Source organism: Lissotriton helveticus, chromosome 9, assembly GCF_964261635.1.
Source record: "Lissotriton helveticus chromosome 9, aLisHel1.1, whole genome shotgun sequence".
In the NCBI taxonomy this organism is placed as follows: Eukaryota; Metazoa; Chordata; class Amphibia; order Caudata; family Salamandridae; genus Lissotriton; species Lissotriton helveticus.
In genome coordinates, this window is record NC_136070.1 from 994,249,636 (window position 1) to 994,393,814 (window position 144,179).

The window sequence follows — 144,179 nt, forward strand, 5'->3', positions numbered from 1 at the left end:
GCGTTTACCTGGATCACTGCGGTCCCGTACAAAGGGATGGTAACTATAAATATATCATGGTCGCAGTTGATTTGTGCTCAAGATTTATTTGGATGTGGCCTCAGCGCTCGGCTGACACTCGAACTGTTATAAAAGATTTGCGAGTCTTTTTCGGCACATACGCAGTCCGCACGCTACATTCTGACCAGGGTCCTGCGTTTAGCTCTCAAGCTTACAAGGAGGCCATGGCCAATATGGGTGTTGCATTGCGGTACTCCAGTCCATTCAATGCTGGGGGAAATTCGGTAGTGGAGAGAAAAAAACGGGACATAAAGCAATCTATAACAGCCACTTCAGTGGTAGAACAAAAACCCTTTGATATCAAAGAACGTGTGGCTGTTTGGCAGGACTTAAATGAAACAAGATCCAGACAAAGTAATGTACTCCTGAAGCCAACAACCACTGAAGAAAAACCATCCGCCCCAGCAAGACCTGTCTGGATTCCAAATATTGGGGATCTAGTCAGAGAAAAGACCGCGGACAAGAAGGAATTTGGGCCTTCTTACAGACAACCAGTACCTGTCCTAGCCATCTGCGGATCAAGAGCAGTATTACTGCCACCCCTGGCTGGTAAAAAAGAGAACAGGTTTGTGTCTATCGACCTGGACAAACCACATCATGTGGCCGATCATAAGTAGTAGGCCAAGTGGACTCCAAAGATGTAGCAGATGCCCGAATCTGGCTACTATCCAAGAGGTTCAAACTGAGAGACTCATCACCTTTGATGAATCTGCAGTGCGAAAAGAAGGACTATGCAACAAAGCCATGGAACTTGTACCTCTTGAGACCCAAATAACAGTTCGTCAAGAAACGCCTGTCCACAATGAAATAGCATCTGACTATACAAATGTCAGAAAGTGATCAAATGGTTCCAGCGATTTCAACGAATCCTGAAGCAATCCCTACAATTGACAGAACTACCTCTGGCTATTTCATTAACTTTGATACGTTTTCCGAGGATCCCAGTGAACCTGAAACAACGCCAGTAAAAAGAACTTTGAAAGAACAAGCAACAGAACTTTTTCATCACCTAGAAAAGACTTATCTGGTTTCAACATGGATTGAACTATGGATTTTGTTGGGTGTACTTTTCCTTCTACTTTGGTTGACTCTTGTATTTTCTTTGGGAATGCTGATAAATGGAGGATATGTTAAAAAGGACACAGCAAGTAAGAACATCAACTTACTACTCAAGCCACACAAATCCTCTAATCAGTGAACATCACAGCCGTTCCTATACCTGGTTGTATAGCTTGGGACAGAACTGAATATGACATTTTTGGTCCGGCCGAGCTGTTGAAGATACCATACCAATTCAAGATTTCCTTGAGTGACTTTGTTTCATCTAGTACCTGTTCTGATGATTGGGACTACGAGACTGTTAATAATATGATGTCAAACTTAGAAATGTCTGCAAAATTTACAAATCATGAATACTTAATAGGTTCATCAGATTATGAACAAATGTACTGTTATAATCAGGTTTCAGGTTTTAAAGTCTTTATTTCGATTCATAAAAAAATCATAAAAGACAGGCATTTGACAACATTACTTAATTTAAAAAGATACATAATCTTTAAATTCATAAAACTAGTATTAAATGACAAAGAAGACAAACCTGTAGAATAAAAACAGAAAGTTTACAATTGGGTTCCAAGCAGTTTTCGATGGCATAGACAAAAAATGGACAACCTATTTTAAAAAAGCTCAGTACATCATGGGGGAGCATATTCATGGTCAGTACAGTAGTTATACTATGGTTTCGACCTTAGTATCCAGGCCCACCCCAGGTATTTGGCCAGGCACACTGAAATGAACTCAGAGGTGTTGGTAGTTAGTACACGAATAGCCTCTTCGGATTTTCTTAAGGGCATACGTTGGAACAATGGTTTTAACCATTTGGCTCTAGGTGCTCGGTATCTAGGGCAAACAAACAAAAAATGTCCTATTGTTTCCTTATGACCCGGGCACCATCCACAATGATCCATATTACTCCTTTTCCAACTTTTAGTAAATGTATTCAAAGGTAATGCACCCACCCGGAACTGGTGGTAGAGTTTCTTGTCCAGGGTTTTAGAAATTAAATCCCAATAGAGTTCACGGGACAAGTCCAACTTAAATGACAGGAACCTACCCGTAAGATTAATAGAGCTTGAGGCATTAACTCTATTCTGATGGACAGTGGCCCAGTACATTTCCTTGAAAACTAGTTTAGATGGAAAGGTGCTGGTAGAAGGGGATATCCAGAGTTGCTCTAGCCCCATATCCGTCAGGATAGATTTTACCATTTTGAACCATTTAATTTTTCCTGAACCCCCAAGTGACCTAACTTCAGCTACCTCGTTGGCAAATAGGGTGAGTTCAGGGGTTGTCCACAAACGCCTCCAAAAAGCGGCCAATCTAAATTTAGCCATTTCATTAATCGGGGGGCATCCCATGTCCAAGCAGAGAGGGGTGGATGGGGTCGACTGTGGCAAGCCCACAAGGTTACGCAAAAATTTGCATTGTATTTTGTACAAACCCATAAGATCCATATAACCCCACAAATCTGCACCATATAAAATTGCTGGGTTAATTTTAGCATCATAGATCTTAAGAACCGGACAAACCCGCTTAGTGATAGATCTCTTTTGTTCACTTAGTAGGCAGCCGGTAAGGCGGGCAAGCTTTAGTTGTTGTGCTTCGACTTGTGCTTTCCATCCCAGACGACTGTCTAGGGTGACCCCTAGATATACCATATTCTCCACTTGGTCCAGTTTAACACCACCCATATTAACTGTGCACCGGACAGGGCGATTCTTTGTTAGTACCATAAGCTTAGTTTTCCCGACGTTCACCTTAAGGTCGCTGATGACACAAAACTCCCCAAACCGGTCCAACGCCCGCTGTAGACCAGAGCGTGTCCGGGAAAGGAGAAGGGTGTCATCAGCGAAGATGAGCATCGGGAAACGTTGTCCTGCAAGCATCGGGGCGTCCGTTGGTGTATCCTTAAAAAATTTGACCACTTGGTCTATAAACAATAAGAAAAGAGTTGGTGCCAGAACACACCCCTGGCGGACACCTCGGGTTACTGGAAAATGTTCCGTCACTTGCCCCTGGGCACCCCATCTCACCCTCGCAAAATTGTCTTCGTGCAATTTAATTATTAAAACTAATAACTCCTCGGGCATTCCCAAGCTCCTCAAAACTCCCCACAGTTTATCCCTCGGGACTAGATCGAACGCGGACTTCAGATCAAGAAACGCTGCGTAGATTGTACCACCGCCAAGCTGAACCACCTTCCAGTAGATCAGACAAAATCTGAACACCTGGTCGATGGTGCTCGTTCCCGATCTGAAGCCCGCCTGCATTGGAGATAGTATGTCCTCTAGTTCGATCCATCCTTGGACCCTACCTAAGATCATACGTGCAATAAGTTTCTGGGTTGTATCAATGAGGCTAATTGGGCGATAATTACCCGGAGTTGACCTACTGCCCTTTTTGTAGATGGGTAATATCTCAGCCCCCTTCCAGGATTCTGGTATACTTGCACCAGCGGCTATTGAATTAGCCACTTTAGTAAGGTAAGGTATCCATAAGCCGGGGTCTGTTTTGAACAGGTCGGCTGGTATGAGATCCATGCCCGGTGCTTTCCCTTGCATTGTAAGACCTATGGCCAGTTCGACCTCTTTTTCCGTAAAGGTAATAATCTTAGTTTGCAAGGGGGGCTGGGATACCATCGCCGTAATACTGGGGGGATTGGAGTTCTCGGCACAAAACTGGGTCGAATAAAACGTGACCCATTCCACAGGGGATACATGATTTACAGGGATGCAAGCATCCGGATCCTTCCCCCACTTGACTATTTCCCAAAACTTAATGGGGTTATTTGAAGTGGTAGCCTCCAATAAATCCGACCAGTGCTTATCCTCCCACACCCGCTTAGCTTCCCACTGTGTTTTCTTATAATTAGATCTCGCTTCTTTCACTGAGATCATAACTCCAGACTTAACTGCCCTTATAAGTTTAGTATGGGCTTCCCTACATTTAGTATTATACCATTTCTTAGGACAGTTCCGTATTTTGGGATTTGCCTTAGGTCGGGGTTTTGAAAGCAGAGATTTAAGGTCCGCAAAACAACCATTATGGAGATTCATAATATTGTTGGCCATTTCGGGGTTTCCCCCCAGATGATCATATGCCAGCATCTCACTATACGTTTTGCTGACTTTTATGTTTACCTTGTCCCTTAAAGCAACATCCTCCACAATTTTAGACCATTTGAGTCTCTTCCTATCATTGGTTAGGAAGGCATCCCCAGTTTGTGCAGTACCAGGGTTCTCAGATCTCACTAAACCTGGTAACTTTAATTTTAGGGACAGGGGGTTATGGTCACTTTCTGGGCGGGGGAGGATTGCCATGTCTATCATAAGGGGCCAATCTCCTACTTTTAATAGGATATAATCGATACGGCTTTTTCTAAGCCCGTTATCGAATGTAAAATTTGCTTCCTGGTCTGATTTGGCGCGGCCATTGACAGCCCGAAAGCCCCTATTAAGGCAAAGAGCCGTCCAATTCACTGCTGCCTCAGTTGCAGTTACCGATTTACAGGGCATCAGTTCTGGAATACCCCATACTGCATCCTCCGCATAGCCCCAACTGTCCCCTGAGTCAAGCAATGGCTCAAAGGTACAGTTTAGGTCTCCAGCCAGGAGGGTTACAAGATCACTATCAAGATCGTCTAAGATTGGATCCAGTGTTTCCAGCAGGTGAGGTGAGCGGCCTCCTGGCAAACCTCGGGCATATACGTTAAACAAAATCATGTCCCGACAGCCAGTCTTACTCAACTTAATGATAAGGAGGTCAGGGTTGTATACTGTTATTTCTGTGGAGTGGAATCCCAGGGATTGTTTCACCCAGATCAATAAACCCCCTGAGGCTCTCCCTTTGGGGCTTCTAATTGCAGGTTTAAAAAAATTGATATATCCCTGCCTAAATGTTGGTTCAGTTGCCCAAGTTTCCTGGAGTAAGATAATATCATGTTTATCTATAAACTCCAGCCAGTCATCTGAATGGGTACGACTTTTAACCCCCGCAACATTCCAGGAGACAATAGAAAGTAGTTCTGGACCATGGGTCACAGAGGGTACCACTGAGTCCAGAGCCACTAATGCATTTGAGTTATTCTCAGCATCACACCCATTTGTGGTGCACCCAAGGGTGCCCCAATTTTCCCCTTGCTTCCGGGTCGTTTCTACTTCCCTTAACGGTAGTGTGGTAGTACTTGCTGTTATTGGAGCCCCCAGTCGCTGCTCCTCTACAAATACCAACTGCGAAGGCTCATTAGACGGCCTAGCTGGCGGGGAACTAGGATTTACTGTATGGGCAGTTATGCAAGTCCGGGAGTGAAGTCAATCATTGGCCTCAAGATCAGATAATGGGCCAAAGTGGTTGAAAAGAAATGGGAAAGTGGTGGGCTGGGGAGTCCTTGTAGTAGGATAACTCCTGATGTTGGGTTGGCCATGTCTGAAACCCGCCAGGGTACTACTCTGCCTCTGCGGGTAAAAATATGATAGGCTCAATGTTTGAACATCCCCCTGCCTGGCAAACCTCGCTTTTCTGCTAATCATTTCCACCACCCAAGGATCCTTAAACGAGATCAATACACAATCGCCCTCCAGATCTTTTGTACCATGGCCCACCCAGTCCACCCTTCTCACAAACAAAATTTCAGTTGGCAGAGAGGGGGGTAATGGTCGGTTTTTATTTAACCAAAAGGTCACCTTATTGCGCAGATCATCGAAAGTCTCCCTCTTACCCTGTTGCAGGGGGGCTACACCAGTCAAAACTATTGTGTATAGTGCAGCCTCAGTAGGGAGATCGGCCCGTGGCTTAGTGTGTGTACGATGTTTTTCAACCAGGGGTTTTGTGTTGTTACGTTTTTGATTAGCCATAGGCCCTTGTAAAAGAGGCCGGGAAGTATTAAGACTGGGTTGGGCCAGGGATGGTAGTCCGGTTGGGTGTAGTCTAGCGGGGTTTAAGCTATCAGGTTTAGCTACTGGCCGCTTCTTCTGCAATGATTGAGATGCGGCCACTAGTTGGTTGTTGGATGTAACCTTATGATCTCCTCCCCTCATTGGTCTATCAGTTACTACCCCAAGGGATTTATCACTAAGGGATGTAGAAGTATTTACTTGAGCAATATTTGCTGGATGTGTTGGGTTAGCCCCCCCTTGGCTCAAACTAGTTAGGGATACTAGTAGGGCTGAGTTAGTGTTTACTACTGCCTCCAGGGATTCAATTTTTTGGGTCATTAACCTGGTCCGCTCTAGAACAGGCAATAAGAGGTTTTTCATCAAAGCCTCAATTTTAACCAACAATGATTCATCACTATTTTGACAAGTGGGGCAAGGGTCAGAGGATCCAAGCGAGGTAAGGGAGGGGCAAGGAATATTAGGAAAGGTACTAAGACATTGTTTGTTATCGCCAGGTTTGCCCATAGCTAATGATATAGGATTGTCGTGGCAATTATCGGCGGTTTCTTTTACTTTTAATTTTAGCATTTTTCGTTCTCTCCCCCCTAGATAACTCGTATCATGCTTCCTCTTCCTTGTTGCCGTATCGGCACCAACTGAGTTCATATGTATCACCCTTTTGGAAACTGTCTTAGGGGGCTCGGGAGATAATTTGGGCGTTTCTGGGGTATAGTCTGATTCAAAACTAACCTGAGATACAGTTTCACTATTTGCCTCGGAATCATTTAAATTATGTTCTACATGGGTTGGTATATGTGTAGACAAATCAACCCCATCGCTATCTATATGTACTAGCGCCTCGACAGTTGCTGAATGGATACAATTAAAAGCTGCATGGGGTTGTGTCACAGGGCTAGGGATCGTAGCCAGCCTACCCAATGAAGAGCGTTTTTCACTAAGTAGGTCAAGTGAAAGGCGTTTTTCAACCATAGCGATTTCTTTTTCAAGTATACCTGTGGCACGAGAAATAAAAACATCCAATGGGCCCGAAACCACTCCTTTAGGAGTCTGAACTTGAACAATGCGTGTTTTGCCTGAGCGTAATGGCATATTTTCTAGAGTAAAACAGATATGGGAGATAGCAACTAAAACACGCTTATTTACACAATAATCTATACTAACATCAAAGTATTGACAGGCATTAAAATGTTTCTTATGTCCAAAACGCTTAAGAATTATGGGTTTGTAGTAAAAGTCAATAGCGGATGAAAGTCCCGCCTACCTTGGTTGTTTGGGAATAACAGGACAGGGAATATGGGCCAGGGCCGTCCACTGCCGTCCTCGAACGGCCTCAAACGGCCCGCTCTTAGCCCGGTCTTGTCCCGGGCTGCGTCCCGCGCTGCGGGAGAAGTGCTCTCAGTTATAGAAAAAATCAGAGGGCGGTGGGCGGGCCGGCAGGGAGAGCGGGCCGGATGTTATCACTGGTCTGTCAGGGACTCCTGGGAATTGGAGTCCCTGTCACGCTCGCAGCCCTGCAGCCCTCCGCCCACGGTGTTTCAAGCAGCTCCTCCTCGGTGGCACAACGAAGCGGCACCCGCGGAGCGGGTGCGGCGAGGCGTGAGTGGAGTCTGTAGAGTTCAGGCAGGATCCGGGTAAGCGCGAGCCAACAATGCGCTGTAGTGTGGTCAAGAGTAAAATTGGTGTCCCAATGTGTACTGAGCAGCCAGGGGTTTTTAAATTACACTCCGGTGGGCGGGGGCGGGCCGGCAGGGAGAGCGGACCGGATGTTATCACTGGTCTGTCAGGGACTCCTGAGAATTGGAGTCCCTGTCACGCTCGCAGCCCTGCAGCCCTCCGCCGACGGTGTTTCAAGCAGCTCCTCCTCGGTGGCACAACGAAGCGGCACCCGCGGAGCGGGTGCGGCGAGGCGTGAGTGGAGTCTGTAGAGTTCAGGCAGGATCCGGGTAAGCGCGAGCCAACAATGCGCTGTAGTGTGGTCAAGAGTAAAATTGGTGGGACTACGAGACTGTTAATAATATGATGTCAAACTTAGAAATGTCTGCAAAATTTACAAATCATGAATACTTAATAGGTTCATCAGATTATGAACAAATGTACTGTTATAATCACTATGGTTATCATTTCTTGCATAAAACTATCTACAATTCCTAGAAATCTATTAACTTATAACCAATGGGAACATTGTCCTAAGCCACCAAAGGAAAGCTCAAAAACATGTTTTGTCAAATTTCCATACTTTTCAGGGTATAATGTTTCAAATCAAGAATCATTTTACTTTAAAAATGTTAATAGGACAGCAATGAAAAGTATGTTGACAAATACAAAGCAAATGTATTCTGCGGCCTTTTATGATCAGCTGTCCACATTAGATTTTGACATTTGGAGAGACACCATTGAGACAAAAACTGTCTGGGGCACAAAAGACTGGCAGGTGTAGGGATTAGAAGCTTTATTTAGAGCATGCATCATCCCAGAGCAAATAATGTTTTTGAATGACACTGTCCAACAGATATCTTGTCTTGGGTTAGCCAAGATAAAAGATTTAAACAAACTGTCCATACCTATACCTACACCTGAAAGCAGAAACACTTCAGAGGGGGTGGTCGACGTACATACTATTTTGCTTCTCAACAGAACAGATCCTGATTGGAAAAAATGGTTAATCTGGCCCACAGACACAAACAGCTGTCAAGATAGATTCTTAAATAAGACACAAAGATTCACATTCACTAGGCCAGATCCAAGATATGTTAAGAGACAGCATCCAGGGATAGTAACATCATACGGTGTAGGGAAATTTTGCATTGAGTGGCTACACAAGTCTACACTGAAGGAAGTAAAACAACACTTATCTTTACTTAAAGATGGGTCTGACCTAAGGTACTTCTTACAAGGACCTACTAAACCGCGTCATAAGCGTTTTATATACGCCGGTATATATGCTGCTTATAATGAAGCATGGAAAATTAGAAGACTGCAGAACGAATACGAGAAATTGATCATATTAATTTAGAGAAATCTCTCTCTGTAGTTGACAATGGGTTAACGACTCTGTCGTCCAGGATATATTCTTTGGACAGCATAGTATCCTCTGCCATAGACATAATGGAACAGGACTTGGTCATTTTGCAACATGGTCAATCGCAATTACGTACTATAATGCTATTAGGCTGGACGTTACAAAACCTTCGTTCAGGCTAAGCGCCTTGGCGTTTCGTCAACACAACGTCACTGTTTTCTGAATTTAATCTCATAGATAAACAAATCAAATTGGCACAGAGGGGAGCAGACTATAAGGTGCTGAGCATTGAAAAACTGGAAATATTGCCATTTACAGTGGCTAAAAAACAGCTATTGAATGGATAATACACGGTACAATCACTCTGCCTGTTACAATTTTTGATTTTCAGTATTGCTTAAAACGTATACCAGCAGGCCTATATGAAAGGTTGGGTAAAGAATGCATCAAGACATCCTGGGATTTACCTTACACACACAGATGTTGGAGTGGGGGGAAAGCAGTGTTTCTTAGTGATAATAATTGTGAAAACGCACTAAGCGGTTTTCTCCTATGTCAGGGTATAAACTTACACGGGGCCTGCGATGGTTCCTCTAACAATTTATCCTGCCACCTGCAAGGTTCACCAGCTGCAGTGATTGATCCAATTTTTAGGCAGCTTTCTAATGGAAGTTACAACATATTGAATGATCACAGCTGCTGTGGCATGTTGCCAGGGTTAGCCTATCTCGTAACTGTGTCAGCCAGGGTCACTTGCTGTATGCAAGTATTGTTTTAAAAAACCAAGACAGACCGGGAGTCGACGTTATGGCCTTCAATGAATATCTCTTCTATACAAATTGATACTTTAAGCAGAATGAAAGCCATTCTTTTACAAAAATCTGTACCATTGACCTCGGCCAAAGAAACCTATGATATGCAAGTTGCAAGGACTTCTACAGAGATACACAAACTATTAACTACAAACTGCCCTGTACATTTCTCAGAAATGTTAGGTCGTATCTTAAACATGTCTGATACGAGTAGTATTGTACATGTATTTAAGACGATTTTTTCTGGACTGTTAGCACCTTTCAAAGCAGTCCTATAAATTTTTCCAAACTTTGTGCACTCTGTGTTTGGCGGACTGCCTCTCGTTTTGGGACTCGCAGCAGGGATACTATTTTTGCAGCTTCTGCTCCAATATGGCAAGCCAAATCGCCAGCGATACCCAGTTCACCGCGGAGAACACTCTTCTGACGATGAAGTGTCGTGAGCGCATAGTCCAAATTTTGGGATTAACTCGTTTGAGGGAATTAAACACCACAGGGTTTATGTCATTCAGACCAATCTGTCAAGATTGCATCTTACCTGTTCTACGATGCCTGCTATGCGGAGAAGAATGCGTGCTAGACATCTGTCTCACACTCCCATCAGTCATGCCAACTGATGTTGATACTTTGCTGGACCCGGTAAAGGCCCATGCGCAGTGTTGTCCCTAGCGGCTACCAATTCTGATGACGGCATTCATTGAGATCTCACAGACACAAAAAGCTGATGGTGTGGTTGATCCAGCGCTCTCACCAAAATATTTCACAAATGACACTATCTACTACCAACAAACTTACACTACAACACTAGGCCCATATCAACAATAGAGCGCTTGAATCATGAGGTGATAAGATCTAAATATAGTTGTTTAAACCATCTGCAATAAACAAGACCAGCTTGTCATTTTAGAAAGTTTATTTTAACACATCTAAAAAAACTTAGGTTTTGGTATTTTATTAAACAAGCATTAGAAATTGTCATAAAGAAAGATTTATTCAGTATTAATAAAAAGAGCATAAATCAAGAATTATTATTCATTAGCAGAAATAAGTAAAATTAAGCATTTTCCAAAATCCTAACTATATCTCTGTCTCTACCCTCAACACCTAGTAATAAAGTAATTAATAAAAACTCCTGTCCTCACGTGTAAAGTCCATCAGCATAACATCGTCCTCCAGATTTTCTCGAGCGTAAGCCAACTATGTGTTCTCTGAACCTATTCTTATACCCTAAATTGAGCTGAGCTAACTATTTTTCACATTCCAGCAGACGAATTCTAGTTCTCCATTGGCTGAGCCACCTCGTACCACAGTAAACTGTGACACCTCCTTCTTACATGCCCGGGCAAAATTCACTAGTCCATTGTTCATGTAGAAGTCTTGGCAGTTCTTCCTTAGTCTGCTACATTTTGTAGCGACAGCTTCTTTTTAACCTTGAGCTAGTCAGCTCTGAACTCCCGTGGCACGTTAGCAAACGTTAGCAAATTTCTCCAAAGAGTCATCTTTTTAGCAGTTCAATCCAAAACCTTTCAAAATAAAAGCTCAGAGGCCTTTTCCAACCTTCTTGGAATTATTTTCACTTGAGCCATTTTCATCATTAGGCCTCTTTTCAAAGAGCGTCAATTTTCTGCGCCACTTTTAAAAGTGTACTATTTTCCTGCAGCCATCTCTAAGCTTCATTTGTAAAACTATTATATAAACAAACACAAAGAATAATTAATGCAAGAAATACAGTTTGTTCTGTTGCCTCCCATCATTGCTAATAATTAACCCATTAGTCTAAATTACCTAGCAGTAAAGCACAAATAAAGCAGCATTTTATATCTACCAGTCTTCATGAATCCATAAAGCCTTATGTGCACCTAGAATAGTAGAAATGACATCACATAGACAAGGGAAGCAAAATAAGCACATGCCATTATTTTAAAAACAGCTGCTATTAGTTATGACATGACAATAGACAAGATTAATTTATTATTTTCCACATACATGAGAATGCAACATAATGCACATTTATGAGCACACATGTTAGTTTCCCGCGTGTTCTGTGAAAATGCAACTTTAAACTAAATTGAATTAGCACACACAGCACAAATTGTTAGCATTATTAATTTATTTATGGAAGTGTGACTTCACGGGTTTAAACAGATTTCTGTTTTCTATCCCGCTCCATCAACTCCCTCATCTGGTGATTAACAAATCACCACACCACCACCCAATATTTTAGCAAAGATTTTATCTAAGATGAACATGATTCAATTTCACCTGTATTAGTATTTCTAAAGACATATCTCATCAGTTTATCTATAATTCTCATACTGAGTTTTAAGAAACCCCTCTAGTTCTATTTCTTTCTCTTGTGTAACATACAACTAAGTTTAAAAAAAAAGTGTTGCAAAAACTATAATTAATAAAATGTCAGTATCTTGCTTGTCATATTAACCTTAAACTTTTCTTTGTTAATTTCTAAAGGAAAAGTTACCTAAATTAATCAAAGCATAATTATATTTGCATTAAGCTTGCAAAGAAAAATAAAACAAAAATTTTAAAAATTTTACCTAAATTTTCGAAAAATTTCTAACACCCCCCTTTTTCAATTTTTTTTTTTTTTTTTTTTTTTATACTCTTTAAACCTTCTAACAGATTTTCTTCGACCTAATGTCACAAATTAATTTTTCAGCTAACAGAATTTCTTCGACCTTGTGTCACCTAACAAGATTTCTTCAGCCTTATGCCAAAAACGGAAACCTAAAATTTAACAGGTATGCACTTCAATCATTGTCACTTTTGTTTTCAATCTCTTTCTGACTCTCATTATTTACCTCCATTACAGGTATAACTTCTATTTTCTTTCCTGCCTCACTTTTCTTTTCAGAATCTTTTTGACTTGATATTTCATCAATCTGTTTCTTTGATCTGTATCTCAATTTGAATTTTAGGCCTTCATTTTCTCCTGGCCATTCATCACTTTTTCTTGGTAATTTCTTCTTTTGCTTGGTCACATTACATTCTCTTCTCCAAGCTCCTTTTCTGAATTTTCTTATTTGAGAATCTTCATCACTTTCATCAGTTTCAGTGTCAGAAATTTTCATTCTGGACTCAGGTACTTCTTTACTCAGCAGCTTCACTCCGTTAGGAACGTCATCTTTGTAGCTGGTACTTGGCAATTCATCTTCTTCTTCAATTACCTTCAACTTCCCAGTTTCAAAATTCTTGTTCCTGCTTTCAGAGCTACTTTTCTGCTTTTCAATACTCTCCTGGTCTTGAATCACAATCTGATCACATTCTTCTTCTGCTTCTTTTTCTGGCAAATTTCCATCATTTTCTAAGTCTTCAGTCACAACTTTCAAGTCTTCTTCAATCAAGGCTTGTTTTCTCTTCATATTCTCCAGATGTCGACCAACTTGTCGATCTTCAAGATCTGGATTCTCTTCAGGCTCTTCTTCAGAATCTGAATCAACAATTGTGACACTATCCTCATCAGGATTTTCAGGTGTAGATACACGAAAAGTATGACCAGTGTCAATCCACCTCTTCAGTCTTTTGCACTTCTCTGCATTTGTTGTGACAAGACTGACTAGCCTCCTTTTCTGCCACCTTTGCACTAGACAATTTCCTTTTAGACGAACCTTTTTCCTGATCCTTTTACCTGGTAATAGATCAAATACTTGCTCTTTTTCTCTTGTTTGCACTTCAGTTTCATCTTCATCAAACACAGAGATCATTTCATCTGATAAATTCCTGCAGTTCTCCAAATTGATGCCATCATTGATAGGCATCATTCTTTTCTCTGGTATAAATGTCTGTCTCATGACCTTGTCCATCATAATCTCACGTGGACTTAAATCTGTCTTTTTATCAGTAGTGTTTCTCAGAAACATCAAAACAAGTGGAAGAACATCTGTCCACTTTGTACCTGCAGCTAGGCACATTTCTGCATCTCTGTCTTTTATAATAACATTCTCATGCTCCTCAACATCTGAAATTTCTATTCTATCTGTACAATGGAGCAATCTGTTTTCAATATGTTTTCTGTTATCTGATAACTTTGCAACAGTAATTTCATCATGTCGCATCTGAAATGTTTCAACCCATTTTGTAATCAAACAGAAAATCACAAAAATGTAGCACAGTTTATCATGTAGTGACATCTCACAAAAATCCATTTGTAATCTGTTCAATGAACCACTCTCCTGTAATTCTATTCCCAATCCCACAACTATTCTCTTAATTGTGTTCACTTGCTGATAAGTCAGACACCTCTGGTAAAGAAATTCTACGATTTTATGGCACATTCTGTCCATGTCAGTAATCATGCTATTTAGCAAAACTACTCTGTCATCTTTGTGTATCCAAATCTCATCCTCATCTCGCTGTTTAAATTCTGCTCTTAACCATGTGTTTCTCAACCATGTGTTTTTCTCTTCATGAGTTGCATCATCTTGTAAGTCTTTGACTACCTGCCATGTTTCAACTGCTGTTAGTATTAGTGAACTCAAAGCATGTTCATCATTCATTTTGTATGCTGCACATATCACGCCAGCAAACCTTTCTGCCAATTGAATATCATCAATCAATCTTTTAATTAAATTAGCATTTCTGAAAAGTGAACCTACAGAAGTCAATGTTTCAATCTGTTTATCAATTGTGTCCTTTACTTTGATGTCTTCACTCAAAAGAACATCATTTTCATTCCAATATTCTGGAAGTGCATTTAATCTTCTTGGACTGTTTTCTTGTTCTTTATTTAATCCTGTATCTGTATTCTCTATCCGTTCATTAACAAAAATTTGTAATGGCAGTGAAGCCATGTCATTCTGCTGAACCATCACCTGTCGCTGTATTTTTAGCTGTTCATTCAGCTCATTTATTTCAATCTCCTTTCCATTTGACCTTAATTTTGACTCATCAGGCTGTGTCAAATCAATCAGATCAATGTCAGACTTCTCACTTACCAGAACTGAAGTCATCTCTGTTTCTTGCTGAGTTACAATCCCTATTAATTCAATTTCAAATACAATAGAATAAATCTTTTCAGTTAATGGGACCTTTAAAATTGCGGGATTAATTTCATCTTTTCTAAGTACAGGGACTATCTCTTTTTCCAAAATTTTCATGGACTCCTTCAAATCATTTGATGAATTTACATAATCAGGAATATTAATTCCAGAAGTACCAATCATTCCATCATGTTTTTCAATTGCATTAATTTTAGTAAAATTCTGAACTGGCACTTTATCAATCTGATCTGACACTTTTGGCGTTACATTAACCTGTTCTGGGGGTCTTCTTGAATTTCTGTTCTGATCCATATTTACAACATTATTTTTACACTGATCTCTATTTTCTACTCTGACAACATTATTATTTATTTTCACTAATTTGGGAATCTTTAATTTGCTCTCACATTTAGCAACAACCTTTTTCATTTTCTTGTATAAGGAAGACATTTTCTTTAATTAATTTGGTAAATGTACTCTCTAAATTTGCCTTGTAGCGTTTGCTGATCAATTAATTAATTAATTTAACACTATCAGGTATAGAAAACCCTATAATTTGGTCAATCTAATATATCTCCTAATTTACCTGTATCACTAATTATATTTAACCTGTAAAGAAAAATATCAATTTGCAAAAACAGTAGCAACGCAAAATATTTATTTATAACAATACCAACATATAATCACATGTCTTTTAAATGTACTTATTTTTCACTTACACACCTTCTGCATCATATACCTGTGGAAAAAGAAAACCTAATCTGTTTTGCCTTAATTTACATAAAATGTTTTGGTGCCAAAAAACCTTTAGACTCCTTTTGTAAATTTCTTTAAACCAATAATTTAATATTTATATAGAAATTACAAATCACCAATTTTTATTTATTAAAATGCTTGTTTGTTATTATAACACACATCAACATAATACTGTAGTCCCTATTCTAATAGTAATATTTGTTATTGCCACTATTTTTACTGTTGTGGCTGTATTTGCAGTTGCAACACGTGAAATTTTTAATAATGTACTACCAACAGTTCTGTGATGACTGCTATTTAACAATTAATCTCACTTCCCCAATATGTAGATTAAATTTCAAATAAAGTTTCAGGTACTAGCGCTAATAAATGCCCAGTCAATCACAGCCACTTCTGCTGCAGTCTCCCCTCGAGCTCTCACACTCCAATCAGCCCCTCCTCTGCAAACAAGCCCACAACACAGCGCACAACTAGCTGTCTCTAAACGCATCAACTATGATAAGCAAAGCAATAGCGGGGAATAAAATCTAAACAGGGACAAATGTAAACAATTTAGCAGGCAGCAACGCGCATTCAGCCAATCCCTGCACAGTTTCCGTGACACGCATTAGCCAATTACAGCACAGAGCTAAAACATTCGGCCAATCACAACGTTCCGCATCAGCCAATCACAGCGCTTCTTCTGCTGTGACGTGTCCTGCTGTTGCTGCAGTCTCTTTCCCCCTCGCGCCTCGCTTTTGGTAAATATTTTTTTATACAGCGTGCAGTCTCTGGCCCACATTAGCTGTGACACGCTTTTCCCTCACAGCTTAATCAGAGCGAGCGAGGCAGCCCTAAGACACTGTTAATCATGTAATAGCAAATAGGAGAGCCTCGCCCAATCGGAGCAGGGCTCACGGAGCCTCACCCAATAGGAGCGCAGCTCTACTATGACACGTCGGCCTCTTGTTCAATAGGAGCGCGGCAGCTTTAACACACCCAGCTGCTGCAGCTCTAAACCTTCTCCCTTCGCGCTTCAAACAATACAAAATAGCGCGATAAGGAGAAAACATGAAACGGGGATTTATCTATTTATTCAAGTGTTTTCTTGAAAACTTGGGGACACTTATTAAATCTTTATTTATTTTTGTGTGCACTCGCTCAGTATATCAGTTATTACACGCTTCTCCCTTTAATATATTAAAGCGTCGAAAGAAAGGGACTAAAACGGTGTTTTATTCATTTATTCAAATACAAAACACTTCTTCGGCAGGCACAAAGCCCATACACGAGCCTCAACCAATCCGGTCGCGGCCCCTACAAACTCACGAAGCCTTGTCCAATCAGAGGGCGGCTCCTGCTATGACGCGACGGCGTTTCAGCCAATGGGAGCGCGGCGGCTGACGCAAGCAGCCGCTGCAGCTGGCAGCTCTCCCTCGTACTCGCGCTCAGTCCTTTTCTATAAACACAGCGCGCATTTACTTTTCATTTATTTTAATTTTGTGTGTGTATAATTTTTTATAGCATGCATTTATTTGTTAGCATTAGTCATAACACGCCTTTCCTCTAAAACGATCCCACGACTACAACAGGGATAATTAAAGTGGACACCTACCTCTTTACTCAGGTGTGTGATCCTTATAGGAATTGGCCCATACAAATATGTTCTCGGCAGGCAATAATTACAAAGCCCACACTCGAGCCTCAACCAATCCGGTCGCGGCTCCCTTATGACGCTGCGCGTCACCAGCCAATGGGTGCACAGCTATTCTATGATGAGTCGGGGCCTGAGCCAATAGAAAGGCGGCTCCTTCGTTTTCAATCTCTCCTATACAAGAACTCACAACGCCTGTCATATATCATCAATGACAGACAAATTAAATCAACTCGATAGGAAAGTAATTTAAAAGCGGTAAATGTTGTTTATTATGATTCACTCGGTAAGCATAGTAAATGCACACGAGTCATCATTACTTCATCAGCTGGCTGATTCTAAATATATCAGCAGTTTAGTTATTACAATAATAAAGAATACATTTTTAACGGCAATAAATTTATATAACTAGACAGCTTTAGCCAATCAGAGAGCTACTCTAAGATGACACTCCAGACAGTTCTACCAACCAGAGCGCGGCAGGGCGATGACGTATGCAGCAGCTGCAGCTGCAGTCTCTCCCCACACGCTCTCACTCGCAAAACCAGCCCCTCCCTTACAATTTTCGATCTGGGCACATTTTAATGGTTTTAAACTACGGAGAACAATTTATTACTATATTTAAAACGTGGAATGTTTATAAAATGAATACTAATCGCTTTTTACTTGCTTAAAAATGTTTAACAACGTGGAATACCTTAATTATAGCCTAATTAACACAGAACATTCTAAAATGCTCCTGTATGTTTTAAAATAGCACAGTTCACCTTTTTATACTTTTCAACTATGCTGAACACTTTTGAATTGTATTTTATTAGCGTGCAGAGCTTTTAAATGTATTTAAACACTGCACAACATCATAAAAAGTCTTAGAATGGTACAGACTTTATCCTAAACTTTCCTAAGTACCTTAAAATTACTTTTGGTACATTTTAGTGAATACATAAAACGAAACTCATCTGTCTGCTTCTCTAATTAGGATAGTTTACATACATTCAAGTATCCACACTTCGGAATAGTCGGCGCTATTCACACTAAGGATAATTTACATTTGCCAGTAGAGCAACTCTTACCCCACCCTTCTAACACGTAAAAATATGAACTCATTTTCCTCTGAACGCACCGCGAAGTGACAGTTCTAAGAGTTCCACTTGAACATACCTTACAAAACAATCACGCACTTTCACACTGAAAATTCCCTAACTTCAGACACACATGAAATCCGTACAGGACTCTCACCTGTTTATAGAAATCATGCACCGTTAGCAAAATAACACCGTTATCCGTACAGGGCTCTCACCTGTTTATAGATATAAAACATGTACCCGTACAGGACTCTAACCTGTTTATAGATAATCATGCACCGACATTACTCTACCCTTCACTCAAGCTCGAATATAACTAATACTCTTATCACAGTGAGTTTTATGGAAGGCGCTTTGTCCCTATTCTCATGCTGCTCTAATTTCTTAGAAAACCCTCACTATTACAAGATTCACACCTAGCCCTAAAACTGTGTTGCACGGCGACAACACTGTATTGCACGGCGACAATACTTCTGGTACACGGCGATACCAACAGTGATACTCGGCGATATCACAGAAACAGATCAGATATTCTGCATGACTACTTTCTCATCACACAGTTTTTGTACCGGTACACACATAGCACAAAATAAACAAACTCAACATGTGTTAAAACTTAATCCTATGAATTTACCAACATATATGTATCATGCATGTAACATGTATGTCAAAAACAACATATATAAACCGTCCGATGGCTACCAGAAATTGATCCAGCGCTCTCACCAAAATATTTCACAAATGACACTATCTACTACCAACAAACTTACACTACAACACTAGGCCCATATCAACAATAGAGCGCTTGAATCATGAGGTGATAAGATCTAAATATAGTTGTTTAAACCATCTGCAATAAACAAGACCAGCTTGTCATTTTAGAAAGTTTATTTTAACACATCTAAAAAAACTTAGGTTTTGGTATTTTATTAAACAAGCATTAGAAATTGTCATAAAGAAAGATTTATTCAGTATTAATAAAAAGAGCATAAATCAAGAATTATTATTCATTAGCAGAAATAAGTCAAATTAAGCATTTTCCAAAATCCTAACTATATCTCTGTCTCTACCCTCATCACCTAGTAATAAAGTAATTAATAAAAACTCCTGTCCTCACGTGTAAAGTCCATCAGCATAACATCGTCCTCCAGATTTTCTCGAGCGTAAGCCAACTATGTGTTCTCTGAACCTATTCCTATACCCTAAATTGAGCTGAGCTAACTATTTTTCACATTCCAGCAGACGAATTCTAGTTCTCCATTGGCTGAGCCACCTCGTACCACAGTAAACTGTGACACCTCCTTCTTACATGCCCGGGCAAAATTCACTAGTCCATTGTTCATGTAGAAGTCTTGGCAGTTCTTCCTTAGTCTGCTACATTTTGTAGCGACAGCTTCCTTTTAACCTTGAGCTAGTCAGCTCTGAACTCCCGTGGCACGTTAGCAAACGTTAGCAAATTTCTCCAAAGAGTCATCTTTTTAGCAGTTCAATCCAAAACCTTTCAAAATAAAAGCTCAGAGGCCTTTTCCAACCTTCTTGGAATTATTTTCACTTGAGCCATTTTCATCATTAGGCCTCTTTTCAAAGAGCGTCAATTTTCTGCGCCACCTTCCCTGCGCCACTTTTAAAAGTGTACTATTTTCCTGCAGCCATCTCTAAGCTTCATTTGTAAAACTATTATATAAACAAACACAAAGAATAATTAATGCAAGAAATACAGTTTGTTCTGTTGCCTCCCATCATTGCTAATAATTAACCCATTAGTCTAAATTACCTAGCAGTAAAGCACAAATAAAGCAGCATTTTATATCTACCAGTCTTCATGAATCCATAAAGCCTTATGTGCACCTAGAATAGTAGAAATGACATCACATAGACAAGGGAAGCAAAATAAGCACATGCCATTATTTTAAAAACAGCTGCTATTAGTTATGACATGACAATAGACAAGATTAATTTATTATTTTCCACATACATGAGAATGCAACATAATGCACATTTATGAGCACACATGTTAGTTTCCCGCGTGTTCTGTGAAAATGCAACTTTAAACTAAATTGAATTAGCACACACAGCACAAATTGTTAGCATTATTAATTTATTTATGGAAGTGTGACTTCACGGGTTTAAACAGATTTCTGTTTTCTATCCCGCTCCATCATGGTACGAGAGGAAAGCGGCACACAGGTACCATCCAAATTGAACATTGCTAATGCGACCAACTCTGACAGTGATGCTTCACATCTATGTGCAGCTAATCTTCTTAACGAGGTAATCCAACTTTATCCTACAATGGTAGACAAATTCTTTTCAGACTTAGAAGATTTGATGTTTTCTCCAAACAATAACACTGACTTTTGATTAGGCACGCAGTGTTCTGAAAGATTCTGAATTCGACCTTTGTTTTTTCAAAACAAGTTTCTAACTTTGGAACTCTATTTTTTCTTTCTCTATGATCAAACTTTTGTTTTTCCAAATTTGTGTTTTTTCATTTTTATTTTTTCAGTTTTTGGCACAAAGTAATCTGCTTAAAGTAGAACTATTCATAGAGAACTAGAATTCTTTGAAAACCTCCAAAGAGATAATATTTGACCATGTCCACACTCAAACAGTTTATATAATCTGCCATGGAATGGTCTCGACTTTTTCTTCTGTAATTAAGAGCCATTTCATAAATGTATTTTCGTGATTCATTCGGATAGCATTTTCAAATGTCATCTATATGCTTTGAATGAAACATTGCTTTAAATGCCTACAGCACATATGCTATTCGCGTACAACCAGTACCAATGCATTTTTATGTATTTTGAGTGGGTTTTAACACATCATGTTTAGATATGTTTTTATGTGTTTAGAACTTAGTAATGTCGGACAAAAGAAAGTGGAGTGGGTGATGTGTGGCATTTTAAGCGTCGAGTGAATTTTGTAGATTCATGCCCTTATATAGGTACAACTCATTTTGCCCTTATGTAGGCATAGAAATCAATCCCTTATTTAGGCATAGCCCATGCAACCCAAATACAGACATGGCTACTTCCACCTGTACCAAACGTCACAACGATTTCTTGGAAAATCGGCTTAAGCAGTTAGGGAACTTCCCCTTGGTTGAATATTGATTTGTCCAAGAACTCGTGTACTTTGCAAAGAACAACTATTCCCTAGGGGTTCTTTCCTGACGTTCATATGCCCGACTTTAAGTCAAACTATGGCATCCCTAAACACCTTCAAGGTATAAATATGCCTTCACTTCCTATGGCAATCTACGGTGGTTCCGAGCAGTTCGGAGACCTACTTGCCCGACGCAGCTCGCTACAGCAAGTGCAGAAGGAAGCCAACTCTCCAGCTGATGCACTGATCACGAGGCTGCCCTTCTCCTGCCGAGAATCCAGCGCCAGTGTTTCCGGCTCCCCTTGCGGAGTGTTGGGAAATCGAGTCCTGAGACTGAGATACCAGACCTCCTTTATTCTAACTAAGGTATGGAACTGATTAGAACCTAGAGAAACCTTTGGTAGATTCTTTGCAAAGAAAAACTAAACCTATGCTACACAATACTTACTTCTTCCCGCATACTAGACTTTGGTTAGGTTCATTGGGGTAGGCGTATTTTAGAAGCACCAATTGAGTACTTTAGCCTGAATATTTATGTATGTATTTTTATATGGCTTAGAAACCATACAGTGCTTTTACAGTATTATTTTACAATACTATTCTCGCTGTACGCATTATGCTTTGCAGTCTGCATAATAATTGTAGCAGTTCACCTCTCTTGCATGAGAAAGAAGACTATTCAATAAACCCTTTTATTGAAAATGCCCTTCTCACTATTTCTCTGCAACTCTGTAGAAACAAAGCATGCACAATTGACTTTGTGTAATACTTATCTATTGTTTCCGCGACTCTGAGAGACATATTTCTTATTCTTGGGAAAAAAAAGTTGTCATGTTTATGCGGTTGTCAGAAACTAATCCCTTCTTGTTTATTCAAGAAAGTTTCTAGTGACCTCTGAGTTAGCCGGCACACACACAATTAAGTTTAGTATATTGGAAAGAGACCAAGGGCCAGATGTAGCTCGCCAATTACCGGTCGGTAACGGCCAATTTCGGCCGTTAACGAACGGTATTTGGGAATTGACATGTAGGTGGCATTTTATTTACAGAATCGGTAATTTTACCGATTCGGTAAATATACAGAGCCGGTAAAATACCTTAGCGGTAAATTTACCGATTCTGTAAATCAATATGTAGGTGGCACTGTAATCAGTGCCACAGGCCCTTACCGAATCGTTATTTACCATGGAATACTATTCCATGGTAAATAACGAATTCCTGTGTACATGCACATCTGTGCATGTACACCTGTGCCATGTGGCACACAGACATGCCCTTAGGGCATGTCTGTGTGTCACATGGCACACAAGCCAGAAACAGGGGTGCACCAGGGTGTCAAAGTGACACCCTGTCCCCCTTGTAAATTCGGTATTTTTACCGATTCTGCAATTACCGAATCGGTATCTGCCATTGAATCCTAATCATTCCGATTCGGTATTTTTACCGAATTTTTTACCTACATAGCAATTACCGATTAGTGAATACCGAATCGGTAAAATTCGGTATTTACCATTCGTGAATTTGCTATTACCTACATCTAGGCCCTAGTCGACATAAGTCCTATGTCAAATCTATAGGATATATTATTCCAATGCGCAGAGCCTATTGGGAATATAGGAACTACACTACAAAGGTGTCCCCTAGTCAACTGCAGTGCGGTGAAAAAGAGGTCCTGTATGTCACATGACATCACATTAAGAAAGGCGCAAGAAAGGTGTCGTGAGAGAGAATGTCTGCCATTTTGAAAATTAATCTTTCTAACAAGCACATGCTTCTGGGACTGGTGGGCTCTCATTGTCAGTGGAAACCAAATGTTCCCTAATGGCTAAACCCGTATGGAGGTTGGCACACAATTGTGTGTCTGTTCCGATTCCATGGGACAACTTCAGCATGAATGCCATCCTAGAGTTCCTGAAAAATCTCTGTCTTGCCCCAGCTGTGGGAATACCAGATTACAGTAAAGAGTTTTTGTTATTTGGCAGTGCAGTGAGAGTGAAGGCTGTGCTTTCTCAGTACTTACTGAAATGCATGGTAATTTCCAAGGACCAGTTGCTTACTTCTCGGCTAAACTTCAACGCATAGCCACAGAACTGCCCGGCTACCTAAAGCAGTTGTGGCAGTTAGTGTCAGCATCGAGCAGAGAGAGAACACAGTCATGGGCTATCCTCCTACAGCGATGGTTCCCCACTCTGTAGAAAATTGCTTTCCCAAACCAAGACCTGCGATATGACCATTAGCCATCTCACACACTATGAGCATGTCATACTTGCTGCTGAAAAATTACTTTGAAGAGATAATGTAGCATTCATCCTCCCACATTCTTACCCCCTGCCTGAATCTGAAGCTGAGTGGGTTTGCGGGGTTTTACACGACTGTCTTGATGTCATACAATTGTAAACAAAGCCAAGACCTGATGTCAAGGATAAAGCCTCATTAGAGCCTGATTATGTATTGTTTGCAGATGACTATTGAATGAGGGATTTGGGGAAAATGTTACATGGAGTGTGCACTGATCAATGTGTAGCAGCAGCCTCCCGGCTCTACTGTGTAACTTCTGTCCAAGTGGCTGAATTAGTCGTGCTTACTAGAGCTTGCTGTGTTTTTGTTGTCGTCCATTACTTTGAACAGTTGTGGTCCCAAAGGGAATTCATAACATCATCTGGATCTCCAATTAGAAATGGGGAATATGTGATGAGATTGTTGGCGACATTGCACATGCCTCTGGAAAATGCTATAGTTAAATGTGCTTTTTTTTTTTTTATAAAAAGAGAAATGCTGGCCCTGCGATTTTTGATAGCTATATTTTGAGCAACAAACCAAATCCTTGTTATGATTTGTATGGTCGAATTTATTTAAACCATTTACTTTTTCATATAAATATCATTAAGTTAAAGCATTGATTGCATGAGAAAAACACTACGTACATACAATTTATACAAAAACATTTGACAAAGAATTTTAACAAAAATACATAAATACATATAACAAAATGACATCCAATCATTTAGTGTACATAAATATACAAATACGGTCATACGAGAAGCATCAGTCGTTATGTAGTATTAAGCAATGAAGCTATTTGCAGTAAGGAAAAGAAAACAAAATGAATTGTAACAAATACAAATTTTCAATTGTCTGATAAATAAACTTGAATTCTTTCTGCTATTGCCAATTCCTTTCTGCTATTGCCGACGCGTTTCGAACTCGCTCTGGCATTTGGCAAGTTCTCATCAGGGCTTTCTCGTATTATTCTTCTTTATTTTCAAGTTGGCAGCGGGTTTTCAATTTTCAAGAGATCTTATTCAATCAATGTAGATTCGGTTCTTCAAACCAGTAGTCTGCACTTCTGTTTGGTAAATATTTGAAACAGCCGTGCGTGGGACAAAAATCAGCTCCCACCCGCCAGCCGGCGGTGGACACGTCTTATTGCACCTTATTGTTGGCGCTTGGGCTGTTTGAATGCAGTTCCCCTGTTTTTCTAACTTCTAGCCGGTTTCAGTTCGTTTTTATATTCGTTTTTATGTTCTAAATGTTGGTGATCTTGAAGAAACACACGCTCCCAAGTGCACTCCAAACCAATCCAGGGACTCCATGGATTGGTTTGGAGTGCACTTGGGAGCGTGTGTTTCTTCAAGATCACCAACATTTAGAACATAAAAACGAATATAAAAACGAACTGAAACCGGCTAGAAGTTAGAAAAACAGGGGAACTGCATTCAAACAGCCCAAGCGCCAACAATAAGGTGCAATAAGACGTGTCCACCGCCGGCTGGCGGGTGGGAGCTGATTTTTGTCCCACGCACGGCTGTTTCAAATATTTACCAAACAGAAGTGCAGACTACTGGTTTGAAGAACCGAATCTACATTGATTGAATAAGATCTCTTGAAAATTGAAAACCCGCTGCCAACTTGAAAATAAAGAAGAATAATACGAGAAAGCCCTGATGAGAACTTGCCAAATGCCAGAGCGAGTTCGAAACGCGTCGGCAATAGCAGAAAGGAATTGGCAATAGCAGAAAGAATTCAAGTTTATTTATCAGACAATTGAAAATTTGTATTTGTTACAATTCATTTTGTTTTCTTTTCCTTACTGCAAATAGCTTCATTGCTTAATACTACATAACGACTGATGCTTCTCGTATGACCGTATTTGTATATTTATGTACACTAAATGATTGGATGTCATTTTGTTATATGTATTTATGTATTTTTGTTAAAATTCTTTGTCAAATGTTTTTGTATAAATTGTATGTACGTAGTGTTTTTCTCATGCAATCAATGCTTTAACTTAATGAGATTTATATGAAAAAGTAAATGGTTTAAATAAATTCGACCATACAAATCATAACAAGGATTTGGTTTGTTGCTCAAAATATAGCTATCAAAAATCGCAGGGCCAGCATTTCTCTTTTTATAAATTATTCTATGGTCCAGCTGACCCTGTGTCCCGGGACCTAACTCCTTATTTTCTGCAAATAGTTAAATGTGCAGCATAAAAGAGCAGAAATTGTTATGTGAAAGCTGGCAACTGGTATGCTGATGAAGTACTATGCTCTTGGGTCTCGTGCATTTGACAGGGAATACTCAAATAAATCTGAAAATGAGACAAACCTCAATATGCTGATGTCTGTCACTGAAACATAGGAGAAAGTCAAGAGACTACAGGAGAAAGTGACAGAAATTGAACAGCAGGCTTGGGTCAGAACAGTCTGTGTGAATAATAAGGATGTGATTTGGGTTTCAGCAGAAGTATTGCCTGAGAGTTTGTTTTGATGACTGATGGTCAGAAACTACAGTAGTCCCACACACATAGGAAGAGATACGATGATTAGAGTGTTTAGACAGAATTGGTTAAACCCTTGATTTATGATCATGGCTGAGAATTTGTGTCACAGGTGTGCTGTCTGCCACCAGATAAATGTTGGGAGGAGGGCCCTAGTAGCCATGAGTCACACACAGAGGTCAGGGTGTCCCTTCAACCAAATGCAGATGTTGTATCAAACTGCCTGTGTGTAATGGACTTAACTGTGTCCTGATTATAGTGTGTATTTTCTCCCATTGGATTAAAGCATAGCTAAACTGCTGTTACGCTAACTAATATTGAGATTTGGATTCACAGTTTCTCCTGAGTCAGACCGAGGGTCTCATTTCAATAATGAAGTCCTGAGAATGCGGTGTGTGGCTTTGCAGGTAGAACAGTGACTACACTGTAGTTACTGAGAAGAAGTTTCTGGCATTGTATAACAAATCAATGGGACACTGACGTACCAACAGTCAACTGTCAAAGTTATGTGATTCTACCTCTCTTAAGTGGCTGGATTCTTTGTAGTTTGTGCTGGTGAGTCTCCAAAGCAGTCTTAACTGGTGAACAGGATTGTGACCCCATGAGGTTCCCATGGGAAGTTAGGAGACTTTCTTCCGTGCCTGGAAATGCTCTTGTGAGTATCACAGGACTGGCTCATATGGTGAGTTCTGTCTCTCACCAGGTTGGTGCTATCCCTGTACTCCCACACTAGGAGCAATGCCATGGCCTCAGTCGGGGGTACTGGGTCCTGGTGAAAAAGCATCTTTCAAGTTATCCTGGCAACCAACACTGCAGTAAATGAGGTGGCCTGCCAAATTAGGTGCATGCCGCCCATACTCAAAGAGCAAGAGGTCTAAAATGAAGAGGCAGTGATAACTTCTACTGACCCATAACCACTGTTCTATATTCACCCGAAGGAACAGAGGAGGGTGAGCCATCAAAGTCAACCTGTGATTCAAGTTCCAGAATTAATACAACGTTGAACTGAGATGAGTTCCAAGCCTGTAGTGAATGAGTGCAGAGTAACCACAGTGAACAAGCCTCATGCACATGTAGTTTATGACGCTGCTACTGCTGAAGGGCAAAGTAATTGGACTGGCAATGTTTGTGGGAGAGAGGAGTGGCCAAGGAGGAGGGAGAGATTGAGACTGAGCCTTTTCCTTGAACACATTCCTCAAAATGTCACCAAAGAGACGGAGTTGAGTGGGCTGAGTGACAGTGAAGATGAACAGCCAGTACTCAGGAAACCAAAATGAGTGAGGCTTCCTTGTTGAATGTTATGTTATGTTAATACATTTCAAAAAATGCTTTAATACCCAGAGGCTCTTGGCACTAGCTTTGCAGCTATCAGTAGAAAACCCCAGTAATGGGTAGAAAGGAAATATGAACTCATTTGGAATTAAACAACCAAGTTTAAGGCCTTTGTAGCTGCAATCACAAAGCTTCTCCCTCCCTAGGAGGATTGTTTAAACCTGTTGACTAATGCGCCTTTGGCCGTTGTTGACCATAGTGTCCTACCTGGAATGTACCAGCTAAAACAGTTTTTAATGAATTCTGGGCCTAGTAAATGTAGTGCTTTGTTGGTGATACAGAGGGCTTTGAATGCAATCCTTTGTCTAACTTGCAACCAGTGTTGCTTCCTGATGGATTTAGATAGTGACTGGTATTTGGGAATCTTCAGTGGCAGGCGTGCTGCAGCAGAATGGACCCAGCCCCTAAGTGGCCATAGTAATCTACACAGACAGTAGACTTGATCAAATCACCTAATACTTGTGAGATCAGAGAGCAAAGTTGCCATGAATTTGCTCCCACAAGGAGAGTTTGAATTCCTGTACTGATTGTAACAACCTGTGTCTATTAACTGAACTGTATTTAACATTGCTTTGTTTGAACTTTGAAAATTCCATATGGCCAAGTCTCAAGTAGAAGAGTAGGGTTGTCATTCTAGATGAAAGTTGAGTAGGATAGGGATGACTCATGAAGTCTGCTGTACATAAAGCTAATCTTGTTGTGTAACCACCAAACACATTTTTGCCATTTGCACACGTAGAAACATTGCAGAATGTATAAGTCTGGTTGCTGCTGTTCTTCTCCAGAGGTCTGACTGTAGAGAAATTATTGATATACTTGCCAAAGATCAGCACAGACTAGAAATAGCTGTAAGATTGATTGTTGCAATCATATTCACGGCTTCCTTACTAACAGGGTTAAGTTCCCCTTCTGACACTGATCCTATTAGGTCCACACCTAGGCCGTCAACACATGCACATCTTGTAGAAGACAAACATAGATTTAATGTTAGGATGTTACTCCATGATTCTTCAGAGGGAGATTTTTCACATTACACATTTTTTAGATTGTTATATTAGAACACACATACATTGGAAGCAAAAGACTTCTACATTAGCGCCCACTCGCCTGCTTCAGTGGCTGAAGGAGTTGCTTATCACCACATTCCCCTTTCTTTTGGCATCATTTGCAGTATTCTGCTTAGTCTTTTATATGGAAAAGGTAACCTTTGAATATTATTTTCTAAGTATGGCTTAATACTTTCTGATGTTCCCATTTTTAAGTGCTTGAATCCCCAGCCTCAATCAGATGAGGAGGATACCGCTTGATATTTCTTTCGATCCCCTTACAAAATTGACACTGATTGCACCCATAGAGAGTATTTGACAGATTCTATGAGTCTAAGAGTGCAGCAGTTTGTCCATGATCTAGAGGTGAGGAAGGCAAACATGTGCCACTGGTCAATAGAAGCAGAGGATGTTTTGTGGGACATGTGGAACAGGGAGGAAAACAAGCTTAAGGAGAATTGAGTATATTCTAAGTCACAAAAGGATTGGCAGCATAAAGGGAAAGTTTGCATTTATGAGAGGGAAATTGCAAACAAGAATACACTTATGGGACTCGGTGCATGTGAACATAAACTTGAAATTTTAGATGGCCCTGCTCATATTCTTACAGGAAAAGATCAAGTGATTCAGGGAGTTTATTTTGTGCATGGACAGAATGGATATTTGAAATTGCTGGCAAATTAGAGAGGTACTTGTTATCTTGAATTCCCAAAAATATATCATGTAGATATTTAGCTACATGTGAAAGGGGATCATCTAGTAGACCTAAACATATGCTAGCAATGCTTCGCAAATGGTGGGAGAAATTGTTGGAACTATGATTCCTTCAGTAGGAGTTGTCTTAAATAATTTAAAGATTAGAAAGCTTTCCACAGTAGTGGACAATGGTGGAAAATAAGTTTTAGCTAGACTTTTACTTACTCAAATCTACCTCTAGTTTTATCACACATGTGGAAATAGGGGTGGGTTTTTGGGAAGAATTTTTATTAATATAGCTCCCTTGTTATTGTGGGTAAAACTCTGGAGCACCCCTAAGGCTGGTTCCTCCAGAAGGATTTGAAATATTGCTTACATTTAGATAACATGAATGCTATTCCATGGCTGGCTTATGTTATAAAAGTAGTTCATTCCCTAGATTTGATTGAACTCTTCAACTCTCCTGAAAATATAGGTCCTCATATCAAGAAGAGGGTTAAAAAGACCTTTGCATCACATCAGGATGAGGCCAGGATTGAAAAGTCTCTGGGCTCTTGTACAATTATTATTTGTATGCGAATGTTCAATGTTCCTCACATTGAATCATATTTAAACAGGTTTCCCAAGCCATAGGGTACATTTTATTTGACAAGGCTGAGATTAAATATAATTCTTCATTTAGTCACTTTTCCTTTGGGTGGCTTCTTGGGTTGTTTTCTTTTCGAACTGTCCATGTGGTAACGTTTCAACCCAATCAACTTTGCACTTTATGCTATTTTGCACCTTGTATTGTTTGCTAAGGGTTCGATTTCTATGAACTATCCTTTTGAACAACCATTTTACCTCACACAAAGAGGGTCTAGGATATATTCAATCTTGAGCCTCCGCAAAAATTTGAACTGCTACACTCAATTATATCACTGCTGCAGTGAAACGTAGGAAATGTTATGAGATGTAAAGGATTCTTTATTCTAATTTTAGCTTTTTGTTTAAAAACATATGTTTTACTGAGGGTTTATGTTGTTTTGTTCGTCTTATTTTGCTTGCTGTGATTTTTTTTTATTTATTCTGTGTGCTTTTATGACCAGTATATTGTTCGAATAAAGATCTTCGACTTACTGATCAAAAGCTGTTGGTGGTGCTTTTGTTCCGAGGTTACTGCCTAAGATAGAGGAATAGCTGTGCACCATCTGCATCAGATAGAAGACTTAGGGCCTGATGTAGGTAATTCTATTTTACCACTTCTTAAATACCGAATCATACCGATTCGGTATTTAAGAAGTGGTAAAATAGAGGGGGGGGGATGTAGGTAATACAGACTCGGTAAATACCGAATCATTAAGATTCGGTATTTACCGATTCTGTAAATACCGATTCGGTAATGCCCATTGATTCCTATGGGCATTGAAGCCCATAGGAATCAATGGGTATTACCGAATCTGTATTTACAGAATCGGTAAATACCGATTTCAGCAAGGGTGCAGGGGGTGTCACTTTGACACCCTCTAGCACCCCAAATACAGGCATGTGTGCCATGTGGCACACAGACATGCCCTAAGGGCATGTCTGTCTGTCACATGGCATAGGTGTGCATGCACACATGTGCATGCACACCTGGATTCGGTATTTTACCACCCAATTGGATTGGGTGGTAAAATACCGATTCTGAAAGGCCTTTGGGACTCAGAAGAGTCCCACCTACATCTGGAAATTACCGAATCGGTAAAAATACCGATTCGGTATTTTACATATTCGGTAAATTTACCGATTCGGTAAATTTACTGAATCTGTAAAATGATGCCCCTACATCTCAATCACCAAATACCGGTCGGTAACGGCCGAATTCGGCCGTTATCGACCGGTATTTGGGCTCCTACATCTGGCCCTGGGATTCTTGCTTAGCAGGTTTCAGTTGTGGATCATTATGCTATTATTATTATTATTATTATTAAATTTCTAAGGCGCACAGCTACCTGGAGGTTTCCCGGCGCCAACAGGACCCACGCAAGAAGAAGGAGCTACCCTATTGGTTGAATAACCATGTTTTTAGTTCTTTGCGGAACTTTATAATTTGTAGTTTCATGCCGAAGTTGTAAGGGGAGAGAAATCCACAGTGTATGAGCTAAGCAGGCAAAAGACCGACTGCCCATATGTGCTTGTTTAATCCTGGGTACTTGAAACCTTTGCCTGAGTAGAGGATCGAAGAAGGCGCGTGGAGAGATAGGGATGTACCAAAGTACTAAGATACAGTGGTGCTGCGCCTGATTTAATCCCATGCATATAGCATAGGGCTTTAAATTTTGTGTGGTTTTCCATCCTAAGCCAATGAAGGTCGCGGAGAGCACCTGAAACAGAGGTTTTACTAGGTAACTGGCAAAGTAGTCTGGCCGCAGAATTCTGGACCACTTGCAGCTTACAAACCACCTCCTTGTTGGCTCCTAAATACAGGACGTTGCCATTGTCCATTCCGAACACAATTAAGGCCTGGATAACTGTTCTTTGCGTCGACTTAGGCAGCATCCAAAGTATTTTTTTGAGCCATCTGAGGATGGTGAAGCAGGTTGAGGCGACCTTAACCACTTGCTGCTTCATAGAAAGTTGGTCATCTATGACGATGCCGAGATTTTGGACAGTTTGTGACAGTTGGGGGAGTTCGCCAATTTGAGACTGCCAATGTTGGGGACCCCAAAGATCTTTATTTCTTCCAAGGATTAGAACTTCGGTTTTCCCCCGTTTAATTTCAACCTGTTGGTATGCATCCAGCTAGCTATCTTATGCAGCCCAACCTAGAGAGATGACACATTCTATGTCTCCTTGGTAGACAGGGAGAAGATAAGCTGGGTATCATCCGCATATGAAAATATGGTCAACCCAGTTTCTTCAGCAATTGTAGCCAGGTTCCTGACATAGATGTTGAAGAATAAAGGACTTAAGATAGATCCCTGTGGCGGTTGTATGTCAATACAACGCAGGCTTTTACCCTGCATGCCATTACAACGCGGGGATTACAACGAAAGTCGTTACAACGACTTTCGCTGGAGGGCGCTGGATAGTGGAATAGTTTAATTTTCTATTCCAACTCCAGCCCACGTTGACAGTAGGGAAGGTATTGGATAGAAAATTAAACTATTCCCTATCCAACAGCACCCTCCAGTGAAAGTCGTTGTAACGACTTTCGTTGTAATCCCTGCGTTTTAATGGCAGTGCGGGGTAATCCCTGCGTTGTTATGGCTGTTCTCCCCTTGTGGCACACCATACGGGGAAGCATGGGACTTGGAACTAGCGGATGGGGAGAAAACCTGAAAGGTCCTATCGGCCAGAAAACTCAACAACCACTTGAGTGCTGGTCCGACAATCCCCCTAGAGTGTAAAGTGTGTAAAAGGGCAGTATGGGACACAGTGTTGAACGCAGCACTCAAGTCAAGCACTATAAGTTGTATTTATGTCCACTTGTCCACTAATTGGAAAGAAGGCGTGCCCTTGGTTCCTATCCCTTTTGATATGTCCATGCTAGTATGCCTTGAAGCATACTTGCATGGACTTGTCCCCTCTGAGTGTGACAATGCAACCATTCAGGAGACCTCTCTCAACTGAGGGCTTCCTTTATCCTGACCAGTGTATCTCACCCCCTGCTGTACAGCTTGCCAGCATTGATCCTTGACTGGGTTGTGAAACTGAAAAAATGCTTTATCTTTGTAGTTCATGATACATGTGACTTCTATTACCCTGTGTGTTCTTATTCTGAACTGAACTGTCCTCTTGTTTCCGTGTACTTCTTTTGGGATACTCTATTCCCACAGTCTCACCTGTGATGTGTCTGGAACTTTTTCATCTACACCTTATTTCTAAAGGACTGAACTGGATCCTGTTAACCTGCTTATTTTGTAAGTGTGTAAGACATAGTCCAGCTAAAATCCCCCCCCTTGTAAGAGAGTGCCCAGAGAGATTTCAAAGGTTCCTCGTTTCTTTGCCATTTTGTTTCCTTGCTATGGAGACGGACAGTCTGTCTACAAAACCCAGCGGCTAGCCAAAGTACTGGAGGAGGTGCCAAATTCAACTGCAATTGACCTTGGGTTCATCTCCGGCTAAATGGAAGAACATCAGAATATAATTTTACAGAGTAAGATGATTCTTGGTTTTGTCTTGGCTGGCAAAGGTGGTGTCGGTGTAGATATAGCTTGTGGATTTTTTAATGTTGGCCCTTTCTACCTAATGGCATACATGAAAAGGTGTTGTAAGAACATCAATACAATTGATGACTTGGTTGGCTACCAAAGGTAGAATATTTAGTACTGGCTAAAGGGTATTTTCGGAGGTTCTCAGGAACCCTGGTGGAATGATGACTAAACTAACAAGCAAGGAGAGTCTGACTTAAGCAATGATAAGGAAATTCTAAAGGAGTAATTTAGTATGCACATGACAATACCTGAAAGCTGGGAAGGAAAAGGACAAGGCCAAATCTGTGGTGTGCAATAACATGGAACAGGATGGGCTCTGGAATTTGGAATTGCAATGAAAAAACTATGTAAGCATATTATATGCTGAGCAATAAACAATAAGAAAGGAAGGTGATGGTACAAACAGAAACACTTTAGGCAAACTATCATAAATTATAGTTTGTATGCAACTTGGGAAGTGATCACTCTCTGAGAGGAAAATATCTTACAAACATCAAGGAGCAGTTACTCTCACAGATCTAGGAACACACTCAGCATGGGTAATAAGGGAAGGGGGCTGGGTGATACTCTGTGCAAGAGGCATCAAATCTCGGAATCTAACTGCAACCTTGGTCATGATAATCAAGTTACTAACACGAGACAGGACAAACAGGATAGAGCAAGAAACACTGAAACAGAAACTGGGCTCAAAGAAAATCTAGAACAGATTCTAAGTACATGGACAACACTGAATTCAAAGTCTATGGAAATAAGGACACAGAAATCAAAGAAAGGGAAGCTACAAATATTCAAGGACAGGAGTGGCACAAAGTAAACAAAGTTAGGGAACAAGGTTCTGAGACTAGGGGCCATATGTATCATTGAAATTCGCATTCGCAAAGGCCGAAATCCGCAGAATTTCGGCTTTTGCGAATGCGAATTCTCAATATGGTATGTATCATGCAAATGTGGTTCACAATAAGGAATCGCACAATTTGCGATTGCGATTGCATTTAAGGAATCGCAAAAATTGCGATTCCTTAAATGCAATGTATGAAGCAAAAAAAAAAATATTGCAAATTGACCCTAAGGATTCACAAATTACCACCAACTTCAAGTTGGTGGTAAGTTGCGAATTCCTTTGAAAAAGCATTTTGTTTAAAAACAAAAGGTGCCATGTGACGCTCATACATGCCCTTAGGGCATGTATGTGCGCCATATGCGCACACATGTCATTTTCAGGGGTGCAGCTGGGTGTCATTTGGACACCCCTGCACCCTTGAAAATATTTCCCATTTGCGATTAGCTAATTGCTAATCGCACATTTCTCCTTCATTCCTATGGGCCTCCTGGCCCATAGAAATGAATGGGAAATGATTCCTTAATTGCGATTAGCAATTTGCTAATCACAATTAAGGAATTGTAAGAAATCGCTAAAAAGAAGCTGATTTCTACATACATACCATTTTGCGATTTCTAAATAGCGATTCCTTAAAAATCGCTATTTAGAAATCGCAAATGGTGATGATGATACATATGGCCCTAAGAAACTCCACTCCAACAAGGCAGAACAGGGAGTGTGCATACATAACTAGAATTGCAAGTAAAAGGAGGGACAGTGAGGCAGCAACAAAAAGGAACAAAAACAGGTAAGACTCTCAGCCAGATTCATCAAGGGAAATTGCGCTCGCAAAGGGCCAGATTCTGAGAATCTGACCCTTTGCGAGCGCAATTTTTGCATTTGGGATTCATCATCCCAAATGCAAAAATCGCTAATATAGAATTCACAATTTTGTGAGGAATTGCATTTAAGGAATCTCTATTTGAGATTCCTTAAATGCAATTCATGAAACATTTAAAAATTGCGAATTCGCAATTTTGGGCCGCTATTTACCGCAAAGTCAAACCTTGTGGTAAATAGCGGAAACTTAGAAAAATGCACTTAAGTGCATTTTTCTAAGTTGTATGTTACACACACACATGTCCTTGGGACATGTGTGTGCGTAACACCAGCGTCCAATATCATTTCAGGGGTGCAACAGGGTGTCCTTTGGACACCCCTGCACCCTTGAAATCGCAAACTCAAAATTCGAATCGCTAATAGCGATTCGCACATTGATATGTGTTCCCATTCATTCCTATGGGCCTTTAGGCCCATAGGAATGAATGGGGAGTTATTCCTTATTTGCGATTAGCAATTAGCTAATCGCAAATAATGAAGCTGTAGGAATCGCAATAAATATTGCGATTTCTACTTGAATCCCGTTTTGCGAGTCTGTAATAGCGATTCCTTAATAATCTCTATTACAGACTCGCAAAACATGCCAATGATGAATCTAGGTGTAAGTTACAAAGCAGGGAGTAGGGAGCAAACACGAAGGGAAACCAAGGTGCCGAGAGTCAAGGAACAATCCTGTAATCAAGAGAGAACCAGAATTAGTGCGGCCTCAGCAGTCTAGACTGTTGCAAGTCGCTGCACACTGAGCTTATATGGATGAAATATTTTAAAACTTAGAGTAGAAGCACAGATGCAAGTAGTGAAACAGGTGTGACTCATCAACCAGTTGCAGGAAAACCTGAAATCACCACTGAAGGCTACACAGGAAGGTGGAGAAGGTAAGACTAAGGAAGCCAACAGGCACAAGGCAGGGTACAGGAAAACCAGACACAGAGTACGGAATGGAGATGAGAGCGTGAAAAGGCAAGGAAGCAAGTTTGAAGGCATCAGTATAACTATATGAACCCCTTTCAACTTGTGGACAAGATCTGGGGAAGGTTTGGCAAAGAAGGAACTGTGTGCCCTTCAATGCACCAGGATGTTAAAGTTAAGGACTTGGACGTAATGTGAAGCAAAATATGCAGTGCGCTATTACTGGCATGGCCAGGTCTAAAGAAAGAACCTCACAGTCCCTACAAGAGGACCACCTAGTGGCCAGATAGCAGAATCCTGACATAGATGAGGGAATTAATATTCTTGAAATTATATTGAAAATCTTTTTTGTTGTTATAGTGAATCACATTATTGTCTGAGTTTGTATTGATTCCATCAAACCAAATTACTCATGTCAAGAGTACATTTCTGCTTTACCCTTTGTAAATAGTCAATGTTAATGACTATATTTACTGGAAATCATTCTATGGTTAATTGGAATGCTTTGAGCCTGATATGAACTAGGAAGTTACTCATTTAATGGTAATTATATGCCCTGTAATGAATTAATAAACTGTGTACGATGGGAGGTGGTGCAGGTGTGAAAAGGTAAACCATTGCCTTAGTGTAACGTAAAATCATTGCCTCTTTTGGTATAATCATCCCCTATTTTTTTGTTCATCTGATGCTGTTTTTGTTTTGACTCTGCACACTGGAACTCTGCTCACAACCCTCCAGTGCATGTGCTCCGACCACTAAAACATGTTGAAATTGGCTATACTCTTAATTGGTATATTTAATTTATCTAGAAGCTCCTAGTATGTTGTCCAAAATTTACGAAGGGACTGTAAGTACAGTGTCAATAGTGGCCTGTAGCACATGTTGTGCCACCTAAAGTGACAGCACAATCCGCAACAGCAGTCCTGGCATCAGTAAACTGGCTGTGCTGGTTTAAACTGCAAATTTGACTGCCAAAATCACTCCTTTTCACAGCCTAAACTCCTCTTTTAAATATTAAAGGCCATCCCTAATTAGACGTTAAATATCCATAAGGCAAGGTGGATGATATTTAAATGTAGCACATATAAAAATATAATCCTAATCATATCCTTTCAGTGATAATGCCCTAAAGGCTATCACTGTAGCAAGGTTAGCTGTTCCATAGGAAAGCAATGGGATACATTATTAAAGCTAATAATGTTACCTCTACCTAGGAAATTAATTATCTTCAAATGATGCTAACCCGAGAACAGGCAGATGTAGCTTACATCTTGGCATGCCTCCCTTTGTTTTCCTAGACAGCCAGGCTCCTAACCAGCCAGTTTTGAGTGACCATGGAGGAGAGGTTGCTCATTTCCCTGGCCACAACTCTACAGTGGGCATTGGGGTTCTGCACAAGAAAGGGTCTGCCATGTTGGATTAAGGTAGAGAGGGCAATCTGGGATTGTTTACAGTCGGGCACACAGGAACTGCATCAATGGTTGTTAGTGCTAGCTTGGAAACATTTTCCCTATGGTTAGGGAGTGGCCAGGAGTCACCCATACTGACTGGCTAGTTTTAAGCATACATGTGGCACCACTGGGTACCTTCTTCAGAACACTCCTGGACCTTTGGAAGACAGAAGAAGAAAAACTGCACCTGCTGTTGAATCCTGTGAGGAGAACCCTAAGGGCTGGTCCTGCTCTCTTTTATACCCAGGACAAAGAAGTGGAATCTATGGGTCCATTGGCTGACCTCCTTGTTAAGCTACAGGGACACAAAAGCTGTAAGAAACCCACTTTCTTAGAAGGGCCCAACTAACCTGTTTCAACTGGACCTGCCCTAGACCCTGCTGGTGACATCTCTTGGAGTGAGTACTGACTCCCAAGTGCTGTTTCTGAGGTCCTAGAACCCTGGCTGATATCTGAATGTACTCCTGCCAAACTCTGAAAGCTGGGATAGAGAAACGTTTTGTGGAATTTCTGTCCAGAGACCTATTGTGGGACTAGATCTAACCTGCCAGTGTCACACAGCGTGTACCTCATCTGTAAAACTGTACATTTGGCTGAAATGTTCACTTGTCTCCAATATGGGAAATTGTTGATAAGGATTATTAATCTGCAAAGCATTCTGATTCAAATTCAGGACCTGGTTTGAAGAAAATCTGGCAACAGCTTGATCTGGCATCAGAGGTTGGTGAACCTACATCACTGGGACTTGTGGCACATAAAAAATCTGTTATCTAGGTCTGGGTATGTTCTGCTTCTGCATGGAATTACTGTTCTAAATTGGTACAAACCATGATTTTTTACCCTGATTTGCGGGATTAGGATGACATTGTCACTTCCAATGCCCCAACCTTTTGCAGTAGTGGCATTGATTAGACTTCTTCAATGTAGCCACATCAATTCCAGAGATGAACATTTCCGCCATTGTGCTAAGACAGTGAATATATGTAGGGATACATGTACTGTGTATAGTGTACTCCTACCTAGCACCCCCTAATCAAGTCTTGCCTTGGGTGGGTGATCTGCCAAATCCCTACCTGGGTGGTCTGCCTCCGCATTAACAGCAGGTGAGTGTCATCAGGCTGTCCATCTTGGTATAGAGCTGGACATCCTCGTGTTGGTATACATGAATCAGATGAGCTGTAATTCCTCTACCTAAACAAGGAAGTGGCTCTGTGTACATATAATAAGAGCACCCATGTGGCCTTGTCGCAACCCCTATATATTCTAGTTGGATAGCGTTGTTGCCATTACCGGACAATAACATAAATAACATTTGCGCAGTGAACCATATCCCTTGTACTGAATGTTCAAGGTGCTGGGATAGTGTGCTTACGAAGTGGAAATGTAAGCAATGGAGATTCCGAGACTATTTTCCTGCATGGCCACGCACGCAAATAATGTAAAAAGTCACTGTGTTTAAAAGAGAAGGCAACTTAAGAAATGTGAGCATTTAAATGGTGGTGTTTCAAACCAGGCCCATCCGAACCACGTGACACCAGCCGACATACCGAAGGAGCATTGCCAGTGGGCCTGACTTCAACACAGCTCCTGCTATATTCTTCTCCACAGGAGCAAATCCGATTCAGCGGTCCCCACATCACCCAGAATCTGATGATGTCGAACCCTCTTCTACTGCAGCCCCTGCCCCACTGAGGAAATCAGACTATCAGAAAAGCGTCTAAGTACGAATGTAGAAATCTTCACTGAGTCGGATGCTGAGCTGCATCCAATCAAAGGTGATGGATTCCTGGGTATGAACTCTCTACTTTTTTCACCGAGACTTCATCCTTCATCAACCCATCATCCATGAACCTGCACCCTTGCCCCACTGAAGACTCTACCTTCTTGAACATTTTCGAAGTCCAAAGGTAACTCTTTGACCTAGACTAACCTGGTCCTCATATCCACCCAGGTTCCATCACGATCAGCCTAAAGTCTTAACGTTGTCCTAGTGTGGTGCGACTGTGGTGGGCACTTTTAAAACTTTAGAAATTCATATATCTGGTTCCCTATATTTGATTTTTGTTGTTTTTGAGTAATTTCTTTTATTAATATATTCTCTATTTTCATATATTGGAGTCAGATTTTTGTTGTTGTTGTTGTATTTTCAATTTTTGTTATTGTTTTGGTACTTTTAATTGCTTTACACATTTTCTTAAGTTAAGCCTGTCTGCTCTGTGCCGTAGCTACCAGGTGTTTGCTCAGGTTAAAATTACTGGAACCTTTACTAGAACTAACAAGAATAGTGACATTATTACTTGCGGTGGACTACCATTTATCCCAACCAATAATCCACTTTTTCAGAGTAACTATAATTGCTGCAGCCATGTTTTGTTTCTTTATGCTCAGTATGCCTAAATAGATGTGCAGGACTGTGAAGATTTAGAGCCTATCATTCACACCTTGCATGTCAAGATCAAACATTGTTGATTAGGTTTCTCCGCCTAAAAGTTTACATTCATGAAACAACTGACAGTCATCTTGTTCCTTTACATGATCTCAGTCGCCAATACCTGCGCACTCCCCTTGTTTCCCCTGAAACCATGTGATTCTCATTGAAATTCTGCACAACAGCAGGGGAACCACATGTCTTTCGATTGGGACCAAGAACCAACGTTTTTAGAACTAATAACAGGTCTGGAAAAAACTAATCACTCCTGACAGGGGATAAGGTGGGATCTCTATTGTCATATGTACACTGATAGCATGATACACATTTCTCCTACATCTCTTGCATTGCAAGTGACTATTGTGGGTTTACAGTTACCTACAATGAAAAGAAGATCCAGCCTTCAGCTGCCACACAGAAATCAAATGCATTCTGAGTGTTGTAGACTTGCTTGACATAACTCTTACCAAGTGTACTAACTCAACCTATTGTACGGGAAGGTTAAAGGAAGGCTTGCGACTCTAAATACAGTGTCCTTGATGGAGAGGAATTATTTTACAATTTAATTATACCATAGTGATATTGTGTAATCTGCAGTATGGTGACCTGGATAGATGGTGGCATCATGTATTGGGTGCAATCTTTGCTGTTTTTGTGTAGTCCCCAGTGTTGCGTTCCAGTGAAATGGAGTCTTCTGGTAATCGAAGAGTGATATGTTCATATTGTGTAATCCTAGACTGGGGTCCTGGCCATGTGGCACCATCAAGTAATCGATGTGTGCTATTGTGTGTTGGAAAGGGGATCTTTGGTAGTGGTAAATTTGCACCTACCACTGGCAAATAAGAAATATGTTAGGCCAGGTTGCCCCTATGAAAAATTACAACATGTCAGCAGTCAGCTTTGTGGTATAATGAAAGGTTAAAAAATATTAAAAAGGGTTGCAGGCAGAACAGAAATGGAGTAAAGATTATGCAAGGGAGGACAAAGTCTCCCTAAACAAAGTAAGAAGTAATTATAAAAAAGAAATCACTATGACTAAAGCTGAATACTATGCAGATATCATTTTGAAGGCGTCAAGTAGTACTAAAAGCGTATTTAAAATTGTGAAAGATCTCTCTAAGCCAGACTGCACAAGAAATAAGATTATTGCCACACAGGATCTACGTGACAAGTTAGCAATCTTCTTTGTGGAGAAAATCAACAAAATCATTGATGTCCTTAGATCGGGCGAGGCAGATAAAGTGGAGGACCCTTGTAGTACTCATAAGGGCTCACCACCACCACTTCAGAAGGAGGTATGGTTAGATAGGGAACAATGAGTAATTTTGGATCTCTTTGATATCCCTTCAGATGAGAATTTTAATGGGTTAGCTTTAAGTGTTTCCTCAGGCTCTCCAATGGATCCTCTACACCATAGAAACTGAAAAAAACTAAAAGTGGAGCTTTTCCCGCCGCTTCGACAGATTTGTGGACAGTCATTAAGCAGTGGGTCAGTACAGGCCTTTGGAAACAAGTGATTGTGACTCCGCTTTTGAAGAAAGCCACTCTCGATCCCTTGAGCCCTAATAACTACAGACCAATTTCACTTTTACCCTACCCTGTGAAGATCACGGAGCATCTGGTCAGCAAAATAAATTTGCAGTTCTTAGAAATTAATAATAAACTAGAGGAGGTACAATTTGGCTTCCCGCCGAGACATGGAACTGAGACTGCCTTAGTGACTGTCATGGATGAACTTCGAATGCGAGCAGACAAAGGACAATCAGTTATACTGATCCTATTAGATCTGTCTGCCGCATTCAACATGGTTAACCATAAAATCTCCTGACAAGGCTGAATGATGTAGGGGTGGAGGGCACGGCACTACAATGTTTTCAATCATACCTGGCAAACAGGCAACAGGCGGTAGCATTGCCACCATATCAATCAGACTTTGTCAACATCCAGCATGGTGTTTCGCAGGGCTCAGCAATCAGTCCAATATTGTTTAATATCTACATGAGTCCCCTGATCGCTAATATTAAATCTCACAATGTCAGTCTGGTGAACTATGCAGATGACACTCAACTCATCCTGTCGCTGGAGGAGAACCAAACATCCTTGGAGAATTTCCATGCATGTATACAGGAAACTGCACGCTGGCTTAAAGCAAACTCTCTGCAGTTTAACGGGGAGAAAACTGAGATTGTCTGTTGCACACCCAAGAAAATCCCATGTCCACTCCCGACAAATTTCTGGCCGATGCCAATGGACAAGCCACTATTACTCTCTAAAGTGGTACGCAATTTGGGAGTAGTAATTGATGACAGACTGAGCTTAGAAGCCCACGTTAACAAAACGGCTGGAATTAGCCTCTCCCTAATAAGGGTGTTCAGGAAGATCCTTCCAATGCTACCAGATGCCACTAGGGCACAAATAGTTAGAAGATTGATCCTGAGTCAGCTAGATTAGCACCATGCCTTGTTGCTGGAGGCCCCCAAGTATCTAATTGAGAGACTTCAGAGAAGTCATATTATGGCGGCCAAGTTAGCCCTCAGGAAAACACGTAGATCATCAGCCTCCCTGGCTCTCAGGGAGCTTCATTGTCTCTCTGTGGTGCAGAGGATTCAATTTAGGTCATTGTATGTAGTCTTTAAGGCCCTTCATGGGATGGGGCCTAAACCACTGCAGCACAAGTTTAACTGGTATGTTCCTACCATAGGTCTGTGCTCTTCCGCAACTAAACTAATAAAAGTACCCAAGTTTGAAATAACTAAACTAGGAGGAAGAGCTTTTAGTGTGTCATCTGTCCGGCTGTGGAATGCACTACCTAATAGTCCCAGACTTGATAGAAGATCTCCTGCAGTTTAAGAAAAAATTAAAGACCTGGGGGCAGATGTATCAAATTATTTTTTTGTCGCAAACGCTGCGAATCACTAAAAAGCAGCGTTTGCGACAAAAAAATAGGAAAATGGAATGTATCAAGAAAAAAGCCTCGCAATATTAAGGAATCGCAAATTTTGCGATTCCTTAATATTGCGTTAGCATTTAAGGAATCGCAAATTGCAATTCCTTAAATGCTATGTATGAAGCATTTAAGTTGTGCGAATTTAGGCTAAGAAATCGCAAATTACCACCAACTTATAGTTGGTGGTAATTTGCGAATTCTTTTACAAATGCACTTTTTGCAATTTGTAAAGGTGCCATATGACGCTCATACATGCCCTTAGGGCATGTATGTGTGCCATATGTGCACACATGTCAATTTCAGGGGGTGCAGCAGGGTGTCCTTAAGACACCCTTGAACCCTTGAAATGGTTCTCAATTTGCGATTAGCAAATTGCGAATCCCAAATTGGGAATAATTTCACATTCATTCCTATGGGCCTCCTGGCCCATAGAAATGAATGGGAAATTATTCCTTAATTGCGATTAGCAATTTGCTAATCGCAATTAAGGAATTTTAAGAAATCACTAAAAAACAGCGAATTTCTACATACATACCATTTTGCAATTCTCAAATAGCGATTCTCAAAAAATCGCTATTTGAGAATCGCAAAAGGGTATCTTGATACATCTGGCCCCAGGTTCTTTCCTAATGGTGCTGTATAGACCTGTTTTTATAAGCAACTGCGTTTTTTATTTCAACCTTTGTTCATGGCTAAACTAGTGTACCTCAGCGCCAGGATGCCCGTTGGGTGATAGTGCCCTCTATAAGTCTGACTAACATTTAACATTGAATAATATTACCATTAACCCAATATAGGGCTCAGAATAGGTCTTAGAAAATATGCCCATGCTCAACCCTTGGTAGCTTGGCTGCAAGCAGGCAGGCTTAACTTCAAAGACAGGTATGTTAAGCAGTTGAAAACACCAATTCAGTAAATAATTAAGACACAACACACAATAAAAATCTAACACCAATATATACAAATAGGAAATATTTTTATCTTTGAAATGACACCAAAACGAAAAGTATCCAATGTAGGGAACCGGAGATGGGAATTTTTAAAGATTTAAAACTACAATGCACATAGAAACCTATAATACCTATTGGGACATATGGTCACCCTAGACCGGGACAAAATCCAAGTTTCAGTCCTGCGATGGAGCCCTGTGCAGCTACCCCTTGCGGTAGGTCTCGGTCAAAGTTTTTACCTTCAGGCTTAGAATCTTTTCTGGATATTTTCTTCCCGCGGTCCCTCGGAAATCTCAGTCAGTCTTGATTCAATGAGGGTTGAGAGCCAGGCCAGCTCGTGGTTGAACATATGTTTGTTTTGTTTGTTTGTTTGTTTTGGATTTATATAGCGCTTATAACCCAGGGGTCTCTAAGCACTTTGCCTTGGGAACCCGTCCTGGCTTTTCCCTGTGAGATAGCCCCTACAGGGCATCCCCAAGGTGAAAACCAGGCATCCCGCCGCGGGGGGCCGTTGTGGAGATTAAGCAAGCTTAATGCCCAGAGTTGCAGAGTGTGAACCCATGATTAGGTCAGGCACCGAAGCGAGAATTATCGAGTCCGTGGACATTTGAGCTCGAGACCCTGCCGCGTCGGGAATTGAACCCTGGTCCCGGGTCTGACCTCTGCTTCAGGGTCTGCCTGCTCTAACCAGTGAGCCACACTTCTACATAGGTAGTTTGACTCTCGGGGTTGGCCCCAGTCACCTTTTCTACATTCCGACTTAGAAACTTTTACAAAGCTTTTTCTCCCAGGGTCCTTTGATGCTCTTCATCAGGCTGGATTCCGTGAGGGTTCACCAGCTTGGTTTCAACCAACTCCTGGTGAAACTCTGGCAGTTGGACCTCCAGAGCTTTTCAGTGAGACACACCTGGAGGGCAGGCCGGCTCACGCTTGAGGGTCGCCGGCTTGGCTGGCCAGGTTGAGTTGGTCCACATATGGAGTTTTTTTGCAAAGTTGCTCCAAACTTCTTCAAACTTCTGGAACTTTTTCCTGAAGTTCCTTTGAGGGTACCAAAGTATCGAAAACGTACTCCAAGGGTCTGCAAGCCCCAAGATGGTCCTTGAAAGTTTGGGACTTCAATTCCTGTAATCCACTTTGACAAAACCTTTACAAATCCACTAGTAGTGCTCCAGACTCGGGATTCTTGGAGGTGATGGTCCAGGTGAGCTCTGTTAACCTGTAGCTTGCAGGCAGTCCACTCTTTGGTCCTTTTCAATCAAGTTTGATCCACAGACCTGTAGTTACAGATTATGAAGCAGGTGCTTTCAGTCGGAGTGCAGGGCCTCGTTGGTGCAACTCAAACTTCCAGCATGCACTCTTCTTCTTCTGTAGTTTCAAGCGGCAGATCTGAGGGGCACTGCCCCTCTCAGATACTTATTCTATGTTCTCTGGGGTCACACCGGAGAGCACTCCTGTCCAATGAGGTGCAGGGCAACACCCCAGAGCATTCCCATTTCCTCCAAAGTGTGCACCATGTTCTCCCAGAAAGCACTATTTCTCAAAAATTCAATATGGCTGAAGTCTCAGCAAAGAGGCAAGAGCTGTCTAAATCAACCTCCATGATGGCTCATCTCCATATTCTCCCTTCCGCTGGCATCTGCACAGTCCTTCCCTAAGCCTGCCATCTGGGTGGGTTGAAAGAGTAGGAGTGTAAATGAAACTGGTTTCTCTTGCCTGTCTCCTCCTTCTATTGAAGATTATTTTTTATGTCCCCTCACCTTTGCTCTGGCATTACTACATAGCAGAACCCTCTCCTCCCAGAATGGCTCCTTCACCCCAGTGCAACTTACCACCTCAATAAAGAAGCCAGGCTAATCCACTTAACTCGGACCAATCAAGATAGAGCACTGAAAAGCTGAATTTTGGCTTATAGACAAGAATGTCTTATAACTTCTTGTCTGTACATTTTAGGATTAATTCAACAATAGCATATTGTTGGGTTTATCACTACCTTTCTAGTAAGTCCTTGAATTATATTTTTATGATTCGCCTAGAGGGAATTATTAGTTAATAACTTCTTGCAATGTTAACCTACGTGGCTGGGGACCTGCAATGAAGAAAATGAACTGGGCAATTTCCCCAACACCAGGGTTTATAAAACATCTTTTATAAGGGCCCTGCCTGTATCTACAGGACCCCTTCCTCCTGGAACACCTAGGGAAGATTTTAGGGGTTCTGAGTATGTCAAAATATTGCAGATCCTCACCCTACAGGGCTCCTAGCAAAAAAAGTCGAATTTGGGAAGCACTTTACTACAATGTGGGATGTAAAATGTGCAAATTCACTAAACCCGAGGCATAAAAAATGTATTTTATAAGAGTCCACCTTATAAATACCCGACCCCCCAACCACTGGCACACCTAGGGGAGACCCTGGGGGTACCTAATATTCCCAAACATTGTAGTGTATTTATTTTTAAGGGCCCCAATCATCAAAGTCGAGTTTAGGCACAATTCACATTATAAAAGCAGGCCTGCCACACAGGGCTGCTTTTAAACTGACCTCAGGCCTCAGCAGTGCACACATGCAAATGCAGAAAGGGCTGCTGGCCTCTGAACTGCCTTGCCCTATTATATACTTGGGACTTAAAGGTAGCTTTGCTCCCCTGCCCTATTACGTACAGGGGCCTTATAGGAGAGGTCATGGCAATCATAGGGGTACCCTAACCTATAGGGTACCCTAGTGTATGCAGGTATTTTCAATGTATTCTTAGTGTGTTTTCAACATAGCACTTGTCTTGGGCCTGATTAGGCAGAGATGAGTGACAGTCAGAGCCAGTTACAATCAGAACCAGTCAGCAGAAAAATGGGGGTGCCCAGGGCACAAGCTGACTTTGCAACATGGTGTTACTGTGTGATGCCTTGTATGAAGACATGGTGACATGGATTAATAAAGTAATTGATGTGTGCTGTTGTGTTACAGTGTACTGCCAAGTATGGTGTTCCAAGATCTGGAGTCAACTTGTAATCGGTGGGTGCTCTTGTGTAAGTTGTAGTCCATGCACTATGGTGTTCTGGGTATACTGTGTCATCCAGTAATGAATTTGTGTTGTGATGTAACTTGTTACCCCCATTTTGGTGTTCGATGACAAGAAGTCATCTGGTAAGCGATGTGTACTATAATAAATAATACCAATAAAGCATACAGCTACCTCCAGAGAGGTGCCTTGGTGCTGGGGGCCATCAGGAAAATTAAGCAAGCTATTGCTGAGTCACATGGTGCTGGGCTAACCTGCCATCGGGGATCGAACCATGAACCTTGTGGTCCGGAGTCAGGCACCCTGGCCACTGTGCCAGCTATGAACTTACTGAGTTACCTTACTATGGAGTTCAGGGGTCAGTTTGTTATCAAGTAATCGATGTTTGGTATGGTTTTAGTGTGTATACAACAGTAGGGTATTCCAGTGACGACGCCGCCGCCCTCAATGCACTCAATGCCGGCCGGAACCCCGCCTGCTGCCGGGCCACCCCGGGACGCATCCACGGACCCTTCACCTGCAAGGCCTGCAAGTTCACCTGCCTCCGAACCGGCACCGCACCCGCCAAGCACCAGCAGCAACCACCTCAAGTGCATCCCGCTCAACACCCGCTCCGTCCACAGACACGCCGTGGAACTCTGGAACCTCCTCGACGCAACATCACCAGACGTCGCCTTCCTCATGGAAACCTGGATGAACGTCTCCTCAGCCCCCGACATCGCCATCGCCATCCCGGACGGGTACAAGATCATCAGGAGGGACCGGGTCAACCAGACCGGAGGAGGCATCGCCATCGTCCACAGGAACACCATCCGCATCACGACCGACTCCAACGACACCCTCGCCGCCGTCGAGCACCTCCACTTCCAGATTCACACCAACCCAAAGACGACCCTCAGAGGCACCCTCGTCTACAGACCCCGGGACCACGCACACAATTCAGCGAAGAGATCACGGACTTCATCAGCCCGCACGCCCTCGCCTCCTCCGACTACATCCTCCTAGGGGACCTCAACTTCCACCTGGAGAACAACAAGGACCACAACACCGCCGCCCTGCTGGACAACCTCGCCAACCTCGGACTCAAGCAACTGGTCAACACCCTCACCCACTACGCCCGCCACACGCTTGATCCCGTCTTCTCTTCCAGCAAGCACATCACCTTAGCCACTCCACCGGACTCCACTGGACCGACCACAGCTGCGTCCACTTCAGCTTCAGAAGAACCACGACCCACCACCACCCGCAACAGGCCCCCCACAGAAGCTGGAGCAAGATCACCGCCGACCAGCTCACCACCTCCCTCAGCCAGAACCCACCCGCCAGCACAATGGACCCCAACGAAGCAGCCCGCAACTTCACGCAGTGGCTGACCGTCTGCGCCGATGACCTCGCACCACTGAAGAACCCTCCCAGCAGACCCAGAAGCAAGAAGGCATCCTGGTTCACCGACGAACTCAAGGACTCCAAGAAGAACTGCCGCACCCTCGACAAAAGCTGGCTCCTCGACCAGACCACAGACAACATGACCGCCCTCAAAGACCCCACCCGCAAGCACCACCAGCTTATCTGCACCACCAAGAAGAAATCACTGAAGGAACGACTGGACAACAACACCCATGACAGCAAGGAACTCTTCAGCATCGGCAAGGAGTTCTCCAACCCGAGCACCGGCAACAACTACATCACTCCGTCACAAGATCTCTGCGACTCCCTTGCCTCGTTGTTCCACCGCAAGATCGCCGACATCCACAACAGCTTCGGCGCACCATCCACGCACCCAACCGTTGAACCAACGCCTCCCACCACCACCCTCCGCACCTGGACCACGGTGACCACCGAAGACACAACCCGCACGATGAACACCATCCACTCCGGATCTCCAACCGACCCCTGCCCCCACCACGTCTTCAACAAGGCCGGCTCCACCATCGGACCCCAGCTCCGGAACATCATCAACACCTCCTTCAACACCGCCACCTTCCCGGAGAGCTGGAAGCATGCCGAGCTCAGCACCCTACTGAAGAAACCAACAGCGGACCCCACCGACCTCAAAAACTTCCGCCCCATCTCGCTCCTCCCTTTTCCTGCTAAAGTCATCGAGAAGATCGTCAACAGACAGCTTGCCGCCTTCCTCGAGACAAACGGATCCCTCGACCCCTCGCAGTCCGGTTTCAGAGCCAACCACAGCACCGAGACCGCCCTCATCGCAGCCACCGACGACATCCAAGCCCTGCTCGACAACGGGGAAACAGAGGCACTCATCCTCCTGGACCTCTCCGCAGCGTTCGACACTGTCTGCCACCGCACCCTAGTTCAACGCCTCGGCAACATTGGCATCCAAGAGAAGGCACTGGAGTGGATCATCTCGTTCCTCGCCGGAAGAACACACAGAGTCCGCCTCCCCCCGTTTCGATCCGAGGCCATAGAAGTCATCTGCGGCGTTCCGCAAGGATCATCTCTCAGCCCCACCCTCTTCAACGTCTACATGAGAACTCTTGCAGCCATCGCACGCCAACACAACCTCAACATCATCTCCTACGCCGATGACACCCAGCTGATACTCTCCATCACCAGAGACCCCGACACCGCCAGAACCAGCCTACACGAAGGGATGAAAGACGTCGCCGAGTGGATGAAGAACAGCTGCCTGAAACTGAACTCAGACAAGACGGAAGTCCTCATCCTGGGACCATTGCCCTCCGCCTGGGACGACTCCTGGTGGCCCCCCGCCCTGGGCACCACTCCCAAGCCAACAGACCACGCACGCAACCTGGGCTTCATCCTGGACTCCTCACTCTCGATGACCAGACAAGTCAACGCCGTCTCCTCATCATGCTTTCACACCCTACGCATGCTTCGCAAGATCTTCCGATGGATCCCGACCGAAACCAGGAAGACGGTCACTCAGGCACTCGTCACCAGCCGACTGGACTACGGAAACACCCTCTACGCCGGAACCACAGCTAAGCTACAGAAAAGACTCCAACGCATCCTGAACGCCTCCGCCCGACTCATCCTGGACATCCCCCGACGCAGCCACATTTCCGGTCACCTGAGAGACCTGCACTGGCTCCCCGTCAACAAGAGGATCACGTTCCGGCTCCTCACCCACGCACACAAATCTCCCCACGACCTGGGCCCCAAGTACCTCAACGACCGCCTGACCTTCTACACGCCCACCTGCCCGCTACGGTCTACTAGCCTCGCCCTCGCCGCCGTACCACGCATCCGAAGAGCCACCGCCGGAGGCAGATCCTTTTCCTACCTAGCGGCCAAGACATGGAACTCCCTCCCCATCCACCTTCAGCTGACCCAGGACCATCTCGCCTTCAGGAGACAACTCAAGACCTGGCTGTTCGAGCAGTAGCAGACCCTCCCCCCCCAAGCGCCTTGAGACCCTTCCGGGTGAGTAGCGCGCTATACAAATGTTATGATTGATTGATTGATTGAAGGCATCTGGTATTGTGTAAACTGTAGTACGGTATTCCATTGACATTACGTCAACCGGTAATACATATACATTAGAATGTTGTGTAATACTGTGTAATACTCTGCATGACAACATTTCTTTATTAGTAACATCATATACATGGATAATGACCAGATTTCTGGGCACAGAGGTCTTCAGGTATTTTAAAAAAAACTGAATATACACAATTTTAACCAACAGTCGAAAACAACATGTTCAGTTTGCTCAGAAACAGTGGAATTTATTTAAAATAGGCTTTGAATAAAATCCAGGCAGTGCACGGGGGCACACAGACCCTGCCAAGACATGTGACCTTTTCCAATTGTTTGAATCACCCAAGATAGCCTGACTTGCTTGATGGTGAAGGATTAGTAGGTAGCTTTAGGCTGGCCAACCAGATACAGGCCCCGAGATGCCGGGCAGCTAATTTCCCCTAATTAGAATCCGGGAAGGATTCTTGTCGTCCTAGAAAAATCTGCAATCGGTAGAATAATTCCTCCTCCTGCCCCTGGCTTCAATAAGGGATTTGGATTGCATATGTCAGCCTTTCAGGCGCCTGCAGGTTTGGAAACAGAATGTTGGCTCGGGAGATGCCATTTTAGGTCTGCCTCAAATGTAGAGCTGCCCATATGCCCCGTGTGAGGTGTGGCACCTTCCGACACACTTGGCTTCTGAGGAAGCCGCACTTTTAATGTTGGTGTCTACAGGTTCATACTCAAAAAAGAAAAGCGGCATTACATGTGCCAGCAGGCGAAGTGTTTTAGAATGAAAAAATGTCTTGCACGACCGCACATTGATATAATGTATTACAAAGACATTTAAAAAAGAGCAACGCAGATCTTCTTAGCGCTAAAAATGTATAAAAAACCGTGACAAGGGAGAAAATGAGAGGTACACTTGGGGGCAGATTTACAAGCCCCTTGCGACACATTTACACCACCGTTGCCTCACTTCTGTGGGGCAGCAGCGACGTAAGCCATGCGCCATGTTGCGCCGTATTTATAACGTGGCACATCTAGAGAAATGCGTCGCGTTGTAAAGCCCTGCGTAACATTAAACCTGCGTCAGGTTTAATGTATGCAGGGATGGCGTTGAAAAAGCCTCGGAAAAGTGACGGAGTGAAATATGCAAGATTTCACTGAGTCACTTTTCCAACACGGTTGAGTCAAAACCCTGTGCCTGCTTAAGGCGTGACGCAGCATGTTAGTTGTGGGCAGCCCCTGAGAATTACTGGAGTTGCGTCGTGCTTGCGGCACGACTCCAGCAATGCTTCGCCCTTACGCCATCAGATGTGTCACGCATCTGTTTTTCCTTGCACCACGATGCGACGCATTGTAAATGCGGCGTATCTGTGTTGGCGCAAGGGTAAACTTGCGTGACGCATCTTACCTGGCGCATCCCTGCTGATATGCAGGGATGATCCAGTCCTTGTAAATCTGCCCCTCGGTGTCTTGGAAGTACTCTGCAACCTCCTGGGTTTGTGTCGACCAGTCCTTTTCCAGTGCATCGTGAAAAACAACCTGACTTGTTTGTTTTCGTTCTGTTTGTGTTAATGTCTTTCATTGGATTTATGTTTTTATAGGATATACATAAAAACACAAATCATACTCATGTTTGAAAAGTGTAACCCCCGCCAACCCTACTTACATGCTAACCACGCTTTTCTGTGTACTCTATAATTGTCAATGCTGCTAATCAACTGGCAGAACACCCAGAGATAAAAAGCAGATTATAATTGGGCCTCTACTTATCTCTCTTGCAGACAGTATATCAGTTGTTTTTCTGTTTTAGATGTCCTATTAGTTAAAATGATTATGCGCATAGACACAGACAGAAACAAAAAAAAGCACAAAACTCTCCCTCTAGATGGAAGAAGGAGACCAGGAGTAAAACCAGAGTCTGGCAAGCCGCTCCCCGCAGACAAAGCATTTCATATTTTTGTTCTCTGCTGTGAATGTCACTTCTTTATTTGCACCTCTCTACTGCTCTGACCACCTCTTCCTTGACAAATATAGGGGCATATTATCAAGGAAATGTGATAATTATCGCATTTCCTGCTTAGCGCGACTTTGCACAACGTCGACTATCACTGGATTCAATCGCCGAGATATCGCGTTATTATCAACACATATCTCCATACGGCGAAATACGGGTTTATCGCATGGAATCCAGCGATACACCAGCAGCGTAGGGGGAATCCTTATTAATAGGGAGATGTGGATTGAGCGGTACAATCCACCTCCGATGTAACATGTAGGCAAGTCAGGATTTTCTTAGACGTTAATTCCTGGCGATAACCGCGGTTAGCGTGGCTTTTTGTAATGCTACATGTGTCCTGGGCCGTCTTGAAAATACGGCGGAGGACAGTTAGTGATATTTTCCTGTGAGTTTTGGCAGGGAACGCCTACTTTGCATCTCACTAGAGATGCAATGTGAGGTGTGTGGAATACGGCTGCCAAGTTGTCAGCAGATTAGCTTAGAAGGTTAGGGATGATGGGGGGCGTGGCTTGCCCGCCGTCACAGCATGGCGTGTCGCGCTTGAGCTCCCAGGCGAGTGTGGCCCGACGGAGATTCTCAGCCGCTTCCTGACTGCCCCTCTTCACCGGAACGACGTCTCTAGGTGCCGGAATATGTCAGGAGCTGTTTGACATCATTTTCGGAGACTTCTGCTGACGGCTACATACCTTCCCCGGCATGCTGCTGTGACGCTCGGTCTCTTCACGGGCGGCTGCCATCTTCCCGCTTGTGACGGAGCCGGCGCTTTCTCTTCAGAAGTGCCGTTTTTGATACATTCTTGCCGGTGTGGGGTTATCCAGGTCATTTTCCACACGGCGCTTGCAACTGGTAACATTTTTCTTCCTTTTTTATGCTCTTTGTGCTGTTTGGCTAGATATTATGTTGCCTACGCTCTTTTTTTTCTTCAGTACAGATCTTTGTTGCTGGAACTGCTTTTTCCTCATGATGTATTTGTGGTAACCTCTTGCTATATATGAGGCTCCACCATACATTTTGATGCCTGCTCTTCATATAAGTCCGCCGATGTCATTGATTTTGCGCTCCTTAAGCTCAGTGTGCTGTATTTCATTTTTTTGGGTGTAACTACGCAGTTTCTGTCCTCTTTTTTTCCTCAAGTGGCTGTGTATTTTTCTTGGGGACTGTCTCTTCATGGCTGCAAGTATGGGCCGTTCCTCAACTAATAAAGACTCAAAAGATGTTGGCGCCTCGCTTAAACGACTTAAGGCACTGTCTCCTACGCCTGAGACTGCTCAGTCCGACACCAACTCTACTCTTGACGCAATATTAACGCGCCTTAATGAGGTGCATGATATTGCACAATCTACAAAGACTAATACGGACTTATTACAAGTGGAGGTGTCCGCTATTAGGAATGACTTCAAAGCCCTTTCTCTTCGTGTATCGGCCACGGAGTCACGTATAAGTTCCTCAGAGGATAATATACAGAAACAATCCCGGTCTCTCAGCCACTTGGAGCGTTCAATGGCGGCATTGCGTAAAGATCTCACTGAGCAGGAGGACCGTAATCGTAGATCTAATCTACGCATTTTTGGTCTGCCGGAAGATGCAGAGCAATCATCTTCCTCTATGATTGATTTTTTGTATCATTGGCTTCCCGATACTTTACAAATCTCATTCCAGAGAGAATTTGAGATAGAAAGAGCACATCGTGTTCCAACTTTTCGTTCTAAGTCTGCCACCCAGCCAAGAGCAATAATTTTTAAGCCACTGGGTCATCAACATACAGAACAAATTCTTTCTCACATGCGTAAGACTAAAAATGTCGTTTGGGAAGGACATCGAATTTCAATTTCTCAAGACTTTGCCAGGGATACAGTCATGAGGAGGAAGGGCTTCCTTAATCTTCGGAAACGTCTTTCTGAGATGAACATTCCCTTTTCCTTTGCTGGTCCTTCCAAATTCCGCATTTCTTACAAGGGTCGTTCCAGAATTTTCGATGAGCCGGCTGACTTAGCTACCTTCCTGGACAACCAGATGGAGATACAGATGGAGATTCAAAGGGCGACTTCCCAGGATCCTGGTGCTTCGGGCACTTGAAATGTCTCTTTCTGTCTCCTTTATGGTGGTTTTCTATATTCCTATGTTTCCTCTTCTCTTTCTGGCTGATAGTATACTGCATTATTGACTTTTAACTCAGTTACTGGAGTTTTTGTGTTCTGTTTTGTACTCTTTCCTTTCTTCATAGTCATGTTCTTTATTCCTTTATTTTTTTTCTCATTTTTTCTTCTTTGCACTCTTTACCACTCTGTATAAATTCTAATGTTTATGCTTTTTCAAATGTACTCACATTTCGTACGTTTTATGGAATTAAGGATTGTCCATTAATTGACTGTTTTTTTTCGGTTACACATGGTTATCTTCATGGTCTTTTGGTTTCCTTTTTACCTTACCATATTGTATTTTCAATATTGGCTGCATTAGTATTCCTATTACTCTGTATATCTTGTTTGCGTCTTAGTCCATCACTATTTATGTCTCATTATCTTGTGTTCTGCATTAGTGGTGATATATGTTATGTCACTATTCATTCCACGTTAGTTTCACTGCTTGCTGTTTGTCTATTAAGACAGTTGCTTTTCTCTAATAGGTATCACCTCCGCACTTTCTTCTTCGCTTCCTATTCTTTTATTCTCTTCCTTTCTTTTTCTATTCTACTCCTCTCCTTAGTATATCTTCTTTCTGTATTCTCTCCTTCTTTCTGAGTTTTGTTGTTTCTTCTATTGATCTATATATCTTTCTTCCTTCTATTTTTTCTACGCTGTCTTTAGTGCTTGTTTCTAAGTTGGTCACTATTTTAGTCTCATTTTCTTCTCCTCTGCTCTAGTGGTTATATCTTTTATGTCAATATTCATCTCAGGTCAGTTTTCATTGTTTGATGCTTCTCTGTTAATAATAGTTGCCTTTCTCTGATATGTATCATCACTTCTCTTTCTTTTTCGCTGTCTATTCTTCTATTCGCTTCCTTTCTTTTCTTATGTTGTTCATATGCTCGTGCTTTTCCGATTTCAATTACATATCGTAGTTTTGATAGTTAAGGATTGTTCATTTATTGAATGTCTCTTTTGATGATACACATAGTTATCTTCATGGAATTGTGTATTCTTTTTTACTTTACCACACTGTATTTTTCAGTATCACAATGACTAAACTTATTACGTATTATATGTATGACACTTGTTACTAGGTTATTAATTCAGTGTGACTTTACAGATTTACTTGTTGCATTGTTCTTATTTATATTATTATGCTGGTATTTGTTTATATTTTGATTGTTACCTTTTCCTACTTTATTGTCATCAACTAGGTAATCTATTGGGGCTACTGATATTAATTATTATCCCTCCTTGTACGGGTCCCTTGCTCGCTTTTCCACGTTCTCCTTAGTATGAATTGGGTCTTTTTCAGGCCTCCCCTGCTATTTCTTCTCTCCCTTCTCTTTTCTTCTTCTCTGTCTTTTTTTCTTCTTTCGGATTTCCCACATGGATTATCCCTCTGCGCTCTTTCTGTTTGCTATTTGGTTGCTTGTCTCTGTGCAGTTGGTTATTTCTCTGTCATTTATGGTGTCTTTTCTTTTTTTTATATATGTCCATGCCGGGTTTGAATGTATTATCCCTTAATGTTAAGGGTTTAAATCATCCGGTGAAGAGGTCAAAAGTCTTAGATTATTGTAAAGCTCTTTCTTCGGACCTGATCCTTTTTCAAGAGACCAAGGTCTTTACCAGAGAGGCGTTATTTTTGAAAAAAGAATGGGTTTCTGATGTTTGCTGTTCTGATGCCTCTGGCAAACGAAATGGGGTCGTTACATTAATTTCCAAGACTTCAGGTTTATCTATAATTTCTTCTGATCACGATTCTGAAGGTCGTTGGTTGTTAACCAAATTGTCTGATGGACATAATGATCTTTATGTGATGAATATCTATGCCCCTAACATTGACGATCCGACCTTTTGGAAATTGATTACCAAAAAATTAAATGATACCCCACATGCTGGGAATCTTATTGTTGGCGGTGATTTTAACTAACCGATGGATCCCATTTTGGATAGGAATTCAGCTTTTCAGTTTCGTCCTCCAAAATCCCATAAACAAATGCTTAACATGTGTTCCCTCACTCAGCTTCAAGATATATGGCGTCTTCACAATCCCACTGGTAGCGACTTTTCTTTCTTTTCTTCACCTCACTCTTCTTTTTCTCGTATTGACTATCTACTTGTTCACTCTTCTCTTGTTCCGTCCTCTTCTTCTCCGCTTATTCATCCTATTTTGATTTCTGATCACGCGGCGGTTACTTTTACTTTGTTGTCCTTTGCTCCTAAATCCCGTGCTCGCTCCTGGAGATTAAATACAGAAGTTTTACATGATACTGCTCAGGTTAATGAATTCTCTGATGCAATAGAAACTTTTTTCCATGAGAATGAAGGTTCAGTCTCTTCCCCAATTGTCCTCTGGGATTCGTTTAAATGCACTTTCCGTGGTCAGGTTATTAAATGTATGTCCAAACGAAATTCTGTTATTAAAAAAGAGCTTACAGATTTATCAACTGAAATTAAAACTTTGGAATCTACCTTTCGACAATCTCGAGATGCATCTTGCCTACAATTAATAAAACAATTAAAATACAAATATAATACTATAGTTACCAAAAGAGCCCATATTGGAGTACAAGCGCAGAAATCCAAAAGATTACTGTTGAAGAATCGGGCTGGGAAGATTCTTGCTGCTACATTAAAATTTCAAGATTCCTCATTTAAGTCCTCTCAAATTTCTTCTATTACGGACCACTCAGGCTCTAAAAAATTTCAGACTGGGGAAATTCTTGGTGTTTTTCGTGATTTTTATAAAAACTTATACACTCCTTCTAATCAAACCTCTTTTGAGCATTGTCAAGATTTTTTAAAATCTGTTCCGGTGCAGACGGTTTCTGAGGATGATCGTACTTTTTTAAATGCCCCGATTTCCCCTGAGGAAATTGTTACCGCAATTAAAGCTACTCGTTCTGGCAAAGCCCCGGGCCCTGATGGTTACCCTATTCTGTTTTATAAAACTTTTCTCCCTGCGCTTGTTCCCAAATTGCAATCTGTCTTTGATTCTTTTGTTAAAGATGGGTCTGTTTCTGGTACTGCAGCTGAAGCTACTATTGTAGTGATTCCAAAAGACGGAAAAGATCAATCAGATCCCAAAAATGTTCGCCCTATTTCTCTGCTCAACATGGAAGCTAAGATTTTTGCCAAAATCTTGGCCAAACGATTGCAATCCTTTATTCCCCATCTTGTTCATCCCTCTCAAACCGGGTTTGTGAAGGGTCGTCTTGCGCGCGATAATATACGCACTTTTTGTCATATTCTTGGATCAGCTAAACGATCTCAACTCCCTGCCGCGGCCTTGGCCCTTGACGCTGAAAAGGCCTTTGACAAGGTCTCTTGGCCGTTTCTTCGTGCTGTCTTGTGTGCTCATAACCTTGGTGACTCCTTTATTAATATGGTAATGTCCTTATATTCTCAACCTAGAGCTAACATCAGAGTTAATGGTGCTACGTCGTCCTTTTTTAATCTTCGTCAGGGCACTAGACAAGGTTGTCCTTTATCTCTGCTTTTGTTTTTACTATCTATTGATCCTCTTCTCAGATTGATTGAGTTACACCCAGACATTAAAGGTTTTTCTTTTGGATCTCATTGTATTAAAACAGCTGCCTACGCGGACGATGTTCTTATTTTCTCAGATGATATCGCCTTGGCAATTCCTGCTATTTCAAATACCATCTCCCTCTTCTCAAAGGTTTCAGGGTATACCTTAAACAAAGATAAGACGGAAATGTTCCCTTTGAATGCCTATTGTTTCCCTTCACATATGGGCTCTGCGGGTTTTAAATGGCAGCCTACACATTTAAAATACTTGGGTATTTATTTCTGTTCTACCTTATATGCCACTACTGCCTATAATGAATCCCAGACTCTTCTTAAAGTGCGTCGTCTTTTGGATACATGGTCCCCGAAGCACATTTCTTTGTGGGGTCGCCTCCAGACTCTTAAAATGATGATAACACCCATTGTTAATTTTGTATCGTCCATGCTTCCGGTTAAGTTATCAGATTCCTTTTTTCGTGAACTTGATGTTCTGACCTCTAAATTTTTGTGGAATGACAAACGGGCTAGAATTGCTTACAAATTCTTGAGACGACCTTGTGATATGGGAGGTTGCAATTTTCCTGATTGGGGAAAGTACCAAACTGCCTTTTTGGCTTCTCAAGGTGCTTTATGGTTTGCTCCTCCACCTCTTCCTGTTCCCTCTTGGCTGTTAATAGAACAGGACTTAGCATCTCCTTTGCCGACTGCCTCTTTTTGCACCACGTCTACTTTACATATCCGGTTTTCTCGTTCTATAATTCTTGATACAATTGCTGCGGTCCGGAGTGTAGACAGGAATGTGGCAATCCCCTTACATAAAACTAGGTGGTCGTCTATTTGGCGGAATTCTAAAATTAAACTTAATCTTCCTCCCGCTCTCATGTCCTATTGGGCGGCTAAAGGGATCTCCCTTGTTTACCATCTTTATGGTGCTAATGATGAGCCATTACCCTTTTCCACCTTGGCTCCAAAGCATTCTTTAACTAACTTAGATTTTTATACTTTTCTTAAAATTAAAGTGGCACTTGCTAAAATACATCTTCACCCTACCTCTTCCACCATTTCTCTTTTTCATATCTGGACTAAATCTGGTCACGTAGCCTCCAAAATCTATAATTTTTTATCATCTGTTTCACTTCCCACACATACGGTTGCTCAACAGAAATGGTTACATCATTTTGATCATGGAGTCACGGCTCATATTTCTTCAGACACCTGGCAATTGATTGGTAAACTTTCTCTTCGAAATAAAATTGCCCCATCATTAATGCAATCTAAATTTTTCTCTGTCAACCTCCTTCATTGGACGCCTGTTCGTCTACATTCGCTCAATCTCAAGGATGACAATTTATGCTGGAGCTGTGGATTATTGATGGGTGATTTTCAGCATATGTTTTTTGAATGTTCCCTTCTTCAGCCTTTTTGGAACCTCATTCATAAACATCTCTCTCTCATCTTTGGTATTCAGTTCCAACTCTCTTTTCCATTAATATTACTGGGTCCATGGGCTGCCCCTGTTCCTCTCCCCTTGGATCCAATGGAATTACAGTTGATGGATCTCCTTTTGACTGTTGCGGTGAAAGTCATACTTATGGAATGGAAATCCTTTTCCTCTGTTTCCTATCATACTTGGTGGGCTTGGGTCTCCTTCTTGCGTAGTGCTCACACCTCGGTTGATCAAGCTCACTTTTCTCCTTCTATCTCTAGTAGGGTCTGGGAAGCTTTGGATGATTATATGGATTTGTCATCAAAAGGGTTGATTGCTCAGTTTCCTTTTGATGTATCTGTTTGAGTGGCGTCTTGTGTTCTGCGTGTTTGGTTAGTCCGTTGGGAATCCTTCTTTTTCTTTTTCTTCTTCCTCTTTCTCTTTTCTGTCCTCTGTCCCCTTTCTTTTTCTTTTCTTGTTCTCTCTTTCTTTCTTCTTTCTTTCTCTCTATATCCTTCCCTGCCCCCGATTCTAATAATTGATTGTGATACACTTATTTATTGATCGGATATTGGCCTTTACCTAATTAGTTCATATAACAGGCTACTTTTATCTAGGAATGCATTTACTTAACGGATGCTTCAGGCTTAGCCTCTGATTGTTTTGTTTCTCTTGGATCAACTGTATCACTTTTATTATATTATGTACTTCTTATTCTTTGTCACTTCTTTATACAAGAAAATGCTTTGAAACCAAAAAAAAAAAAAAGAAGGTTAGGGATGATTCAAATTGCTTCATTATACACTTGCCATGGCTAGGTCTTCGAACTCTGTCAGGGAGGCATTGCATACTTTGTGTGCGGTGGGCCCAAAGGACAAGGGGTGGCTCCTCCATAATGGTGGAAGAGCATTGCCCCACTTGTCAGTCACAGAAAAATAAAATGATAACTAAGCATCATTTTATTTTTCTGTGACTGCTTTTAGCATGCGTGGAGTGTGGGGAGGGTGGAGTGCTGGGCACTTAGAAGTACAACAAATGGTAAACAAAACCTGGGCAAAGTGGATTATGATTTATGCGGGCATAACAATTCCAAATCAATCAAAAAACAATCATAGTAAATCAAACATATAGTCAAAAAATAAATATTTATATAAATATCTCTAATAGAAATTGGATAAAAAGCATTGTTTTAATCATTCAGTAATTTCCTTGTATGAATTAATGTCGCACAAAATCATGTACATGGGTTTAGATAACTAGAACTAAAGCACCAATTATTCGTAATATACAACAGATGGTTTCGCTTTTTAAGACCTTAGTTGCAACCCAACATTGTGGCGATGAATAAACACTGTATGTAGAAACTGGCGGTATGTTGGTACCTCTTGACATCATTCTCAGGACATAAGGATAGTGTTCATCTGATATTATAGCATTAACAAGGGACATTTCAACATCATATTTCCTCTTACTGCAGTACTCTTCTTGATAACAAACAGTGCATTTATACACAGTAAAAAATCTGAGACGGAGCCCTGATGAAGGCATTGCCGAAAGCGTGTAGAATAACAACATATCGCTAGTTTCTACATACAGTGTTTATTCATCGCCACAATGTTGGGTTGCAACTAAGGTCTTGAAAGCGAAACCATCTGTTGTATATTACGAATAATTGGTGCTATAGTTCTGGTTATCTAAACCTATGTACATTATTTTGTATGACATTAATTCATACAAGGACATTACTGAATGATTAAAAACAATGTTTTTATCCAATTTCTATTAGAGATAATTATATAAATCAAGAAATAAAGAGAAAAATATATCTTTTTTTGTATGACTGTATCTAATAAATATATTTTTGTCATATATGTTTGAATTACTATGATTGTTTATTGATTGATTTGAAATTGTTATGCCTGCATAAGTCATAATCCACTTTGCCCAGGTGTTGTTTACCATTTGTTGTATATTCCCTGTCAGGGCACAGCTATCCTGTATACAGGGGCCCCGGTCCTTTTTAGGTCGAGGACTCCGTCGCCCCCACTGCTGTAAGCAGTGGGGGCGGAGCTCCGAAGAATTAATGTTTTTTAGTAAGGGGGCTTGAACCAGCCCCTCTTCTCCATTGGCTGGCTTCCTAAATGGAGGCCAGCCATTGGAGGAGAGGGGCATCACTCGGTTCAAGCACCGTCTTTTTCGGATTCGGGGCAATTTTTTTAAGCTTCTTTCTCTCCTCTTCCCATTGGCTGGGATTTTACCTTCCAGCCAATGGGAAGAGGAGAGAAAGAAAAAAAAGCCCCCGAATCAGAAAAAGACGACACTTTCTCCGAGGCATTTCTGCTTTGCCTCGGAGAAAGATGGTGTTCCTTTCCCCCTTGCGTGTCCTCTCTGCCTGGGCCACAATGTGTGCTGTTTGTCCCCTCTTGTTAACTATCTGCCATGGCTACAAAACCCTTACAACTAAGCACAACCCCTGAATGATAAAGTGCACTTTGACGCCTACAATGAGGCATGCAAGAAACGCTATAGAAATGCAAATACAATTATTTAAACTTGTATTTGTTAAAAGGATTGTGACATGAAGAATTACACGCAGCCAAAATATAGGCTGCCCTTTGAAAATAAATTTGTACGTCGAGTTCGTTGGGACCTGCGCTGAAAGCATACAGCTCGTAAAAAATACACACACAGATACGGCAGTAAAAATAGAAGAAAGACTTGAGTTTCGCGTCTCTTCGGTGTGTACTAACTCACCCTGGGGAGAAACACCTCCATGAATGGAGGTAGATTATTCACGTGGTCACCAAGGCAACCAATGAGCGTTCTGCATTCTGCGGGCACTTGGTTCAAACTGGCACCGCTGCTGCTACTCTAGGGAAGTGCCTTCGGTGTGGGTGACCGTCTCCGGGGTGCAGCTTCATGGTACTGCAGACAGCCGCAGCTGAAAGCCTTAATATTGGGCCACAGACATCAAAGCCGCCCTTCCACAAATACCTATTTCTTCCCAACGGTGCATCTTCATGGTAAGTTAGGATTTCTATGGCAACCGGAGAGTTATACTTAAATACTGAATGCCCAAGTCTGGAGTATTTCCAGGCTTTTTACCACCGACAAAATATTTACGTCTAACAGGCCTGCTCCCCAACCTCCCTGTATACAAGTATATGTAATGTTTTTGTTCGGGAAGAGCTAAATCATTGACATTAGATTCCCTGCAAACAAAAAACACGCGAATGGGTACTTGTCCCAGATCACAATAAAATGGATAATAATGTCAGGAAGAAGGGCCCTCTGAATCGAGGCGTCAGTTAACTTTACTTTCTTCTTTCTGCAGTGATCAGAGAAGGCATTTTGATTTGATGGCGCGATTCTAAAGGCGAGGAAACGGGTTTTAAGGAACAGAAAAGGAGGAGGTCTAATCAAGCCAGTGTTGTTCAAAGAGTCTTTTTTTCTGGGAGGTGGGGGCCGGGATGGGGAGAAAGTGTGAGTTTTATGGCGCGTCAACATGCCACGTTAAGCTCTCTATGGAAATGACTGGGGCAATTGCAAGCTGCTTTCAAAGGAGACACACTTCATTTGAGACACTCTATTAAGACACATTTCCACTGACCTTTGGTTTTGTGTCGGCTTAATATGGCCTACCTACTATCCATCATGTGGCTTCTTGTAAAGATTTCTATTTCTGTAATGTGTGTGTGCGTGTTGTGTATGGGGTGGTAATGGGCTAGAGGTGACATAAGGCAGGGAACCATTTCTGACAGATTTACATTTTAGCTTTTGAACAAACAATACTTTGAAAAAGTTTTCGAGGTCATTTGCTAATGTAAATTTCACACATAGGCACACACACTCCTACACGCACACACAGGCATACAATGGACATCTTAGTGGCATAGCGCTGTGGGGGGACCCTTGTTGCCCCTTATAGTTTTGATCTATGTTCTGTTCAATGGGTGAGGCAAACGGACAATAAATATAAACGTTTTCACAAAACTCACTCATTTGATATCTTAGTAAAAAAAATGTAGGTATTTATTATGGAATGTTTCTATATCGCCATTATGTCCTTTGCAGCCTCTACAGAGGGTTTTGTTACACAGAACCAAGTGTGCTGCCTGAGGGATGCATTTAAGTGAAACATACAAGTAACTGTACAGGATAAGTGTGTTTATGGTATAACAACGTGTGTATGATTCTTGGCACCTGGACCGGGAGGCGCAGTGGCTGGGGTCCTTGAGTATATGATAACTAGCATGTGTATGGAAGGAGAACCACAGTGCAGAAATAAGGTGACAATTGTGTTAAGACGTTCACTGTCGAAGAAGAGAGGTAACCTGCACATCTTTATCCACTTTCTGTGTTTTGGAGTTGATACAATTGTGACTCGTTTTTTTACTTTAGTTCTCAGGTGTGAGGTAGCTTGGTATGCTTGCCAAGAAGTTGCGGGTGTTCCACAGTGTTGGCATAACTGCATCTGGGGAAATATGTCCGTATTGGAATACTTGGCGTGTACAGTGGATAACATCCAGGGCTCGAGTCGGGGTACCACACGGGTGGACGACGCCCCCCCACTTACTTTACAGGGAGCTCTATAACTGGGTGTGTATGTGGCTCTAGGTGTGTATGTGGCTCTGGGTGTGTATGTGGCTCTGGGTGTGTGTGGAGCTCTGTGTGTGTGTAGGGCTCTGTGTGTGGGGGGGGCTCTGTGTGTGTGTGGGGGCTCTGTGTGTGTGGGGGGGCTCTGTGTGGCTCTGTGTGTGTGGCTCTGTGTGGGTGGCTCTGTATGTGTGTGTGTGGGTGGCTTTGTGTGTGTGGCTCTGTGTGGGTGTAAATGCAATCGGTCATGCATTAGCGAGCGATTAAGCTATTGGCATTGTAAATGACAATGCCATTTATTTAACGATTAAGCTATTGGCAATGTAAATGACAATGCCATTTATTTATGATTTTAAAAAAAAAAATGTCATGAGCAATGCCAATAGCTCTACCTTTAATATGCCGAGACCATTGCATTGTAAATGCTTGTTGAAATAGGGCACTTAGAAGTATTCATAGCAGGGTTGGAGAAAAGCCGTAGGCTAACAGGGACTGCCTGAGCGGCAGAGTCGCCGCATAAACCAATCCTGGCCCTTTTCTCGTAGCATGAGAACAGCATCTGGATTGGGTAGGGAGCCTGCTTTCAGTCGCGGCCACCATGACATGAAGGTGGAGGGAGTGGAGGGGGGACAGACAAGTGGGGGGGTACTGACAGGAGGGGAGGCTGGGGGACGGATGGATGGGGTATCGGGGGATGGGAAAGGGAAAATAGTAATTTTAAAAATGTACCTTTCACCACAGCCTCTGATGCCGCTAGCCAATTTGGAGCTTTCCCTGCAGCCTGTGGAAAAGCATAGGCTGCTCAGCCAATCCTGGTGCTGCGCTCCTGCTAGGAGATCAGCGGTAGGATTGGTCTGAGAGGCCTGCTCTGCACCTCAGACACTGCTATGTGGCCTGGACGGCCAGCCAAATATACATGTGCACTTCTAAGTGGTCATCACCTGCCTGTCATGCCCGCCCTGTACACATGGCCAAGCCATTCACAGAAAAATACAATTATATTGTTTCATTATCATTTTTTTTTAATGACCCTGGTGAGTGGAGCGACGCTCCTCCGCCATTACGGAGGAGCCGCCCCTGCCTATTTTCCCGGAGACTGCTGGGAGAGCACTGAGGCGGGCATTGGAGGCAGCGGTAGCAAAAGTAAAGGTAAGGCTTTTTTAAATTATTATTCTACCCCCATCCATCTGCCCCCCTCTCTTTCTTTTTGTGTCAGCAGCTACTAGAGAGGACCTGATGATGCCTGGTGTGCTTGAACAAGCCTGGGTGGTGCTGTGCAGAGCTACATCAGCAGGGCACCTCTGTGTACAGTGGCAAATCTTCCAAGTAGAGGAGTTTGGTTCAGTGTCTAAGGTTCAGGGTACATTGGTGAGTGGTTAGATTGGCGAGATAGCTCGAGAGATTGGAGGAGTATCAGCCACATAAATACCAGGACCACTGAGGTCCCTGGTTTTGGTGGCCTGGGATCCATCACAAGTACAAGTCTGGCAGTGGAGGTAAGAGATAGCGACCTGCTACCGTTGGGGGTCTGTTGCAGCTTCTGAGTACCAGGACGAAAGGCTGGAGAGTTTTCGGGCAAACCTGCCAACAATGCAGGAGTTGCACTTCAACTACATAGATTAGATTTCTCCACCAGGACATGAGAGGTGAACGTTTGATTGGGGTGTTGGGGATGAGGAACATTCGGGAGTGGGTCCGGAATGCATGGGGTATGAGGATTTTTGCAATGTAGTAGTGGATTATGAAAGCAAGGATGAAGAATTAGAGGAAGGTGAAAGTCAACACTGAAAGGTATCAGCCTCATCCTACATAAAAACAGAATGATGCAGAGAGGGGGAGGATTTAACATTCCAGCTCAATTTTCTATTTTGCAGGTGATAGAGTACCACACAGGAAGAGGACAGGGGGTCAGTGACCGATCATGGGACGACCAAGCCAGAAACACGCTTTGCTTTCAGGTGAACAGGTTTAGTGGCAAGGTTGGGTAGTGGGGATGATGCATTATAGCAGCAGGTAAAAGAAAAAGGGCAGCACAGTCGCTACACGGAGTTGGCATTAGGGGTGAGTTAAAGAACAGGGAAAATACTACACACACAATTAGGAAGGTGTTTACTAAAGTCATTCAGGTGAGCGGCGGTGAGATCTTGAGTGAGACCAACCAGACGACTTCGATCCTCAGACTCTGGGCTGGTAGTGGTCCCCAGATTCAGGAAGGTCCGAGCTGGGGGGAGATCCTTTGAAGTGGCAGCCGCCATACTTTGGAATACTCTCCCGGTTGAGATTAGACACATCACTGAACTCCTGCCTTTTAGAAAAATGATTAAAACCTGGCTATTCCCCAAGGTAACTGTCTGAAGCCCTCATTCCTTTTGTTCCTCTTTCCGCCTCATCAGAGCTTATCAGCGCCAGGATGCCTGCAATGGTGACAGCTGCGCTTTATAAGTTTGTCAAATAATAATAAATAATAATAAGAAGGTAATGGAAGGTAAAGTGGCAGATAAAAAAGAATCATAGGATTTAAGGAAACTCCTACCATATATGTGGGTCTCTATGTCACTGGATGGCTATTGAAAATGTCCCTCTCTTAAGGGTCACCCCAACACTTTTGCCTTCCGCCCCCTCTTTTTCATTCCTTTTTGTTGGCTTTTGTATTCTGAGCACCCTAGCACTGCTGGCTAGAGCTAAAGTGCATGCACTCTCTCCTCTAAACATGGTATAATTGGTTTGCAACCAGTTTGACATATTTGATGTACTTGCAAGTCCCTTGTTAAGTGCTATATCATATACCTAGGGCCTGTAAATTAAATGCTACTGGTGGGCCTGCAGCACTGATTGTGCCACCCACAGAAGTAGCCTTTCAAACCTGTCTCTGGTCTGCTATTGCAAGGCCCTGTGTGCGCAGTTTACTGCCACTTCGACTTGGCATTTATAATCACATGCCAAGCTGTAACAGCCCTTTTATTACACATAGGTCATCCCTAGGGTAGGTCCTAGGTAGTACTATAGGCAGGGTGCTGTGTAACTAAAAGATAGGACATGTACTTTTAAGTTTTACATGTCCTGTTGTGAATAACAGTTGAATTAACTTTTCACTAATGAGAGGCCTAGCCCTCTCATAGGCTAGCATTGGGAATTCCTTAAAACACTTTTAGGCTGTAATTTCTTGTTAGAAAAGGGGAGCTAAATAATGTTTCATACCTTTGGAATGGTAATGATAAATCTCTTTAGTGGTAAAGTTGGATTTGATGTAACAGTTTTAGAAATGCCACCTTGAGTAAGTGGACATTTCTCTGCTATTAATTTTACTCTGTGTGCCGGCAGCCTGTCCCCAGTTCATGTCTGGGCTGGGTGACAGCTACACTTTGTGCATTCTCTCTAAACAGCAACAAACACAGTAAGGTAAGGCTCATCTAAATTCTGGGAACTCATCTGCATTTTGATGTTATTTTCCTGGGCAGGTAGGGGCTGACACTTACACTTTAAAAGGTAGTCTCCTGTTGTTAGCAATGAGGTCTTTAGTTGGCAGAGGTATGCACCCTGTCCAAGTACGGACCACCACTCTAGTTAGGGTAAATATAGTACCCACAAAAGGTTTGCCTGTGCTCACTCTCTGGTTACTTGGCACAGACCAGTCAGGCTAAACTAAAGAGGCACTGTGTAAAGTATTTCTGCGCACACACACACACACATAACACAGTGAAAACACCACAAATGTACTCCACTCGTTAAAAAAAATAGTCAATATTTATCTGAGTAAAACAAGACCAAACAACAAAAATCCAACATACAAAAGTCAAGATATGAATTTTGCAAGATTAAATAAAAATACAGTGCTTAGAAGTCAGTAGCTTAAACTGGGACTATCTAGTTGCGGTTGACTGGGGTAAATCCAAAAGTTCAGTCCGACCACGATGGAGCGTGAGCCGGAAACAGGAGTCACATAGGCCCACTGACAGTACCTTGGATGCATCCATGTTGTGCACAGACTGGGAAAGGCTGTGTCGGTCCTGCATGTGAAAATCACCGCCTCTGATCTTGAGAAGGTGCAGTAGCAGCAAGGGAAGCCCTTCTAGGGTGACCCGCCATGTAGCAGTGGCAATGTCGATTTCCCCGACAATGTCTTACATTCCCAGCAACCCTGAGGGAGGGGCCCAGACTCTAGGAGAGAGCGTCACCTCTGTGTTTTGTTTTACCATCAGACCGCCTATGCCTGGACAGCGCAGTGCAGCCCGCCACTGCACCCAAGAACCACAAGGTTAGCATCCTGCTCCTCAGCCAGAGATGAGGTTCTGTGGTCAGTGAATCATCCCAAAGAGGGCCTTGCAGGCATCCTGCACGCTTGTGGGCAGCTGAGCTCTCCTGCACTCAACAGTCCTGAGGGACCAGTGCAGAACTTTCATTGGGTGCCTCTTAGGTCCCTATTTTAACCCTGACAAGATGATGAAATAACCTTTAGTATTTCCGGAATAGACTTGGAGTTGCTTTCTCCTCAGACTCCTGTAACTGCTAAAATGGCCATGCAATGCACTCGGCAATGACACCAATTGAGCCTTGTTATAATCTTCACCATAAACGCACAGATTAAGACTCATATGGCATTCTTTAATACTTTGGCAGAAGACCCATCGTATATCACTTTTCTCATGTATTAATCGCACCTTGATGTCTCACGTTTTGCATTTTTGTGGAGGTACTTCTCATGCATTTACAGCTGGTCGGTTAGCTAATCTTGCACACAATGGGAATCTTTATCTCCTCTTCTCACTTTGATGACGGTTCTGCATTGAAATGGAACTAAGAACTAAGGGGCAGATTTACAATAACTGACGCATCCCTGCATATCAGCAGGGATGCACCGGTAATTATGCGCCACGGCTCCGCCACCATGGATGCGCCGCATTTACAATGCAGCACACCATGGGGCAAAAACGGCACAGATACGTGACGCATCTGTGCCGTAAAGGTGGCACATTGCTGGAGTTGCATCACAAGCGCGACGCAGCTCCAGCAATGCTCTGGGGGGCCCTATCTTCACAATGCTGCGTCAATCCTTACGCCTGCTTCAAGCAGGTGCAGGGTTTTGATGCAGCATGGGTTCAAAAGTGACTTAGTGAAATCGTGTGGATTTCACTCAGCCACTTTTAGGGGGCATTCCTGTGCTGGAACGCCCCCCCCGCGCAGGAACGCCTACTTCTGGCGCAGGGCTTTACAACGTGAAGCATCTCGCAGATGCGTCACATTGTAAATACCCCACAGCATGGCGCATCTTTTGCTCCGCCGCTGCGTCACAAAAGTGACGCAACGGCGGCGTAAAAGAGGCGCAAGGGGCTTGTAAATCTGCCCCTAAGATTGTTTTCTACTTTTTCATTAGTACCTATTGATACAGGCGTGAGAAATCCACAGGCTCAGTAGCCCAAGGGGGTGAACACATGTTGGATGTTCCTAGATTGGAGCAAGCATTTTTATAATTAAAGTGGATTTATGAACGTACTAGAATGATTCTGACCGATTTCTAAATGGGAAAAACACTCCTACGCTCTGCTGTATTATTACTTTATGGGAAAATTAAGGGTTTATATCCTATACGAGTGAATACCCACCTCATAAGAAGGGATTTTTTTATTTTGGCAGGCAGAGGGTATCTGACTTTTTTATTATTAATCAGCTGATAACCCCATTCAGTGCCTGTCAGGAGGTGTAACATAACACATAGCAAAAGGCACTTCCAGTGGCTAAACTCATGATCAGGGAAATCAAGTAGCCAATTGGACAGAGGTGAGTGGTTTACCCTCGATAACAGAGAGGTGGTGGAAATAATCAGCCTTCCCAGGCCAACTGCATTGTGAACATGGACTGGGAGATTAGTACCTACTCTTTTTCAGGTGCAGGCATTTTCCAGCCTCTAGTCACCATTCAATGGATTCCAACTACGATTCCAAGGTAAGCATTCTAGGTTAGTCCCCAACCATGGCACTCGCTCCTCAATCTAGGAGCTACTCTAATGTATATGGGATCTCTACCCAAGCATATGCACAGACATACAATAGACATAGGTGCTGTTCACTAGGTCTCTCTTCACTCAGAGCATTTCATAGTGGAGTTAAACAGTATACACCCAAAATTGGATTTCATAAGTAACACACTGCAAAAGAAGGTCTTCACATCTAGCTCAGTCTTTTCCATGCTAGACCCCATTACCTGTTCATGTTGCTTTAGTTTTGTGGTGTTGGCAGGTGTTCGCCTGGCTGCCACTTTCAACAGCAACTCCTCTGACACAGGGCCAGGGGGTTGTGATCTAATTCGCGACTGAACCACAGTGCATGAGCAGTATATCAGGCCTGCTCAGCGCGGGCCCATCTTTGGCAGTTGAGGCCTCTGGCCTGATTCACATGGGGTGCTCATCTGGCAGATTAAGCCTCCAGGCTGAGATCCCGCTTCTGTTTGGCAGTGATGGCAACTATTCCACTGGAATCGCTTCGAGTCATGCATTAATAGTAGCAGGACTTCTGGCATTGTAGGGGTGCCGGACAGCATGTGGTTACTTCTTGGGCTTGATTTCTGTATGGTCTCCAGAGCAGGGGCTGCAATGGAAGACTAAATCTGTCAAAGCAAGGGTATTCGCCTGCTTGGCTCCCAAGGGAATTCTACAACGTCTGAGTGTACCACATGCCAGGAACATGGTTGACTTCTCCTTCTACACACACCTTTCACATGCATGGCAAGAGATTTCCCTCTCCGAGGAGTAAGGCAGCCTTCAAGGCACTAGGCAGATCTACACCAATAAATTCTGGAGATTTCAGGTGATGCCCCCTCACCTCCAGGACACGGGCTGTCATGTAGACATCAGCCCTAGTCACTTAGCAGATCTTCGAGAACTCTCTGGAGCACTCTGTTTGTTGGTCTAGAGGAACTTGGCCTTGGAACAAAGTAAATAGTATGGATTCCACATTTACTCACATTTTTCAGATTGGAAATGTGGATCCACTGGCCAAAGTATCAAAACTGGTTTAGGATAGTTCTGTTTCAAAAGTAAATTTCTAGCTTCCTCAGATTCACCTTTTGTATAAGGTGATGTTTCTTGTAGCGGTTAAGCATGTGACTGATTCCAAAACAAAACAAGGTCACTATATATGTGATATATCTGCACCTGGCTGTCACCAGCCTTCCTGAAGCAGTAATCAGAAACAGACAAATGGTTGCCCTGCCTATAAAACTCATCACCTTGAACCACAGAAACTACAGTCCCACCCCTCTCTCCTAACGTGTATCAAAGGTCAGTGCTCAGAAAGAACTTATCAGAAGCCTTTTGCTAACACGGTTCTCACTGAGGGGTATATTTACATGTCTGACACCCCCTCCACCACCACTGACTTGCTGGTGGTTGGCTTCTAATCCTAGAGGAACAGTCTCCATCTCCTTGTTCAGCGGGTATATTTACAAGCCCCTATCGCCTCCACAACATCACTTTTTCAGATGTTGTGGTGGCGATAGGGGCTTTGCCTTATCCACAAGACGGTGTTAAATCACTTAACGGGGCTTAACGTCACCTTGTGAATACGCTATACTTAGTGTGAAAGGGGTGGGAAATGGGTGTTGCGGTGGGGGTTTCACCACAACACCTATTGATTTTGACCCTGCCCCATATTTGCAAGGGAGGCATAAATATGGGGCAGCGCCAAAATTAGGACCAGGGAAATCCTGGTCTTAAACAGATGCAAAGAGGAGAAATGTTTAATTTCTCCTTGTTTTTGCTGTTTCCATGTGTGCTGTGCCATGCAGCTCGCATAGAAACAGCAAAATGCCATTGATTCTTTATGTGCACGACAATCATTAAAAATAAATGACGTTTTGTAACTTCTATGTATCCTGTATTAAGCAGCACACATAAGTATCAAAACGCCATTTCAGATTGTTTGTGTGCAGGGAGGGACACCTTCCTGCACATAAACAATCTTCCCTTGTGGTGCAAGGGTTGCTGCATTAGCGCTAGGTGGTAAATTTGAGCCAGCACATGGGGAAATGCAGGGCTGCACTGTATCCCTGTAAATATGGTGCAGCCCTGCAGTGCAGCCCTATCTCCACCGTCCCTCGCTTCAGTGTCTAGATCTTCACACTTCAGCCATAGGAATGCAGTTAATACACCTCCACTGTCTGGGGAGGCTCTATCACCCTCCTGCATGTGCAGTGCTAGGCTAGGGCCACCGAAAAAGAATCCCAGGGACCCCATTACTCAGACTTATGAGAAACTGAATCCTACTACCATACATATGCACACATTCACTGCACATACATGCACTTTACACACACAAACACACACAGTGTCAGCGCATAGTACTGGGGTTTAATTAGCAGTAGATTTTTACATGAGAAACATCAGTAGACTCTCCTCATCCTGAGGTGGATAGAATGGTCTTTTCACAGTACTGACTCTAAAAACTCAGGGGCATATTACCAAGCAATAGCAATAATTATCGCTAAGCTTGGTTAGCGGCTATAATTATATCGCCGTGCTTCGCCTATTTTTATCGCTTAGGAGCCTTGCTATTATCAAGGTTTATCTCCCAAGCGATAAAAATCGGCCGAAATGCATGAATATCACTGTAAAGTCAGCGATATTCATGCATTACCGAGCTAATGCTCATAGCCATGTTATCCACCTACCATTGGATAACATGGCTAAGAACGGCTCTGGGCAGGCGTTAGCTTTTGGAGATATTCGTGCTTAGCGCGAATATTTCCAAAAGTTGGTAATAGGAGATAGCGATGTTAGCGACTGTTTCCAGTAGCTAACATCTTGGCACGCCCACTTTGCATGTCATTAGCGATAATTATCGCTGACATGCAATGTGGGCCCCAAGATGGTCGCTATCTCCTACTAGCTGTCGCTAACTGGTGTTAGCGACAGCTAGGTAATAGGGCGATAAAATTATCGCCGCTTTAGCGGGAAGAATTCCCGCTAAAGCGGCGATAAGGCCCTTGGTAATATGCCCTACAGTACGCTGCCACCCCTGCGTTATGTGATTCACTCAGGACAAGGAAAGTAGTCCTATGCCCAATATGAGGGCATGCTTTGTGCCCTCCTCCAAGCAACAGAAAAGGTTCTGGACCTCTTGTTACCACAGGGAGGACCAGGAGTCTGCTCACATAAATGCTTAGCTTGATACCAGGGCCAAAAAAAGTATACTTTTTCATATGTAGACGGGCACTCTTGACAGGGCTCCTGAGGTGTTTACCATAGAGGGGACATTCCACTCCCAACAAAGTGGAATGGGAGATGCTTGCCCACTAAAAAATGTGAACAGAAATATCACTACAGTGACTTCTTTTATCAAATAGTTGTATTCGTTTGGATATCAGTTTATTGTCATTGCATTTTGATTGATCTTAATATAGAAAATTAGCTAATGTGTGTCACTCCTCTGGAGATTTCAGAAGCCTTATGATGTTGCTAGAATTTTGCAGAGATATCAAAAACTCATCTGCAACCTGTCTAACTTGAAAGCCTCCCACTGGATTTGTGCTCATTAATTCAAATCATCTAGCATACACTACCTATTATCAAACTCTTTCAATAAAAAATGTTTTTAATTTTATGCTGCTCATATTATAGATCTTACAGGTTCAGATAGCAGACAAGTGACACCAGTCTTATAGGTGCAGGCCTGTCATAGTGTCTTAAAATGCTTCAGCAATGTAAGTGATGAAATGCATCCACATCAGTCTTAAAGTACAGCCATATCCGAAAGCGACACTTGCACCATCAACACATCAAAAGTAAGTAAAAGCGTTATCACTTATGTATCAGCTTTACATATAATTCAGAAGTTCAGTAATTTAGTGCCCAAATCTCAGATTCTAAAAATTTGGAAAAATAGATATTTAGATGTCAAATGTAAGATTTTGATTTTGGACAACCACAAATGAATGTCACTTTAATATAAAGATTACATTTTTGTGCGACAGTGCTAGGTTTGCATTTTAGTAGGTAGCTTTGGAGGCCAAACACCAGTCCTCAGTTCCATGAAGTACTCACATGTTCTGAAGCCATGCATAGACAAATTCTGCCATATATGTCCAGGTACAATTTTCACATGCTAGAAATGTATTAATTTTCATTTAGAATGTAGACCCACTTCCCTCTTGTTGGAAGCTTCTCCTTCTGCGTCTGCTCTATATAACTCTTTCCGCTTTATTAATGATAGACTGAAATCTCGTATTGAGACTGCCTGGGAATCCGATTTTTCTCAGACTTGGCCTGTACCTCTTTGGGACAGGATATGGACTAAACTTCATAAAACCTCTAGAGCTGCTAATACCACCCAAACTCTATATTTCATTTATAACAGAACGTTATTCTCTCCATTGGCTCTCTCCTGTTTTTCATCAGATACTCCCTCTACTTGTTGGTCTTGTCCTCATTCACCTGCAGATCTCAAACATATGCTTTTTGAATGTCCTCCTACTGTCCAGTTCTGGCAATTAGTTTGGAAGCAAATACAAAAAAAATGTCACTTCCAGGTTCCCTTTTCCCCTACACTAGTTAGTGGTTAGTCCTAATAGGCGCTGCACATCACCCGTAAGTTAACCCTACTTGTGTACCACATAATATAATGCGAATAAACGTGTAACAGTTTTTCCCCACAAATGACATGTGGTCTGTTTTATTTTTGGAGATGTAACTGTATGTTTGTCACAAAGGCTATTGTGTGTTGAACTTTGCCAGATACCAGAAGGGCTGGGGATGGAAACGCTAGGGCAAAGGGAACAAAAGCTAGATATGGAGAATAAGGAGATGCCAGGATAAAGCAGAGTGGTCAGGAAGGGCGGCATGAGGAGTGGAAGGAAAAATCGGAAGCGAGGAGGGTGGAGAGAAAAGAATGTTGAAAGGCAGAGAAAGCAGAAGTGATGAAGAGGAATGGCAGGTGTGGGCATCAGAGGAGGTTTTTGTTTTACAGTAAACAGCATTTTGGAAGCATTTATGTTCTGAATTATTATCTGCTACAAATTTAACACAGAACTCTGTGTTTATTTACAAGGCACGGTATAACCAGCATAAAAACTTTGCTTTTATTGTGCAGTATTGGACTATAAAACGGGTTACAACACATCCATTACCAGATTATAAAAGCAATCACTTTACAAATAAATATATTAAATAGCTTCACAATGCCTCTCCATTTGGCATCCAAAATGTAGTAATATCACAGTATTGGGAGCTTTGCAGACCTCTCACTGTGCGCTTGTATTCTGACATGCAACACGCACAAATACCACCACACACTTACTATTCTGAAATTACGGACACTATATGTCCCAGTATCTGGCGCTGTGCACAAATTCCATAGTATTTGGCATTATCAGGGCTCTCACAACGGAATCCTCATCTGACCAGCAGCAGATGCGGTGACCTGACTGCGAGCTCTCCTATCACTGACACATCACAAGAGCTTTCACAATGCGCCTTTGTCATAACTTGAATCATGTCAGCGCTTTCTTAAAATCCAGGGTGCATATTACCTAGAAGTGCGTTAATGAACACACATCGCACATCTTCATATCGCCGGATTTTTTCGCCGTGATAGCGCGCAATTATCAATGCGCATCACGTAGGCGAAATGAAATCCGGCGATAGTCGGCGATATGGCACATTAGCGCATGAAAACACACGTTGTTTTCATGCGCTAATGTGTGCATTGATAATATGGGGGTGGATTCAGCTTTATGATCCACACCCCCATGTTATCAAGTTATCAATGCCTAACATGTGGTCAGAGCAAGCGTTGGGAGACCTGCGATAAACGAGTTTATCGCAGGTCTGCCTCTCCCAACGCCTGCCTTGGTAATAGGGTGTTCCCACCTCCAACCACATTTTACATGTGGTTGGACGTGGGAACGCCCACTTTGACTGTCATTAGCGATGTGTGTCACCGACATGCAAAGTGGGCTTGAGCCAGGCGTTAGAATGCCCTTGTGGATAGGGCTCTCGAAGTATCGCCGCTTTCTCGGCACAATTCGCCAAAAAAGCAGCGATACTTCCCCTTGCTAATATGCCCCCAGATTTGCACTATGCGCTGGTCTTCAAGTAACATGTCATCCAAAGACTTCTTAGAAAATGCTACTTTGTTCAGAATGCGTTTGTGCTTCAGTACTGAGAGGTCCACAGAGCTTACGGTGCTACTCTAACCTAATTTGCAGTGTACTGAACATCAGTGGCGGCTCCTGCGCTAAGGGGGAGGTGCGTCGCCCCACTGCTTTTAAGCAGTGTAACTAAAGGAAAAATAAAATGATAATAACTTAATGTTATTATCTTTTTATTTGTTCCTGGAGCTTTGTGGGCGGGTTTAGGCGGGGCTGAGCTGCTCACACAGGAGCAGGGTGAAAAGTGGTTTGCCCACTACAAGTGCGCATGAATGTTTGGCCAGCCTACTCGAACAGTCATGAGCACTTAGCAAGTTCTCCACCCAGGCTGCATTACAGCCTGGGTGGAGAACATGCCAAGGCCCCCACGCTGGCTGCGTGCCGAACCACGGCGATCAGGCTAATCACAAAGCTGCATTGCAGCATTGTGATTAGCCCATGGGAGCCCTGGTGCTTCCTGCTTCCTGTACCGGCCCGAGTCAGAAGCGGAGGAGAGACGGAGAGATGCGATGATAAGGTAAGTTATTTTTTTTTTTTACATCCCCCCTTGCACCCGGCACCTGCCCCACCACCCCCAATCCATGCCGACTGCCACTGACCGTACAATTGGACAGTGTGCAATCCAAATGGATCTTACAATTCACCTCTATGCTGACTTTGTATCTGTACTGCTACACCTGTAAAGTTCCCATGAAGAACCCCTGCCATGAATTGCAATATGAACTGTTATGTATCCCAGAACTGACACATTTACAAGCTCTCACAAAGCACCACTGTTCTGACTTGTACAATGGGTACCTCTGATGGGAAATCACAATTAGACTATAAGAATGCATTAGGATAATAATTTTTAACATTTTAATTTCTGTGGATTCCCAGTGAATTAGTACTGGAACCAGCAGACCCGACTAGGAAATTTCTATAAATTGCAATACACAAAACCCCCCAAAAAGTACCCAAATACTCATTTTCTGAACTATTTGGCTAAATTCACAAAAATCTAAATGTTAATCTTAATGGGAAGTCTGAAGCTTTTCAAATTGTAATTTTATTTCTAAAACTTGTAATTCTAATTGTAAGTGCATTTATATAGCGCTTACTTCCCTTGACGAGGCCTCATAACAAGACTGTGTGATTCTTCCTGAAGCAATAATCAGGGACAGACAAAGGACAGGTGCGGCCTAGAATCTTGCTCACCTTTAAAGACAGAAACTGAATTCCGACCCCTCACCACTGCTATCCACCAAATGGAAGTGCTCAGGAAGAGGAATCTGCATCTTCTTGTTAAACAATAGACCTCATGGATTTTCTAGAGGTAGTCCTGTCCATCCCTCCTCACTTAAGTGTCTGGGTCTCCTCCCTCCAGCTTTATTAATCTAAGTAATGCACTTCCACTGTCTGGAAAGCTGTCCTTCCCCAATCCTATTACCTCTCCCCATCATCTGGTCTGATCATTTTCTGCTTACCTTTTGAATATGTAAGGAATCAGGGAGTCTTTCCTCCCAGTGTAAATCTAGGGCTAGTAGTTTTAGATCTTATGCAGAATTTACGCCGGAGGTGGTAGCCACCGTACAGAGGCAGCACCCTATTTCTTTTAGTGGCCAGTTGTAGGAGGATGTCCACTCACTTGAAGGCTGGCTCTTGAAGTGGGCTATGGAATTAGCACCACTGAGAATGCAGGCAGCTAAAGCAGGCCGTGCCTCTGCCCCCTGGTTCACGGAAGCACTAAGGAAAAGTAAGAGTGCATGTAAAAGTCTGGAAATATTATGGAGAAAGAACTTTGATCCCATCAAGAAAATTACTTATAAACTGGCTTTGAAGACTCATTATGCTAAAGTGCGAGAGGGGAAAAAAAATGTTTGGCCTCAAAAATTGAACACGCTGGGAATAGAAGCCTGGAATTGTTCAAAATTGTTAAGGCCTTTTCCTCTCCGAACGTAATCAAGCCCCCTTCACCCCCACAGATTAATGGACAAGCCAGATGGCACAATATTTCTATAATAACATATTCAAAATATTCAGGTTTGCTTTTGGATCTGGGCTCCAAGTTGGCAATGGCATTTTAGCCACACCTTCTCCCTCCCACTCCAATTTAGATAAGACTCTCTTGGAGTTCCCCCCTATTTCTTTGACCACGTCCCTTAAAATAATGCAAGCACTGAAATCCGGTCCCCCTTTAGACCCTTGCCTGGCTAGAGTGCTGGCCTCTATTGAGGTTGTGATCAACCCAGCAGTGAAACTGGTCTTGAATTTGTCTCCATTTGGGGGCTTGATGCCTGAATGTTGGAAGCATGGACAAATCCTGCCACTTCTCAAAAAACCTTCGGCAGACCCCTCAATAGTCAGCAACTACAGGCCAATAGCTTTGCTACCATACTTCTCCAAGGCTTTGGAGAAGTATGTGAATACTGTGTTCACTGATTTTATTGATACTACCCATGCACTGCACCCCAGTCAGTCTGGGTTCAAATCTAACTATAGTATGGAGACTGCATTATTGGAAGTCTCAGACACTATTAAAACCACTCTGGACAGCGGTGGGAAAGCGGTATTTATACTGCTCGACCTTTTGGCGGCTTTTGATACTGTGCCCACGATCGACTTATGCACAGGCTCCAGGACTGTGGCATCGGGGACAACGTTCTCAAGTGGTTCACCTCCTTTCTTGAAAGCCTCCAGCAAACAATATGGTCCCCCCTTTCACAGCCCCTATCCCTCCTATGAGGGTTGGAGTTCCACAAGGTTCGGTCTTGAGCCCAGCAGCAGCAAGGGCCATCTTGTTGGTTGATCCCAGAACTCATATGATGCCTCTCTTGATCTCCCTGCATTGGCTCCCGGTGCGGAAAAGGGTGATCTTTAAGGCCCTGGTACTAGTGTTTAAAGCCTTTCATAATGTTGGAGCCCCCTACATTAGGAACAGAATCCAGCCATATGCTCCTACCAGAACCCTGCGATCCTCAACTCAGAAGTTGACGGTAGTGCCAAAATGTACACGTTCATGGTTGGGCGGTTGCTCATTTTGGGTGGCCTCTACCAAGTTAGGAATAACCTTCCACCTCTTCTGAGACAGGAACAAGTTCTCCTTAGTTTTAGAAGAAAGTTTAAAACCTGGTTGTTTCAATAATAGTGGAGTCACCCGTAGTAGCTCCTGCCTCCTCTGTTAATAGGGTTATGATAACGCCGGTACACTCTTGGGAGTAGCTGTTCGCTTTAGAAATAACTCTATAATATAACGTAACAGAACAGAACACCAGGACCTTCCAAATGAATCCCACTAAGCTTTGGTCATTAGTCATGGCCCATCCAGTCACACCTAAGCTCCCATTATATGGGGATGTTTAGGAGGACTAAGCAAAGCCCAACTGCCAACTACACCATGTCACCGAAGACAGGCTGCAGGCACCCCATGGCTAAGCCAAGAAACTGACAACTGTCTAAAAGCAGCATTTTCAGAATTGTAATTTAAAATTAACCATGAGTTAAGGATCCCAGAGACACCATACACGAACCAGTTATCTTTTCCAATTGAAAATTCCATTTATAAAATGTAATAAGGCAACTCCAATCTTATCCTATGGAAGGAAAAGGCCTTACAGAAGTGAAAAACAAATTTGAGAGTTTTTCACTACCATGACAGGTAAAACTTAAAAGTACATGTCCAACATTTTAAATACAGTGCACACAATCATTGGGACAGCCCATGACCTACTCTAGGGGTAACTATATGTATTAAAAAGGAAGGTTTGGGCCTGGCAACAGCTTTAATTTTCCAAGTCGAAATGGTAGTTTAAAACTGCACACACTAGTTCTGCAATGGAAGGCCTGAGACATGTTTAAATGGCTAATTAAGTGGGTGGCACAAACAGTGCTGTAGATCCACGAGTAGCATTTAATTTACAGGTCCTGGGCACATGCAGTGCACTTTATAGGGACTCATAAGTAAATTAAGTATGCCTATTGGGGATAAACCAATAATAAGGGTTTTTTAGCAGAGTTCAGGAACCCTTTAGCACTGGTTAGAAGTGATAAAGTGCCCAGAGTCCCAAGGCCAACAAAACAAATGTATTAATAAGTAGGGGGAGGATGCAAAATGTTTGGGGATGACAGTGCAGCTAGGGCCATTTCCAACAGAGGCGCACTGATAGCGCACCACATTTTTGTACTTCACTGTTAGTGTGTCTGCTAAGGGCCCATTTGCTTCTGCAACCCCGTACGAAATATGGCGCGAGCGCAGAGGCAAGCTAACTTCCTCATTTGATGGGACCACACCCTCAGCCAAATGAGTGAACACCCCATGAAGATAGCGCTGGTAATGCATGTGCACACGCACTATCAGTATTACAGCGGGGATGCACAAGTGTCTTTGATCACTTCTTTTATACAATAGTGCCATGGGGAGGCACAAACAAGGCATATACCCCGTTGTACGTGTAATATGGCTTCAAAAGTAAAATGCAATGTAAGTCTAATAAAGGCTCCATAGATGACTGTTCTTCCAAAGGCCCTGCTCCTCAGTTGCATCACCTATGTTTGGCTGCACTGCCTCCCAACAGCACAGCCCCTGCTTGACAATCAACCTCCAGATTTCTTAAGCGCACTAAGACCAGGGAGGTGCTAGATAGGCTTGTTCATTGACTAGCAAGCCTTATTCACCACTTCTAGTGTTAAGTGATTTTGGTCCTGAAACACAAGCTAAAAACACATTTAATTACGACCATTTCAAACCTATTTTAACCCCATCTATCAATCTAGATTGATGACTTATATCATTCCACTGCCCATACTTAGGGCCTGATTATGATGACAGTGAGACCACCACCAACAGCCCGTCAAAGGTGGTCCCACCGCCATGGCACTGAAGATTCCCGTCTGACACATTAGGATGGGTTGTGGATGGGTGGTGGTCGGAGAGACCAACTGCCACGGATCCGATGGGCTAAAGGAGCCCATCGGACCATCGGAGGGAACTTGAATCCCTACAATGATACCTGTGCCTGCCAGGCACTGCCGTAGGGATTATGATGTCCCTCCCAGCCGGCCTTTTCATGGCAGTTTACCCACCATAAAAAGACAGGCGGAAAAGGACATTGGGGGCCCCGTAGTGGACCCCCTTCTTCCTGTCCCTCAGTTTTGGGTTTTGGGGGCACCTCATGGTGCCTGCCATGTAGTACAGGGATATGTGTGATGTTTTTGTACTGCAGCATGTGCTGCTGGTCGCAGCACCCGCTTCAATACCAAATGTTGACATTGCGACCGCTGTGGTGGCAGTCACATCCTAATTCGGATGGTGGGACCGCCATCTTTGCAGTCGGGTGGTCCCATTTTCGATTGGATGGCAGTGGACGCAAGTCTGACCGGCAATCTAATGAGGCCCTCAGACTCTAGACATTAAAGAAATGCCTACAAATCCAAGGAAAGTTGAAAACTCTGGTCACTAATTCAATCAGAAGCTTTTAGCACAATCCAATACTATTTACTTTGTAAAAGTGTTTTTAATGATGAAAGAGTCAAATACTATTAAATTTAGATATCTTTAAGTAAGTCTGACTATACCTCAAACAGCTATAGAAAGTGCACTTTTTTTCTGTGAACGTGTGTTGCTGTGTACTTTCTATTACAGAAAATTATCAACATAGAAGGCTCATTTTTGGTGATGTTTATTTTATAAACATTGTTGTATTCATTGCAATTGATATTGTAATAATTGCATTAATTTATGTTTCTCTTAGGAAGAGAAGCTCAGGATATTCCTGTATTTTTAACATTCAAGGTCGATTGCTTGAGCCTTTACTAAAGATGACTCTTTAGCTAGACAGTCTGATGTATTTCTGTATTTTGCAAATGCCAGTAATTGCCTTCATTTCTTATGCACACCTCTTTATTAATATTCAGCAAAGTAGGTGCTTACTAGATGTATCTTATTTGATGTAGCTTGTGTATTTGAATAATGATTCGTTTACAAGAATGCATCTTTGGTAATCTAGCCCTATTATGTCAAGTTAGACCGCACTGAAATTGTGCTTTTTTCCTGCCTGATACCCTATAAAAGATGATGTTTTTGGGAGATATGCCAGGCTCTTCTTGGTTTCCTAACCGTGCAGACTCTGTCGGACTGTCATTTGATTTATACTTAAATATCCTTTCAGCCTTTTAAACTGAGCAGACTCTGCCCTAGTCCGCTTACTTACATTATAGTTAGACTGTTGCTTACTTGCTTTGACGGCCGATTGTTTGTTGATCCTCTGGCTGAACCATATTTTGGTTGTGGCTGAAGTTTGCCAGAGAAATAACCTTATGTTAATTCTGTCGCAATATTTGATTTCAAAGTGCATGTGAGGTTCTTCTGCCCACTTGGGTCTTTAGTTGGATGGCTGGTCCACACCCTCTCTCAAAGGAACAAGCGACCACCATTGCATTAGTTCGGCTAGGCCTAATTTTTGCCTGAGGTTGACAGGGTGACACTGTACAAACATTGTCTCAATCTATGAGATAATCAGGCTGTAACAATGTGACCCTTTCTGTGCCAATAGGTGACTCCGTTCCTGAAGAGGAGGCCCAGACATTAGGACTAAGAAACCAATCACCTCAGTATATATACACACACACACACACACACACACACAGAGTGCCGTGGTCATCATCCAGTTGGTGGGAATCACATCCTCAGTAAATAAATAATACCATCACTTGATGTAATAACTATTGCATATAGAGAAACAATTCTCAGTTGAAGCACAAACAAGAAATGTCTGACTAGGGTTTCTTTTGCTGATATATATTCTCTCAACAGAACTCAGACACATCCTTGTAGTCAATATATACAAAGTGCAAATGACGCAGTGCTCAAGTGAATGCGACAGTACATAAAAGTGAATATAAGAGACTGTACAGACTCGCCCAATCTGATAATTGTACACAAAGTTAAGAATAGCGATTATTGCACATTCATAATTCTCATAATGGAAAAGCGAGCCAAGAAAGAGATATCGATGTTTCGACCCAAGTTTAATAAAAGTGTCTCTTCAGGACTAAGTCGTTTGACTTAGGATCTGTGAGAGATGGAGAAAGAAATCCAGAGGCCACACGCCAGTTGCTCGCTCTAGTTAATTTGTATGGGTAAAAACCTCAACAAAGGTGATCACTCACTGCTAATTATTTATAACATCTCATGAAATATTTAAGTTTGTCATTCATGGCAACATCAATTGTTTAGGAAAAACAGGGGCACAGAGGGTCCACGCTGTTCTCAATTTCAGTAGGTATCTCTAATTAGTAGTTTTATCCTGTTGAGATAAACGTATGAAAAAAGGGGGTTGTTGGAGGGGTGGAAAGGGAAAGGTGAAAGGGGGAAAAAGTAAGGAAGGTAAGTTTATTTGTAATGCTTCAAACTTTCCAAGGAGCTACCATCTAAATTATTTGCTACAGTCAGCATGCACATGCATTGCATTCCAAAATGCTTGCGTGGGCAAACCACATGATACATGTCCATGCTTAAATCGCCTTGTGATCAAAGTATCACTAGATACTGTCAATTGTAACGTGATCCCTTGAGATGTGCAGATCATGGTGGATCACACAGACCACATCATGCATTTATTGAAACTTCACCCGAGTGACAATTCTTCTTGTCATAATGGTGAGAATTCTAAGGAAGTTGCAAACAGTCGTGCTGCGTGCCCAGGTAACACACAGCATACCCATGGTCACTGAATACCTGTGGAGTAGGAGCGGAGGGGACAGGAAATCCCTGTTCCAAGGCGTAATCCCTCGTAATCACTGGATAAATCAAATCCTCGTTCCAAAAATCAAACCTGGAGTGCAAGGATAAATCATCAATCAAGCACCTCAAAATGTATATCCCTCTATGTGAATACTGTGTCACATCCAGACACTTACTTGATGGGAAAGAGACTCATAGGGGCCGATTCTGATGGGGGCAGGAAGGGCTCTGACCATGGGTCAGAGCCCCCCTACCCGCATCGGAATGTGCAGTTCAGATTCCTTTCAAACTGAGGCATTCTAATGGGCTTGGTTGGAAAGTAATCAGACTCGGTTTGTTGGATGGCTTACGACGGGCCCTTCAGCTCTCCCCCGGCCGGCTTTTTCCGGCCGAGGAAGTATGATGGCAGTTTCCCACTGCCTTTTTGTGCCGGTCTTTCTGGCACAAAAAGGCAGTGGGAGACTGTCTTTGGGGGGCCCCCAACAGGGCCCCATGGGTGTGTGGTGTAGGGAGCCCCTACGGAGGCCCCCTGTTGATCTCTGCACTCGGTGGCAGGCACCTGAGGTGCCTGCCATGCGGTGTAGGGATGAACCGCACCTCTGCACTTTCAATGAGAGCATGCATTCCGTTCAGCATGCGTGCTCTCATTGAAAGGAATAGGCATGCAACCGAACAGGGTTCGGTCACCTCATACTTGTAGGTCTATAACCAACAGAAAAAATATCAAAAAAGGGAGTGAAGAGGTGGTGCTGAAATACACCAAGATGGGCGCGTCCTCCTCTCCTGAAAGTATAAATAATCAACAAGGTCCACCTTACGTAGAGTTAGTGTATAACCAGGTGTTCATGGAATACACAATGTGTGTTAAAATACCCCTCACACACCAAAAGGGCCCTTGGTGTCATGCTTCATCATTGGGGTCTTCCCGCCCCGCTGCGGGACTGGGCAGTGCTGCGACAAGCGACTACGCTGGAGCACCTTTTATATTGAGAGTGCTATGTGAGTGAATGGGAGTGAGTGTCAGTAGGGTCAGGGGTGATAATAGATACGTGAAGTTAAAAAATACCTGGCCTAGTGGTAGAAAAAACTGTTTAATAAACACTGGCTGGTATTGTTAAAAAAGTGAAGCGGAGAGAAAAAGTAGGTTAATGGACTTACTCTCCTGTGTGGGTCAACATGTTTCGGGGCCTCAAGCCCCTTCGTCAGGACCGGGGACTGATCCCCCTGTCACTCACTAATGTTTTACCACAAACATATATGGAGTATGTACTAAGAATGATCAATGTGTATAGATATATTTTATAAATGTATATATTCCTGGCTATATCAGTAATGCTGATGTAATATGCCTGAAAAGATAAGAGCATACAATTATAATTGCGCAGTCCCAGAGCACAGGACTAATAGTCACCTGTGAGGGAAAAAAACGAACAAACACACATATATAAAATATGGTACATAGTATCCAGATCCGTGCTGGTAAGTAACCTGTAAGTGAAGTACTAAGGAGCAGAACAGTACAACTACAGCACATATCATGAACTCTACACAAAAAGTCAAGCATTCATTCTGGTTGGGATACATACTCAGGATGTTTGGAGTCAGTGCCCCATGAGCCAGCTCTGGAGCGAAGGGTACAATGAGGATCCAAACTGTGAATAGGGAGAGAGAGGGAATAAAAGAAAAAGTGTTTTCTAGATCTAAGTAGTTGGAGCTGAATGATTCCTAATTTCAAATTAGGGATAGAGCAGAAGTCGGCTATTCCATTTGGCTGTGCCGTACTCACTTAACCCCCAGCAACGCGGTGCTTCCTCCTTCGTCCGTGGCTTCCGTGATACTGAGAAGCTGGGGAGGTACGCCTTTTATATGTTTAGGTTAATGGAGTAATTGGGAGTTAATAGACTTATTGGTCTCACCCGAGACAGTATTGGCCCGCGAGATCCCGTTCAGAAACGTTGTTTTTCGGCGGCCATTATTGTCAGGCTAGTTTGTTATTGAGGTACCGTTTATCTATCGTGATTCGTCCCTGTTAGGTCAGCAGAAAGAGCCTGGGTGTACCGCTAATGAATCTAGTTTAACCGCACTTCCAAATGTGGTGCGGAACGAAAATATCGTACGCTCTGGGCTGGGTTTACTATTTGTGCGCATGCGCGGTGAAGAAATGCTAGCCATAGTAAACACGCGCGCGTTAGAGTTCAACGCGCCTGCGTGTATGGCGAGTCACTGAATGCAATACGATCTTCTACTGTTAATGGGCACACGGAGTGCATTGAATACAATGCGCCTGCTTATATAAAGTGTGCTAGTTTACAGTTAGAATGTTAGAATGTTGGTGGCGATTTCATTTAGAGATTTGAAAAATTGAATTTAAATAAACGCACAGAAAAAGTCCCTGTTGTCATTTCAGAGGTGGGGGCAGTACTTATAAAGTTATAAATGAATCCAAAAACAGTTGGTAATGGATATTTTCAAAGCATCATGAATCAAAATTATAAATAGATAGATAAACAGTTGGTAATGGATATTTTCACAATGCATCATGAATCAAAGTGTTTGTGACTGGTAACCCACTCTTGTCTTGCTCAATGCTTACTTTGAAAGAGGTGGTAGGCAGTTTTTTGTAGACAGGAGTTATTTTCAGACTCTCAGCTGGGACCAAGGTATTTCGTCATTGAGGCCTGTCATGTGAGTGCCTAGACGGAACACCCAGCGTTGTTCTTTTGATAGGAGGTCCTTGTCGTTCCTGTACGCCTCTATTACCGTCCATTTCAAATCATGGATGCTGTGACCCATAGTTACATAGTGTGTCGCCATTCTAGTTGTGGTTTTTTTACAGCGCACATTGCTGCGGTGTTCGCTCATCCGGACTTTTACTGGCCTGGTGGTCATGCCTACATATTCTTTAAGGCAGGGGCAGGTGATCAAATATACCACGTTGCGGCTGTTACAATTCGCGAAGGAGCGTTGCTCCCAAGTGGACTGGTTTGAAAAGGTGATATTGCGACTTTTTTGCGTGTATTGACAGGACGCACATGAGCCGCAAGGGTGGTGTCCACTGACAGCTGTTAATTTCCTCTGATCAGTATTGGTGCGATCTTTAGGTCTTGTGTGGACCAACATATCCTTAAGATTTTTGCCCCTTCTGTGTGAGAACATAGGTTTTGGGAAGTTGAGTTTCCCACAGTTCAGCATTTTCCAGTGCTTGTTCACAATCTTTGTGATGTGGTTCGAGTTAGTATTGTACGTGGTGACACATATAGGGCGTGGATCAGGTTCTTTTTGTACTGTTGGTTCTAACAGAGCCTCTCTGTTATTGTTACGCGCTCTTTTTAGGCCTTTGTTAACAACAGTTTTTGGATAGTTTTGGTCTAGTAGTTTGCGTTCCAAATCCCCAGCTTGGGTTTTGAAGTCTCTAATGTCGCTGCAGTTTCGCCGCAAGCGAAGGAATTGCCCATAGGGTAAATTTTCGCGGAGATGTCGCGGGTGGAAACTGTTGTAGAGTAACAAACTGTTTTTAGCTGTAGGTTTGAAGTGGGTACATGTTTCTAGTCTTCCATTGGTTGGGTAGATATTTAAATCTAGGAACACCAGGTTCTCTCTGGAGGCTGTATGGGTAAACTTAAAGAACCGGTCTTGTTGGTTCAACCAGGTCATGAACTGATTGACTGAATCTTGGTTCCCTCTCCAGATCACTAGCACATCGTCAATTTACCTTTTCCATGTTATCACATGGAACCAGACAGCCTCCAGAGAGAACCTGGTGTTCCTAGATTTAAATATCTACCCAACCAATGGAAGACTAGAAACATGTACCCACTTTTCTGAACGGGATCTCGCGGGCCAATACTGTGTCGGTGAGACCAATAAGTCTATTAACTCCCAATTACTCATTAACCTAAACATATAAAAAGCGTACCTCCCCAGCTTCTCAGTATCACGGAAGCCACGGACGAAGGAGGAAGCACCGCGTTGCTGGGGGTTAAGTGAGTACGGCACAGCCGAATGGAATAGCCGACTTCTGCTCTATCCCTATTTTGAAATTAGGAATCATTCAGCTCCAACGACTTAGATCTAGAAAACACTTTTTCTTGTATTCCCTCTCTCCCTATTCACAGTTTGGATCCTCATTTTACCCTTCGCTCCAGAGCTGGCTCATGGGGCACTGACTCCAAACATCCTGAGTATGTATCCCAACCAGAATGAATGCTTGACTTTTTGTGTAGAGTTCATGATATGTGCTGTAGTTGTACTGTTCTGATCCTTAGCACTTCACTTACAGGGTACTTACCAGCACGGATCTGGATACTATGTACCATATTTTATATATGTGTGTTTGTTCGTTTTTTTCCCTCACATGTGACTATTAGTCCTGCGCTCTGGGACTGCGCAATTATAATTGTATGCTCTTATCTTTTCAGGCATATTACATCAGCATTACTGATATAGCCAGGAATATATAGATTTATAAAATATATCTATACACATTGATCATTCTTAGTACATACACCATATATTTTTGTCGTAAAACATTAGTGAGTGACAGGGGGATCAGTCCCCGGTCCTGACGAAGGGGCTTGAGGCCCCGAAACATGTTGACCCACACAGGAGAGTAAGTCCATTAACCTACTTTTTCTCTCCGCTTCACTTTTTTAACAATACCAGCCAGTGTTTATTAAACAGTTTTTTCTACCACTAGGCCAGGTATTTTTGAACTTCACTTATCTATTATCACCCCTGACCCTACTGACACTCACTCCCATTCACTCACATAGCACTCTCAATATAAAAGGTGCTCCAGCGTAGTCGCTTGTCGCAGCACTGCCCCGTCCCGCAGCGGGGCGGGAAGACCCCAATGATGAAGTATGACACCAAGGGCCCTTTTGGTGTGTGAGGGGTATTTTAACACACATTGTGTATTCCATGAACACCTGGTTATACACTAACTCTACGTAAGGTGGACCTTGTTGATTATTTATTATGGTCTATAACCAACGACAGGAGGTAGTTCGGTTACAGTTCCTGACCGATGTCGGTCAGACTCCGTCCGTCCGACATCAGAATCAGGCCCATAGTCGCCACGCTTCCCCCAAACAATGGAATTTGTCTCTCATTCTCTTAACGTGGACATGCCACAGATGTGGCTTATTTATCTGGGGTGGGGCAGTGGTGTAGTATAGATACAATGGATATTTCTGCAAGCAAGGAATATAAGCGCCCATCCTTTATTTTGTTAGTAAAAACCTCTATTTTGGATACAATGGGCCCTGGTGCTACTGCACCAGCTGCGTTATAATTAAATACATCTCTGTAGTGAGGTAAAAAAGAAAAGTACATTTTCCATCTAATGAAGGAAAACATATTGATTTCTGTAAGTGCCCAAGATCAATTCATGAGAACACTTACCTTCTGAATTTATCATGACCAGATTCTAAAGTCAGTTTCAGCATGTTTGAGTGCGATTCAGGTTCACACCAGCTGCTAATCTAGTGCTGTCACCTGTACACACATCTGCCAGTCATGTCTTTTAAAGACGCTAGAGAGTATGTTTAGTTAGTGTACTACAACCCAAAAGCCTCATGCACCTTGCTGCTTGAGGTAACTGTATAGGTATGCTGTCCTTGTGCTCTTGGTTTGTAGAGCTTCTTTGCTGTACCTCACAAAGGATCGCAAACAAAATGCCCTGCAATTGCCTTTAGCCTTTGGTAAATTGTATTAACTGATTCAATGCTCCCTTTTAAAGTGTCACATATGAAGGAAAGTCTTTCTTGCCAAACATGTGGTCTACAACTCTGTAGGCCATGTGTTTGTTAAAGATTTTTCTGATGTGCAATTTTGGGTGACAAATTATTAATAGGAATTTGTCATTTTAATGATGAATATGACTGTAACTGATGAACTAATGAATTTGCACTTGAAACAATATGATTATTTAATTTAGAAGTGTTATAAAAGATGTTGTATAGTTATGCCACATTTCAACACGAGACACTGTTTAATTAAAATGGACACAGTTTCTAGTGTTCTGTCATCTTACTCCTGTTCATTCCCCCTCTCAATCAGCTGCCCACTCCAAGTCTTCTCTCCCCAAAGTTTTTGCGGCATATGGAGAGCAATGACACAAATAGATTGTAGTAATAGAAAGCTGTATTGTGAATTAAATTTTCCATCATGTGCCTAATGTGTCATTTTGAAGGGGTTCCGCTGGAAGCTTCAATGCAGGCGTACAGAAGAACATGATTCTATGGGCTATTGTTTAAAAATGTTTCATATTGGGTTGTGCATCTCCAGAGTACAGTTGCTGAGGAAGCAGAAGGAATATTTATGTTACCTTAATAATTGGGTTAGTGTTAAGTACCTTTCAAATGTGTCAAATTGTTTTTGATTTGCCAGTGCAAAAGGCATAGTTGAATAGAGAATGCAGATAAAGATGGAGATAATGGTTTTGTTTCTGCTTTCATGAATGGACTGAGTTTAGAAATTAGCACTCAAATTCAACAAAGTGAGTTGTGTTGCAAATGAAAAGCATTAATGAGATTCTAATGTTGGCAAAAAGTAGTAATGACTATTTTGTGTCAAGGCAAAAGAAGCTAAAGAAAAATATTAAGATTGCGCAAACAGTCTAATGGTCGCAGAATCAAATGGGTTAAAAAATAAATTTTGTGCAGAATGGAATGAATGGGGTAAATCAAGCAATGCAATGTACAGGTGATGGAATAAATTAAATGTTGAAATGTTGAAAACTAATACAGGATGTCATAATTGTAGGAAGGGATGGACACTGGAAAAGAGAATATAAACAGAATCACAATAGGTTTCATGTAAATTAGAAAATTTTCAGCAAAAGCAGAGAGGTAATATGATGTTGAATATACAAAACACAGAGCAGAAATTGCAGAATCAGAAATCATTACAAATGGCTATGCTGACAGCCCTGGTAATTCAACAAAACATGAGAAATAAATAGTCATAAAATTCAGGGTACCAACAAAATGCTATGACTTTGAAGGATGAGATGGCAGGGAGTATTTGTAATGGGTGCCTGAAGGGGAGGAGAACTGCATACTTGGTACAGTCCTGTAGGTAGATCAGAGTGATTCATATACCGACAAATAAGTTAATGGTCACCCCATTCCATTGCTGATTGATAAGGGAGCTACCTGTTCTACAGTTCTTTCTGTGGAAGTCCCAAATCTACCCCCCTTGGGAAGAGGAGTCCAGGTTGTATAAATCAGCAATAAACACATTGTGAATCAGTTTATGGCAGATGGTCTAGTTAAAATAGGACCAATGAAGAATAAACACTGGGTTATATTATGCAGTTAAAGTCCTGTGAATTTACTGGGAAGGCATGTCCTTTGTAAAATGAATTTTGTGGTGTTGTGACTGAAACGCAAGACAAATATTCAGTTTTTTTAAATTAAAAGCGACGCCTCCTCTGCTAAGTCGGAAGGGAGTCACCCTACTCCCATTTGAGCAGTGGATAAATGAAAAGTAAAATAATAATAACACCATGTTATTATCATTTTATTTTTCTGGTTTACCAGCTGGGAGAGGCTTTGTCACAGCCAGCAAGGGGAGGAGTGGTGGGCACTTAAGTGCTCACAACTCTTGGGCCGGCCAAACAGTCATGTGCACTTTGCATGTTCCCCACCTGGCTGCAATGCAGAGTCGGGTGAGGAACATGCACAGGCTCCCACTGCCTGTCTGAGCTCCAAACATTGGGATTGGCTGTGTGAGCCTGTTTGTGTTTCACACTTCAAGCAGGAACAGAAGAGGACGACAGAGGTGAGGCGGCGGTCCGGGCTCAACGTAAGTCATTTTTTTTTCTGTTTCCCCACCCGTGCTATTTGGTGGCAGCTGACACTGAAAATTAATTTGGAAAACATTAGAGTTTAGTTATATCCAGTTTTGCTAAAAGCTGGCCTACCTCAGGATATTAGACATACTGTCAAGGAAGAGGTATGGGATTACACTGGCAAAGAAATTTGGCTGATTGAAAGAGCAGAACCAGTGAAAATAAAAGCGAAATCAGATGCAATATTTCCAGAATTAGACAGTACACCCGTACATAACAAGCTGAGAAAGGAATGAAAGCAGTACTTGAAAAAATGAGTAAGCAGGGAATTCTGCGAGAAGTGCTCCACAATTCTTGCAGTTCTCCAGTGATCAGAATCAAAAAGCCAAATGGCAAATGGAGGATCAACAGGAGCTTTGAAAAAAAATTGTTGCTCCTTGTTGTCTGGTGATATTGAATCCAGCAGTACTATTTTGAATTCCATCAGAAGCAATATCGAATACAGTCATTGACTTATGCCAAGTGTTCTTCTCAATCCCATTACACGAGGATTCGCTGTCTATTTTTGCATTTCAGTTCTTGAATAAAGTTCTTGTGTGGTATACTGAGAGTTTTTCAATTTTCTCCCACATACTGAAGAATGATTTAGAAAGTCTAAAATTGCCATGTAACCGAGTCCTAATTCAATATATAGATGACTTGTTAAGAGGATCTAATATTGAAAGAGGACTGTTAATTAGATACCATTGCCTTATAAATCACCTAGCTGAAAAAGAGCATAAAGTCTCCCCAACTAAAATGCAATAGTGTGAAAAAGAAGTAATTTATCTCAGACATCATATTAAGAAGAGTGTGCGGAAAGTCTCTAAATGTTTCTAAAGAAGACGTTTCTGCAATTCTGGAATTAAGCCTGTTAACCCCCCAGAGAGAGATTAGGATATTTCTTAGAAGTGTTGACTACTGTTGTCAGCGGAGTACAAATTTTTCCTTAATTGTAAAATCTTCAGTAAGGTTGACATGTAATAATGGTCAGGATTCGGTACCATAATGAGGTCCTTGTTGCATTAAAGAAATTGAAAGTGTTGGTGTCATGCGCCCACATTTGGGATGCCTGATTAAAAGCTTTTTTTTAAATTTTGTCATGGAAAAGATGGATGTGCACTTTCAATTCTCAGCCAGAAACATGGAGGACTTATGCGGCAAGTCGCATATATTTCAGGTGTATTGGATCCAGTAGCTGTGATCCTTTCAAGTTGTTTGAAATCAGTTGCAGCAGTTTGTTTGGCAATTGAACAAAGTGAAAGAATTGTGGTGGGTCATACGTTAATTGTTTATGCTCCATGCTCAATTGAGATCCTTTTGACAAGTATCAGAACATAGCATATAACAAACAGTAGCTTGACACATTATGAGCCAACCATTTTTGCAGCAGAGAACATTTCAATTCGGAGGTGTAATGTCCTGAATCCAGCCCATCTGCTTCCGATATCAGATAAAGATTGTGAAGACAGGGAAGATGAAACTTATGGTGAGCTGAAGCCTGACTGTGTAGAGGTGACCAAGTTGTGCACAAAACCAAGACCAGACATAAAAGGAGTTCTTTGACACTGGCTGGTCTGATAATATTTGTTGATGGTTCTTGTTTAAGAGCCCAATATGGAGGACTAAGAGCTGCTTATGCTGTATGATATGGTCACTTTGGGAAATAAATATGCAGATCAAATGGCTAAATATTGTGCCCTTCAAGGAGGTACAGTTGTTCAACAAAAGGAAAAAGGTGATTCCACAAATTATATTGTACAGAACTCAAATAATGTGACCTGTTTCTTTTTTAATTTGATGGGGACATCTCTGAGAGGCTTGGAGGAAGATGCATGTGAAAATGAATCGAAAAAATGGGAAAAGTTGGGCTATAAAAAGGATAATTACGATTTGTATGCAAATTCAGAACAGAAATATGTTCAGTGTTACTGCAGATGTGTAAATATTTGCAATAATCAGAATTATCAATAACAACAAGAGAGGGAGGGCATGGGTAGACACTCCTGTACCCCAATTAATTATGTAAAAACAACAAAGGAGTGACTGTGATTGAAATGATATAAAAAATAAAATAAAAGGGTGTGATATTATCCCGCTTTGTGCCGCAAATGTGATCAATACTCACACACGTGCAAGCACCTAGCAAGGAAAGGAAAAGTCTGTCTCCCTGTGTGCGCCCGGTAGGTCCTCCTTTGGGGAAGAAACCTAAAGGGCCTAATAATCACCCTGTGCTGAAAAGAAGGAGGAAGAACCTTACTTTTTAGAAGGACCCTCAATCACCACTAGTTGGTGACATGCTTCATCATTGGGTCCCCGCTGGGGTGACCGAGTGTCCCCCCAGCGTGCTATGACGCCTGGTTACAGCGGAGCAGGATGTGGTGAGTGCAACAGGGCCCAAATTAGGAGGTGACTAAAAGTGAATGTGTAAGTGTGTTAAAAAATGCAAGGTTGTGCCTTTACAAAAATCTTTAATAACGGCCAGCCTGCATTGAATAAAAACAAAGTGGACGGCCTCCTCAGGTTCTGAATTAAGGAACCCGAGTCCTGGTCAGGATCAGAAGATGGTCAACATGTTTCTGCTGTAAGTTGCATTTAGCTCAGCATTCGTCAGGACCTTAGCAAAAGTCCTCCGGTGGTGTGCGCGCGCTAAGGCGCACCCTCCCAGGAGGCTCGAAATGTGAAAAATATATACAGTGTTGAGAATCAGGAAAGTTTCCGTGATTAAATCACTACAGTTTCAGTAGAGATACATAAAAAACCTGTAAAGGAAGAGGAGACAAACAAACAAACACACATGGAAAGAAATTAGCCAATTAATTTCTTCTATCAGATGCAGTTCTGATCACTGTAATATACAGGCTTTGGCGTCAAATATAATTTGCATAACGCCAAAAATGAGGTGTTATCCCAGGCTCTGGGGTTAGTTACACCTAGGTCAACTTGATTTCCCGTCCATGTGGTGTAACGGGCATCAGGCAATTTCTCGGCAGAGTAAATCATGGCGAGCAGTATATTGTTTGTTTCTCAATTGTAAAACGATATGGTAAAAAATGCAGTGTTTAGAGAGGTATGTATTTAACACTCACAGATAGTGAGGGTCGATAACAATGGGTTGACAGGGGCACCCCCTTCTAAAAAGAGGAAATGAGTAAATGAACCCACCTCCTTGGAGGCAAAATCATGCCCCTTCGGAACAGACAGCGCGGGAATTCTTCACGCGGTGTAAATCTGTTGGAAACCAAAACCGCACGGAATTAGCCAGAAGAGGACCCTCAAGAAACTCAAGTTTTGGGAAAGTCGGCTATAAGAAGGACTTGCTTTAACCTCCGCGGCTCCCCTCAGTGTACCTGCTCACTCGGCTGCTGTCTTCCGGGAGTGCAGTGCGAGGCGAGGGGGCGGCTTAAAAGTCCTCTTCTGGCTAATTCTGTGCGGTTTTGGTTTCCAACAGATTTACACCGCGTGAAGATGTCCCGCGCTGTCTGTTCCGCGCGCACACCACCGGAGGACTTTTGCTAAGGTCCTGACGAATGCTGAGCTAAATGCAACTTACAGCAGAAACATGTTGACCATCTTCTGATCCTGACCAGGACTCCGGTTCCTTAATTCAGAACCTTAGGAGTCTGTCCACTTTGTTTTTATTCAATGCAGGCTGGCCGTTATTAAAGATTTTTGTAAAGGCACAACCTTGCATTTTTTAACACACTTACACATTCACTTTTAGTCACCTCCTAATTTGGGCACTGTTGCACTCACCACATCCTGCTCCGCTGTAACCAGGCGTCGTAGCACGCTGGGGGGACACTCGGTCCGAAGGGGCATGATTTTGCCTCCAAGGAGGTGGGTTCATTTACTCATTTCCTCTTTTGGAAGGGGGTGCCCCTGTCAACCCATTATTATCGACCTTCACTATCTGTGAGTGTTAAATACATACCTCTCTAAACACTGCATTTTTTACCATATCGTTTTACAATTGAGAAACGAACAATATACTGCTCGCCATGATTTACTCTGCCGAGCAATTGCCTGATGCCCGTTACACCACATGGATGGGAAATCAAGTTGACCTAGGTGTAACTAACCCCAGAGCCTGGGATAACACCTCATTTTTGGCGTTATGCAAATTATATTTGACGCCAAAGCCTGTATAGTACAGTGATCAGAACTGCATCTGATAGAAGAAATGAATTGGCTAATTTCTTTCCATGTGTGTTTGTTTGTTTGTCTCCTCTTCCTTTACAGGTTTTTTATGTATCTCTACTGAAACTGTAGTGATTTAATCACGGAAACTTTCCTGATTCTCAACACTGTATATATTTTTCACATTTCGAGCCTCCTGGGAGGGTGCGCCTTAGCGCGCGCACACCACCGGAGGACTTTTGCTAAGGTCCTGACGAATGCTGAGCTAAATGCAACTTACAGCAGAAACATGTTGACCATCTTCTGATCCTGAACAGGACTCGGGTTCCTTAATTCAGAACCTGAGGAGTCCGTCCCCTTTGTTTTTATTCAATGCAGGCTGGCCATTATTAAAGATTTTTGTAAAGGCACAACCTTGCATTTTTTAACACACTTACACATTCACTTTTAGTCACCTCCTAATTTGGGCACTGTTGCACTCACCACATCCTGCTCCGCTGTAACCAGGCGTCGTAGCACGCTGGGGGGACACTCGGTCACCCCAGCGGGGACCCAATGATGAAGCATGTCACCAACTAGTGGTGATTGAGGGTCCTTCTAAAAAGTAAGGTTCTTCCTCCTTCTTTTCAGCACAGGGTGATTATTAGGCCCTTTAGGTTTCTTCCCCAAAGGAGGACCTACCGGGCGCACACTCTGAGACAGACTTTTCCTTTCCTTGCTAGGTGCTTGCACGTGTGTGAGTATTGATCACATTTGCGGCACAAAGCGGGATAATATCACACCCTTTTATTTTATTTTTTATATCATTTCAATCACAGTCACTCCTTTGTTGTTATTAAATAATCAGAATTATGCAGGAAGAGATAGCCTGGTTAGAATATTGTGTAAGTTCAGTTGGAATGCTGGATTTCCATTTAAATAATCAGGGCAAGAAAACTGTATGGTAATTGATCACATTGGCAAATCAGAAGGCCCATTTAGAAGGTTGCAGATAGACTTTATTATGATACCACAGTTTGATGGTTTGAAGGGCATCTTGGTATTAGTCTGCCTGCTCTCAAAATGGGGGAACATTTTCTAACATGAAGAGCTGATAGCAGGCATTTGCTAAATTGTTGTTGAGGGAATTGTTTCCTAGATTTGGACTCCCAACATCTATTGAGACCGATCATCACACATGCTTCAAGAATGAAGTGTTTCAAATAATCTGTACAGCTTTTGAGATCAAGCAGAGATTTCATTGTAGTTAGGGACAGCAATCTTCAGATTTGGAACCTTAAAGAATAAACTAGAGAAGATCTGCACCTCAACTGGTTTGAGGTTGCCTGACGCTCTTCCTCTTGTTTTGATGAATATGAGAAATCATCTAGTTAGAAAAACAGGCTTGACTACTCATGAGATACTGATGGGCAGGGCAATGAGACTTGTATTTGTACCTTCAACAGTGCTAGTTTCAATAACTGATGCATCATTCTAGATTATTGCAAAGGTTTGGTTGATATGGCCACATCTGTATTTCATCAGAGGAATGTGTCAATTGAATCCTACAAGGATACAACATGTCATAGTCATAAGGCAGGGGACTGGGTGGTTATCCGAAAACAAGTTTGCAAGGGTTGCCTGGACGAAAGATAGAGAGGCCCTTTCCAGGTCTTACTAACGACAAATAGCGCGGTCAAGTGCATAGGCATGCCTCAGTGCTGCTCACATTAAGAGAGTAAGAGGTGCTGATGCAGCGAATGAGGCAAATGATCAAAGTGAACAGTCTGCTCAACAGGGTCAGGGCCAAGCTCAAGTTTGCAGTGTGAAGTCAGAGGGGGGTGAAGGTTTCTCTGAAACTGGTGAAGCCAAAGTGAAAAGCAACCAACAAAAATTTCAAGGTGAACCAAAGTTCAGATGATAAACCTGAAATTCCTGGAATCCAGCTGCAGAGTGATCAGAGTGAAGAGCTGCACTCATGCAAAAAAGCAAAGCATGAGTGGCAGCATGAAGAAGTAGTCTCTCTTCAAGGCAGTGACAGGTTGAAGGTTTCGTAAGAAAAACATTCACTGTGGAGAAAATGGACAGAAATAAGTTTGATCACAAAGCAAGCCAGGCCTGGGCGTAACTCGCAGAATTTTACTCCACAGAATCATGCGGAATTATATAAAAATCACACAAGATTCTGCAGAGTTCCACCAAAGGGCAGAAATTCTTGTTGTAGTGCTCGCGCTCCGAATAAGACAAAGGAAAATGGAGACAAAGTACTTTAAAGCCAGCTCCCCGGAACTCCCCAAAAATGTGCAAACATTTTCCCTTTGAAGAAACTAAAAAACTTAATGCAAACTAGGTTCCACTCTAACTCCAGGCCACCCACTATTACATTTAAAAATTTAAGAAAAGCAAAGATGGCAAAAACATACTGGTGCATGCCCTCCATCAAACAACAAACTTATCCAAAAGTTCTTTATCTTGCTTGATTTCCCCCCCCCCAAAAAGTTAAAATTCAATGGCATATATATTTATATATACCACTAGCAGCCCGTCCCAACGTTGTCCGGGTATGAAATAGAATGCGTGCAATGTGTGTATTTGGCAAGGGCAATTTATTTTAAAATCTCGCGGTAGACAACATTTTTTGTTTCATTAGAATAGGGACGGAGAAGGCCCAGCTGCAGCCCTGGTTGATGTTAGCAGGCGCGTGTAATTGGTGTAGTGATCCGCCGCCTGAGCCCGGCTACAGCCCTGGTTGATGTTTGCAGGCATGTGTAATGTCGTTGAATGAGAGAGTTATCAGCCGCTGCTAATTCTGTTTAATGAGAGAGTTGAGTGACAGCGAGTAGGAGAGGCTGCAGTAATTGTCCCCGCAGACACGCTCATTTGCGTGTTCCCCCGCTTGAGGCCCAGATGCAGGCCTCTTAGATGTTAGCAGGTGCGTGTTCCCCCGCTTGACGCCCAGCTGCTGCCCTGGGCGATGTTATCAGGCACGTGTAATTAGTGTACTGATCCACCGCCTGAGTCCGGCTAGAGCCCTGGTTGATGGTAGCAGGCGCGTGTAATTTCGTTGAATGAGAGAGTTCAGTAACAGCGCGCTGGAGAGGCTGCAGTAACGTTACTTACCAGGCCTCCAGGTGAACGCGTTTGTCACGCCCCCAGCACACGGCAACAGCAGACGATCTTCTGATTAATGTACGCCCCACATGGCATGAAGGGCGGAACGTAGCACACGCCCCCAGCGTGCCCCTTGATGCGGCGCAATTGCGTTCACATGGCATGAAGGCCGGACACATGCCCCCAGCGTTTCTCATGCCCCCAGCGTGTCACTCCCCCAGCGTGCCGCTTGAAGCTGCGCAGCAACGTAATTAGCGCTTGTATGTATGACTCACATGTAGGCTGTGGGGTTTTAGGTTTAAACCTATAATAACTGATAAAACCCCACTGAAAGAAAAATAGCCCTCACCGGTGAAAACATATAAACACTGAAAAAACACCTGGACAACCACAAACTAAATGCCATTCAAAGAAAGGAAAAAGAGAGTGAAAGTGTAATTTTTTTCTTCCTGAAGGGGTCAATACAATGTAACTTTGTTATACAAGCTAGCAGTAAGAAAGACTGGCTAACATTGTTCTGCTTGAGTTTTGTTCTTTAGGGATGCCACTAAAATATTGTTTCTTCTTCCTTTTACTTTTTTCGGTTTTGTGGCCTTTGGTCTAAAGATGCAGAGTTTAGTTTAATGTTTTAGGTCTAGTTTAATCATTTTATAAACTATAGAGAATCAGGAAATATCAAACTCATATTTGATATTTTGGCTGCATTTGATTCTTTCACTGATAGGTAAAATGGCTGGTTTCATAAAAATCTTTCCTAATATGTGTCATCACATTTACCCACAGAGAATGGGTAAAAACCCATCAGACCATGGTTTCTAGTAGGTCAGTATTGATAGTAGGTGAATTGCCTACACCTTAGGCTTTAAACATTCAATGCAAGGTATAGTGACAAGTATATATATCACCAAGCATCTGGGATAGTGGTAAAAACATGACACCAGACTTTTGGAACACATGGAACGCATTGTCACTTGTAATGCTCTGCAAAAAAGGTTCTTTCCAAGTTCAACAAAGATTGGAGTGATATTGTTTGTATTTGCAGTGATTCAGCTACGTATATAAAAAAGTTGTGTGATGACCTGTTAAAATTGATACCCGAGCTGAAGTGATTCCCTGTAGGAGATCCTTGCCACTTGTTAGATGGTATGCTGAAAGCATCTTTACAATCTTCAGAGTTAATGAGGGATGCTATTGACTTTTTAGTCTATTCTGGTGCACTGTTTTCTTATGCACAGGAACTAAAACGCAAATATTTATCATTTTGTGCTTTATGTGGCATCAAAGAAAGAGTCATTCCAACTGTGTCCCTTAGCTGATGGTTCTCAGCCCAAGGGGCAATGAATGCTGAGGGCCTTTTCACAGAAGTTTACAAAGGAAGGAAAGGGCGAGCGCACATGACCCAAAGACTCACTGAAGAAATATTGTATGGTGTACTACAATATGATTAATTTGCAAAAATCTATTTGGACCTCATATACACTATAAGTACACTGCCTATATACCATGTTCTTTCGGTGCAATAAGCAAGCAATATTAAAAGCAAAACGTTCCATAAACACCAGAAAAACACTTTTTCTGTTGCTTTTAGTGGCGCTAAAATGTGTAACCACTGATAACAACTGTTTTTTAAGATATTGAAAACACTGAAAAAACCCCACCAGAATTTACCAAAAATAGAAACTGAAAACAGGAAAGCCTACTCACATGGCATGAAGGGTGGACACACGCCCCCAGCGTTTGTCACGCTCCCAGCACACGCCCAGAGCCCACGATGTGATGGCCATACCACACGCCCCCAGCATTAGTCACGCCCACGCCCACAGCACAATGCAGACACGCCCACAAGGGACTACTTTGCTGGCACAGTTCTTTTACCTTTTAAATGTATAGAGGAGTTGGCCTAACGGCTAAGGCGCCCGACCTCGGACCTGGGGATCTAGGTTCGAGTCTTGGTAACGACGCCAAACATCGTGTGATTCTGGGCAAATCACTAAATCTCCCCGTGCCTAACAAAAATGAATGTGTGTCCTAATGTAACGTACCTGGTGCTATGTAAAGCGCTCTGATACCTGATTCAGTTCGGGTCAAGTTCGCGCTATATAAAACTCTGCAAAAAATAAATAAATAAATATGGTGGCCGTCTGCATAGCCTATGTCCTTCTGCTGCAACTGCCCTTTCCGACGCTGTATTGGGTGTTGTGATTGGTGCTGTGGTTACTGAGATTACCCGCCTCAAAGGTTTGGGCTCTCTCTTTATAATATTAGTATGGATATGGATTCCAGCAGGGATTGCTTCTGTGGCTATTCCTTCTTATTAAAAAAGTAAAATTAAATTAAAAAAAACATTTTAGCTAAAAACAACTAGTTAAACCATTCCGTTTGGGTAGAATACCTACTCAACAACTATTTTTTAGTTGATTTTGCTGCCGCTCAATTAGAAAATCTACTTGGTAAGCAGCCCTCTGAACACCACAGATCGCACCCACCTACATTCGTAAAATCTCCCAAGAAGTCCTCCAAGAGAAATGAATTTGCGCTAGGGCACACCAAATATGACTCGCCAAGCCAGCTCACATTCTAAAGCCTCACGTTTTTCCCATTGTCCTTGTGTTTCTCGAACAAGAAAAATATGCTGCCACGCAGCGATTGGAAGATTTTGGCTGGAACTATAGTAGTGTGGAGTCACAAAAATTCCACAATTCCTCTTATGGAATTAAAATTCCATCCAGTGTTAGATCACGCTCAAGTTTGAGTCAAAGCTAAAGATTAGGCTCAAGCCAAGGCCAAAAAGAAGACAAAATTCGGAAAGTTGCAGTAGAAAAAGAGAAAGAGAAAGACATTTCAAGAAAGAAAATATGAAACATGAAAATATGCCTCGTTGAGTGGCTGTATCAAGCTACAGTATCTGAAGAAGAAGAGGAAGTAGATGAGACTGAGGAAGAGCATTTCTGAATTAGCAAAAGTCAATATCACTTTAAGCGTGGTTCAGACACAGAGACTGAAGAAGAAGCACCCTGAAAAGTGAAATGGAGACTATAATTATCCAGTATTGATAAAAAAAGATTCATAAGAGAATGAAAAGGGATTTTTTACTAAGAAACTGGCCTAACAACCTATGGTAGATTGCTTGGATTTTTGAGATATGAAGTTTTACAAATATGGAAGAGCTGATTATTGTTTTTTAATTTTTTTATTATCACTATAAAGAAAGAAAGGAGAAAAGAAGAAAGGTTTGGTTTGATTTTTGCCACAAAAGAATTTTGTTTTTGGTAAAATCTGAGAAAATGGGTAACCGTAGTTACTGTAAAATTAAAGGGATGACGCTGCTAATTATATTCTCATTAGTATTAGTTGGCCTCCTGGTATTCTTACAGATTCGTGAGGGAAATATTCCAAGGTATATGAATAATAATGCTGAAATTGAAACTAATTATGAAGAGTTTAAACATATTATTCCAATACATTAAGAACATTTAGTTTGTGGCTTTAAGGATAATATGCCTACTAAAATTATTAGAGAATATTTGGATATCATGAAAATTAATAGATGCTATGTATTACCTTCCCGCTTCAGCTGAGGAGGGTTTAACATAAGTACAATTGGAGATTTCATATGCACTCTCCTGTAACATCTTTATAGCTTTTTTTTTAATCATGAGGAATACCTTTCTCCTTATCTGACTAATTTTAATGTGTCTTCAGAGAAACTGTTTATTTATGAAACTGATAAAATAATTAAATATGATGAGTATTTGAGAGTGATTGTACAATACTGACATGATACTAATTTGAATAAAGATTATTTATGTTAAATGAATAATGAGGCGCATTATGTTATTAGAGAATATGAGAGAGGTGTGAAAGTAGTCAGAAAGTTATCGGAGCAGAAGATTACTTTAGAAGAAATAAGAGGAAGAATAATTTAGGCTCTTCGGGTTCACATCCTTAGTTGAAAGTGGATCAGGAAATAAGATGTGCATGGTATGATGGAATTTGAAGTAGAAAGGAATGTGACAAATCTTATGAAGGAGAACCTGTTATGAAGGGAATTTATTATGTTTGTGGAAGGCCGGCTTATTTTAACCTACCAAGAAATTGGTTGGGTTTACGTTATCCAGCTTTAGTTTTCCCTAGAATTTGTTATATAGATGAGTTGGATGAAGAACACAACATGAAAAGAGTACGATTTAGTTTTGGACAAATAGTTTTAGATATTTTAGGAGCAATGATTTCTCCAATGGATATGGCTGTAAATGATATAAAAATTGGACAATTGTCTACAGTTGTAGATAGACTTGCTGCAAATCCAGCAGAGTCCTTTAATTTAGTCAATGTGGAGATCGTAGCAACAAGAGCAATGAGTAATCAGAACAATCTTGCCTTAGATATTATTTTTGCACAAGAAGGCAGAGAATGTAAAGTCATTAAGGTAAGGAGGTGTTGTACTTTCTTGATTATAGTGGAGCGATTGATTATTTTATTACTAACATAACGAATTTGGCCCATGACATTGGAATATTGACAGAACCAGGATTATGGAAGAGTGTAGGATCTTGGGTGAGAGAGATAGGGAGTAACTTTGGAAAAGTAGATGAATAATTAGGTAATATTGGTGGTAGTGTTCTTTAATCAGTTCCAACCCATATAAGACATTTGATGGTTTGTGCAATTACTCTCTTGCTTTTATTAAAATTGGTAAAATGTCTAATCAGCAAACATAGTACTAGAACTAAGAGCTATAAAAAATTGAGAAAGGAAGAAGGTTGATGGATGTGGAATAGGACGACTACAAGGACCAAATTATCAACAATTAAAGTACCTGCAGGAAAATGTATGATTATCTAAAAAGATAAAGGTTTCAATGAATCAATGAACTAATGGTTGATTAATAAAATTGATTTTTTGGGGGGTAGTTAATAAAACATAATCAGATAGGGAGGTCGTTAAAGATTTTTCTGATGTGCAATTTTGGGTGGCAAATGTGCAATATTGTGTGACAAATTATTTGCACAAACTACTCATTTTAATGATGCATGTGACTGTAACTGCTGAACTAATGCAATTACACTTCAAATGACAGGATTGTCACATTCAGAAGTGTGATAAATGATGTAGTATAAATATGCCACATTTTTGTGCACGACACTGCTTAATTAAAATATATGCAGTTTTTGGTGTTCTGTACTTTTAACTCCTGCTCCTTCCACTTACGAATCAGCTGCCTACTGCAAGCCTTCTCTCCCCACAGTTGTTGCGCAACACAGAGCGCAATGACGTAAAGAGATTGTTGTAATAGAAAGCTGTAATGTGAATTACATTTTCTATTGTGTACTTGATTTATCATTTTGAAAGTACACAAGAACATGATTCTGTGGGATATTGATTAAAATTAACCATATTGGGTTGTACATCTCCAGAGTACAGTTGCTGTAAAAGCAAGGAGAAGATTTCACATATCTTAAGAAATGGGTTAGTGTTAAGAACCTTTTGAATTTACAAAATAGTTTTTGATTTGCCAATGCAACCTAACCATTATAATACCATGCTTAATTTGTAGTTCTACTAATTAATATGCCTAAATTGTGTATAAAACCCTCTGTTTTTCAGAGATCTGGGCAACTTTACATTTTCCTCCCAGAACTTTGTTTGATTATTCCAAGCATTTCTCAGTAGGATGTTGTGTGTACTCTTTATGAGTTTGTCACTTTGAATTTAGAGGGACTTTTGTTATGGGGTTCTGCTGTGATTTGAATTTCTGTATTTCTGTATTTTGAGTTTTCATTACAATTTATGCATTCCAATTAATGCTTTATTAACATATCTGTATTAAATCTTTTAAACGTAATTCTGATCTAGAACTCAATTATTGAGAGATACTAGTTTCTATTTATGAATTTACTCTGCAAAGTTTGGTGTACTCATGGAGTGGTAGCCTCTTTCCACTAGATCAATGAGAGAAATCGTGAGTCTGAACTGCTTAAGGTAAAATTTGAGGTTTATTCGATATTGAGGTTCAGGGAATTATTGTGGTTCAGCTCCCACATGTTTATCCGAGAAGACCCTTACTTTCATTCTTCGTTACACTTGCATGCCGCTAGTGCACGCTGCTCAGTGTGCAGTCAGCTCTGGCCCTTTCCTCTGAAAGGCATGCCATCCCTTTGCAGCTCCCACCACCCCGGCCAAGCATGAGACTGCCGGAGTGAGCAGTCAACAGCACACATCTCCTGTCCCCAAGCCTGGAGATTAACCTCAGTGGTGCTAGAAGTGCAAGGACTCCAGGAGACAGGAGAGGTGTATGCATCCCACTGTCAGTTGCTATTGACACGTTAGCATGGAGTCAGTGGTCGCTGGTGGTAGCAGGAAGTAGAGACTCAGAGGGTCGGCCTAGACAGCAGTCTACCACAAAGAAATGGAAGATTCCAAATGGCTGGCATTGACTTGCTGTTCTTTTCCTGGTATATTAAATGGTTCTGCTCCTCCGTATCAATTTCTCCTTCTGCTGTCAACAGTAAACTCTGGTCCGCCGGCGTAGACACGGACAGGACTAGGGAAATAGTGGGCACTGGTGAATGATGACACTGACAAACTGCAAACTGCTTTAATCTGAGCTCCAACAAAAGAAATGAGAGAGATGAGTCCTCAAAACCTACATATTTGCTCCATCATAACTGGAACTTTCGAAATGTGTGTCCTTACAAATAATCAGTAATTTTGAACTCATGTGGTACCAACCTAATTACCCAGGAAAGAGGTACCCCATGCCCCAGTCTCCTATCAATACTGAGTAATAAGCAACAACAGTAGTTGCTTTTCCTTGTTTTAAAAAAATATTTTTATGGTCAGCAAGGGAACAACATTACATATTGTCTTTAGAGTATCTTATACCATACCATCGATACAATATAACAACCACATTAAGAATACATCCCGGCACAAATTATTCCTAAGACAATACAGAACTGATGATACCGTAAGTAATTTTATAATAAACTTAAATCTGTATCCATATTACAAGGAAGTTTCTCTTCAAAATATATATTAAACATTCACTCAATTACATCTGTTGGGCTTATGTATCAAGTGCTAGTTGCCCCCATATAGCCTCCAATTTGATCAAAGAACAAGTTCCTGTTGCCCTAGATAAAGCTTTCTCCATCTCGTAAGTTTCCCTTACAATGACCCATCATTCGCCTATGGTGGGAGGTTTAGGAGAGATCCAAGCCCTGATGATGGTAAGTTGGGCAGCCACTAGTGAAATTGCATTAAGCCTCTTCAACCCTTGGGTCTCTTCTTTGTAACCCAGCATATTTTCTATTACTGTAGGGGGAGAATCTATCCCTAGTTGTTCCCTCATCACCTGAGCTATATTCTGCCAGAAAGGTTCTAACTCTGGGCAGGTAGCAAACATATGTACTAGGTCTGCAGCATATATCCCACACTTGGGGCATTTTTTTTATCTCCTCTTTGGCTCTGCTGGCCCAGCTGGCAATCTTCTCTGGGGTATAGTAAAGCATACATATTGTACGACATTGCTGTAGTCTTAAGTTAACAGAGTAAATTGACTCTTCTATAGTTCCTAATGCCTGAGTAATAAGTGTGGGTGTAACATTTACTCCCAAAATCTTAGTCCATCGCACATCATGTTTTTCACATCCATTCTCCCTAAAAATTGCTGAGACACTAATGCATAATACTGATTATTGATTTAGATTTTTCCGTGTGTAAGCAATCCCATATCTCTGACCTAGACACTGCTGTTAAGGCTAGATGTTTCATAAAGTAGTCCCTAATTTGAAGATACTAAAACATTTGGGTAGGACGTTTGTAAAGAAGCTGTAAATTCTCGAATGTACTAAAGCCCTTGCTATCATACAGATCACCCAATTGTTGAATCCCATACCTTGCCCAACATCTACCAACAGTGTCTTGAAATACAGCTGGCAGCATGGGATTACCCCACAGCGGTAGCTTATCGTGAAACAACAACAGAGTACATCTAGCAGCCATGGTCCGACATATATACATACTGTCTCTAATAGTCTTGAACTTAACCCTTTTGAAATAGTTGGGGTCATTATTTTTATAAAGAAGCATTTGACAATCAGATCCCAACAGCAAACGGTGAAAAGAATTTTGATTTTCGTTATCTATAAGACTACGGAGACGTCCTGCAAATAGTGCCAAAAAAACATTTTAAAATTTGGAAAAACAAGCCCCCCTTGGTTATACGGGAGTTTGAGTAGATCTATTGCCCGTCAAGCTTTTTTGTACCCCCAAATAAAGCTGCCTAATCTACCTTCGAGTTTCCTAAATAAAAGTATTAGAAACAAGGAGAGGAATTGAGCAGAATAAGTATAAAAACCTAGGAAGTATCTTCATTTTTATTATGTTGCACCTGCCTATGATTCCAATTGGGAGCTTATGCCAAGTCTTAAGTTGATTAGCTGTAGCTTCTAACAAGTGCTCAGAGTTCAAAGTAGGTATACGCTCAATCTGCGCTGATATACGCACCCCAAGGTATGTGGCTACTGAGCACACCCCCACTACGGGTCTGTCAGGCCGAAAGTTGAGAATCACTTGTGTTTTTTGAACATTCAGCTTATAGCCTGACAGAAGACCAAATTTGCTTGCCTCCTCTTCAATAAAACTCATTGCTGTTGCTGGGTTAGTGGTAAAAACAGAAATATCGTCTGCATAGGCAATTACCTTAAGCTGGCTTGTCCCGGATATTAGTGGCGCAATTCATGTATTAGAATGTAGCACCTGAATAAATGGCTCAATATATAGAACAAACAGCAAGGATGAGAGAGGTGCCGCTTAATATAGGGAAGGATAGTGATTTTAGCCCTGCATAAAGCAATTTTGCCTGAGGTTCATAATACAGAGACTGTACCCATTGATTAAATTTCCATCTAAATCCAAAAGTTGCTAGTGTGGCCCTTAAATAGTTCCAGACCACACTATCAAAAGCCTTCTCGGTGTCTAAAAGAACTATGCCTACATTTTTTGTTGTCTTGTTAGCGAGGTCAAAATCCCCAACTGCGGTATTAACATGCACAGTGGTATCCTTTCCCTGGAAAAAGCCATGCTGCTGTCTGGATACTAACTTGGGCATTATTGGAGCAAGACAGGTAGCCAAAATGTTATCAAACATGTTTTGCATCTGAATTAATGAGAGAAATCAGCCGATAAGAGCCACATTCTTCTAGAGGTTTTTCTTTTTAAAAAAACAAGACTATTTGACATGTTCCAAGTTTCTGGGATCCTACCACTAAAGCTAATATATTGTACAACCACCCCATAGGCTAAACTATAAGGCTCTTGAATGTTTTATAAAACACGGCAAGTATAGAGTCCTCCCCTGCAGCCTTTCCAGCTGGGAGAGAAGAAATTGCCTCCTTTATTTCATCATGCAAAATTTCCTCCTCCAAAAAAGACAATTCTCCCTCACTCAAAACTGGTAGACCACAGCCTTGTAATATCCTTCTGTTCTGGAACTATAGGTTGTGCGTACAGTTTCTGATAAAATCTGGAAAAATGATCCAAAATTGCCTGTGAAGATGTCCGTAAAATATCACTTGTCCCTTTTATAGCTTTTATACAGGTTTTAGTCCTGTTGTCTGCTACTTGATGGGCAAGCACCTTCCCGATTAGCTCCCCATATTCGTACTGTAAGACCCTATGTTTATTATATTTTACGGCAGTCTTCTCCTTTAATGGCCAACTCATAACTGCCCTTGCATCAACTAGAGAAATATGTAATTGCTCTTGGTCAGCAGCCCTTTGTTGAATGGCATCAGCATGTTGGATTTCAATAGCGAGTAAAGCTTGAGTAGCTACTCTAACTGAAGTTTCTAGCTCTTTAGTCTGCCGCCAAATGTATTGCTGCGTGACCCCTCTTACAAACACTTTCATAGTATCCCAAACAACTAAAGGAGAAGCAGTCCCCACGTTCTCCATAAAGAAATCCTCTACTTGTTTATTGATAGTGGCCACATATCTACTATCTGTAAGCAAATAGCGTGGGAATGAAAAGATCTAACTGTCTTTGGGTCTGCTTGGACCTTAAAGGACAATAGTATAGGATTATGGTAGGAGGTGATCCTAGGATCCTAGCTGCAGATTCTGATATGTTCTCCGAGACCCATGCCATATCAATTCTAGAATATTGCCTATGCGGGCAGAGTAATATGAATAGCCTGGAGTTGGGTGAAGTTGGTGCCAAGCAGTCCTTATACCCTGCAACCGCCCCATTTCTAATATTGCAGACTGCACTTTCCTCATTCTAGCGGTAGCAGCTCTGTTTGTCGAGTCAATAGAATAATCCATTACACAATTAAAATCCCCCATTATCAAACATTCACCCTTCCAATCTAACAGCTCAATATTTAAGAAATCAAAAATAGTGGAGTCTTCAATATTGGGACCATATACCGCACAAAAAGTATATTTCATTGCTCCTATGTCTAAATACGCTAGTGCCCACCTTCCTCGCTGGTCAGCCAAGGTCTTAATGATTCTATATTTAAATGTCTTATCCACTTATATAGCTGTGCCCCTTATAGAAGCATTCTGAGTTGTACATACAACTGTCTGATACCCCAAATGCTTGAGAAGACCCCGGTCTTTATAGGCCAGGTGTGCCTCTGTAAGTAAGACAATCTGAGGCCTATACATTTTTAGTTCCTCATGGACAAGTTGTCCCTAAATTCCACCATTTAGGCCTGAGACATTCCAGGCTATACATCTAGATAAAGGATATTCATGTCTTCGTGATTCCTAAATAATACATTATTTCTGCCTCACCTCCTCCTGTGTCTATTTGGGATGTATGACATTACAACGCATGCATTTACATCGCATGCCTTTACAACGTAAGTATTACAACGCAGTCCATTACAACGCATAGTGCTTTGGGGTGCTGGATAGTGAATAGTTTAATTTACTATTCCAACTCCAGTCCCCGTGGACACTAGGGAAGGTTATTGGATAGTATATTAACCTATTCCCTATCCTAGAGCGCCCCCCAGAGCAATGTGTTGTAATAGTTTGCGTTGTAATGGTTGCGTTGTAAGTGTTGTTCACCGTCTATTTGCTCTATTTTGAGTACTATACTCCCTATTGCATTCTAATACCCCTTTCTCCCGTTGTTTCTGTGCCCCCGCTGACATTTTCGTCTGCCTTCCCCTCCTCTATCCCACCCAAACCACCCATCCCTCTCGAACCCCTTCCCTCCCACCCTGTCTCGCTCAGGAGGAATCTTCCCCTTTATTATGCTGCCGATGAATGGCAGTTACGAGAAAGCAGTGCACCCCTGGCGACCACCGCACACCCCGTTACCAAATACATCTATTGACTAAAGAGAGAGAAAAACGATAAAAAGAAAAAAATATGCCAGTAAGAATAAAGACAGTGAGAGACAAAAATAGAAAAGAAAAGACAAAAAAAAAGAACCAGAGTAAAGTTTTCAAAGATCATTAACATTCATCGTTTTTGTGCAAAAATAAGTCATTGCCTTAAAAACCCAGTCTCTTAAGTCTTTGACCCCGTTGCCTCCAGTCGCCATTTACTTAGCGTTTGCTTAGCCGCCTCCTCGGTGAAGAGAAATTGAGAGTGTCCTCCTTTGGTGACTTTTAGCCGTGCAGGCTCTTGTAAAGGAAACTTGCGCCCCTTCGGCCTTCAGCAGGTCTATCAGCTGCCTTAATTTCCAGCGCCTGTCTAAAGTTTCTCTACACAAGTGCGATCTCACAAAGATGGAAAAAGAATCGAATATTATTGGAGAGCTAGGGAGTGTTTTCAAAGATATTGCTTGTCTGAGCAAGAAGTTGCCAAAAAAATCAGCAAGGGTCAGGGATAAAGTGATCCCTGTTTTTGTGCCCCCAATGGAAATCTATGTACACGCTGGATTTGACAGTCCCAGTCTCAATCTGCGAGGTCAGGAAAGGCCTTTTGAAACAATTGGACAGCAAACGTGTGAGGATTTGCCCCCTCTTGACCCTCCGGGACCCCGAACAATCTTAAATTGTTGCGACCCTGCCGGTTCTCCATGCCTTCTATCTTAACCTGCATAGCACATATCTGAGCATCGTGCATTTGCACTGAGCGAGCTGTTAGGTTAGTAACTTCCTCAGTTTCAGTGACCCTTTGCTATAATTCTGTTATATTGTTCCTTATTGTCCCAATCTTGGCTGTCACTTCGTTGAGTGCCTGCTGGATACTTAAATTATGCACTTGAGCTTGCGCAAAGTGCTCCCGTGCTTCTAATCTTTGATCTTGGAGGGCCCGCAAAATTATGGAAGGTGGTGACTCGTTACCATCTTGTATACTTTTAGAATTCTGCTCCTCACACCCGTTTGTAGCAGGATTTGACATTGATAAGTCTTGAGACCCTGGTCTAGATATCTGGGCAGTAGGCGCAATAGGGTCCGGAATGGTCCCCCCTCTGTGTCTTATTCCCGAGCTATCTATAAGTCCTACCCCTGAAAGCCAGGATATTAAAGACTTGACTTCCCATTTTGCCTGGACCCATTTACGAAGAGGACTGCCTCCTGAGATAGCTTTGCTACATGCAGTGGCATTGTTGTGTCTTTGGGAACCAGGGGTTTTGGGTGTTTTCTTCAGAGCCCTTATTGTTTTAGATCTTTCCTTTTTTTTTCAACGGAAAATGAAATAGGCGGACTGTTCTCAGTATAAGCCTCATCTGTCGGGTTGCTAATTGCTGGTGGTAGAGCTGTATAGGCAACCCGGGAGGCAGGCAGAAGCCTTCCAGCGAGTCCTGCGAGCAACAAAAGCATTCGTCCCCATATCCTGTAAAACTGCATGTGCAATTAGTTTTTTCCTCCTTGTTTAAAAGTTTTTATTTCTTGTCTGTATCTGTCTGTATCTTAATTTCCTTCTCTCTACAGTCCCTTTATTTTAATAATGTCGTTCAGTCTCGCATCGTCTGGCGTGCCGTAGCCTTCTGTGTGCCTGCTCACAGTTACGGCGTCAGTCTACCAACAGTAGTTACTGAGTGGCATGTGGGAGGCAGAGGGCATTGACACCACACTCACCCAAACAAGGCACTCCTGGACTTGCCCCACCCACAATCCTTTTGTGTTTTGCTCATTTCTGATCTCATCGTGGGCCAATTTTGTTAACCCCCCACACTGAAACATGTGCCTGACAATAAAACCTACCGCACACACCACGTCATTACTGCCTTTCCTTATCAATCCAAGGCAAAGGAGATCTTGTCTGGCCAGTGCCTGTGCATGAGCCCATCCCTCCAACCCCATTACCCCACTTAAAAAAACATGTTCAGCTCATTTTGTCAATGAGCAGCAAGAGCAATTTGTTTCCAGTCGCTCATCCTTTTGTTTGTCTTCAAGGTGTTGAGACAACACACCTTACGCCCAACAACACCAGCCACTCCTGTTAGTATTGCTGATTCCCTTGAAAATTAACTAAAGACATTTTGCCGTCTGTAATAAACTTAATTTTGAACAAACCCACGTTATAGTTTTGACTTTAATTCTTGTCTTGTGAGGGTTTCATTTAATGGCATAGAGGTTAGTCTTATGAAGTCACAGACAGACCCCTATCCTATCCCTCGACCCTCTAAATTGTTTTCATTAGAGAGTCATCAGATTCGTATACAGGAAGTAATGTTATGAAAGTGACTTCTGACTATTACATCTCAGCAGGAGGCTACAAATTAATTATTTTCTTTTTATTGTCAAACGGGAGCAATTCTTTTTAAACTGCACCTTATATAAATATATCCCCAACACTCTTCCTCACCTTCTCTAATTGCCTTCAAAATGTGTGTATCCTAACTCTAGCATTCACCAGTTTACATACGCAGACGCACATACATACACTTTCACCCCAAAAGAAAACACCGAAAGATGTCCCTACTCAAAATCTGATCAGAATCTCCACGCATGTGATTACCATTCGACTGCTCCACATTGCCTCCAAATTAAAATGGTTTACACTGCATATGTCTAGTGTGACAAACTGAAAATCACTACTGCAAATGAGGTGTTGCTGTATTTTTTAGAGTGTGTGCTCTCAGCCCCATAAAATCCAGTAACTGTCTTGCAGTATTTAACATTTCATGGCACAGTTATGAGAAACGTTTCTCATTTTGGGGGTGGGGGTGATTACAATATTTTACACGAGGGGGGACACTACATGAAAAAGTTTGAGGATCATTGCCCTAGAGACAATAGTCATAATCTTTTTTTTGTTTTCTTTTCCACAGACCTGCGTAGAATGTTATCCTCGTCTTATAGGGAAGTTATCCTTTTTTTAACCCTTGTTTAAAAGTCAGGTGTATATCAATAACTGTAATATGTTACATACTGATACAATTACTGTCAACATTCTTTTTAGAAAAGTGCTTGTTGTTAATTGTCAAGTTGAGACCCAGCCTGTGAGACAGTGTTAGCTGTCACACCAATCTCTAGTTTTTCCAAACAATCATACTGAATATACTTACATGGTCTGTTAAATTGTCATTCACATTCACATTTTCCTTCTCACCCACCACATCATTCACCCTTGTGCAGTGTGTCAGTCCACTTTATCTACTGGCTCCCTTCACTTTCACTGACTGCAAAAATCTTGCATATGTTGTTCTCATCTGCTTAAAAATAGTTTGCTTCTCTTGGTGACAAAGCTGGCTTAAAATGTGCTTTTATGCATTGCTTTTTTATACCAACTGTACGTACAGGCTATTTATTTTGCTAGCTTTCAGAAAAGCCCCCAAAGCATGGCTTTTCAATCAGAAGCTTCCTTTTTCGCCAATACAGCTGGATACCTGTTTTCTTCGAGTCCAGCGCCTAGACACCTTAGGGTAATAGTGCACTTTATAAGTCTCACTTTCATTTCATTTCGGCAACATGAATGTGTGGTTAGATCCTGAATTAATCTTTTATTCTTCAATAATTATAATAAAATACATGGCACAACTAAAAGGTGTTTTTGTTCAAAACTAGTAAATCAGACACATCAGTCAATGTTTCTTAAATTTTAAATATTTATTTCAAGCATGTGGCAGCTGTGTGTAGACGAGGGAATATTTTTCATTTATTCATGTATTTGTGTTATGTTTGTAGCATAGTTTTTGGATAAAAAATAATAATCATCAGCGCTGCCTTGCCAACTCGAAACCTACTGGGCTTGCACTTCCTTGTTTAAACTTGTAAGTCATTTTCAAACATTCGAAATGGTGTTCACATTTATTTTCCAATAAGGTTTCTATCAATAATTGTTATTTTTAATTCCAGACTTCCTTGTCATTTTAATGGACACACCACAAAAGAAAGAGACAGCATTTGACAAACTGGTGGAAAAGTTGACAAAAATTACATCTGGAGCACTCAGATCATAAGTCCCTTAAGAATAAACATGAAAAATCAGCTTTCAAGTCAACATTGCACCCAGAAGCCTCGAGTCCCCCACCGCCATCCCATTCCCTCCCGCCAAATAACAAAACTCAGCCTCGAGTAATTATCCTTCCCTGTCAGGTCATGAGCTCAGAATTGTGTATCTAAGCAGTGACAGCTGCAAAGCCTAAAGCTTCTCTGACTTCCATACACATCAATTATACAATAATTGCATTAAAGCCTTCAAAACAACACCATTTCTGTGGAACTGCTAATTCACAAAGCACATATGCGGGGCTTAGTGTGCTGTCGTCAAATTACAGTTCACTTGAATAAAAGATTTAAAATATGAACTACAACACAGAAACATCTCCATTGCCTTTGAATAGGATGCATGTGCAGAGGGCTATAATTAACTACTGCAGCTTTTTGTGCCATGCAGTTATTGTACAGTTAATTAAAAAGATGTAAAAATTCTAGAATAAACTGTGTGGCTCTTCAGCTGTTTATATCCCTACAAAAATCCTTTGGGAGATGTTACCATCAAAATTTATGGAGAGTTGTGTATTGGAGAATAGGAAATGACGCTAAAATTGACGAGATTACCTCATAGATCAAACGATCCAAGTAGATAAAAATAGAAAATAAGCTAAGCCAGGGGATCTTGCCTTTGGGGCCGACTGGCTTTTCAACGCCTATTTGGTGATGCATTAAAAAAACTTTAAATTTTTTTTTAAAAAAACAATCTACAACAAAAGACGGTGGGTGCCGTGGGGCAACTGAGGAGCGGATGAGGCAGAGTGACAGACAGTGGGCGAATGGAGGGGAAACGCAGCATACGAGGGAGAGCAACACTGAAGGAGGAGAAGCATACAAGCTAGGAAGAAGGATGTAGGGAGCTTGGGGGGAAACCCATAAGAGAGAGCTTGCTACTCAAGAGAGAAAGTAATACCGAATGTGGAGTGGGTATTTGGTGGGGGAGAAAGAAGCACACGGTGGAGAGATGGAAAACACATGCACTCTCGGGGAGCGCTTAAACAAAAAGAAAAATGTACTTCCCTAAAAGTGAACAGTTGACGAATAGGAGCCTGTCAGTCAGTGAGATGGTAAAAATAAGCTATCCTTCAGGGGGGGACAAACAAATGAAGGACAACTTGGGACAGTGAAGCCTTTGAATAAGAAGCAAGCAAAGTTAACTAATGGTAGAGTGGTCTGCTTGCTTTGTAAGTTCCTGGTAAGCCCACCATAGATCTTTTGAAAGTAGGCAGCTTACACTGTCCGGTAGGCTCGACTTACTAAGTGAGTATTATGTATCTTTCTGAAAAGAAAACACTCTGACTGACTTCAAATTTCCTTCAACAATCAATTTCAAACAGATCCAACACATCATCACAAGAATTCAGCCTAGTTCTCTTTGAACGTTTTGAATTGGTGCCTTAGAAAACAGGTCCCAGGTCTATTCTCATTCCCCCAGCCCATACAAACATTTGACCTACAGAGCCTGACTGATCCCAATGCATGATCTGCACTGTAGTTCACTGATACATCTGATAATAGCAACAATTTGGTATTTTAAAAAAACATTTTCTTTTAACAGCATCTTTTCACAGAAGATCATATCTACAATGTTTTGCAAAATTAAAATTGTTACTCACCTAATTGACCTTAGATGTTTGAATGGCTGGGTTAACCATTTTGGGATTCAGCCCTTTTATTTCGGCACACAGTATTTTATTTGTACTATATATTTGTGGTATTTATAAAGTGCACATTCAACCCCAAAGGCGTATCCCACCACCAAGATCTGATACCAAAAAAGAGCAAGACAGAAAAAAGGCAAGGGCAACACAGAACAGCACTTTTATAGAGCAAATTGCCAGGTTTTCAATAATTTCTTAAAAAATGGGTAGCTATCAAGTAAGAGGAGGAGCGTTCCCCCATATGAACCCTAGTAATATGTCTCCAAAGAACGATGGCCTGGGTTGCTGACCGAGGGCTCTAGAGGGCATATAGCGATACATTATGTTTCTCAATCGCGCCAGACCGGGACACTAAATTGCCTTATAGACATGACAGAGTAATTTGAAACCAACTTTCTTGTATGCTCACCGCCAGTGAAGAGAGTTGAAACAGGCCGATGTAGAGGACCTAGTGGGAAGATTGCAGAGCCAATGTGCAGCCATGTTGTGTATGGTTTACAAGTGGGTAAAAAGATAATCGGCCTTCCCTACTTATAAAGAACTACCATAGTCAAGCTGACTGGTAATAGGCACCTGGACTATAGTGTTGAGCCAGTGACTTAGAATTTAATTAAAAATTGGACGCAGGAAGCCAGAACACCAAAACAACATCCTCATATTGCATTAACCTGTGCTTTCATGGAAAGGGAACCATCAATCCAGAAACCCAAATTCTTCATTGTTTTTTTCAGCTTTGGTGCAGGGTCCAAAGCAGGAGGCCACCAAGAATCATCGGAGATACTGTTAGTCTTCCTAAACAATACCTTCTCTGAATTCTCCATATTGAGCTTTAGACAATGATTCTGCATCAAATCTGCTACTTTCGTGAGGCAACCCACTAGGTTCCCCCTAGCAGTTTCAATTTTTTTTCAGTAGAGATAATAAATTGAGTACCATCCGCATATGAGATGATATCCAAGCCAGCATCTGAACTGACTAACAGAGATTGCTCAAGAAAGAGCAAAACCACTTCAAGGTGATCCAATACAGTCAAATCTTGAGTAGTGTTCGCAATAGTAGGTAGTGGGACACCACAACAAAGGCAGCTGAAAGTTCTAGATGGGTGAGGGCAATCTGAGCCTCATACTATCCAACACTGCTGACAGTTGTTTGCTCTAAACTACGTTTGGGAGGAATAAAGCATGTTATTATATTCCATTTAGCGAGTGAGCTGGAGAATTTATTAATTTTTCCAGAATCTTAACAGGATATAGGAGAAAGGAGGGTGGACAATAGCTCCCCATGTTAGCCGGTTTGGCACTGCTGTTTTCAATAGTGGTACCACTCAGACATGTTTCAAATCAGAGGGAGATTCAGAATGAAAAAGTGATCTATTAAAAAGCTCAGTTGAGTGTAGGCCATGAATAGAACCAAGACGTAAAAAAATAAAATGCTGTCATGATTCTGGTAGTGAACCTGATTTCACCTTTGTCATTTTCTCTTCCCTTGAAGGTGGACAGTAGATAAAATGAGCCTCAGCTGACTGTGGATAAAGGGTGATGAGGTTCCCTATTAGAAATAATCCACTCAGCACATGGCTATGGTGCAAACCCCATGTGGACTTTTGATTTGTATTCATTAAAAAATGATGGCAGATCCTCACACGCTTATCTCACTGAGGTAGCTTGCCTAAATCAGGGCATGTGAAACTTACATCATTTGCTATTGTGTAATATAAAAAAATAAGCAAAATTACATGGAACACAAGTATGGCACTTTGTGCTGTTTTTTGGGGCAAAGGGCAGCCTTGCATGCAAACCAGAATGGAGGACACACTTTGTGCTAAAAATAGTACAAAAACACAAGTGTTGCATGCCTCAGCCGCTCACTCCCTGCTGTTTGTGCTGTCCTTAGGTCAGCCAATGAGGGAAGGCAGCTTTCCCAATTTCGTCACAGAGTGTGATGGTGCCAGTGAGATTGCTGACGCCACCCCACTCCATGACGAGGTATCACTGATTGACACTCTGCCCTGTGGACTTCAAAGCTTAAAACTGAAGCCGAGGCAATCGGTGATGCTCCCCCTCATCATGAGGGGGAGGGCCTTGAGGCACTTTTGCCCGGCTGAGGCTGACGAGGTCACGCCCACAAGACTGCAAAACCCTTAACTTGGCAAAGTCAGCTTGGGCAGCCGGGAGCCTGCACATTTAGCACATGTCTAGCATCTGGCTGCCTGACTTGAATCAGAAGAGTGTCTGTCAGGCTGACCTTAGTTTAACCTGACAGACACTCTTCTTGCCTGGAAAATGATCTGCAACGGTGCGAAGATCCGCACGTAACAGCCCAACGGCCAAGGATATTGCATCAATTTTCGCCTGTACCATTGCACTGGAGACCTCTATGGCTGCCAGTATTTGGGTCCCTGTGGGCTCAGGCTGTGCCGCGCCAACCCCCGCTGGCTTCATAGGTAGTGTAGCTGTCTTTGGGGGCACCTCCTGGGCTGTAAATTGATCCATCTTAGTCTGCTAGACAGCCCTGGGAAGGCAGTCCTTGCCCATTGCTCTGTAGTCCGCTCCGCTTATGATCGGCCAACTGTCACTCCACCTCTCTATTTTTGTGTAGAAAGTACAACTGACGCTTTAGTATATGATTGTGCTGCAACCAGGGTAATTGTATGAAATGGTAGTGGCCCTATTGCGAGAGGACACAGCCAACGCCACGCATGTGTGCTTGGTTCCTCCTTGCTATGGGCCCAAAGCCTGGACCCTACAATGTCTCTCACACCTGGCCTAAACCACTGCCGTCCACAACCCAGGCACAGTTTCTCATCACCTCTGATCAGTTCTGTGCACTAGGTCACACAGCCTCGCCCTGCTTGTGGCTGATCCAGTATTACAGCAGATGGCCGTCCCCAGTATGCCACAGTAAGAGGGGCAAGGAGGCCAAGACCGCACCAGTTCTCAGCTTGAAGTGGGCGATGCAGCCCGGGTACACCCCATCCGCAGGCCAGCCCCCACAGGAGATGGGGCGAGGGAGGACGGGCGAGCCCCTGGTCCACAGCCCCATGCACAGGATATCAAGGCTGCCTCTGGGCAGCTCCACAGTCAGGCCCATCAATTCTGCCGTCCCCCCGCCCTTACCGTAGACAAAGGGGTCAGCATTCACCTCACGGTGAGTTAGGGAAGGGAGCGTCCCAACCCGGCACAGACTCTGCTTCCTGGGGTCCCATGGCCCACCTCAGCAACCAGGTCTGGGCTCTGAGCCCCCTCCATGCATCAAGCCCACGGGTCCCAGGGCTAAAGAAGGGGTCCGTGGGTGTGGACGGCGCACACGGTTCTTTGACAGGCTCGTCATCTCCGCAGCCAGGCTGGCATCCAGGCCGGTTGTCACGGTGCCACAAGGCCCACTCTGCCTTCTCCCCCATCAGCACGGAGCAGGCCCATGCCACTGCTAAACATCACCTCACGCCAAGATTCCACCCCAGTCATCGACGCCTCGCAGTACCCGGCCACCACCTCCCTGTCATCAGGAGGTACCATGGCCGTAACAGGAGGGCCTGGATACTGAAGAATTTTTCCTACTGCAAGGCCAACCTCTCCCATAGTATAACATTGGAGTTACCTTATTACATTTAATAAGCTGTTACTTCTCAATGGGAACAGGTACCAGTTCCTGTTTCGTGTCTTTGAAACTGAAATGGAAAATACACTCTTATGGTAAAGTCTGACTTTAAAAAACAATTCTGAAAACGCCAACTTTCAGAATTTCGGCGTCTTCCTCCCTTGGAGTTTTAGTACCTATAGCCTATCTCTGGGTCACATGACAGGTTTTAGCTGACAGTTGGGCTTTGTGTATTAATTTTAGACAGCCACACACCATAGTACTCTTAGCTGTGCCCGGATGGGCCATCACTGGCAGAATGGGAGAGCAGAGCTGGGCACAGCCCTACTTACACTTAAATAAGCTGTTTCCTGACTCCATGCAAAGGGCTGCATACCCCCTGTATTTAGACTGGATCCAAGGTAGGAAAGGCAGGAAACCTGCACACTTCAAAGGGAAACCTTACAACTGCAGATTAGCATTTTCTTTATTGGTCTCTTAAAATACATATTTTGATAGAAGAACCTTTCAGTTCCCAAGGCAGCCAATTGAATATGTAGATAATACTGGTCTTGCTATTCTGATTGATGTCAGTTGTAGAAATGGGGATGCTGGGAGTCACAGTAAACATAATTTATCTTTAATTGCTTATTTATAGACTTTTTAATACATCATTAGCTTGTAAACAATGTTTTAAATGGTGTAATAAATTGCAGTTTTTATAATACTTTAAAAGAGCTGCAACATTTTTCTTCAGAACTGTTGACAGAAGCACATAAACGACTAGGACCAGGAGCTGTGTAGTCCCCATATGGACTTTGGCGTTCCCAGACTGGACCTGTCAATAATACATATGTGATAACGTTAAACGATCAACACTGGGACAGTCATTAAGAATAACATATAGCTGATAATAAGTTTAAGACTTTACATGAAAAAGTATTAAGCAGTGCACAGGAAATATGTCATCAAAGGTTAGCAGCAAAGCATATCATTCTTGAGATAAAGAACTCAGTAAAGTTCTCTATGAAGTCTGACATATATTTGCCTTCTAAAAGAGGGGAATAAGGGGTTCTGGGGTACAGAGAAGTACATGTCCCTTTAAAGGACTTCAGAAAAAGACTTTCATACATTCTACACAAGTACATAGTTCTCAGGATATGTATCAATGAGACTCAAGCAAGAAGAAACATTACTACAGAATACATTCAGAGATTCTCTCATAGTACCATTACCTTGGGTGTTAGGGGCTCTCACAGCTTACTCGAGCACACTAGTTAATACTTTGTATAAAAATAGCCTGAGACAGCTGGTATGTCCTTAGTTAGGTACAGTGAGGAAAAATCTTTGGGCACACTCTCCATTTACTAGAGTAAAGTAAAAAAATGTGTTGTTTGGAACAAGAAACAACAATAGTTATCACGTGGTGTATTACAACAGCAGTGTAAGATGGAGGACAGTGCAAACACAGTTTTTGTTAGCATAAGCCCAGTTTATAAGTAATTTAAATGAGACAAAAGGAACAACACTCAAATGTTAGGATGTGCATAGGCTTCCTCGCAAACAAACTAAAAGAGTGGTGTTAACACGTGTAGATGGATATAGGTGGTGTCTGCCAACTTAATGCAGAAAAAACGGAGGTGGTGATATTCGGATCAGGGGCAGCCAAATGGAACAGTAACTGCTGGCCTCAATCTTTAGATTGCTGTCCTGTCCCGAGTGAAAAGGCCAAGAATCTGGGAGTCTTGATGGATACTGAACTTAGCTTCATGGCTCAAGTGAACCGTACCATTTCCACATGCTCCTGGCTTATACGGATGTTTAAAAAAATCTTCCCTTTCATCCAGCGTTCAGCCAGGATCCAGGTAGCTCTGGCTCTGGTAATGGCCAGATTAGACAACTGCAGAGTTCATAGCATGTTTAAAGTCAATGACATTGCAATCCCTATGAGAATCTTGAGATCATCATCAAGACTCAAGAAGATAGAGGAGCCCAAGGAATTAAAGGTTGGAATTCTCTTACTCCCTTGATGGTATGTGCAAATCACCAGCCGAGGCCGCTGCAGGTAAGAGCGGTGGGGCCGGCTTCAGGGGGGAGGGGTGTGGGGGGGGGGGGGGAATTTCAAGAGATGACCACAAGGGAAAATTAATTATTTCTTTAATTTTCCCTTGTGGTCATCTCTCAAAATCCCCCAACCACTCTTACCTGCAGCAGCCGCGGCTGCACATCACACTTGGAGGGGGACCCAAAAGCCAGAATTAGAGGGTGCCAGGAATTAATGGTTGGATGCTTCTTAGTCCCTCTTGTCTCTGATTCAAGAGCACATGCATCTTGTCAAGTGGACTGTCTATTCCCCAATCGGCCACCAGAATTCCTGGCTTTGCATTGCTCCTGCCCACGATCTCAGCACGTCATTTTACAGGCCGCTCCCTTGTTATGCTTCCTGGCACCATTTCCTCTGGTCTTTTAGGGCCAGCTCCCACAACACACCCCTTCCAAATTGCGATTCTTCATCTATATGTATACCCAGTTTAGGAGTCAGAAACAAGTTACCAGCTCCTCAAATGGGTTTAGTACATTTCAAAAAGCATTTTTATAGTTGCAAATTCTGAATTTAAGCATGTGTTCTTCTGGTTAGATTTGCTGTGCAATTCATCAGCCTGTGAAATAAGTGTAACCTCATGAATAATGTTGCCCTCTGTTTATGAGACCTTTTAGTGAATTACCATTGTAAACCTAGACTAGGCTTGGTATCTAGATCTTTAGCCTGAAAGCTCGCTGGGCCCTTAAATATAGTGTTTGTGTCTTTGTATCTGCAGTCACATGTCTGGTGTGCATATAGTGTGATGTCATTATCATGTGCTCTGTGATGCATGATGTTTTTTTATTTTAAAGGTTTTATATAGTGCTGGCTAGACCCGGAGGTATCAGAGCGCTTTACATGAGCATCAGAACATAGTTACAGGTTACATCGTTACAAAGGTTACACAGTTATTAGAGAATGGCAACATAGTTACTTGTGAGGTCAAGATAAACAATAAGCACAAATACGTAAGGGGAAAAGCAGGCAAGGGGAAAGACTCAGGGGAGGGGGAAATGAGCTGGGGGAGTAGACAGGTAATGAAGGTGGGAAAGAGGAGGGGTAGGGTGAAGGACATCGCATGGAAAGAGGAGGGGAAGGGCGACGGGGACACAAACCGGTAGACGAGTCAAAGCAACGTCCAAAGTCCAGTAAACTGTGATCCCAGGGGAAGTGGTATCACTTCCCTATCTCTGTTGCGGTTGGCTCCCTTTACGCAGTAGACTCTATCAGAGGTGTCTCTGAGACTCCAAGGCCTACATACTGGATCCGTCCCCAAAAAAAGGAGAGGGAGTGCTTTGGCAAGGGCTGCCATACCATACCTCAGCTGTGAGTGGCACCCTTGGCGCAGTGGACTCTCTCAGCGGGTACGCTGAGACTCCAGAGTATAAATATTGGATCTTTCCCCAACAAGGGGAGAAGGAGTGCTTAGTCAAAGGGCACAAAGGACAGGGGGTTAGGCTGACTAGCAGGCAAGGTGAGATATTCAGGGGAGAGTGGATAGGAGCTAGGAGCAAGGGAGGTAGACAAAGGGAGAGAGTACTACATGGGAACAAATTTAATTAACGAGTTATTATATAGCACTGGCTAGACCGGATGGAATCAGAGCGCTTTACATGAGGGACAATAATGTTGCAAATTACATCAGTTAAAAGTTACATAAGTATCAAGAAAAGCATTTAAAGAAGATAGGGGACAAGGTGAATGGAGCAGGAAGGGTAAGGGGATAGGGTAAAGGGGCAGGAGGAAGACAGGACGTAGAGATGAGGGGAAAATCAGCCCAAGGTCTGGCTGGGTAGGTGATGGCAAGGTGGGGGAGTCCACAACCCATCTTCTCTTTAACTATATGGTAGCTCCACCGGGCATCAGCCAAATCGCTATGTCCCCACAGTCTGGAGTAAGTTCAGCAGGTTCCAAGTCCTGATGTGTAGGCAGGTTAGGGGATAGGTTCAAGGTCTGGTCTATGTCCAATTTTTATCCCAGGGAAGTAAAACAACGTGTAGGGGACCACTAAGGAAGTCATCTTGTGGTCAGGCAGGGGACTGTCCAGTACACTGATACACTGGTGGCCATCCTAAGGTTAAGCATCAGGCAGTTAAAGTTAATGTCTGTCTGAGGGTCGGGGGCTCCTCTGGCAATGTGTGCTTCCTCCCACTCCGTCTCTGGATGTCCCCGAATATGTTCTACATCCGCACACTCCTCCGGGGGATCCCGCTGACTCTGGCCTCAATAGGACGAATGTGTCCCCGGGTGCACACTGTGAAGTTGGATCCACCAGACCGGGTGTTCCTCTCCAGATCCTGGGAGAGATTGCGGCGGTCGCGAGAACTCCAGCTCCCGGTGATCGTCATTTGGCACACTCGACGCTGGGAGGGAGGAGGGGTTGGAGGGCCCCCCCCCCGGTGGCACGAAGTCTCTGCTACTTCCTGCAGCAAGTATCCCCCTCTCCGGGTCTCACAACCTGGGCATATTGCAGCCCCGGGGTCCTTCAATTCGTGTTGGAGTGCAGTGGGCGCGCGGCTGAAATCGTGTACCAGGACCTGCTGTCAGCTGTTGGTGGTCTCTGGTGTCGTGAACAGGCCATGCGACCCCCCGAGTACACTCACTGTCGCGGCTATGGCGCGGGCAACGTCATGTCAGGTCCACAGTGTCCTCTATAGGGCCCCTCTGCAGGCTCGCCATGGTAAAGGCCCCCATTCACTGGCAGCGCATGCAGCAGGTCAGAAGTGCAGGCGTAGATCAAATCTTGAGCAGGGATCCGGTGCGGGGGTAACGAGAGCCTGGAAAGGCCTCAATCTGCGTCCGCGGTGCGCTGACGGGTGCCATCTTGGGGTCAGGCAGGCTCCTGGAAGGAGAGTACTCCACCAGTTATAAGGTGCTGATATTTAGTAGGAAATTAGATGAGCAAATGAGAGCTCTGCTCCTGGTTGGGCGTGTACTATAGGTTATTTGAACCCATGAACTTCCTGGTGTGGTATGATTTACTTTACATCTTCTTCTGTTGGAATTGGCCCTCTCTGCAGGATTAACCCCAAACCTTTTGCCTTCAGTAACCTGTTTTATGAACGCATTTTCGTTGACTTTTAGGACTCTGCAAACATTACCACTGCTAACCAGTGCTAAACATGGTAACATTGGCTTATACCGAATTGACACATTTACTTTATCTGTAAGTCGCTACTAAAGTCATACTACCTGTACTCAAGGCCTGTAAATAAAATGCTACCAGTGGGTCTATAGAACCTATAGACCTGTCTATAGAATGGCAGGCTTGAAACAAGTCTCAGGCCTGCCATTGCAGCCTGGGTGTGCTGTTTTAAACTGCCATGGTGACATGGCAAATTACCTATTGTAAGGCCGAAACATTCCTTTTTATTACACATAAGTCACCCCTAGGGCAGGTCATAAATAGCCCCTAGGGCAGGGTGCAGTGAATATAAAAAGTTGTAGATGTATGTTTAACTTTTATATGTCCTGGTAGTGAAAAAACACTCAAATTTGTTTGTCACTACTGCAAGGCCTGTGCCTGCCATAGGACAATATTGGGTCAACTTATTACATTTAATAAGTGATAACATTCAATTGGGAGTAGGTAGGATTGTCAAATATGGTCTCCTAAAGAATTGTAGTTTAAAACCCTCTTTAATGGTAACGTTGGATTTTAAGTCACAATTTTGAAAATGCCACTTTTAGAAAATTCAATTTTTTTTCCCAGCCATTTGGTACTTGCACCCTGTATCCTGGGTCACATTACTAGGTGTAGCTGGCAGTTGGTCTTTGTTTATTACTCCCAGACAGTGAGACAAAGGGGGGGTTGGAGTTGGAAAGATTGGCCATCTCTGACTATAGGGGGTGGAGCTGTTACCAACCACACTTGCACATCACAAAGACTCTGCCTCAACACACTCACAAAGAGTTTCACACTAGTCTTTTGTGTGCCCAGACAAGCTGGGGTCAGGGCAGGGAGAAAGGAAATTCCTGACACCTCAGTAAGGGAGGACTGTAGAAGCTTCTCCCACTTCAAAGTAGGCACCAGGTATAAAGAGTGGACCCTCAGACCCAAATCTGCAGTAAACATCTTGGCATGTGGAAGACTCAGTACAAGAACCGGTGTGCTGCTTTGCTGCAAGAAGGACTGCTACTCTGCTGCCATGCTGTCCTGCAGGTCTTGACCTGTATCTTGAACTCAGACCACCAGGGTGACTTCAAGATCTAGCTGACTGGCTACCTGATTAGAGACCCAGGGACAGAAAATGCGCTTGAACCCTGCACCTGGATGGTGCCAGCTGTGAGTCCTGCCACCTGGAAGAACTGACGCAGAGCAATATATCGCCTCCAAGCTCAGCATTGGAACCGCTGCTGTGCAACACATCTGAGACACAGGACCTTGCAGCTCCTTGAAACTGTTGCTGCGTGACATATCCTCAATGCAGGATCTTTGCGTTGCAGCCCCACAGCTCCTCGGAACTGCCACTGCCCAACGCATTCTTGACACAGAACCTCGCAACACTCCTCAACCAGAATTTAAGGAAATTTGTTTAGGTGGCCTATGTGGGTCCCTATATCAGGTCAGGTCAGGTCATTATGTCTTTATTTCTAAATAAAATTCATAAAGGACGGCATACAATACATCAATTATTAGTAAGAACAACATTCATAACCCCCCCCCTTTTTATATAAAATATTTAAAAAGTTATTAAACATTCGAAACGACTTTACAAAAAAAGCTTTGCAAAAAAGAGGACCTTCATACATTTTCATCTTAAAAAGAGTTCAAATTCCTAATACGAATCAACCAAGCCCCTCCTAGAAACTTGGCCACACAAACCACAACGGACTCAGATCTAATATTACGAAACTTCCGTAGGGCTTCGAGGTGGCCCCTACTATCCAATCCGCTACATAAGGGTTTCAGCCATTTTAGGCGTGGGGCTCGATAGGCTGGACATCCGAAAAACAAATGACCAATACTTTCCACATGATCCGGGCAACAGGGACATTTGTTGTTTACATTCCCCGCCCACTTTACAGTAAAGGAATTATATCTGGCCAGCACTCCATCACAGTCAACCTTAACGTGTGACTTTGTGCTGGCCTAGGGCAACCAGATAATCACTGTTGGCATTTTGTACTCTAAAGCATTATTTCTACTTTAAGCTTTAAAATTGCATATCTCTGGTTTTACTGATACAATTTTTGTTATTTTGGAGTCAAAAGTTATTACATTTTACTCTATTTTTCTAGGACTTTTCTTGTGTTCTTTTTTTAACTTTATTACTGTTTGAAATGCTCCATAGACACTTTGGACAATCCCTCTCAGTTAACCGTGACTGTTTTTGAGCAAAGATACCAGAAGCTTAAGCAAATGTTAATTTGGGGTTTGCTTTTGTTTCACCCTGACAAGAATTGTGGTTTCTGCTTAAGCAGTGTTTCAACCCCCTCAACCATAACCTAATTTACGCAAAAAAAGTTTTTTCAGTTACCTCACAATGGGTGGACAATGGATTTGATGCGTAGCTCTGAAACCTTAGCACGTAATGTGTTTTGTAACTTTAGTATTAACTTTGTAAAATCTTTAACATCTATGTAATTTGAGAAACACATTTGGTATCAGATAACTGAGCTTGTGAAATCTCTGTGGCCTTAAATATAGCTTCTCTCTCACAGACATAAACCTTTAACAGCTGTTCAACCTGAGGGAAAGCTTTACTCGAACACAAGAGTGTGTATGATGTGTATAACCTTAATGTAGCTTTCCATTCGAAGCCTGCCCCTTTGGGAACTATAGAACAAAGTCCTGTGCACACGTATGAGGATAGTGGGTTTTAGTGTAAAAAGAAATGTAAATAATTTTTCTTGATGAAATTACGAAGGTCGACGTCAGGAGTATCATAAATGAGGATTTATATATTAATCCGGGTCAAGAAAGAAAGAAACAAATCAGCCGACTCGTGTTTCGTCACAACGTAGTACAATTGTGACTCTTCAGGGCTGTAGGTTTGGCAAAGGGTCAGGAAATCGCAAAACCAGTGATAATTCCGACCCGGTTGCAACATGGGTTGATCAAAAGGAAAAAGCGGGAAAGTTGAATACAAACAATCCTCATGTATGATACTCCTGATGTCGACCATCGTAATTTTATCAAGAAACATTATTTAATTTTGTTTTTTGAAACCCACTAGCCTCATACGTGTGCACAGGAATTTGTTCTATATTTACTGTGTGGGCCTTGACCTACACACATGCAGGGGTTGTTTCTTGTTTGGGTTTGTTCCTCCTGACCTGTCTGCACAGTGCACTCTCAACCTCATCCTAGACTCTTTGCGTACATGTCAGAGCACCATTACTTCCTGTCCTTAATCTAAACCCTTCACCGATACAAACCCTTAGGGCACTATGTTAGCTGATGGATAAATGATATGTCTCTGAACTTTTGCTTGTAAGATATCTGTGACCTGACTGCTAGGTTTTCTTTTTTTATGTTCAAAATGATTTTATTGAATTTGTTCAGAGAGAAGACACAAAAAGACAAAACAGAAAAATATATGCCATATCAGCAATAGTACAAGTAAAGAATCAAGAACAATTACAATCAATAGTCATAAAAAAGTGCAATACAATAAGCAACAATCAATCAAAGGAAAAACCAAAGTCAAGGGAGGGAAGAGGGGGGGGAGGGAAGGGAGTAGAACATTTCATAGCATAATAAAGTAAAGAAAATTAGAGTTACCAGTAACATAGTGGAAATAATTAGAGCAATACATAAGTAAAGCAGTTAACAATAAATAACATGACTCACAACATTAAATATGAATCAATAGGGGACCAAAAAGATTGATAATAAATAGAATTATGATGAACACCTTGTAACGACAATTGAGCACCTCTTCTTGTAAAGATAATCCATGACCACCAAGCATGAACTGAAAGAGAAGAAGCATCCTTCCAACAAAAGGTAATTGATTTTAACGCAGCTGAAACCAAAAAATTAAATAACTTTGCCTCCGCATCTTCAAGCGGGTGAGTTAAAACAACTGATTTGCAAATTAATAATTTATAAGAGAGCAGATCATTAATAGGCAACATTTTCAATATTACAAGCCAAACTTCGGACCAAAAGTTCATAATAACAGGACAATCAAATAACATGTGACGCAAAGATCCAGGACTCAATTTACAATGCCAACAGAGATCAGATGGTAATAAACAAGCACAAAATAAGCGTAATGGAGTCCATAGGGAGTTAAACAAAATATATGCATTAGTTTGATAAAGTGAAACTGGTAACCATCCAGAAATACTATTGCTCCAAATTAATGACCATCAGCCTGATTCATGTACGGGCCGTTTTGCGTGTCCCTAATAGCGATTAATAGCGACTCGCTATTGAGGAAACGCAAAACGGCATTCATGTACTTTTCGGGAAAAAAATAGCGACTCGCACGCGGGCGCTAAAGCCGTTAGCGACCGACAAAAAACGCAGAAAAATCGCTATTTCCGGCTACCTGCGATCGGGATAGCGACTCGCAATCCCGATCGCACGGGATAGCGACTCGCAATCCCGATCGCACGGGATAGCGACTCGCAATCCCGTGCGATCGGGAATGCGAGTCGCAATCTCGCGGGATCTGGAAAACGGGAAGACGCATTACGAGCACCGTGATGACATCACAACCAGGAAGCAGCCAAATCCCACCCCCAAACAACACAGTGACGCTATCAGTCGAGTGTTGAAGACCGAAAGCTGCCGCTAAACCGCCGTTAGCGACTCACAACCCCGCCGAAATAGCGACCGACATGTCGGACGAACCCCAGCCAGGCCCCAGCAACAGCGCTGGCCGCAAGCGCAAACTGAAATTCTCCGAACAGGAGCTGGAGAACCTCATCGAAGGGGTGGTGGCCAACCACGACCAGCTGTTTGGTGCCAACTCCCGGAGGGTCCCAGAGCAGGAGAAGAGGAGGATATGGGTGGGGATTGCCTCCAGTGTGAACTCTGTGGGCGTTGCGGACAGGTCTCTGGAGGAGCTTAAAAAGCGGTGGTACGACCTCCGAGGCCGTGCCAAGGAGAGGGTGGCGGAGCGCCTTGGTGAGGCATCAGGCACCGGAGGTGGTGGACCGACTGTCCCACCCAACACCCCCCTGGAGGACCAGGTAGAGGACACCTTGGAGAGGGAGGCGTGTGTTGGCGTGACCCCTCTGGACTCCTCCCGCCCCACCCAAGACACCCAAGGTAAGTGGCATGCGACTGCGACCCTGTCCCCTATGACCGCCCCTGACCAAATAGGCTCACTCATTGGCCCTTAGTCATGCCTATGTTGTGCATCAGGAAATGCCCTGAAGCATTGTGGGAGACGTAGTATGTCTACAATGTAGTAGTACCACAATGCGCCCAGAAAGGTTCCAAAGTGCGCAAATACACAGCCACCCAGGGAATGACACCCAGCATGCATGTAACATCTGCACGTCTGACAGTCACATGCACCTAATGAGTATCCACTTACCCTCACAGGTGCGGGTGACAGCAGTGACAGTGAGAGGCTGCTGATCGATGAGGAGGCCCAGGAGGAGGAATCCCTACCTGATACACAGCCACCAGCCCCTGCAGCAGCGCCAACACCAGCAGCCAGGCCCCCCGCCTCTGCTGCTACAACACCTGCAGGCCCACCGTCTGCCAAGGCCAGGCCCCCCGCCTCTGCTGCTACAACACCTGCAGGCCCACCGTCTGCCAAGGCCAGGCCCCCCGCCTCTGCTGCTACAACACCTGCAGGCCCACCGTCTGCCAAGGCCAGGCCCCCCGCCTCTGCTGCTACAACACCTGCAGGCCCACCGTCTGCCAGAGCCAGGCACCCCACCAATGTGCCTCCAGTGGCTGCCGCACCTGCAACACCAGCTGCTACAACACCTGCAGCACGTCCAATAAGATCTGGGCCAGCCACATCCGCTACACAGCGGCCCAACAGCAGGCGGGGCAATGGGCATCTCCATGCCTGCATGAGCGTGGAGCGGCGCATGCTCCGCATACACCAGCGGCAGTCCCAGCAGCAAGGAGCAATCCAGCTCCAGCTTCATAAGATAGGCCGCAATGTGGCTGGAGTCGGGGAGAGGATGGACCGCATGACGGCGGCCATGGACCGCATGACGGCGGCTATGGAAGACAACACTGCAGCGCTGGTGAAGCACCGCAGTGTTGCAAGCAGGCGCCACCACCAGTTGCTGAGCCGGCTGTCCACCTATAGCCGCTCCAATTATGTCTCGGCAAATGCCACCACCCTGCTTGCGCGGCGCTCGTTGACCCAGCAGCACCAACTGGTCCAGTGCTGCGAGGATATTACCCGGGTGCTGGAGCATTTGACCACCGCCGTCACCGCACTGCACGCACCTGTGCTACCGGCAATTGTGGGGGGTGATGATGCTAGTGAGGGTGCCTCCAGTGTCAGCAGCCACTCTGCCACGCAGGCCCCCCCACCTAGGCGCAGCACAAGGGCTACGCCTGCTCCAGCTGCCCAGGATGAGGAAGAGCCTCACAGGCGCCTGGGAATTGTGCGCCGGAGGCGCCAATGACATTGTGTCAGGGACACAGGCGCAGGCTGAACTTAAGCCTGCCATGGACCGTCTCATGCAGTATGCATGAATACTGCATTTTGTAAATAGTTGTTACCAAGACCCCTTTTTTTTTGTGATTATAACAAATACATTTATTTTGGTGCACACATACGCCTTGTGTAATCATTACAGTTTGCATGCAATTGTGATATGTGGGGTGGGGGAAGGGGGTGGGCTAGAAATTGTTAGCTGTGATGTGGTTGCGACGTCTGTGGCCTTCAGCTGGGTTCTCCCCGCGTGCATGGTGCGCATGTGCTGGTGGCCGGTCGTCCCCCTCAGATTCACTGCCTGAGATGTCAACTGGTATCCGGCGCTTGGTTGCAATGTTATGAAGCATTGCACAGACAGCCACAATGCGGCAGCACGCTGCAGGACTGTAATACATGGCCCCACCTGTCTTGTGCAGTATACGGAACCTGCTCTTGAGCAGGCCAAATGTCCTTTCAATACAGTTCCTTGTCCGGATGTGCGCAACATTGTAGCGGCGTTGCTGAGGTGTGGCAGGGTTGAGGTAAGGGGTCAGGAGGTATTCCCGTAGGGCGTAGCCACTGTCACCTGAATGAGAGGAGCAGATGTTGATTGCCTGTGCAGCGCAGTTACTTCATAGCAATGTGACATTGTCGACAAAGTGCACTTACCAAGTAGGTGTCCTTCCCCAAACTCTCCCCTGATCAGTCGTGTGTGGAGTCCGCTGTGCCTGAAGATAAAGGAGTCATGGGTACTCCCTGGGTACTGGGCCACAATGTCAGTGATGATGGTCTTGGCATTGCAGACCATCTGTATGTTGAGGGAGTGGTACGACTTCCTGTTGCGGTACATATACTCCGTGCCAGCTGGTGGGCAGATGGCGACGTGGGTACAGTCTATGCAGCCAAGGACATGGGGAAAATGGGCAACATTATAAAATTGTAGTTTTGTGAGGTCAAAATCCTGTTGGCTCGTGGGAAATGTGATGTGCCGGTGGAGCTGGGTGAGCATGGCGTCAACAAAAGTGTGGAGGCAGCGTGACATGGTGGGCTGGGATATCCCCCCAGCAGCGGCTACTATGCCCTGGAAACTGCCGGATGCCAGGAGGTGCAGGCTGCACAATACCTGCACATGTGTGGGCACAGAATTGTTTCGCCTTGTTGGGTGCTGCATGATGGGGTCGAGTTCTTGTATCAGCCAGGTGATCATTTCCCCATTCAGCCTGTATTTAGCATAAATCTGTTCTCTGGTTTGCCCCAGCAAGGTGACCCGCTGCCGGTAAATCCTTGCCTGCCTCATGCGTCTCCTCCGTGCTGCTCGCTGTAGCCTTCGCCGCCTCACCACCATGTACATCCCAGGCATTGTGGAACGCCTATTGCTGCTGCTGAATGTCCTTATGTGTGATTGGTCAGGCCTGGACCTGTTGGTGATTGGCTAACAGTTTTTCAAATTTTGGTTAATCATGGCTTTTATGGTTACCACCTGCTTTGAGTTGTCCTTAAATTGCGCCGCGCTAATGTGCGATTTAGCGCTTTTTCGCTAATGTATTTCTTTCATGAATACCGATTGAGACAATATTGCGTTTCGCTATTCAATTCGCAGATTCCGTGGTTGGTCGCTATTTCATTATCGCTAATGCTCGACTTCCCGGAGTCTGCGACTTTTACAGCGTAATCGCTATTCCGCTCGCTATTATTTTTTAGCGTTTTCGCTATTTCGTACTTGAATGCCGATTCCGTGTTTTGCACCCGCAATTGCGTTTTCGCAGCCATTGCGGGCGCTATTTCGCTTCATGAATCAGGCTGCAAGAGTCAACAGAAAGGGAAATGGAAAGTTCAGCATTCCAAAAAGTGGAAATTACATCAATGTTGGTGCCCATTGAAGAGGTAAGTTTTTTATAAAATACAGAAACTGCTTTAGTAGATATAGAAACAGAATTAAGGTAAATTATAAAATCAGCTGAACAAATAGGTGGAATACCATCTGGGAAGGAATCTAAAATGGAGTTACACAAAAATTGGTATTTAAGCAAATCAGACTTTGGCAAGCTGAAGTGTAATTGGAGTTGAACAAAGGGAATAAAAGCGCCATCAGAAAAAATATCTTTGAGGTAAAGAATGCCTTTGGCAATCCACGAGGACCAAAAAGTGACATTTCTATTTAATTTTATTAGAGCACTGTGCCATAGTGATAAATATACCGTAGAAAGTAGGGGAGAGGCAAAATTAGAATCCAAATCATTAAAAATCAATCTTGATGATTTGATTATGGACGAGCAATGAACAACCTTAGAGGTATGAGACATGGTTAACAGGGAGGGTAATGGAAAAGGTTTTACAAGTGATTGTTCGATATAAAACTAGATAGGAGGCTTAATAAGAGGTGAGGTGTTAAACCACAACGAACTTTGTTTTAAAATAAAGGCCTTATGGTACAAATAAAAATCAGGGAGGGCAAATCCTGCTTGACATTTAGGCAGTTTCAATTTTTTATAAGCAATATTGAGGAGGATTATTATTCCAAAGAAATTTGGACAGCAGTTTATCAATATCTTTATAAAATTTAAGTGGAAATTGAGTGGGAATCCTAGCAAGAGAATAAAATATTTTTGGGGCAAGATTCATTTTAATAGATTCCATTCTCCCCCACCAGGGAGAGATGAAGGGGAGACCATTTAGAAGTTTTCTGTTTGACATATTGATATATAAAATCATAATTTAGTTTTAATGTATCATGTAAGGAGGATGAAAACAAAATGCCAAGGTACTTCAACTTGCTTTTTTGCCAAATAATATCAGGTGACGGTAACATATCGGGAGTACAAAGCACATTCAAAGGGAAAAATTCAGTTTTGCTAACATGCAATTTATACCCTGAGACAGTTGAATATTTCGTAATAATGTCAAGTAAAACCGGAACAAAAGAAATAGGATTACTGATAAACAATAACACATCATCAGCATATGCTAAAGTTTTAACAGTAACATCTTTGATGGTAATACCCTGAATATCTTCACACCTACGTATGTAATTAAGAAAAGGCTCTATTCCTAATAAAAATAAAAGAGGGGAGAGTGGACATCCCTGTCGTGTGCCTCTAAAAAGGGGAAATTGAGGAGGAATTTGACCACTAATAAACAATCGGGCAGTGGGAGCAAAATATAAAGCCGAAACCATATGAATAAAAGAGGGACCAAAATTGAAAGACAATAAAGTTTTAAATAAAAACTGCCAATGAATTTTATCAGAGGCTTTTTCTGCGTCCAAAGCCATAACACCTGCAGGGACAAAAAGTGTGGAACTCTGCTCAATGACATGTAATAATGTTCTAGTGTTATTAGCGGAATATCTATTTTTCATAAAACCAGATTGATCTGAATGTATAATAGAATGGAGAACAGGGGCTAATCTAAAGGCAAGGATTTTGGCATAAAGTTTACAATCTTGGTTTATTAAAGATATGGGATGGTAATTAGAGACCAGGGTGGGATCTTTATCAGGTTTAGGGAGGACAATAATTAAGGGGTTGGCCTAACGGCTAGGGCGCTCGACCTCGGACCTGGGGAACTGGGTTCGAGTCTCGGTAACGACGCCAAAAACCCCCTGTGATACTGGGCAAATCACTTAATCTCCCGTGCCTAAAATGAAAGTGTGTCCTCATGTAACGTAACTGGTGCTATGTAAAGCGCTCTGATAACTGATTCGGTTCGGTTCTAGTTCGCGCTATATAAAACTCAGCAAAAAAAAATAAAAAAAAAAAAAGGCTTCCAAAAAAGAGCCCGAAATGGTGCCTGAAGAACCAAAATGTGAAAAAAGTTGGAATAAATGAGGTAACAAATGAGGTTGGAAATCTTTATAAAATTCGGCAGGGATGCCATCAGGACCTGGAGATTTATTCTTTGGGAGCGATTTGATGGCCTTCAGAATTTCATCTGTAGTAATAGGTGACTCTAACCCAAGTCTATCTGAAGGAGAAATGTGAGGTAAATGACATGTAGTTAAAAAAGAATCAATTAAGGAGGGTTCACAAAAATCTGGTTTGCTATATAAGTTGGAATAAAAGTCTAAAAATTCTTGAACAATATCATTATGGGAGAGTGCAACTTTACCCTGAGGGCTCCGAATGGAAGTAATTTGTGTTTTATTTCTTTTAATACTTACATAATTTGCGAGGAGTGTCCCAGACCTATTGGAATTAAAGCAAAATTTGGCATTGGATTTAGAGAGTTGTATCCCGGCCCTAGTACTAAGGATAGTGTTAAATTCATATCTAAGTTTTTGTAATTAAATTTTTTGTATTGAGGGTCGTTGGAAGTAATAAATAAACGTTCAAATTTTGCTATTTGTTTCTCTAGAAGTTTATTGTTGGAGTTAAATTGTTTATTCTCATGAGCCATAATTGAAATTGTAGCACCTCTAATGTAAGCTTTAAACGCGTCCCATCTATTTACTAGAGATGTAGAGTCTTCAGGGTTGAACAAAAAGTAATCTTGAATCGCCTGTAATAATTTAGGTTTATGAGTATCATTAAGGACAATGCCAGCATTCATACGCCATCTAGTTTGCTTAGCAAAGGTGGACGAGACATTCAAAACAAAAGAAATCAGGGCATGGTCTGAAATGTCAATAGTACCAATAACAGGATTAGTTGCAGATTGAATAAGAGAAGGGGAAAGTAAAAAATAATCAATTCTGGAATGGGAATTATGAGGATTGGAGAAAAAAGAAAAATATTTATCAGTGGGAAAGTGTAGTCTCCAAATGCCAGCTAATTTGGTGGTATGAAGAAGAGCTTTAAAGGCATGGAAAACCTTGGATGGTCGAAATCGGCAGGTAGATAGCCTATCCAACAATGGGTCAACAATAACATTAAAATCCCCTCCAACAATCAATGGAACGTTTCCTAACTTTAAAACTTCGGTAGTTATAGTAGCCCAAAATACGGGATCATCAGCTGTAGGGCCGTAAATATTAAACAAAAAGAAAAGAGAGTCATGAATTTTGATTTTGACTATAAGATATCTCCCTTCAGAATCTGAAATCTTACTGAGAATTTGGCAATGTAGTCTCTTAGCAAAGAAAATAGCGACCCCATTCTTTTTACCTTTGGCAGGTGAGGAAACAATAGCATCTACCCATTTTTTATTCATGTACTGTAGAATCTTATCCTCAACATGTGTCTCTTGAACAAAACAAATATCAGCTTTAGAACTACCTAGATAATCTAGAATTTTCGTACGTTTAATTGGATGTCTCAAACCCTTAACATTAAGAGAAACAATTTTAATATTATGAATATTAGGCATCAGGACTTAGAAGGAAGGAGAACAAGGAATCAGAACAAGAAGAAGGAAGAAATAGGCACGTGAAATAAGTAACTCTATATAGAGAATATGAAAGGGGAGAGCAGAAAAGAAAGAGAAAGGAACCAACAAGAAACATAAATAAGGACAAGGAAACGCACACCTATTCCACAAGTATGGCCAGGAACCGTTGAAGCCCGGGAATATAAGAATATGCAAAGATGTGGCAAGTGAAGTCAGACTAGACGAACTCAAGTATTAGGATCGTGAGTATCCATAGATGGAGGAGCTTGCTGATCAAGAAACAGTCGAAGGTCTTCAGGACGTTGAAAAGATTTGGAGACATTGTCTTTCCATACACGCATCGTAGAAGGATCAAAAAGTCCATATTTAAATCCAAGGTGTCTCAGCTGCGGACGAAAGGCAGAAAACTCTTTACGAATAGCAACAGTTTCTTTGGCAAAGTCCTGGTGAATAAAGATTTTGGTTCCATTCACCAATAATGAAGGGATTTCTCTTGCAGCCTTCCGAATGAGAACCAGATGATGATGACGCAGAACCTTGAATATCATTTGCCTGGGTTTAGTATGTCTAGGATTCCGATATGAAGGGACTCTGTGGGCTTTATCGATCTCAAATTTTTCTGTGAATTTAATATTCAAAAGGCCCGGTAGAAGAGATTCAAGATATAAACGACAGTTTGCCCCTCAACTTCTTCAGGCAAATTAAAAATACGAAGGTTGTATTGCCTATTACGATTTTCCATGTCCAACAGTTGAGTATGCATTGGAACTATTTTGGTCAATAAAGGCGTGAAAGCATCAAGTTTATTTTTATTATCCTGAATTTTAATGGCATTGTCAGAAATTTTCATTGACATAGAGGCCATATCTTTACAGACATTTTTGGCTTCTGAGGCAATTGTATCAGTATTTAAGCGCAATGCTTTAATTTCCTCCAAAATTAGAGCAAGAGAAGGTTCTGAAGACGCTACCATCTTAGACTTGGTTGGAGGAGGAGAAACCTGCTGCTTCCTTTTATTAGTAGTGGAATTTTTAGAATCCATTCTGAGGTGAAAAAAAGTCTCAACAATATGTGAGGAATGATAAAGACAAGAAAACAGCCTCAAAATGTGAGAAAAATCAGGTAATTATTGAAGAAAACACCAAATATCACCTCAAAACAACAGGTGCAGCAGCTAAATTGGACTGTAGGCGTAGCTAGGCCCAAGCCAGGCTCTGTCATAAAAGTTACTCCGCCCACAAGCACTCAGAACCGGTCATACCTGCAGGAAAGGCTGGGAGCAGGAACCATGGAGCCACAAATCGCACTTCCGCTGAAGGAAATCGACCAAAAGTCACTCCACAGGTCGAAAACAGCATGAGCAGGTAAGCGCCGCCATTTCCGCCGACTTTCTGACACAAAAATCGGCGTTTTAATTAGAGTCGGGCTGAGGGAGTTACGGAGCTCCGGTGGTGGCGGCCATCTTGATTGACGCACTCGCGCGTCTCAACTGCTAGGTTTTCTATCCAAATTCAGAGAGTAAAATACCCATGTAAACAGAGGGATAGCTGTATTATATGTCACCATTTGTTATTTGGGATTTTTAAAGTGCACAGCTACTCGAAAGAGTGTCCCGGCACTAGCGGAACAGTAAGGGCAAAGAAGAGAGCTATTTACAGGAAAAAGAGCCAGGTTTTAAGCATTTTCCTGAACAGTCTTTCATCCGGATATCTCTTTATGCAAAAGATTAGCCCATTATACATGTATTCATGAATGTGTGCATGTGATCATATAGTGATTCAACCAAGCTACATACCAATAGAGTGCTCTGCAAAAGAGGGAAATATAGAGTTTTCAGAGACATAAGAAAATGGTACTAGAGGGTGGGATAAAACAGAGGTGGGATTGGGAGAACTGGTGTGGGTTGCATCAGTGGGGAAGAAATGCTAGAGAGAGGTTCAAATGGCATTCTTCCACTGTGTCCTCTAGCTGTGGGTTTCCAATGCAAAAATAGGCTGTATTTTTGTCTGGATGGAGGGAGTGCTGATGCAAGGTGGATTTCCATTAAAATGGAGTTTCACTTAATTACAGAAAAATACCTGGACCCTCATTTATGGGGATTTGGAGTCGGGCAGTGCACCAAGTCAGCTTGCTCTGCTGCCATACACCAAAGTGAAAGGGCAGGAACTCACCCTATTTATGCCACACGGTGCATTCCTGACCTTTCCCCCTGGCTCTCGTGCCATTTTGACAGCCTAGCCCCAGCTCAGACAACCTTGGCCCATGGTGCAAGGATGCTTGTGTTGTCAGCAGGATTATTTCTGTGTAGGAAGGGGCACCTTCCTGCATAGAAACAATATAAAGAGGTGCTTTCCTCTTTCTCTGTGTGCTGCAAAATGTAGCACACATAGAAAGAGGACAAAATGAAGAGAAATAAAAATGATTTCTCCTTGCTACGCCTCACCTCGGGAGTAGGAAGGTTTTGGCATTTCCTCAGGTCTGCATATTCTCGTAAATCTGGGGAAGAGCCAAAATCCATGGGTGTTAAGTGGGAAAACCCACAGTAACATCCATGGAACACCTTCCGAGCGCAAAGTAAGGCAATGCAGCTATTTGCGCTGCTTTGCATTACTTCATGTCTAGCGGCTTTGCGTGGCTCATAGATATGATTTTGTGTCTTGTGCTGCCGGACCGTCACAAAAAGTGATGCTCCAGCGACGCAAGACGCTCATAAATATGTCCCCTGGTGTGTGGTCTTTTCCTTTCTGCGCTTCCTGGTTTCCAGTCTGGTGATCTTCCTTCTGCCTTTCTTGAGAAGTCCTCTGGATGTCTTGATTATGGTTGCGGAATTCCGGGGTGCTGTTGTCGATTGCCTCACACAAAATGCAGTGAGTCATGTAGGTTATATGGATGGACAAAGCTAAGTCAGTGAACTTCTCTGGCAGTAAGCATTATCCTGTTATGGAACATGGAACTCCCTCCCCACCCACCTCCGGCTGACCCAGGACCATCTCGCCTTCAGGAAACAACTCAAGACCTGGCTGTTCAAGCAGTAGCGACCCCCCTCCCCCCCCAGCGCCTTGAGACCCTTACGGGTGAGTAGCGCGCTCTACAAATTCCTTGATTGATTGATTGTTATATTTTGAAGGTTTTTGATGCTGATGCACAAGGGGGTCCAAAGAATTAAAAAGATGAAGAATCACTCCTCAAAATCATGATCCTTTTGAGTGTCTAGCATCCACCAGGTGTCTTTTCGAAATTCAGAGTGTCTTGAACTTCTGATTATCAAAATTGCAAGCATCCGACTGACACACAAGCCAATTTCATGACCTGCAGTGACCTCTCGGCTGATGTGTCTCAGAACATCTCTGCCAGCTCTCTTCCAACAAAACAGTGAAGTGCACAGGCAGCGGTAAACAACTAGCAAGCTTCAATGTTCTTAACCACCCCCTCACAGAGCTTTCCTCCTGCTACCTTGTGACTCAAAAGTACACTACTTTTGCAGAGAAAATTATACCTTATTATTTGTATTAAGTCCAATAAAAGCTATCACCGTATACGGAGAACATAATACCAACGCAGTCACAACATTATTTGGATTTTCTCTTTGAAGCCATGTCTAGATTTAGCTGACTAGTTTTTGTAATAACTGTGTATTATATTTCACTAAACCTACTCTATAGAAAGGAAGAAAGTGCATTGCAGAGCCTTGAAAATGAGGTTAGCCCCTTCATCTCTCCCTGGACAACAATGCCCCTAAGAGAAAAAATAAACTTGAGCGGTCTTTTGGTTCCCACATTATTAGCCATTTCAGAAAACAACCAGCATCCCAGGCAAGTGCCCTCAGATCGGTTTTCCAAATCATATAACCCTCGACAGAACAACCTGTAAGTGTCATTAACACAGGGCATAGACCAACCCTTACAAGCGACAACAGGAAGTGCCTAGAGAAGGAACAAGTCTAGTTTTGCACCCTTAGTAACCAGAGCTAGTACAATAACTCAATGTGGTACACCCTTAAGTGAAGTAATTGCTCTACTTCCGGTTAGGGGGAGGGTCCATCTAGTTTCAAGAGGCCAACATTTTGTGTCCATGCTTTCCAGATTTGCATCTCTTATTCAGCTTAATCAATACTCTCGAATCACCTTGTTGAAGAAGGGCCAAATCATCACTATGCATGCTTAATGGGATTGCATTAGGATAGGGGATCTGTTTTAGAAAGGGATCATGTGGAATTTGTGGTGGCACAAGAAAAATTGCCACTCTGTTATTCCCTTGCAACTCTGTTCGGTGTTGATGTATGAATTTAGTTTTATAGTCTAAGCTTAAATCCTGGTTGATGTGGCATACCTCTATTGGTGCTGGCATGCTCACCGTTCAGAAAAGCAACTGCACATCTGCAAAATTGACTGATTTGTTCAGACAGTTATCAGTGTTATTGGCAGTCACATACACATAGCTAGAGGTAGTCTGATGGCGATCCCGTTTACCCACCACCTCACAAAGAGGCAGATTTTAAAGCCCCTCGCAACACTTTTACGCCGCCTTTGCATCACTTTTGTGACGCGGCGACGTAAACAATACGGCCAATTTATAACATGACACATCTAGGGAGATGGGTCATGTTGTAAAGCCCTGCATCACATTATACCTGACACAGGTATAATGTGATGCAGGGTGGGCGTTCCCACACAGGAAAGCCTCGTAAAAGTGACACGGTGAAATCTACAAGATTTCACTGCATCCTTTCTAGGACGCCACTGCGCCAAAACCTAATGCCTGCTTGAAGCATGCGTAAGGAGTGACGCAGTACAATACTTATGGGCCTCAAAATGCATTGCTAGAGTTGTGCCGTGCTTGCAACACGACTCCAGCAATGCATGACTTTTGGGCCAACAGATATGTCAGAATTTCTGACGCAACTGTCATTCATTGCGCCATGGTGCACCGTATTGTAAATATGGTGCATCCATGGTGGCGCAAGGGTATCGCTGGCTGGCGTAGGGGAACTGATGCAGCTCTACAGATGCGTCCGTTTCTTGTAAATCTGCCCCAAAGGGTTTAACTTTCAACTTGATGCCAATATCAGTATTTATTTGGTTTCTAAAGCAGTGGCTTGTGAAAGCTGTCCTGGCAACTGCATTAGGCAGTTCTTCAGATAGCCAATCTACTTCCAGGGTGATTTACGATCCCTATTTGCAGTGTATTGAAGATCTCAGGATGAATGTTGACCTCTGAGCCTCGACGAAGGTCAAGCTTCACTCCTGTACGCCCATCTTTCATGGAGGGTGGTACTCCCAGTAGTAGTGGAAAGGAAAACTTCTGTAATGTGGCTTGCCTTTAGTATATTTTAAGCTGCTTGGTTTTAAAGATTCCTCAGATCTTGGCTAGCAGAGTTCCATAGCTCCATAGTGAATTCTTGATTGATTGGAGCTAGATTTGGGCTGTGTATGGCAGGTTGTGAATAGGAGAAGCACTTTATAAACAAAGCCTGCAAGTATTTATTACCAAGGTCCTCATGTGCTTTAATGATGTGGTAAATTAGTTTGAATTGTATTCACTGCACCTCCAGAAGCCATGGATGTTTTCTTGAAATTAACAGATATGAAAAAATGCACCTTTGCCTTATAGAAATGAAGTCCCATAAACGTTCATTTCAGGGTGTATTTTAAAGCAGTTGGACATAACAGAACTAAAATAAGCATTGGCAAATTAAAATGTTGTAGCTTCTTGTTAGGGGACATGTTTGATAATTGCTCATAAGGCCCTATATGGTCTCAGTCTCATCTAGCTACAAAAGAGATTTGCTTTTTACACACCAGTGAGACAGCTGCTTTCCTCCTCTCAGATTTTGATGCAGTAAACATCTTGGCCTGTGGAAGACTCAGTAGAAGAACTGCTGTGCTGCTCTGCTGCAAGAAGGTCTGCTACTCAGCTGCCCTGCTGTCCTGCTGCCTGAGCAAGAAGGTCTTGACCTGTTTCTTGAACCCAGACAACCAGGGTGACTTCAAGATCTAACGTGCTGGCTTCCTGATTAGAGACCCAGGGACAGAAAATGCTCTTGAACCCTGCACCTGGATGGTGCCAGCTGTGAGTCCTGCCACCTAAGTGGTGTCACTCCAGTCCGCCAAAGTCTGGACGGGTGCTCATTTGTCAGGTCAGCTGCTCTAGCCTGGAACCTACTTCCGCTGTCATTGCGCAGCCTTCAGGACCCTACAATCTTTAGGAAAAAACTAAAAACCCTTCTCTTCTAGCTACATCCAGGTCCTTGCCTCCTTTTTGCATTTCTCGCCGGGACACTCTGTTGAGTAGCAGTGCGCGCTATAAATAAATATAACATAACACAATAGTTAAGTGACTTAGGATTATTTTCCTGAGCTACCATAGAAAAGAAGTCATCATCATCATCAACTTTATATTCGGTTTGTACAAGAAAACCATAAAAGTCAAACAACACCTTAACCCCTTCGCTGCGGGGTATATTCCCCCCGCTGTGCGGGGGGAGGGGGGGCGCGCCCGGCGCCGCTGTGCTGGTGACGAGCTCGGCTCCTCATGAGGCACAGTGCAGCTGCACTCATGACGAGTGGAGCTCGTCACACTACACCCGTTTTTCGAACTTTCAGCACAGCGGGGTAATTACCCCCGCGTGCAACGTTCCAACGGCCGTGACAAGCTCAGCTCGTCATGAGTGCAGCTGCACTGTGCCTCATGACGAGCTGAGCTCGTCAATAGCACAGATGAGGTTAAAAACAGACTCCATCAAATAATTTACCACAACCAATACATATATAGAGTTAAATAGCAAACACTTTTGATGGATCCATAATAAAAACAATTTCATATTACCACGGTAACCCAGATTAATCATAAAAATTCCTTAAAGAGCTAAGGCCCACATGCATCAACAATGTCATTTGCGATTCCTTATAAAAGAAAAATAAGGATTCACTAATAAGGAATAGCAAAAGGCTATGCATGAAGAAATCGTTTAGAAAATAGCGATTTCTAAATATTCCTTAATTGCGACTCGCAAATTGCGGCCGATTTTTGCGAATCGCACCGTTTGCGATCGCAAAAGGCTTTGATGCATGTGCCTCTAAGAGTAGCTATTACCAAGTTGCTTGAAAGCAGTTGTAAAAAGATAAAAACTGGTCTAACCTACCTAAAACTGACTTTCCTAAGAATAGGAATAATAATAGAATTTCTTGGGACCTCATAAAAACTACAAAACATTAAAAAGTTAATCATATCCTTTGGAGACTTTCTGTTGCAGTCACAGGGTAAGAGACACTACCCTCCATAAGCATCAATGAGCTAAGATATAATGAAAAAAGTCCAGTCGAAATTTAGTCGGTAAAAAGCGGTCATTGGCACTTTTGAACTTTAAGAGATAGGGCTCAATGAATGGCACCGTCTTTAACACGGAATACCTATGAACACTGAAGAGAAAACAAGAATAAGACGCACTTTGCAATGCACAAATAAGGAAGCTCGGTGTAGTGCCACTTTCTTTCCTGAACATTTCTACAAAAGCAGTTTCGTCAAAAAAGATTGTACTGAAAATGAGTCAGAAGATGCAGTTTGAAATGCAAGTGGTGAATTTAAAAGGCAGAGAAC